The sequence below is a fragment of the Triturus cristatus genome, chromosome 5_2, assembly GCF_964204655.1.
Source record: "Triturus cristatus chromosome 5_2, aTriCri1.1, whole genome shotgun sequence".
In the NCBI taxonomy this organism is placed as follows: domain Eukaryota; kingdom Metazoa; phylum Chordata; class Amphibia; order Caudata; family Salamandridae; genus Triturus; species Triturus cristatus.
In genome coordinates this window covers 312,501,262-312,645,440 of record NC_140588.1, presented here as the reverse complement: position 1 = coordinate 312,645,440, position 144,179 = coordinate 312,501,262, and positions in this window count along the sequence as shown.

Here is a 144,179-nt window from a genome sequence, read left to right as displayed (position 1 = left end):
TGCTCCGCTCAAGCCTCACTCAGCCCGCTTCTCGCGTTTTGGGAAGGAGGACACCCCCAGGCTTCTCCGGCGCTGGATTCACATGGGGTCTTCCAATTACGGGTCTCCCCTGTCAGGCCGTTGCATCGTACCCACACGGCCCGGGGATGCACTATCGCTGATGCCTCGACAGTAATTACCCCTGCATCTCGGAGCTTTCCAGAAACTCCTCGGGCCCCCTCCAAGTGCACGTTGCCCCCCCCGCCAGGTCCTCTGGGCTCCAGCCAACCCAGGTAGTCAGGATAATTGTTTGGCTGTCATGGAGCTTCAGGCTCACCAGTCCGCCATCTTCGGCTTCCAAGCCATGTCCCCCCGCCTTCTGTCTTTTTTCTTCAATCTTCTGCGGACATCCCAGAGCAGATATACTGTTCAGGCAGGCCAGCATGCATCAAAATATGATGTTATCCGGCCTCGATATTGTGGCAACTTGTCATTTTAACTGTATATAGTGACTATAGGCAGATCTATATATTTGGTAGGAGAGGGATGTGGTTGTAGTATGAACTATGTAGGAAGAGTTAAGTAAGGCGCCAGAGATCCTGACTTGTTGCTGTTCATTAATGGCGGACTCGGCACTGCTGATATGCATGCCAATATTAGTAGGCCTATGTTAAAGGAATATGGCAAGCTTCACGTGTCATTCCCTCTATGGATCTGAGGGAAGAGTATTTTTTGATAGTGGGTGTGTGTAATAACTAGTTTTGTTTATATATTAGGTTGTATTATCAATACTTACTTTCTATGTTGTGTCCTCTTTAAGAAGCTAATGCTATGCTTAGTAACTGTGGAATGTTAAGATTGCTTCTGGTGTTGGGAATCGGTTGGAGCTGGCTGCCTTCAGGCTGGCTCCTCATCCATGTAACCAATAAATAGGTTCTTCAAGAAATCTTCTGTATCCTGGTCAAATTACTACATTTTATTGGCGACGAGCTGGTTACATGGACAACCCTGCGTGCATCAATCAAGAAAATTCCAGTCAAGATTCCTGTCTGCCTAGTGTGTTTATCCTATCTACTTAATTCTTAAAACACACATTCTCAAGAAGAAAATATCTGTCAACTCTGGAGAATTTTCTACATTCAATGCTGTCACCTCGACAAATCTTACTACAAGCTCTATACTCTGGGGAGAAGTACTAACCTACAAGTACGGTAGGGCGATTTGAGCGCTTTATTCTGACTGTTTTATACGATTTAATTTAAAGCGCTGCCTTCCGTGATTTATTTTTGTTATTATTTCTCTCTTTCAACATACTAAACGCTCACCGTGTAAAGCATTTTTTGAACACTGCTTAACGCACAACGTGTGTTCACACTCTCGTGCATCCACCATTCTATGTCACCACGAGTTCTTTGCAAAATCAGCGAGTAAGGTTCTGCTATTTGTAAACGCACATTCAACATTTCATCTTCCTGCATCGACATCACGTCAGCGCACAACAACATCCTGCGCATGTGCGAGTATTTCTTCACTTCATTGTTGCCCAGCAACGTTCAAGGCGCGTTTCAAGCCTCCATTTCGAGGAATATTAACACGCAATGTCTTTGTGACGTACTTGTTGCCCAGCAACGTTCCGTGTGTGTCACCAGGCTCCATTTCGCTGACACGCACAGCCATTATTGAATATTACCTAACGCGGAGTGCGTTTCTACAGCTTTTTCGCTGATGCGCACAGCTGCAGACAATACCTACTAAAGCAACGTTCATCACAACTCGTCACGCTGATGCGCACAGCTTATTGTGCGCACACTTAAATTGGTCATTGTTCATTTTCACCATATATATATAAAAATTGCATTTTTATTACGTCTAAAGGGAAAGTTTATGTTTGTTAAGTCATACACTATATACACTACAAAATAGTGACAAATATTGAGTATTATATTCTGCTTTTCATCATTATTGGCATACAGTCAAACAACGTTGTGTACATTGTGCCATTTACTACACATAATAGTACAAATATTAATAATTCCTTTCAAAATGTGTACCTTACAATCCGTAAACCTTCCCCCTTCTTTTCTTGAGACACCAGGTGAGCCAACAATTAGGTGGGAAGTTTGCCACAACGCTTTTGAAACTTACCTAGGTGCAATAGGAGCTTCCAGATTCAATGCTGAAAGGAAAAAATATCTTCTTTTGCACTCTTTAGGTTTTGAGGGCAGATCAATTTTCAAACATCTACCAGACTTACCTCAAGATGATCCTGCTCTCAATGATGTCTACAAAGAAAGAGTTCTAAAAGTCAAAACTCGTTTTGAAAAACAACAAAGCCTTATGGTCATCAGTCACAAGTTTTTCAAGGTGAAGATATAGATTCTTATATTTCTGTGCTACGCAGATTAGCGGCTGATTGTAAATTCGAAAACTTTACAGAACAACTCATTAGGGACCAATTTGTATGTCATTGTAAGGACAAAAACATCAGACAAAAATTGTTAACCATGTGTGATCCGTCCTTGGATGAAACTATAAAACTAGCAAAAAGCATCGAAATATCAATGGTATCTCTAAAGGAGTTGGAGGAGAAAGTTACTGAACCTGTAAACGCCATCAATTTAAACTCCAGTAATTCATCGTCAAAAGCACTGAAATCTTCAAAAGGAAATGCATCTATCTCTGCAAAACCTTATGATAACACTGCATCAAATAGAAATGAAGTGACATCATGCATGAGGTGTGGATATTCTCTTCATCCCAAAGGTTCACGGTGCCCAGCATCAAATGTCACATGTAACTATTGCAAGAAAATTGGTCATTTTGCTAATGTTTGTTTAAAGCTTAAAAATCAAAAGAAATTTAAAAAAACGACAGTATGTATGGTCGATTCTGAGTCTTCCTCAGATTCTGAAGTTGTTTCGGTTGTTTCTGATGCTAACAATCACGAAGTTATTGAAGGTGATCCCAAAAATTGTGTAGACCCTATTGTGGATATAGGTGTGGGTGATAAATGTGTTAAACTGTTGGTTGACTCAGGCGCAAAGATAACAATGATCACCCAAAAGCTTTTTGAAGAAACGTGGGAGGGCAACCTACCTCTTCTTCCTCCTGACCATTCACCAGTATCCTATGAGGGCAGGAAAATTGATTTGTTAGGTTTCTTTGAGGAAGAAATGTCCTTCAAAGGTAGTAGGATAAAAGGTAAAATTTATGTTGCTGTCAAAGGACTCAACATGTTAGGGTGGTTCCACCAAGGACTCTTCGGTATGATACTCAAACCGGTGACAAAAGAACAAGTTTTGGTTGTTGGATGTCCGGATGAAGTACAGATCCTCAAAGATAAATTTCCGACTGTCTTTAGTCCAACTTTAGGGAAGATAAAGGGTTTTAAACATAGAATTATAATAAAAGAAGGATCTTCACCGGTCAAGCACAAACTCAGGGGAGTACCTTACAGTGTCAGAGAAGATTTAGAAAAAGAAATCCTACAGCTTTGTGGAAAAGGGGTCATTGAACCAATAGAGTCTTCTCTTTGGCTTTCGCCTTTGGTCGTGGCCAGGAAGAGGTGTGGTCAGCTCAGGGTGTGTGTGGACTTGCGATCCCTAAATAAAGAGATCTGGGTTGACTCACATCCCCTTCCAAAGATCCACGATTTGTTTGCATCTACAAAGGGTGCAAAAATTTTCTCTAAACTTGATTTGGCAAGCGCGTACCACCAGGTCGAGTTACATCCGGAATCACGTCATCTAACTGCTTTCGTTTCTCCCTTGGGAACGTTTCAATATCGACGCATGCCGTTCGGCTTAGCGTCGGCTGCGTCAGTATTTCAACGTGTCATGAACAACATTCTTAAAGGGGTTAATGGAGTGTTGGTATTTCAGGATGATGTTCTCATTTTTGCCAAAGATTCTTCCTCTCATGAACTTATATTAAACAAGGTTTTAGGCCTATTCCAAGAACATGGGATTGTTCTAAAGTTAGAGAAGTGCAAGTTTTTTTGCACAGAAGTCGAATATTTAGGTCATGTCATTAACCAGGATGGAGTCAAACCTAGACCTGGGCTTCTCGAAGCAATTTCTAATGCTTCAGTTCCCACTGATAAGACAGGAGTTAAATCACTTCTTGGGTTGTGTGAGTATTACTCGAGGTTCATTCCTCATTATGCTACCATTGTTCATCCCATCAGCAATCTTCTCAAGAAAGGGGTCAAGTGGAGAGGTTTTGAGCATAGGCCCTATTTTGCCCTGATAGGCTAAAAAGAGAAATCTCGACCGGAAGTTGCTCTTAACCTCTTTGCCCTTTAACTGGAAACTTAGATTGGCTGCCCTGGGAGAAGGGATGAAACAGTGACAGAAAGTGCTCACGTGTAACAGATGGGAAGGTCTGGTTACCTTGGTGGAGAATGAGAAAAGAAGTGATATTCTGGCGGTGTCTTAACCTGGCCAATAAACTATACATCAAAAGGCCCGCTGCAGTTCAAACAATGGTAAGAGTTGGGTGAATAACGCAATGCGTGCAGGGCTGGGGCCAATGACCTTCATATCACATAGAAAAGGCCAAACAGAGCAGGTCAAGGAAAGGTATGCACTAAGATGTTGGGGTTTGGTTATGATATCAGCTATACCTAGTGAGAGGCGAGGAAGGTGGGAAAGGTGATCTGGGCAGGCTTTGGACCCACGTCTGGGTATAGCAATCTTGGTTTGCTTATGGTAGTAGTAAATTTATTATGCATGATTAATTAAAACCTTTCCATACATTAAATACATATAAGAATAGAGGTTCCATATTCATAATACAGTAAGTAAAACAATGTTAAAAATCCGCATTTGTACTGTGAACAAAACAGTATACAATACTCATAAAAGGGTGCACTCATTATTATTACAGTCTTCAAAACACTGGAATGCTTATGCAGCAGAGAGTTCGGATGCTAGTAAATTGTCATATTAGGCTACCGACCTATCTTTGTCCCTCTGCTGTGCTTGTTACTATACTCAGTGTATTGTATTAAAGTGCCTGGACAGCAATAAGGTGCTCTTTCTAAACTTAGTGGGACAAACATTGAATGATGGCTGGTTTAAAAGTGCTTGTGCAGCCGTAAAATGCACTTAAAAGGTTTTGCAAGACAAGTCTCAGGTGATGCCCAGTTCCACGGTATTGGGTTGACTCATGACCAGTAACGAAGAATATTTGATTCTCTTTGCAACGGTGTCAAAAAAATGTGTGAGCCGGCAGTTTAGCTGCACTACAGCTGGATTGAAGTGCATCTTTACTGCCTGCCTACAGGTCCTGATGCCATGCTGCTTAAATATTGGTCTTAATAAGGTACACCTTATGTCCCTTAGATTGTGGCAAATACAGATGATGTGTCCGCATAGGCGGCAGAGCTGCTCGCCCCCTCTCCTTTACCATGGTGGTAGAAACGGAGTAATCGGAACGACACCTAGACGGAGCTTTAGAAATTTTTCCTTGGATGCTGTTTTTATTCCCGTTTTAAAATAGGGTTAGGGTTTAAGGGCTTCATAGTTGTTGAGCACTACCCAGCCATGTGATCATTTAGCGAATGTTTCTTTGTCCTCTAGGGCAGATATCAGTCGAGTTGCCTTTGTCACTATTTTTTCAGATGCAAGGTGCTTCATTGGCGTTCTCCATAGATCTGTCAGTCCCAGGAGCTTGATGGAGTCTAGAAAATATTTCTCTGGCAGGTGATTTTCCGAGGCGAAACAGCTCAATGCAGAGGTGGGAGTTTAGGGATCCTTCCTCAGCTCCTCGGATTGTATGCCAACATTTTATATAAGCACCCCTTTTTTCCACCGATTGTTTTTGAAGCCCATATTCCAACCGTATTTGGGCCGGCGAAACATATCTGGGGAGATAAAAAAATTGCTCTGTAAGAATTAGCTGTTCTTATATCCAGGACTACAACATCTTTCCCTTTCAGAGGTTCACTCCCATAGGTTATTGTTGGCTGTGGATTGGCTCACAGAACCTTTAGCAGGGGGTCAAATGTTAAATCCGGCAGCTTCTTCTTCAGATGCTTTAATCTAAGTAAGTCATGACTCCCTTTCTCAGCAAGGACTCCAACTGCGGTTTTAAAGAGCTTTTATGATCTAAGAGTATTTCAAGGTATTTATAATTTGTTGTCTGATCTAAGCGCTGCTCATCCAAGAACCAGTTGATGTTTTTCTTTCTGTGGTAATTTACTGCCATAATTTTATTTATTTTTTAAATTAATTTTTAAGGTGTGAGAAGATATGAGTCGTGTCCAGGAGATGTTGGAGTCCTATGGGGATCCGATTTAACAGCACCAAGTCGTCCGTATAAAGCAGGTTTCACAACGTAATTTTTCCTAGCTCCGGGGCATAGGAGGTGCATCTGTTGAGTTACCCTGGGAGATCCGTTAGGAAAAGGTTAAAAAGCAGCGGGGCTGGGACGCACCCTTGTTTTAACCCCTTTCAGGTGGGGATTTGTTTTGATAGGTTTGTCTCAGCACCTAGTTTTATCCTAATCCAGGTATCAGTGTGCAGCTGCCTAAATTGATTTAAAAGAGGTTTGGGTATACCATCCTTACAGTTTTTGCCAGAGCTTGGTGAGACCTACATGGTCAAAAGCTGCTGTATAGTCTATTAGGCAAAGAAATATGGGATATTTTCCCTCCTTTGCTGCGTCCACTAGCACGGTTAATGCCATGATATTGGTTGTGGTGCCTAGCCCTTGGCTAAACCCTGTTTGGGTTGGTGGAATTATGCGATTTTCCAAAGCCCAGGAAGTTAATTCATGCAGGATTGTCCCCGCATAATATTTAGCCTCAGTGTCGATAAGGGCGATCAGTCAGTAGTTGTTCGGAACACTCCTTTCGCCCTGTTTCTGGATTGGGCTGATAATTGATCCTTTCCAGGACTCTGGGATTATGGCCGTGCAGATTACGTACCTAAAAACTGGTACTAGTGCCTTACTCCAAAATTCTGCGTCGTGTTTATACAACATTGGGTGTATGCCATTGGGGCAGGTCTGCCCCTGGCTATTTGTTTCATTATCTGCTATGCTGATGGACCACTTTGCTCCTCTGTTGTATTTAATGGGCAGTATATGCCTGATGGTGGTTCTGTCCCCTGTTGTTGATGTATTATCTGGGGTAATCGCTTTGCTCTTTTTTTGCAAGGTTGTGAGTTGTGACTTTCCTGTTGGGACCACCAGCACTTCCATTCCCCGGATGTTAAGAGGCGGCATCTACGTTTTGCTCTTTTTCGTTGAAGTGGTTGAAAAGATAATCAACCCAGACTGCCTCGGTTATGTTGGAGCTTATACCTGAATGTTTAGGCCACTGTAGTGTGTTCACTGTTCAATTTCACCCAAAGTTCGTCATACTTGGTTCTTTATTTCCCTATTTCCTTTGCTTTAATATTACCTTTGATTCTCGGAGGGTCCATTGCAAGCTCAAGTCTTGTGGTGATTTGCGAAGTCACCTTAAGGTTTGGCTTATGGTATACTTAAGTTTTTTTGAGACTGGGCTATTCGCCGTCCTTGTTGGGGCGACTGCCGTTTTCCTCAACTTTATCCCTGTCCTGATTGCAAGTTTTTCTCCGAGGATCATAATAAAATATTTCCAAGTTTTCAATGGCTAGACTAGTATGTCCTTCCCTTGGTTATATAGGGCCATATGCATCTACACATTTTCCCATAGACACAGAATGGGCAAAACCCTTTGATGCATCTGACCCATAGTTCTTTGGTGGTTGCTGATATTGCTTCTATATTACTGGGATTGTATCCTATTTGTTTGAGGTTTGTGATTTCTTCAGAGCTGATGGTTTTACACACCTCTAATGAGAAGGTTGAGCTTGCTTTGAGTTTGACTTCTTGGGACAGGTGGTCGCTGTGTTCGTTGTTGCCTATTCTAAAGGAGGCGATTTTTTTGAACAAGGTTAAGGTTGTAAAGGTGAAGTCTAAATGAGAGGATATTTTGAATGAACGGTATGTGGCGACTGGTGGGTTGTCCCCCTCGAAGCGACCATTTAGTGCTCTCAGATTTAGGTGCTCTTGTTCCTGGAGCAGGTACCTCGAGCATCTTGTTGTTTTGTTAATTTTTGAAGGGCCCTGTGCTGGTATTCCCCAGGCGACAGTTAGATCTTGCATTGAGTCCTCATCTTGACCATTCCCTAAGAGTTGCATATTAAAGTTACTTGCCAAGATAATATGGTCTGTGTCCTCTTCTTCTGTTACTCTATTTAGTTCTGCGACCAACTCCTTAGCTGCCTTGAATTTTTGTATAGGTTGCACATAGACATTAATTATTATTACATTCTGATGGATCTGATTGAACTTGAGGGTTGCTATTGCAGCCTGAATGCAACTTGGAGGTGCAATATAGACCGTTACGGGAAAGATTTCTCCTATTACAGTTATTGAGGCTAGAAGCATTAGTCCCCCCCCAGCCGTGGCCGAACACAGATCTCTTTATAGCTGGAATAAAGTGGGAGGTATATCCTTGGAGCTCGAAGGGTTTTTCCTCCCAGGTCTCCTGAAGCAGGATCATGTGAAAAGCTTTTAGGTAATTAAGAACCTCTTGGTCATCGGTTTTGGTGGTTAGGCCGTTGATGTTCCAAATGCACATATTAAATATATGTTGCTCTTGTGGAGATGCCGGTGAACTGGACATTCCTTGTCAATTTGATTGCGCTGTTGTTATTGTTCGCTGTATGTGAAGCCAATTCTTGGTTATTGACGAGTGAGTTGAGTCAGATTGTCCACGGCCTGTGTTCATTGCAATGGCCTTTGTGTCCGTTATGCGGGTGCCTGGAGTACTACTCCTTGCTCCTTTTAGTACTGAAGTGGACATTTTGTTTTGGCCGTTAGTATCTGTAATCAAAAAAGGTGTTGGGTAGAGTGATTTTGGCTCTGCCTTCAATTTTATCCCCCAATTTTGGAATCTATTTTTTTCCTGCAAGTTTTATTTGCCATCTCAAAAGTATTCCATCTTGTTTTGGTCGTGTCTGGGCATAACGGATTGTTATTAGGTAGAACTTCTATGGAAAGCAGGTTGATGGAGCTAGTATTAGCTAGGCTCGGGATGGAGTGTAGGAGCCTTAGTACATTCCCTCTATTTAAAATGTCCGCTCTGCCTCAGGATTTGAACTCTGAGAAGAATATGATGGTGTCTGTATCCTCTGCCTCTGATGGTTCCAGATCCTGGGTCGGGGTTCCCTCAATAGTAGTTGCCATGTAGGTCTGAGACCTAGGTTGAACATTGTTGATATTGTTTATCCCACAATTGGCACTATTATGGGAGGTTGACAATAAATCATTTGGTGTCCAAATCTTATCTTGCGTATTGGTTCTTGGCTCATTGACATTCGTCAATGGTTGCAATGGCTCTTAGTGACTGCCCTGCGTGTCATTTCCCAACTTCAGCCATAAATTTTGGACCCCCTCGGTTGGTTTGCTGGAAACTTGCGATGGTATGGTTAGCTCTGTTCTTGCTCGAGTGGTCTCCTGATCTATATCGTGAGTTGAAGAACTTTGAGTTAAGGCTCTAGTTGATTCGTGAGTTGGATCCTGGGTGTTATTGTCTCTTGTTTTAAGATGTGGTCCCCCGACGATTCCTTTGTATTATTGGATCTTGTGGTAGGGTGCTCAGTTCTACCTTGGTATGCTTATGTTCCAGTTCAGGGAGGACCAGGCCAGGCAGTTCAGGCTGGCCATTGGTGCACAGTCAAAACTGATTTGAAAACAGCTGGGTCCAAATTGAGATGACATGGTATGCTAAATAATGATTAACTGAGATGCAGCCCTAAGTAATTACCAGTGGCTATTGCATCACATCGAACGCAGAAACACAAACACATCCAGGAAGAATGCAATACAGCAATTTGCATGTTTTGCCCTTGCTGCGCCAGGACAGGCAAAAAGGAGTCAGCCATAGAAACCAGATAGAACTACATAAAGATGAACGCTTTTGAAACAGGAACCATTAATTCTAGGGATAAGGGGGGCCACTTGCTGGTCAGCTTTGCATCTACCCTGGCATTAGCACCATGCAATGCTAGACAAACACCTCAAATTAGTAAGTCCCAGACTTCTCTTTGATGATGTACAGTTGCCTGGAAACAGGCAAGTAAAGTAAACCTCAGTTGAACAACCATTTCGGAAGCACAGAGGAAAATGTTAGTCGTCTCTGTGGCCTTTTTCCTGGTATTTACCCTCGTATAGGTGCTTCTACCCTCGGGGTTGTTCAGTAAGTGTGTTTTGAGTATACATTTCCCCAGGTGGATCTTTAGATAGTGAACTTATCATGCTTGAAAAATGTAAACAAACACTTCAATTGAGCGAGATTTGACAAAGCCAGCGAGTTCACAAGTGTTGGTAATGTGCTCCAAGGTGCATTTTTTAATGTATGTCAAGAACTGCATTAAAACAGAATATACGTTTTGCACTATATAATTAACAGGTTTGTTGAGCAAGACTGTGTCTTTTTAAATGTTAAATCCACTCTAAATACAGCACATTTCTAAAATGCATTTCAACCAATAATGAAAGCTACATTAAAGACTAAAGTTAATTGACATACATATTAGGTACATGTTTTGTAATGATAATGCATGTAAGCAGCTCCCATGTGACACTGTCATCCTTATTGTAAGCGCCCTACACCTGTGCCTACCCCTACGTCATTTCCTGGTCGCCCTCATGCTCTCCTACAGTACCAAAGACTGAAAAGGCCACGACCGGCGAGTGGGACAAATTGATTTAGCAAAACACCCTGCCACGGATCCTATACACTTTGATCGCTTGTGTTCTGAGCGGGAAGTGAGACTGAGAGCGAATCAATAAAGCAAAAACTTCCTGTGACAAGTTCGGAGAAAAAGGTATTGCGGGAGATTAATATTTTTGGCGGCTCCTCTCTGCAGAGATTAATGGATTGGCCATATTTTGTATTTGATGAGTTTGCAAAGCTGCTCGGAGTAGAACTCTCTGGGCAATGCATCACTTGCTCGTGACATTTTTGGTTATGTCATTCCAGGGAGAGAAGGCAACACGCATTTGTTTCTCTGCCATGGCATCTTGATTGCACTGCATCATAGTGCGCCAGAGAGTGCATGAAGGATGGGGCATCTCTTCTATCTTGCGCACTCATTCCCACCCTTTTTCCTTCGTTCTGCTTGCTTTCTCCTTCCTTCGCTCTTTCTCTTTTCGTATCGTATGCTCCTTTGATTCTTATTTTACAAAAGTTATGAGGTTATGTAAGTGGGTAATTGGCACATGAAACTGTTGGCTGTGCACCACCATGACAAAACAGCCACCAGTATCTATCAAAATTCACCTTAAAAAAATTCCAAACTGTTTGAAAGTTTTGCACTCTTTCCCTGTGATGTCTACTCGGAATGCAGTACCTCTCTCCATTTTGCTTGGCTTTGCAAGCCATTTCCTGCTGGCTTCCTCTCTTTTCTAGCCATATTTTAGGGAACAGTTTTACTCTGATGTAGTGGTCCGGTCATTTTTACATTTCTATTATGACTTAATTGTATAGCTCAGTCATCAGGTCTGTTGCCCTTTCTTTAAATTTTACTCTGTACTAAAATGTCATGCAGCACAAAATGTTTCGAAGAATATGTCAATCTTAACAAGTTTACAAAACAAAACAAACTCTGATCTTCGAGTAAGCAAAAAGAGTAGGCAAACTTCAGTTCAGTTACAAAAAGGCCTCGATTTTCCTAAGCCTTTGCATGGCCTTTGCATTCAGCAGCACACATAAAAGAGGAAAACGCCTCCAAGGATTGTTTTTGTGCAGGAAGGTGTCCTTTTAAAAACAACACAAAGTAGGCACCCACAACAAATGGAATCTTTTCCACTGGGGCTGAGGGCCATGAGGTAATCGCTTGGCATCGGCTTCACAAAATATGGACTTCCAATACCAGAAGTCCTATGACAAAACTTCTGGCAACAGAGGATAACAAGCAGTGGGTGCTAAGCCCCAGTTATTTGGTTCCCATGCTGCCAGACATGAGTGAATGCGGGAAAGAACATCTCTGCAGCTGGATGTCCTGCTGATCTGCAGATCTTCGATCACAAGGGAATGGGTGTCTGAATTTTACCTCGACTGATGTCTGAAGTTACTATCTTCACATAGGGGGAAGTTAACCAACTTTACTTAACTTGTAGCGTGTTATTTTAATTTCCCACACCCGTAGCAAAACTATGCAGTTAAACCCATTTTTTGAGCAAAAGGTATACAATTGAGGTACTACCAAGCACCAATTTTAGTACCAATACACAGTATTTCTGCAAATATTTGCACAGGACTCCAAGTCATCTGGCAAGTGATAACATAATCTCCTCCGCAGCCACACATGTGCAGCAGTGCATTGAAATTAACATGCACATTGGCTTTGCCTCTCTCCTTATTGGCACTGAAAACCCGCAGTCATATGCTGATGTTACCAATAGTTCTAAGTTGCTCAACACATTGGTTTAAAAAAACTATCTAATAAAAATGGGGGGTGGGGCTGGTGTGTGAGCTGCAGCTGGGGAATTAAAAATCATTAAAGCACGTCACGTTTTTTAGGAGGAAGGAGAATTCCAATTTGGAAGATGGAAGAGCTCCTAAAGCGAAGAGATGGTCAAATAATTTTAAATCAATCCGCGCTGCGCAAAGCCAAAAACTTCATATCACATCTAATCTGAGGCGGCCATAAAAAGAGAGTGCAGTGCTGCCATAAAATTAAATCACTATGCGCGGAGTGGAGTGATCCGAAAGTATTGCTCGAGTTGTGTAGGCCATGAATTTGTCTGCCGCCTGGAAGTTTTGTTGAATAACTGAACTCGACCTGTTTTTAGCACGCTGACATTGAAATTCTCTTTGTGTTCTCAGCTGTGCACTGTGCAAGAGACAGGGATTTTTTTTGCAGTCCTCTAACTCGCAAGCCACGGCCTATGTCCTGTCATTATTTTATATTGACTTCTGATGTAGTGCAACAGAAGCTAACATCAATAATACTTAAATATTCCTCGGGCACAGGCAGATCCTATCGCTTGTTGACAAGTAGAAAATGGCGGGAGAAGTGTGAGGTGAACAGGAGAAGGATAACCTGTCCTTGGTATTGATGTATTATCAGTTCTCAAACAGCCTATTGGATGTTACCGGCACAGACTAAGAAGTTAGAGTCTCGCATTTCCTGCAAAAAAAAAAAAATACATTATTAGACACTGTAACATAAAAATGTCTCCTGTGCCTACTGCCAAACTGTGCACTTGTCAAATCTGTTACGTTATGCAATCAGCATTTGTCTATGCATTTCAGCCATTTCTAAGGTCTTGTAATGCTTTTGGCAGTATGGGGAGCATTTCGATGCTGATTGGAGTCATAGTCACTAGATTGATGTTATTGTGCATGATAAGTAACAACTGGTCTGTTCATCGTTGTGATAAGGGGTATTTTGCGTTGTTCTATAAGGCTGACTAAATTCTGGCTGTGCCTTTATATATGATATTTGAGGTGCTGTGTTTTAGTAAGTGTATAATGGGAATTTGTCCTTCATTGCACAGTTGCCCACTGCCATGTCAGTTGTGTTGGCGTATGTTGTCAAGATACATCCCTATGCTATTTCTACCAATATGTATTTGGCACGGTGTTGTGTGACAGATGCTGGATTGATAGCAATTTAAGCTGGCTGTGTGAGGTATTGCAGAAAAAGAAGGGTGGAATGTTTTGTGTCAGTGCTTTGCCATCTGTGTAGCAATGCTGTTGTGTGGTGTACATGTGCAAGCTGTCTAATGTGTCTTGATGTTATTGCTGGCATTGGTGTGTGGCCGATGAGAAGATTGTTTTGCTGTAGAGCCATGATTTCCAGCCATGTCGGTTGTATGGTGTACATCACAGTGGTGGGAGGTCTGGCTAACAGGTTTTTGTTTGGTCTGCAGGGCGGTGCTTTGTGAGGAGTGGTATGCGCTACCGAGGCTGCATGGCTTTGCGAGGATGTGGTGTGATCTGCCAAGCACATTATGTTGTCTCTGTCAGAGATGGATGTGTGATGAGTGGTATTTACTGTTATGCCAGCATCTCTTTGCCAAGTAGATTGTTTTGTTGCAGTGTGATGCACAATTCACATAAAAGCAATACATTCCAAGTGAATTCATTCACAATACAGTAATGCATGTCAGCGTACCCACAGAAACTTTACGGTTGATGACACTCTGTATTTGTCGAGCATCCTCATTGAGGAAATTCCACCTGGAAAAGTTGAGGTAAGTATTAAAATGAAATTGCCCTTTGCAGTTTTTATTTTGTTTTTGAAATCTGTTCATCAAGAAATTTACCAAAGAGGGCTAGCAATACAATGCTATAAACAATCTGACACATCAATTTACCACACATTGATGTTTGCACACAGCACACACGGTTCAGCTGGCATATGTGAGGATATATAGGCCCTTTCAATTTCTCAACCATCCCATCCTATCCTGGTCTGCTCATTCTATCCAGTCCCTAATGCTGGCTAAAAAGCCCTATATGTTCTTCCTGATCTTGGAGGTCATCCCCCGTTTCGAAAGTCCTTCCACTGGCCCCAGATTTTCTCAAATTTCTGAGGGTAGCCCCTTGCATTGTAGACTGTATGCTCCACCAGCATGCACCAGTCCATATGCGTTGTCCATTGGTCCAAATAAATAAACAAATGGGGGAGATTCACGCAAACCAGCAACAAATGCTCCCTCAGGATGTGCCTGTCTGCCACCACAAGAACACAGTATACACATTTCAAACACAGAAAGAATTGTGAGGGGAAAAACGTATTTTTAACAAATGTAATGTCCAGGCACAAATTAGTCAACACGTGTTTCACAGTAAAAATCATCTCCTCTGTGCCTATTAAACAGTTCCAGTGGTCCAGCAAGTCACCTAAAAAGAAAATGAAAAAATATATATATCACTAATCAAACATTTACAAAATCCAATAAATGTATGGCTAGTCCTAAAAAGTAAAAGAGCCCAAAGCAGTTCTCAATTCCTCAACAATATATAAAAGTCACTCCAAAGCAGCCATCTAAAACTAAAACTATGCAAAAAAAGACTAAGCACATAGTTGAAAAGGAAAAATGTCTCTCCTATTTAAACAAATAAATGGCATTCAGATGCATAACAAATAAATTCACATATCTCAAAACTGTGACTTTTAAGAATGTTCTTTCCATTAATTACATTTACTTCCATTAGGTATCACAGTTAAAGATTTCCATTTTACAACAGTCTTTAAGCAAATTTAATTTATATATATAAAAAAATCACAGTTTAAGTCACAGTTAAATACAAGGTAAGCAAAAATACATCAGTATATACCTATACCACCAATATACTTCATGCAAAGACATATGTGTAGTTACAAACATGCCATTGTTAAAAACCATATCACATCAAATATAAAACTCTGCAGTCCATCAACTATCCCTCAAACACACCACAATGCATGATAAAATAATAACCTTAATTCATATTTTCTTTTAAGAATGTTCTTTCCATTAATGGCATTTACTTCCATCAGGTATCACAGTAAGACATTATCATTTTACAACATTCTTTAACTAAATTTCATTCATATCTTTCAAATATCACAGTATAAGTCTCAGTCAAATATACAGTAAGAAAAACACATCTTTATACACCTATTACACCAGTATACTTCCACTAAAGACGTATGTGTAGTTACACACATGCCATGGATAAAAACATATTGCATCAAACATAACATTCTGCATTCCATCAAATATCACTCAAACACACCACAATGTATGATACAATAATTACCTCAATTCCTATTTTCAAAGAAGGTTTTCCTAGTAGCAGTGATGAAGTCAAGTTTCAAATTAAAGGCAGTGCTAAGATAAAAACAAAACATAAAAGAAATAGTAAGCATAACAAATCAATGTGATGACTGAAAGGAATTTAAATAGCAACTAAATTTACACACTTTCCCCATGAGACCACCGCTTACCTAGTATAATGCGATGAGTAACCAGCATAGTGCAGTTTCACGATCGGTGTATCAACAAAAGAATACCTTACAAAATGGCCACTTTATATAGTATGACTCTGCAAAAATGGAGCCCGCCATGTGCATCTTGGTTGCTACCACTCCATGGTTGATGAAAGGGACTCTATGATCTCACACAGCATTAAATCACCCAATAAAGGTATCTAACTAAATAAACATAAGAATGACAAAATTCAACCTAAAAAAATCTTACACATTAAAAAGTTTAATAAAGCATAATGAACAAATAGTTTGAATCTAACATCTAAATTCAAGTTGATAAATCAGATTAAGTAAAACTAAAATAAAATAAAAACAAAGCAATGGTCAATCATGAACCTATATCTTCATGTATCACATAAGACTATCTTAACTTAACCTTAAGAGAGGTGTGGCTCACTGGTTAGAGGCGGCAGACCCGCATGCAGAGAATCGGCCAGGGACCAGGGTTCAATTCCCGACGCGGCAGGGTCGTGGACCAGGGTCAAAACGGACTCAATAATTCTCGCCTCGGTACCTACTCTAACCAGGAACACACTCGGCAACTCTGGGCATTAAGCTTGCCTCATCTCTACAACGGCCCCCCACAGACGCCGGGGATGCCTGGTTTCACCTTGGAGATACCCAGATAGGGACTATCTCACAGGGAAAGCCAGGACGGGTTCCCCAGCGGTCTTCAGCGCCGGGACACTTCCGTTGAAGGTAGCTGCGCGCTTTACAAGCTTCCATAACATAACATAACATTAACTATTGACCTACCCTTTTTGCTAATGTTCAAACATAATACTAAAAGGCAAACATAAGAGTTGCAAAGACCTTAAACAATTAAAAACACAATAAAGCATAAGGAACAAGTCGTTTGAATCTAACATCTAAGTTCCAATTGATGAATTATGTCAAAGTAAAACTCAAATAAAAGCAAAGCAGCAGGTCAGTCATGAACCTACATCTTCATTAATTGCATAAAATGTAATATTACTCTACCATTTGTGCTGCTGCCCAAACATAATCCTGTAAAGTGTTTTACAAGGGTTCCAAAAATGTATGTAACTAAATCCGTACAATCAAAACAGCTAATCTAATCACAACCCACCAGAGATATATAGGTAAATGATATGTCATACACAATATAACTGTACAGATCTAAAGAAATAATAATCAGAGAGTCACAACTTCAGATAGTCTTACACCTTATACAAGCCCAACTGTAATAAACAACATTCATAATTGCTGTGAGCTACCTAGGCCACATATGTAACAACCTTACATTTTATGTGCCTATCATGCATGGTAAATCATACTTTAAATACATGTAACTCTTCATCCATTGTAATCCATTTCAGTGCCATCTGTAACTGATGACTTCAATAAGGCTCTACTATACGGAGATTCAAGATGATATCTCCCTCCCTTCGATGAGGTCACACTTGTGCGGTCCCTATGAATTTTATATCTGATAAGTTCTCGTGGGTATGTACTGTGATAGGATACTTAGTATCAATATTCCATATAGCCCTTAACCCTTTCACTGCTATGTCTTTTCTCCCCCTGTGTGAAGCCTTTTTTTGGCTATTTGGGGTAGTTCGCGCTTAGGTCCCTATACATTTTTGTCAACATAAGATATCCATGCCAAATTTGCATCCTTTTCTTCCAACATCATGAGGATTTTAAAGGTACCCAGGCTTTGTGGATTCCCCTGGAGAGGACCCAGAAATTAGCCAAAGCACAGCAACATATATTTATTTTTTTAGAAAAATGGGGAAAAGGTGCTACAGAAGTCAGTTTTTTTCCCTGCAAGTGGTACCAACAAAGGGTTTGTAGTGCTGAAATCACCAACTTGCCGGCTTTCAGGGACAGACAGAATTTTGTCTGTCCCTGAAAGCCAACATTTCCTGCACAGTATTGGCATTTACTGGGACATCGACTATTTTTGCTACTTGTACCAACGTTTTCACCTGTAACTTCTTCTAAGTATGACAGATTTTTAAAATCAATATACTGTTAAATTTGCTTGACCCTTCTGGGTGTGGCGCTACATAGGACTTGTAGGTTCACCAAGAACCCGAGGCAACCAGAGCCAATAACTTAGCTGCATCTTGCAATGGTTTTTCATTGTGTACTGGGTATATAGCAATTCATTTCGTAAAATGTAAAGAGTGAAAAATAGGTATCAGGGACACCTATTTATTTCCGAAATTAGAACAAAATATAGAGTTTTGAAGCAGTAGTTATTTGCACATCTTCAAAATTGTGGGTACCATATTAGCATGTGAACTAGAGCACGTTTTTTAAAGTGACTTCTTTTTCACACATTGACTTACATTTGGAAGGCAGGAATGCATAGAAAGTCAATAGGACATAACAGTTGTTCTACAATTCTCTGTTCCCTTAAGTCTCTCAATAAAAATGGTACCTCACTTGTGTGGGTAGGCCTTATGTCTGCAACAAGAAACCGCCCAAAACACAAATTGGACATATCACATTTTTCTAGTGAAAACGGACCCTTCATTTTTCCCAATGCACTTAGCTGTGGACTTTGGACCCTAGCTCAGCCGGCACCTGGGGAAACCTAACAAACCTGTATATTTTTGAAAACTAGACATCCAAGGGAGTCCAGGGTGGGGTGCCTGTGTGGCTTTCACCAGGTTCTGTAACCTAGAATCCCTTGCAAACCTCAAACTTTGTAAAATAAAAACATTTTCCTCATATTTCTGTGATGGGAATTTCTGGAATCTGTGTGCACCCACAAACATCCATCCACCTCGCATTTCCCAAAGTTTCCTGATAAAAATGGTACCTCACTTGTGTGGGTTGACTAGTGCCCACAACATCTTAGAATGGTACTAACTTTCACCAATGCTTACACTCGACAGATAATGAATAAAGTTACCAGCGAACTGGTGAAGGAAGGAAGCAGAGTGGGAATCTCAAAGAAATAAGGAAAGAAAGAAGTGAAGAAAGAAAGAGAAAGTGAAAAGAAAAGAAGAAAGTGAGAAGGAAGAAAAAGAGAAAAGAAAAGAAAAGAAAAAAAATTGAGAAAAACCTTGAACCCTCAGGGTTCCATGCCTTCACCATTACCTATCCTCCCAATCTTTCCAAAAATGCAGCCAAGAAGTTCAAGCACAGGCTAATGAAAACTAACCCTGAGACTCTTATTTCAGATCCGTACTTCTGCATCAACAAAGGCATACTATCGAGTGACCTCATCTTCCACATCAAAAAACGTGCACAGTGGAGAAATATCTTCTACTCCATGCTTTGAATCTCCAATGTAAAAAAAACACCCTCATGCCCTCAAATTGTCGGTAACCGCTTCGGACTTCTGCACGGCGAATGCTAACATATTCATATACAACAATGTTAATATCCTTATAAAAGCCTCTAATGTCAATATCGCTATCATAGACAAGATCTTTCCTATTCTCAAGAAAGTAGTGAACAGCAAGAAAAAAACTCCCCGCCACTACTCATCCTGATTACCCAGAAGACACTCCAACTCTTTTACAAAATTCCATAACAAAATCAATTGAACCAAAATCTCTCCACACCCTCAGTGACCCCTACCCCTCCTTTACAATGGTTTCAACCACACCAGGGTCCCCTGGCCCAGTATGGACTGGGATACACTTAGCTACCGGCCATCCCAATGCAGACACACCCCTGATATCCTTGATGACCAACGGAGAATCCACCAACCCGGATTCCACCTCCGACATCCCACTCGCCCCACCTACAGTTGAGCTGTCATGCAAAGCTCCCCATGACTCGCCATCTACTCTGATATTTGATCGGCACCCAACCCCCTCGTTACTTTCTCCGCTCATCCAAACTCACCACTCATCGACCATACCCCGCTCACATGCATCAGCCCCTATCATGCTATCACCTCTCAAGGCCATCCCCCACACTCATTCGGACCCACCAACAAACCTCCATCATCAACTAACCCCATTGGATCCTAATAACGATATCCCATGCAACCAGATAACGAGATCCCCATGCAACCAGACTTTACTTGCGGACCTCTCCTATAATAGAACACACGCCTATACACATAACTAATTATCCTAACTCTGATTGGAGTGCACGATTCAACGAGTTAGCCATCAGGCCAAACCATCTCAAGGACAAAATGCATAATCTATCAACCATCACCAAAGAACTCCTAAACTCACACGAAGCCACTAGTGCCACCGTGAACCAAATTAGTTCCCAAACCAGCAGATACATCACCAAGAGTCCACACCCTGAGTACACTAGACAGAGTAAGATACCTTCCCCCAATGACCCATCTCATCCTAGGAGGGCAATTGCTGGACTATCTGACAATGACTTATATGACCTCCTCATATCCTGTGCCAGTCCTGACAACAGTAAGTCTCTGTGTAGCACTATCCAAACCATTCAAATCAACCCCTACAGAGAACCCACTCACAACTAATCCATTAATAGTGAAAACCTCCCAAATATCAACATAGTACAGAGTGCTCTCACCCATTCGACTAGCAAGATGAAGTGTGCACTCATCAATTGCAGATCTGCTAGCAAACATGCTCCCGACATTTACGATCTCATCATCTTGTATGATCTGGACATTATCGTCCTTACCGAAACATGGCTAAATAGTTCCTCCTCTCCCATCCTAGACCTACTGGTCCCTCCTAGTCATGATATAATCCGCCTAGACAAAACAGTGAAACCTGCTGGCAGGTTAGCCTGCATTTATCGAAAGACAATCTCAGTCAATCAAGCAGACTCCATCTCTTTATCCACCTGTGAATATCTCTGTATCAACATCTCAGATGACAAGTGCCTCACCAGTAAACTTCACATAATATACCGGGTGATAATCTGACATTCATCGATGAGTGAATGGAAATCATTACATCCAACGACAACTCACACGTGCCGAAGATTTTTCAGGGAGACTTCAGTCTCCATTGGAACAACACAGGCGATCATGATGCAAGCTGTCTTGAATCCTTTTTGTCAGATCAGGATCTGTCCCAATTCTGGGACAGTCCAACCCACAACAAGGGAAAGATATTAGACCTCATCATAGCGAAAATGAACATTGTATCATTAGAATCCAGTAGCCCATGTGACTGGACTGACCATTACAGCATCTTCTCCATCAATATTGAGGTAATGCCAAAAAGATGCTAACCTGCAAAAACAAAAGAATGGAAAAAGAATATCCAAAATATTAACACCATCGCCCTGGTAAACCGATGCAACTCCGCCCTGATCCCCACGACAGGCTTGGTTGACGTCCATCACCTCACAGACTTTTACAATTCCACTATGCTTGAAATTTGTGACTGTACAGCGCCCCTCCAAGAAAAAAAAAATCCTCAAAAATCTCCAAACCATGGTTCAATGAGAACCTGAACTTTGATTGGCGCAAGCGCAAGCTAAGATCAGCTAAGCGACTATGGAAATCAGCACTCTCCATCGATCACCTATATTACCTTAGAGCACTGAGGAATACATACAACAGAAACGTCCTAAAGGCTAAGGCAGACTTCTTCAAAACCCAGCTGAACCAAGCCATTAACTGTCCCAAAAACTATTCGAAATCGTCAAACAACCATTGCTCAACACTCCTAACGCTATGGAACTAAGTGATTCGCCTACCCCTAATTGCGATGAGCTTGCCAATTTCTTCCTAGAAAAGAGAAAAACCATTGAATACGACATTCAATCTAAGAATGCCCTTCCACAAACCATTGCTCATGAGTCTACATTTTACTCACAGATCAAGGACCATTTTAGTATTCCGATGGAAATTCCCCTCTTGGCACACCTTTTTGCCCATCCCTGAATACGAAATCTATAACACTCTTCTAGCGATTAACCGCTCCAATCACTTTTCTGATCCCCTACCTCCTTTTCTATTTAAAATTATAAAAACCTCTATACTACCCTTATGGTCAAAGATTGTAAACGCCTCTCTAGGGCAAGGCTCCATACCTCACTGTCTTAAAGTAGGGCAGGTCACACCTATACTAAAGAAAGCCAATCAATCAATCAATCTCATAATTTGTAAAGAGGGTTTCAAGGTGCTGGCGGGGGATGGGGGGTGATGCTGCTATTGGTCGAAGAGCCAGGTCTTGAGTTGTCTCCTGAAGGTCAGCAGGTCTTCGGTTTGTCGCAGGTGGAGGGGGAGGGTGTTCCAGGTCCTGGCGGCGCGATGGGAGAAGGATCTGCCTCAGGAAGTAGTTCTCCGGATACGTGGGACCGTGTCCAGGGCGTGGTCAGTGGAGCAGAGTTTCCTGTTGGGTACGTAGAAGGAGAGTCGACTGGTGAGATAGGCTGGGCCGTTTTTGTGGAGTGCCTTGTGTGCGTGGATCAGGAGCTTGAAGGAGATTCTTTTGTCGACGGGGAGCCAGTGTAGGTTCCTCAAGTGGGGGTGATGTGGTCACGGCGTGGGACGTCGAGGATCAGGCGTGCAGAGGCGTTCTGGATTCTCTGTAGTCTGTTGATGAGTTTGGACGAGGCTCCGGCGTAGAGGGCGTTTCCGTAGTCGAGTCTGCTGCTGACAAGGGCCTAGGTGACTGTTTTCCTCATGTTTGTCGGGATCCATCTGTAGATCTTGCGGAGCATGTGGAGGGTGTTGAAACAGGTGGAGGAGACTGCGTTGACTTGTTTGGTCATGGAGAGTTTCGAGTTGAAGATGACTCCCAGGTTGCGTGCGTGGTCGGTGGGTTCTGGGGGGGACCCCAGTGACGTGGGCCACCAGGAGTCATCCCATGCGGAGGAGTTGGACACGAGGATGAGGATTTCCATCTTGTCTGTGTTCAGTTTGAGGCGGCTGTCCTCCATCCAGTCTGCGACGCCCTTCATTCCCTTGTGGAGGTTGGATTTGGTTGTGAGGGGGTCCTTGGTGAGGGAGAGGATCAGTTGAGTGTCATCGGCGTAGGAGATTATGTTGAGGTTGTGCTGTCGGGTGATGCGTGCTAGTGGTGCCATGTAGACGTTGAACAGCGTCGGGCTGAGGAAGGATCCTTGAGGGACGCCGCAGATGATCTTGGAGGCTCTCTGAGTTCTGCCGGAGAGGAAGGAGGTGGTCCAGTCCAGGGCCTTGTCTCGGATCCCTGCGTCGTGGAGGCACGTGCGTAGTGTGTGGTGGCAGATGGTGTCGAAGGCAGTGGAGAGGTCCAGGAGGATGAGGGACGCCGTCTCGCCGTTATCTAGCAGGATCCTGATGTCGTCTGTGGCGGCGATGAGGGCGGTCTCGGTGCTGTGGTTGCTGCGGAATTCCGACTGGGATGGGTCCAGGATGTTGTTGTCTTCGAGGTGACGGGTGAGCTGGGTGTTAACTATCTTCTCGATGACCTTTGCTGGGAATGGAAGCAGGGAGATGGGTCGGAAGTTCTTGAGGTCGCTCGGATCCGCCTTGGGTTTCTTCAGTAGGGCGTTGATCTCTGCATGCTTCCAGTTCTCAGGGAAGGTGGCGGTCTCGAAGGAAAGGTTGATGATTTTGTGCAGGTGGGGTGCGATGGAATTGCTAGCTTTGTTGAAGATGTGTTGCGGGATAGGGTCGGATGGGGATCCGGAGTGGATTGTTCCCATGGTCTTAATTGTGTCCTCGATGCTCACATTGGCCCAGGTTGTCAGGGTGTCGTGGGCGGTAGGGTGCGGTGGGTTCGGTTCGGCGCGGTCGACAGTGGTCGTCCGGGGTCTGAAGCTGTTATGGATGTTGTTGATTTTCCAGTGAAAGAAGGTCGCGAGGGAGTCGCACAGGGTTTGCGATGGTGGGATGTCGTTGGCGTTGGAGCTGGGGTTGGAGAGTTCCTTCACGATGGTGAAGAGCTCCTTGCTGTTGTGTGCGTTGTTGTCAAGGCGGTCTGTGAAGGAGGTTCTTTTGATGGTCCTGATGAGGTGGTGGTGGTTGCGGATGGCGACTTTGTGGGCGGTGTGGCTGTCTGGCGTCTTGATGCTGTGCCATATGTTTTCCAGTTTCCGGCAGGTGCGTTTTGAGTCGAGGAGTTCCGGGGTGAACCAGCTGACTCTTCTGCTGGTGTCTCTGCTGGTGGGATTTTTCAGTGGGCGACAGTGTTGTCGCAGTTTTGAGGGTGAGTGCACCCTCATCGGGGTTGGTGGGGTTCGTCGGAGGGTTGAGTGCGAGGCTTGTCTGTAGTTGTTCTTGTGTGACTTTGCCCCAGCAGCGGCGGGGGGTCTGTAGTGTGCAGTGGTGTGTGAGGGGGTTTCGGAAGGAGAAGTGGATGCAGTGGTGGTCTGTCCAGGTGAGTTTGGAGGCGTGGCTGAAGGTGACGTGGGGGCTTGAGGAGAAGATGGCATCTAGCGTGTGGCCGGCGATGTGGTTCGGCGTCGTGACGAGTTGTTTCAGTCCGAGGTTGTTGAGGTTGTCGATCAGGGTGGAGGAGTTGCTGTCATTGTTGTTCTCCAGATGATAGTTCAGGTCTCCGAGGAGGTTGTAGTCGGTGGAGGTCAGTGCGTGCGTGCTGATGAGGTTGGCGATGGAGTCACAAAATTGTGGCAGGGGTCCTGGTGGTCTGTAGAAGAGGGTGCCTCTCAGGGTGGTCTTGGGGTCCGTGTGGATCTGGGAGTGCATGTGTTCGGCGGTGCTGAGGGTGTCGTTGGTGTTTGTTGAGACCCTGATGGTGTTTTTGTGGACGATGGCGATTCCTCCTCCGGCCCTGTTGGTGCGGTCTCTGCGGGTGATCTTGTACACGTCTGGGATGGCTATGGCGATGTCTGGAGAGGAGGTTTCGTTCATCTAGGTCTCGGTCAGGAAGGCGATGTCCGGTGATGTGGTGTCGAGTAGGTCCCAGAGTTCGACGGCGTGTTTGTGTGCGGAGCGGGTGTTGATCAGGATGCATCTAAGCTGGTTGGGTTCCGTCGTGGTAGGCGTCTTGGTGCTTTTAAGGCAGGAGAAGCTGCAGCTCCGGCAGGTGAAGGGGCCGTGGGAGCGCCTCGTGGCGGCCTTGCAGCAGGTGTGGGTCCTTCCTGGGTTGAGGGCGACAAGGGTGTTGGCGTCGTAGCAGAGGTGGCGGTCCTCGTGGCTGCTGCAGGGGCCAGATGTTCTTGCGCTGGGCGCGGTCTAGGCACGGATGGGCGCAGACAGGCTTGCCTTAGGCGAGCCTTCGGTGCGCCCGCGGTGTGGCCGTGCAACGGCCACCATATATGGGGAGGAGGGGAGGGAGGAGCAGCTGGGAGGCGGAAGGTGTGTTTAGCAGGGGCAGCGAATAGGCACGGAGGGGGCGGGGCAGGGAAGTGGAGTGGGGCGAACTCTGGAAGGGGACAGAATCAGGGGGGCGACAACAGTGAAAACGGGGCACAGAATAAAAAGGGGGCAGCAGCAGAGTCAAGACGGGGCACACTGTAAAAGGGGGCAACAGCAGAGTCAAAACGGGCACACAATAAACGGGGGCAACAGCAGAGTAAAATGGGGCACACAATAAACGGGGGCAACAGCAGAGTCAAAACGGGGCACACAATAAAAGGGGGCAACAGCAGAGTGAAATGGGGCACACAGTAAAGGGGGCACAGAACAGAGCGGTGAGCAGGGGGCAGGGGGGCACAGAGGAGGATAGGCAGAGAAGGCGGAGTAGAGCAGATACAAACCAAGGCCACCATTGGCCACCAGGAATGAGGCGCAGGTGGAAGCCTGCGGGTGGTGGAGGGCCTCGACTTCGGCGACGATCGGGACACTACAGCGGGGGTGCAGGCGGAGCTGCAGTGGGGGGGAGCGACCTACCCTCTGTTCAGATCTCAACAACTACAGTCCTATATCCAACATCCCCACTTTGGCAAAACTGCTGGAAAAATGTGTATAAATTAATTTATGCAAACACATCGACAATTACAACCTCCTAGACAAACACCAATCTGGCTTCCGTCCAGGTCACAGCTCTGAATCTGCACTCACCCACATAATGAATGACATACTAAAAATGTTAGACCATAACGAATCATGTCTTTTCTTCTTGATTTATCCTCCGCTTTTGACCCTCCATGGTCACCCTAGGGGTGCCACAAGGCGCAGCAATATCACCCATTCTTTTTACTCTACGCATGGAACCCCTGGCAAATGTGTTGAACTCTGCGAACATTCTATATCACCTGTATGCAGACGACACACAACGGTATATGAAAATCTCCTCTCCAGATGACTTCATCTCCCTCAACAATATTCTACATAATACTCAAAGTTGGCTCACTGGCAACCACCTCATGCTTAACAGTAAAAACATGGAATTCCTTCTCATCTCCCCTCCCAATCACACACCCAAGATAGATTATGGCTGAAGCATCTAACTTCCTTTGACTGAGCTCCCCACATCATTGACTCCACGAAATCCTTGGGAGTCACCCTAGACAAACACTTAAATATGCAGGCACAAATCAATAATGCCACCAAGGGAGCTAATCATCAGATGAGTATCCTAAGGAAACTTAAACCTTTCCTCCCACAGACCGACTTAAAAATGGCGGTACAAGCCCTAGTGCTACCAAGTTTGGACTATGGAAGCACCACTCTATGCAGCCTTCCTAAATACAAGCTGACCCCGCTGAGGGCATCTCTTAACGCTGCGGCCAGACTGGTCTCAGGAACAAAAAGAAATAACCACGTTTCTCGGACCTTGAAAGTTTGAACTAGCTGCCCTATGAGGCAAGAATAAAACTAAAAATTGCCTGCATGACCCATAAAGCCCTGCATAGCAACACCCCCAGTTACTTAGCATAAAAGCTAGAGCGGTCCGGAGAATGCAAACAATCGCGAAGTGCGAGTTCACTACTACTGAAACCACAATCCTTCCACAAAAAGAGAACTGGTTGCAGAGCATTCTCAGGGATCGCACCGAAGATTTGGAACTCATTACCTCCAGATGTTTGCAGAATCTCTGCCTTTACCTCCTTCAAAAAAGAAGTAAAAATGCTTCTAAGAAACAAATTCACATCCTAAGACTTTAATTTCTTGATGACTATTAGCCAGCTATGCTATCCATATACCACTGTCGACCTCTTTTGTATTGAAAGTCGAATTTCGAATGTATGTATATTACCCCAATCATCTAGGGGCCGATTCCGATCCTTGAAAAACCGGGTACGAACCATCGGTCGGAGCGTTTTCTCCGTCCGACTCGTACCCGGGAAAAAAACATTACAAACATGCAAGTACGATTCGCACGGAAACACCATTTCCGTACGAATCGTAAAAAACACCGACCGACGAAAAAATACATACCAATGTGATCCGGGACAGCGCTGACGTGACGTCAGGATGCAATCAGGCTGCGTTTCACGAACTAGGAAGTACGATTCGAACCGACAGCAGTCCGGACGGCAATATTTTTACGGCACCCAAAAAGTGCCGGAAAAGCGAAGTATGCCGCGATGCGAGCGAAATTGGGGGCCCGGTACGTGCCGTACCCCCCCAGCCCCCCGTATGTACGCACCGACCACCCCCTCAGGCCACGGATGGACACGCCGTACCCCCAGCCCCCCGTGTATGTACGGTGCGGACCCCCACCCCACCCCCCGTATGTACGGAGCGTACCCCCACCCGTGTATGTATGGAGCGTACCCCCACCCATGTATGTACGGTGCGGACCCCCACCCCACCCCCTGTATGTACGGTGCGTACCCCCACCTGTGTATGTACGGTGTGGACCCCCACCCCACCCCCCGTATGTAGGGAGCGTACCCCCACCTGTGTATGTACGGAGCATACCCCCACCCGTGTATGTACAGTGCAGACCCCCACCCCACCCCCTGTATGTACGGTGCGGACCCCCAGTGCTACGCACTGGGGGTCCGCACCGTACATACGGGGGTGGGGTGGGGGTCCGCACCGTACATACAGGGGGTGGGGTGGGGGTCCGCACTGTACATACGAGGGGTGGGGTGGGGGTCCGCACCGTACATACGGGGGGTGGGGTGGGGGTCCGCACCGTAAATACGAGGGGTGGGGTGGGGGTCCGCACCATACATACATGGGTGGGGGTACGCTCCGTACATACACGGGTGGGGGTACGCTCCGTACATACATGGGTGGGGGTACGCTCCGTACATACACGGGTGGGGGTACGCTCCATACATACACGGGTGGGGGTACGCTCCATACATACACAGGTGGGGGTACGCTCCGTACATACACGGGTGGGGGTACGCACCGTACATACACGGGTGGGGGTACGCACCGTACATATGGGGTCTGGGGTGGGGTGTTCGGCACGTATGCGGGCACATGTCTCGATGGTTGCTATAGGAGTTCGGTCCGCACGGTGTTTATTCCATACGGTTGTAAAATCGAAAGGACGGGACTGATCGTACTTGCGCGGTCGGACTTCAATTTTCCGATTCGTACGGTAAATCGTCCGAGGATGTGTCGGACACATTTTCCGACCCAAGGACGTGTGGGGAAATTTTCCCGATGCGATTCGTATGGACTTTTTCCCATGCGAATCGTACTTGGCAGTTTGTACGCTACTTGTACGATTCGTACGGTAAAAAATCCGGATACGATTCGTACGGGGCACATTTTTCCAGGATCGGAATCGGCCCCCTAATGTTCAAAAACACTGTGTTGTAAAGCGCTCTGATATCCTTGTGGGTCATGTTCGCTCAATGTAAAAATTTCTAAATAAATAAATAAAGACAGGAAACGGCCCACAACGCAACGTGGACACATCACATTTTCCACTGAATACCAACGCTTTTTAAAAAATGTGTGTCACTGTTGATTGTGATCCTAGCTCAGCCGGCACCTAGGGAAACCTAGAAAACCTATGCATGTTTGAAAACTCAACACCCAGGGGAATCCAGGATGGTGTGACTTGTGTGATCTCACCAGGTTCTGTTACCCAGAATCCCTTGTAAACCTCAAACTTTGGTGAAAAAACACATCTGTGTGGATCCACAAACTCCATGCATCCTGCATTCCCCATTGTCTCTCGATAAAAATGATACCTCACTTGTGTGGGTAGGCCTAGTGCCCGCAGCAGGAAACGGCCCAAAACGGAACATGGACACATCACATTTTTCCAGTGAAAACTGACCCGTTTTTTGCAATGTGCCTAGCTGTGGATTTTGAACCATAGCTCAGCCGACACCCAGGGAGACCTGGCAAACCTATATATTTTTGAAAACTAGACACCAAAGGGAATCGAAGATGGGGTGACTTGTGTGACTCTCACCAGGTTCTGTTACCCAGAATCCCTTACACACCTCAAACTTTGTCAAAAAATACATATTTACCTTGGATTTCTGTGATGAAAACTTCTGGAATCTGTATGGATCCACAAACCTCCACCCACCCAGCATTCCTTAAGTCTCCCAATAAAAATGGCACCTCACTCGTGTGCGTAGGCCTAGTGCCCATGATAGGAAATGGCCAAAAACGCAAAATGGACACATCACATTTTTCCACTGAATAATGGCCCTTTATTTGCAATTTGCCTAACTGTGGATAGTGAACCCTAGCTCAGTTGGCAACTACGGAAATCTAGAAAACCATTGCATTATTTGAAAACTAGACACCTAAGGGAATCCAGGATGGGGTGACTTGTGTAGCTCTCACCAGGTTCTGTTACAAGGAATCCCTTGCAAACCTCAAACTTTGCAAGAAGAAAAAACACATTTTCCTCACATTTCTGTGATGGAAAGTTCTGGAATCTGCGTGGATCCACAAAATTCCAACCACCCAGCATTCCCCAAGTCTCCCGATAAAAATGATACCTCACTTGTGTGGTTAGACCTAGTGCCCTTGAAATGGCACACAACGCATCGTGGACAAATCACATTTTTCCAGTGAAAACTGACAATTTTTTTGCAATGTGCCTAGCTGTGGAGTTTGAACCCTAGCTCAGCCGACATCTAGGGAAATCTAGAAAACCTATAGATTTTTTAAACTAGACACCCAGGAGAATCCAGGATGGGGTGACTTGTGTGGTTCTCACCAGGTTCTGTTACCCAGAATCCCTTGGAAACCTCAAACTTTGTCAAAAAACACATTTTCCTCACATTTCTGCGATGAAAGTTCTAGAATCGGGATGGATCCACAAACTTCTATGCACCCAGCATTCCCCAACATCTTCAGATGAAAATTGTACCTCACTTGTGTGAGCAGGCCCAGTGCCCGCAATAGGAAACAGCCCAAAACGCAACGTGGACACATCACATTTTTCCAATCAAAACTGACCCTTTTTTTGCAATGTGCCTAGCTGTGGATTTTGGGAAATACAGGATGGGGTGACTTTGGTGGCTCTCACCTGGTTCGTTTACCCAGAATCCCGTGCAAACCTCAAACATTGTCATACATAACACATTTTCCTCACATTTCTGTGATGGAAAGTTCTATAATCTGTGTGGATCCACAATCTTCCACCCATCCCGCATTCCCCAAAGTCTCCCGATAAAAAATAAATCTAATTTGTGCGAGTGGGCCACCCCGGGTGTCTAGTTTTTAGAAATGTCTGGATTTGGTAGGTTTCACTAGATGGCTGCTGAACCCGGGGCAAAAACCCAGGTGACCACCCTTGCAACACCTGGTAATTTTGTGACAGGTAATTTTGATGTCTTCACAATACGTTTTGGGCCCTTCCCTGCCGTGGGCACTTAGCCCAGCCACACAAGGGAGGTACCATTTTTATCAAGAGACTTTGGGAAATGCTGGGAGGGTGGAAGCTTGTGGATCCATGCAGATTCTAGAACTCTCCCTCATAGAAATGTGATGAAAATGTAAATTATTTCAGCTAAATTTGAGGTTTGTAGGGGATTCTGGTTAAGAAAACATTGGGGGATCCACACAAGCCATACCTCCCTGGACTCCCTCGTGTATCTAGTTTTCAGAAATGTTTGGGTTTGGCAGGTTTCCCTAGATGGCCGCCAAGCCTGGAGGCGAAAACCCAGGTGACCTCCCCCCCCCCCCCACCCCCTAGCAAAACCAGGTCATTTTTTGACAGGTAATTTTTATGTCCCCGCAATCAGTTTTGGACCCTTCCTTGCTGCGGGCACTTGGGTCACCCACACAGCGAGGTACCATTTTTATTGGGACACCTGAGGGAACGCTGAGTGGTAGGAAATGTGTCAGACCGGTGATATCACAACTTTCCTACACATAAACTTGAGAAAAATGTGATTTCTTTCTTCTGAATTGGAGGTTTACAGGGGATTCTGGGCAGGAAAATGTTGGGAGATCCATGCAAGCCGTACCTCCCTGGGATCCCCTGGGTGTCTAGTTTTCAGAAATGTCAGGGTTTGGTAGGTTTCCCTAGATGTTCACTGAGTCCGGGACAGAAAACGCAGGTGACCCCCTTGAAAAACCAGGTTGTTTTGAGATAGATAGGTGGGCACCTGTGTTTTTGGTCCAACTAATCAGCCTTGTGAGCTGGGAAAGCTCTTCCCCAGCTCCTGAGGCTGTTTTGGAGGAAAGGAAATCCCTCTGGTGCCCGTACCAGAGGGATTTCCTGTGCCCTGGCATTGGACATGCCGGAGCCATACGACGCACATGAGCACTTTTGCGGCGGACGCCTTCCACGCGTCCGACACATGGAAAGGGTTAAGTGATCCTGCCACCTTAATTTCAATTTCCTATTTGGAATTCCAATGTACAATTGCTTACAAACAAAGACAATAATATAAATACAAAAAGAAGTGTTACAATCTGAAAACTCATATATATCGTACATTTTCACGATATTATGATTCTCAGATGTTAGAGCTTTACCAGGTTTAAATTCACAGCAGATGCAGCAAACACATTTATAAAAAAAACTTTCTCTTGGACTAACCATTGTCCACCAGTAGTTCTAGGTTTAAAGCTCATAGTGTCTCTCGGACTTTACAGATCTTTTAATGTCCACCCTTGTTTGTAAACAATACACGGTTTATCATTATCATATTTGCTTAAATGCGTGTCTCTATTAAGTGAATGCCAATGTTTGTGTATAATGGAGTAGATTTCTCTATTTTGACTAGTATAATTCATGACCAACTTAATATTGTCTTCAAGGTTTTCTCTAACATTCATTTGTATCCATTTGTTCGTTCCAGGAACCTACGGGCTGTCACATCACACAATAATGCCCTTCCTAGCTACTGCTTGTGCTAAATTGCAGAGGAGTAAGTTGTATCAAGGCAGAGTCCTGTCTCACCCAATGCCCAGAACCGCTACCGGTGGGTTGAGCAGAAGGTCCTTCTCAGTAATCTGCCCAAGCCTGTGTGCCAATGGGTCGAAAAGGGCTGTATGTGTGGGCAACTCCATAGGGTGTGTAACAGAGTGCCTGACTGGCCGCAGCCTCTCAAGCAGTGATCATTGTCGGTCCCAACAATATGGTACAGCCTAGTTTACATGAAATATTCTGTGTGAAGGAATTTAAGCTGTATCATCCAAACCCTGACCTGATCGCAAACTCCAGATGATGTTGGCAGGCTTCTTCCCAAGGGAAGTCTTCCAGGACCCCCAAGTTGCATTCCCACTGTTACTGTTACTTGTCTAGGGGGGACTGGCTGGCAGTCGCTTGTGTCCCATAGATATGTGATGTAGCGTGCTTGTATAGGGGCCTGCAGGTATCCTAGACTCCAGGGGGGTCACTATCTCATCTCCTGTTGTCTATCTCTATGTCTTGCTAGAGCATGTTTTAGTTGAGCGTATCTATACCTCTAGGATTTTTCTAACTGATACTGTCTCCAAATATTGCCCAGTTTTGAGATGGCCAGTAGATGCTATTGTCTTCTCCCCTCTAGGTGTTTTAGTTCCATTAGTAATTCCAAGTCCCACTGGGGCTTCTCAAGTGTAATCCTCCTCTCCCAACCCAACGTTTCTGCCGCTTTTTTGACATATCCCACCCACATTGTCCATCGGGGTTGCCCACTGGTTAGGTGAACCTTACCATACAGTGTAGATGGATACACCCCAGCACCCATGTCTATTTGCTCACAGCGCTGGCTCCTAGTGGTCAGTGAAAGCCCAGTCGTTCACCACCAACAGCTATGCTGCCCAATAATATAGATTCAAGTTGGGGACAGCTATTTTGGTACTCCTCCAAACCCTCCCTAAGTTCCATCGCTGGAAGTTGGTTGAGTCTAGTGTTACATAGGCCCCCAAGTACTGGAACCCATTCCTCATCCATCTGATGGGGCAGCCCCAGTCCTCTGGGGGATTCCACTAGATGAGCGGGAATGCCACTGACTTACGCCAGTTGATAAATATTCCAGAGAATCTTCCAAAGATGCTCATAATTTCCAATATTCTAGCCCTAGATGGCAGTGAGTTCATCAGGTAAAGTAAGATGTCATTGGCGTAGAGAGAGATCCCGACCTCCTAGGCGGGTGTCCATTGTATTCTGTAAACCTGGGTGTCAACTCACACCCAGTCGGCCAGTGACTTCAGTGCCAAAACGGACAGTAGGGGAGTAATCGGGCATCACTGGTGCATCCCTCTGCCCAACTCAAATTCTCTCAGCAGTGCTCCATTTACTCTCACTCTCGCCATTAGCCTCTCACAGAGGAGCTTAACCCATGCGAAAAAGTCTCAATGCCAAATCCCATTCTCTGTAATTTTGGCCACAGGAAATCCACTCCACCAAGTCAAATGCATTCTCAAGGTCTATCTCAAGAGAAGTGCCGGACTTCCCTTGCACCAGGTAGCCAAACAGACTTCTAAGATTGTGCTGTGTCAATCTGATGTGCATAAAGCCGGATTGATCTGCCTCTACCAATCTGTTAATACCCTGCAGAAGCCAGTCAGCAAGTATGCTCACCAGGATATTGACTTCAGTGTTTAATAAAGTGATAGGTCTATAGGAGGTGCATTACTTCCGTGGCTTGTCTTCCTTATGGATAAGCACAATAGTTCTGTCTTGAGATCCTTAGTTGGACTCTCCACTACCCTTACTTTGTGGAACATTTTCAATAATGGCTTCCCAATCTTGTTCCAGTATTTCTAGGGAGCAAAAGAGGCAATAAAATCAACCAAACAGCATATGGTGGAACATCAGTTTTAAAAAGAATAAAGGGGCATATTATCAAGCACCGCGTTAAAATGATCGCCGCTTTTAACTACCGCTAAAGCGGCGATAATTTTAACGCCGTTTCATGATAATATGTCCCAAATATAGGTACATATGCGTGTGGAAACTCTTCCCTGCAGCCTCAGTCACCATCGGGCCTGTAACAGTACAAAGCACAGGGGGCAAGCAACTAATGCTGTATGAACAACAAAAAAGTAAAACACAAGCCACTGACAGAAAGTTAGGCTGTGCAGCTACTACCTGCCCATCCCAGATGTGCTGATGCTGACATCAGTGGTCTGTACTACTCACCACACCAGACGCAAACACAGTATTATAAACACACATACACATACCATGCCCTGTAGCGGCCCCAGAGGGCAACTGAAGATCACAGGTGTCCTAGCTGGACTGAGAGACTGGCAGAGATCTGCTTACCTCCAAAGTCTGGCCTCAGGTGGATGCCACATCCCTTGAACAGCCCGTTCACTGTCTCCTTCCTGTAGGGCATTTTGCTGGGCTCATTGACACTGCAGGGGGTGAGAGGAAGGGGCAAGGGTCAATAATGAAACGCAAACCTGGAACACCATAAACAACAACAACAAATCTCCACCCCTGCTCCCCTAGACCACAGACACAAGGCAACCCAAGAGACCCGCTCACATCTGCGCTCAGCAGTCCAGGGCCACCATGATAAGAAATCACAAGATTCTAAAACACTCTTGCTCCCGAGCTGTCTACATTCCTGGCTTGGGGGTGCCGAATGGTTCCCACGAGCGGCAAGGGAAGATTCAAGGGAAGCAAGCCTGGGTGTGCTTGTGCACGGCCACTGCTTGCCAGGCAAACAATTTGATTTCCCATGCAAACAAAGCAGGTGACGTGCAGACACTTCCAAACAGGAAGGCGAGTTCAGGCATGGATTTTGACACCTCTAGACCGGTATGCAGTTATAATATCAAGTTTTAAATTTCGATATACCAAAATATCGATGTTTAAATCTCGATATGACAGAATATCGACCTGCAAGAATATCGTCAACAAGAATATCGCCATGCAGGTAAGAAATATAATTTTACTGAATATCGAAGTTAGTAATATCGTTAGTAAAAATATCGTTGTTTATAATTTCGATTTTTTTTTAGTTTTCTGTATGTTAGTATATGTATAAGTATAGCTTATTTTTTAATGTATGTTTGAATATTTTTGAAATAATTTATTTTAAGTTAATTAATTTCTGCGTATTTTAGTTCCGTAGCGGGTTGTGGATTTATAGGGGAATAGGGTGGGAAGTAATTTAATTATAATATATTTATTAATAATTTTTTACAAGTTATAAAAAAAAAAAATACATTAAAAATTGTGTTTTAGTTCTGTAGTGGGTTGTGGGGTTATAGGGGAATAGGGTGGGAAGTATTTTAATAGAAATGTATTAATTAATCATTTTTATTATTTACTATTTTTGTATTTAATAATGTATATTGTAAATTGTGTTAATTTGTTATTAATTAATTATTATTTGGTTCTTAATAATGAATAATTAAGTGGTAAATATGTCAATTGTGTAATTGTTTTAGGAGCGGGTTGTGTATTGATAGGGGAGTAGTGTGGGAAGTAATGTAATTATAATTAATTAATATTTTTATTAATTAATATTTATTTAATTAATATTTTATATTGTTAATTGTGTGGAAACATGTTAATAATTAGTTATTAATTAGATATTAATTAATAATATTTAATTGGTACATATGTTAATTGTGTGTTTTTTTTAGGAGCCGGTTGTGGGTTGAGGGGTGGAAAGTAATTTAAATATAATTAATTAATCAATATGTGTATTAATTAATTATGTAATTAATATTTCATATAGTTAATTGTATTTTTTATTAATTAGTTATTAATTGGATATTAATTATTAATACTTAATTGGTAAACATGTTAATTGTGTAATATTTTAGGAGTGGGTTGTGGCTTGATAGGGGAGTAGGGTGGGAAGTAATTTAATTTTAATAACATTTTGAATATTTTTTTATATAATATTTATTTAAAGTTATTTTATAGTGTTAATTGTGTGAACTAATTTTTTTGGATGGTTTTTAAATTGCTTGTTATTTGTCATTGTTTAATTAATTTATTGTTAATTAATTATGTTAATTGTGTAATATTCAACAATATTGGTAGTGTCGTTTATAGGGGAATATGATGGGAGGTAAATAATTTTTGAAAATTAATTATTTGTTCATTTATATTAATTATTTTGCAGAAGTGGGAATAATAAATGATTCCCCTCTGCTATCCAACACTTTCCCTACTGTTGCACTCACTGGAGTGGTAATAGTAGTTTTTACCCACCCGCTATCCAACACTTTCCCTACTGTTGCACTCACTGGAGTGGGAATAGTAATTTTTACCCCCGCTATCCAACATTTACCCTACTGTTGCACTCGCTGGAGTGGGAATAGTAAATGTTAACCCCCCCCACGCTATCCAACACTTTCCCTACTGGTGCACTCGCTGGAGTGGGAATATTAATTTTTACCCACCTGCTATCCAACACTTTCCCTACTGTTACATTCCTTGGGAATATTAATATTTACCTCCTCGCTATCCAACACTTTCCCTACTGTTGCACTCACTGGAGTGGGAATAGTAATTTTTATCCACCCTCTATCCAACACTTTCCCTACTGTTGCACTCACTGGAGTGGGAATAGTAATTTTTACCCACCCGCTATCCAACACTTTTCCTACTGGTGCACTCAATGGAGTGGGAATAGTCATTTCTACCCACCTGCTATCCAACACTTTCCCTATTGTTGCAATTACTGGAGTGGGAATAGTAATTTTTACCCCTCTTCTATCCAATACTTTCCCTACTGTTACACTCCGTGGAGTGGGAATAGTAAATTATTCCTCTCCGCTATCCAACACTCTCCCTACTGTTGGAATTACTGGAGTGGGAATAGTAAATGATTCCCCTTCAGTATCCAACAATTTCCCTACTGTTGCACTCTCTGGAGTGGGAAAAGTAATTTTATCCCCTACGCTATCCAACATTTTCTTTACTGTTATAGTTAATGTAGTGGTAAATATTTTTTTTACAAATAATTATTAATTTAAATATGTTTTATTAATTATATGCAAATTTTATTTTTATATTTATATGACAGGTTTATGTATACATATATGTGTTTATCATTTGTATTAAATTTCTAACATTTTATAATTAAATAAAATCATTATTTATTCATAATATTAAGTTAATATATATAATGTATTTAAATATGGTTGTTACATTTATTTATCATTTTTAACATGTTTAAATAATTCTAACTTTGTTTTTATTAATTATATTTAGAATTTAATTAGTTTTATATTATTTTTAAGACATTTAAAAAAACAATATTTTCTACAACGATATTTCAAACAGCGATATTTTTGGTTCGATATTTTTGTACTTACCTTTGTAAAGATAAGATGTCGATATTCTGCCCATCGATATTCTAGACTCGATAATCTTGTAGGTGGATATTCGGTCTGTCAATATTCTGTCAGTGATCTCTCTAGACCATCTGGTAACGGGTGAGCTGGGGGCTGTTTACTATGTGCTGCTGCTGCAAAGGGTCTGAAGCACCCCTCCCCTGCACACAGCAGCACAGTCAGATCCCTCAACATGTTAGGGGAGCATTTTAAGTTAGGGGTTGGAGGTAAACTTCACTAAGCAGCTGTAGGCAGAGTTCTTGCCAAACTCCGTGCTCCAAGCAGGTTGCCAAATGGGCAAAACTCTTTGAACACCGTTGGTGGAGCGGAGTTTGACGCCCACCCCTACTCCTGCTTCATCAAATTGTTTGATCACAGTCATATTGTGTCCTCCCCATGCCTTTGTTACCTCAAGTGCTTATTATTTGATACAGGTGGGCAAGTCACTGAAAGCTTGAGTCAACCTCGAGACAGATGCCTGCCTCTGGATTAACTCAAGGATCTCTTCGGTCTTTAAGCAAAAAGTGAGAGCACTTTTTTTGCGGTGTCTGTTTGACACCCACACTTTAATCTCACGCACCAAGAATTAATGACAAAGCATTAACTTTTAATGAAAAATTAGAGGAGGAAAGAACGACCCATGTAGTGGTTGAAGTACACAATGTGAAACCAGAGAACCTGGGATCAATCACAGTTTCCCAACTTGACCAAATCATTGATCCTTGCCAATTATTTAATTTTGCCTTGCCTCCTTTTTCTTCATTTTCACATCTGAGAGCATCTGGAAATACATTTGTTTGGCATGTGTGCTGCAAAAAAACATTTCTTGTTTTTCATTTTGTTTAATTAAATAGACTATCATGTTGTTCTGAAGTACTGGGTATTTTAAGCCCAGCGGTGCAGGGGAACACACCCTATGACTTCGGGGTTCTTCCTGTTCCAGACCTACAGAAACACAGAGTCTTCTGGGTGAAGTCAAAGATCAGTTTATTGGCTGCAGACCAATTACAGGCGTCCTAGAAGTACAACAGCGTGTATGTTCTCAGGAGACTGGTGAAAATCACAGAAACGGGCTTCTCCTTAAATACAGAATTTCCTGCCTCAGGCATACATTCTTTAGTTTATTGCATGGCTATTATACGTATACATTACAAAACGAAAAGGCAGAGTCATGATGACCATCCCACATTCCAGTGAAGCCAGCCCGCAATTATTTGCACAGCAAAGCTCAGATCCCACATCAGATATCGATAGGCCCCAATAAACATGAGCATCTCCTGTTTTGGGAAACAAGCCATAAAGCAGGAACAGTCAGGTGTGAAAGAGATTAGCTGGAGGCTTGTGTAGGATGAAAAGACTTTATGGTGTGTCAAGCCCTGATGCTAATCACGGGTGGCCAGAGGACGTGAGACCAGTTTGACCTGGGGCAGCGGAGCTAAGCTGCCCAGGTCACAGAAAAGTCAAAGAAGGCCACATGTGCTTTAAAAGGCCCGTTTTCGCTTCATGCTATAGCCTATGTGAGGGCAACCATAAGATGGCCACCGATACAAAATGGAACCCACGTAGTGATGTGAAATAGCGTATACACAGTGCATTCATAGCTATAACGTTACACAAAGCACTCGTACATACCGCATTAACCATTCGCGGTTCACTATTACCGGGATAGACAGGGGTAGGGCCTTGCCTCCTAAGCGGTCCCAAATTCTAAAGTACGACAGACCCTCCTTTTGCCCTTACATAGGCAATAACTATACTCATTTCAATCCGAGTCTAGGTCAATATTCACGAAGTCATGGAGATGTTGCTGTAGCATCATCCTATTACTTAGCTCGTTCCTCCATACAGGTTTCCTTACACATAATGTAGCACAGAGGCCACATATCGCAGGAGCACACTGTATGCACAGACAGAACAGGAAAAGGATGGCTAAGATCATTCCAATGACCATCAGAACTTTCCAACCCCAGGCAGATATCAGTTCCCAGAACCATCCCACCAGTGACCAATCTCCTTTATCCACGTGTATGGACTCAGATATTTTATGCAGTTTGGAGATGGCTTGATAGACTGTTGGAGCGTTGTCTGGTATGAAAATGCAACAACTGGATTGGATAACCTTACATACCCCACCTCGGTCTGCAAGTATGACGTCTAGAACCATGCGGTTCTGCAAAGTCACGAGGCGATCCGCTTGGAGCTCAGCTGTCAAATTACCAAGGGCACCGGCCGTAACATTAACAGTGGATTCAACCACACGAGTCAGCTGTCTCAGGTTCCTACTATTGACCATAGGTCCCCAAAACGGCAGGAAACCCAAAAAGAAATCTCCCGCTTCCTGACCGGCAGTATCCTCCTTACTAATCACGCCTCTCACAACTCTGGTCTTGTGATAGTCGGAGGCGGCAGTAAATGTTGGCGGTAGCAGATTTGCAATATAACATGTGCCCGAAAAGTCAGGGGGCAACCATGTATATGCTCGGTCATTGCAGATAAAATATGTACCCTTGGCAGCCAAAAACGCTGGGGAAAACTGTGACGGAAAAGTGTACGTTTCAGTACAGTCACTTCTTCCCAGTTGAGCCCTAGGATTCTGACCATTACCTTGCAAACAGAACCGACCTATGTGGGGTACGACCCAGATTGGGGATGAGATTTTCCGTTGTCTTTCACCTAGACTAATACTATACCCCGTCGCGTTCCACCCTACATAAGCTCTCAACTCTTCTTTGGGAATGGATGAGTATGCATCGATATCTCTACTCATATCGGCAACTCCTTTCACTAAAGCTTTGTTATTAGTGCTAGGTCTGATGGAACGCGGTTGTCGTGGGGAGTATGCATCTAGTGCATAGAGAAACATGGTCTGGAATGCCCATGACGATCCATTGTAACTATACGGCAGCACCAGATAGGGAATACCCTTATTAATGGTATGTGGCATTAAACCGCACACCCAACAATTGGTTGTATTCATGACTAGTTGGTGCTGGTGCAGGAGTTGAATAAATGAGTTATTCACAAACTCTGATCGTCTAGCTTGTTCATGTTCAGGCAGAGGGTGAAAAGAGTGTGAGGAGATAGTAGGAGGAGGTGTAGGCTGTACAGTGGGTGCAATGGGCTCTTGAGAGGAGAAGAATGCAAATCCTACAGTAAACACTACCATGCTACACAATACAAACCGGCATAATAATACAAAACGTTTGCGTGTCATGATTTTACACATTCTTGTTTTAAAGTTCATTTCCTCAGTGAGTCTCTCCATCTTACAAAACTCCATCCTCTAATCGTGCCGCTCGCGGCGGGTGAGTATCTTCTGCTAAGGAGTACGCCTGTCAGTCCAGGGAACGCCCTAGACCAACCAGAACCGTCGACCTAACGTCTTCGGCCTGTACCCCAAAGTCTTGGCACCGCGACCCTGCGGCTGAACCCGGATGGTGGTTCGAAAAACAAAAATCAAGAAAGTCCTTCGGATGGGAGAGCTCTGGTTATCAAAAAATAGAAAGGTAAAGGAAAAGAATATTTGTTTGTCCATGGACCTTGGCCTCAGATTATAACGAAAACGGCCAGGTACTGTCTGATCTTGAAACAAGAGTTCAGGCTCTGTAGTGTCCAATCGAATTGACGGAGGCACAGCCTCTTGCAAAATATCGTCACTCTGTTGTGCTGAAGTGGTGCCTTTTATGCGTGCATCACTGAACGGCACAAAACGAGGTACAGTGTCGGCTTCAGAGTCCGCGATACCCTCCTGGACCCACTGGTCATACGGCAGAGGCAAAGGGATCCTCTTCACGTGGGCGCCGTGGATCCAGTTTTTCTTCCCCTTCACTCGAACAGCTGATCTTGTCGACAGCAGCACGAGGTGAGGGCCAATCCAGCGGGGCTCCTCATTGGTTTTCCGCTGAAAGTTTTTCACCAAGACCCACGTGCCAGGGTCGATAGGGTGTCCTGGAGCCTCAGAAGCCGGAGGGAGAGTATCATGCACCTGTTGGTGTAAAACACGCAGTTTAGCTGTCAATTCGTGCAAGTAATCAAGTAACACTGGATGCTCGATCTCACTGAATTTCGTCGGTCTTGGCACACCCCAAACATTGGCCGGGCGGCCAAAAACGACCTCGTAGGGACTAAGTCCCACTTGTGAGTGCACGGTCATTCTGGTGGATAGGAGTGCTAGAGGCAGAGCGTCAGGCCATTTAAGACCTGAGCTCGCTTGGATTTTGGCCAGCTTGAGTTTGAGAGCGCCATTGTAGCGCTCTACTAATCCTGCTGATTGGGGGTGGTTTGCAGCGTGAAACTTCTGCCTTATACCTAGTCCCTCACACACATTCTTCATCACTTTACCTACAAACTCACTCCCATTATCACTCCACACCATTCTTGGCATTCCAAACCTAGGGAAAAATTCCTTCACAAGGGCTTTGGCTGTGGACCGAGCAGTGTTATCTTTTAGAGGATAGGCCTCTATCCATTTTGAGAAAGCGCAAACAACCACCAATACATATTTCAGGTTGTTGCATCTTTCCATGTGGATAAAATCCAACTGCAAAACTTCAAATGGATATGATGGAGGTGCAAAATGACCAGCTGGAGTTGGGGTCCCCCTACCAGGGTTGTACTTCAAGCATACCATACAATTCTTGACCACATTCTCTGCACACTTAGGAATTCCAGCATTCTGCCATACTGGAGCCAACAACTTACGTATTCCTTTCGTACTGATGTGTGCCATTCCATGTGCCATAGTAACCACTGGAAGCACATATGCATCAGGTAACAACCATCGCCTATGTTCTGACAAATCAATCCAACAACCATTCTCATCCAACTTACCCATACTTTCTCTCCACTTGCTCAACTCTTTCTCTGTAGCTTCAGCTTGAAGGGACTTTACACTCTCTTTTGTGTTTTCACACATTCCAACATCACCAACCCATCTGGCAGGGCCTGCAACATACATTCGAGTCTTCACATCTTTTGCTGTTTCTTTCGCAACTTCATCAGCAAACGCATTACCACGACCAACATCATCAGTGATTTTCTTGTGCGCACTGCATTTCATAATCGCAACTTGCAACGGTAGGGTCAGCGACTCAAGGAGATCATTCACCAGCTTGCCATTCTGAATGTTAGCTCCAAGCGAAGTCAGGAACCCACGTTCCTTCCACAATCGCCCAAAACTATGAGCCACGCCAAAGGCGTACTGGCTATCTGTATATATATTCACTCTCATTCCTTCAGACAACACGCAATCAATTCTGCTGCTTGAGCCGAATTTTGTGGCACACGCGCAGTTTCCACAACCGTGTGCAAAGTCGTGATAGCATATGCAGCAGTCGTATCACCATTTGGAAGCTTGAAACACGAACCATCCATCCATAAGGTACCATCACACTCAGTCAGGGGAGTATCTTTGAGATCTACTCTCCCTTTTGTCTCTTCTTCTGTTCTGAACAGACAATCATGTTGCTCAATCTCATCTAGGTCTGCTGGAATTGGTAATAGTGTAGCTGGATTCAACGTGTTGCATCTCTTTATGTGTATATGGTTTGCTAACAGTGTCAGCTCATAACCAGATAATCGTGCACTAGTTAAGTGTTGCGTCTTAGTCCTATTTAGCAATGTGTCCACAGCATGTGGAACCATAACAATCAATGTACTATCCATTACTAGTCCAGCAGACTGTCGCATAGACATGGCAGCAGCGGCTGTGGCTCTCAGACAATTTGGCAATGCCCTCGCTACAGGGTCCAAGGTTGATGAAAAGTATGCGCATGGACGCGGTCTGTCACCAAAAGGCTGTGTTAACACTGATAATGCGCAACCATCTTTCTCATGAACATACAATGTAAAAGGCTTGCTGTAGTCAGGGGTACCCAACACAGGAGCTGAACACAATGCATTACGCAATTCCCAAAAACTTTTCTGACACTCTTCAGACCATGGGATAGGATTTGGTGTGTCTTTGCATGTTAATGCTAACAAAGGTTTTGCCAACAAGGAAAAATTTGGTATCCAATGCCTACAGTATGAAGTAATGCCCAAGAAAGCATGCACTTCTCTCTGTGTTCTTGGCACACTCAACTGTGCAATGGCTTGGATTCGTTCTGGGGTCAGTCTCCTTCCCTCCTTCGATAAGAGATGACCTAAGTAGGTCACTTCTTGTCGACAATATTGCAGCTTTGAGAGAGACACTTTGTGATGGAAGGCAGACAAATGACGCAACAATAACAAGGTAGCGTTTTTGCAAATCTTTTCAGTATCCGCGGCGATCAGTAAATCGTCGACGTACTGAATGAGGATAGCGCCACCAGGTAAAACCAGTGCATCAAGCTGCGCTTTTAAAGCCTGACTGTATATTGATGGACTTTCACAGTAGCCCTGGGGAGCACGTTTAAAGCGGAAGCTGCGACCTCCTAAACTGAAGCCAAAAATGTCTCTGCTCTCCTCTGCAATTGGGATACTAAAGAAAGCATTCTTCAGATCGATCACTGAGAACCAAGCAGCGGAGGCTGGAATCATGGTTAACAAGGCAGTTATATCAGGGACAACTGGAAACTGTGGCACAACAATCTTATTAACCTCTCTAAGATCAATCACAAATCTGTAAACAGGTGGCTGTGAAGGGTCCGTTCGTTTTAAGACAGGTAAAATAGGACTATTGCAAACGTTACCTCTTGTCTCTTCGATTACACCCTTTTTAATCAAATCACTGACAATTGCTAACAATGCTTTCTGACCTTCATTGGAGATCTTGTACTGGGGAATACGTGGCAATCTGACGTTGGCTTTTAAAGTGACCACATATGGCGGTATTTCCAGGAGACCCACATCATTGGGACCAGTAGCCCAAAGAGCATCCGGAAGGGATGACAATTCAGGTGGCATTGTATTTTTAGACAAATACATTGGGGAAATCACTTTCTTGCCTAATGTAAGTTGTACTCTTGAGGGAGAACAATATAGCGTGGCATGCAATCTTTTTAGAAAATCTAAGCCTAGCAAATTCTCACCACAACCTGTTGTTAGAATGAGGGGTGCTTTTAGCTCACAAGGTCCAACAGAAAGAGACATAGGACTAGAAATCGGGTTCCTAACTGGGGCGCCAGAAAAACCTACTGAGACATTCATTTCGCCAGACAAAGGCGCGCCAGGGAGTTTTGAATGCATGATTGAACTCTTTGCAGCACCAGTATCCAGCAGAAAGGGCTCCGTTACATTTGCTGTAGTTACTTTAACATAGGGTCCACTATGATCCACTGGCACTGAAACAACTCCCTCTCTCTGTCTACGGCTGTCCTAGTAATCATCATCTTCTACATTGTCATCTTCTGCATAATAATCACTATTGTAGTACTGAGCCGTATTACCAGACGCGTTGGCTTGCTGATCAAAGCTATTTATGGTATTTTGAGGCGGAAGAGGACGCGCGTTCTGGGGAGCATTTCCACGCCCTCTGCCTCTAGGAGCTTGCTGACCACCTCTACCTCTTGCGCCATACGCATTACTGTTACGCTGCATTAATTTAGGGCAGCTATATTTAAAATGACCTTCCTCTTTGCAATATGAACATTGGTTGGGACCTACAGGGATTCGTGGTTGATAATACCTGTTCATTGGCTGATTACCCTGAAACTGTTGGGGCTGCTGATAGATACCTTGTGTTTGCCTATAGTTATTCTGTCCTCCACGTGGCGGATAGGCCTGCTGCAAAAGGACCTTTGTCTTTAGTTCTTTCGTTTTCTTATCTGTTCTATCCTTCTCATCTTTGTCTCTATTCTCATAATACTGTGCAGTAGCCAGTATTTGCGCTGAAGAGGAAACAGCCCAAGAACTTTCTGAATCTTTAAGTTTCTTACACAACTCGGGGAGTAGATTCTGCACAAATTTATCAACGAATAACCGTTGGCCACCTTCAGTGCTCATGTCTTGACCACTGTGGTCGATAAACGTTTCTTCAAACCTGGTAAAGAAATCAGACACTGTCTCATCTTTCTTCTGCTTACATGCGGATAGTTTATCCCAATTTACGCGCATCGCAGGCATTATAGTTTTCATGTAGGTAATAATTCGACCAGGAAGCTCTGCTACCAAAGGCTCAGGTTTCGCACCACCAACTTGTCTAGCGTCTGCAGCAACAATATTAGCCCATGTATCACCCAATTCTGCAGCGTGATCTACATTACGGAGGGATCCCCATAAAGGCTGTGGAACAACATTCCCGAATAACATATCTATGTCAGCCAAATTCATGACACACGATTCTGCAGTTTGTGATAGCTCCTTATAATATCCTGCAGGGTTCTTACGGGGATCAGGCAATGTCTGCTTGAGCGCCAACACCTCAGATCGCTTCCATGGGACATGTACCTAAACACGTTGAAAATGTGCTAAGACAGGTGGATTAGCATTTGGATCAGCAGGTCTCCAAACTGGGGGGACCTCACGCATCGGATATTGGCGCGCTTTTACCTCCTTCCCCACAGGGAAATCCTGGTCAAACAATGATTGCTGACAATCGCCATTTCTGAGGGACAGTAAAGTCGCAACTGCTTTATCTACATTGGGGCCCACAATTACACCTGTTCCGAAATCAAATCGCACTCGACACAATTCCTGTGGGTTTGGGTTTGTACCCTTATCCTCCAATTCCTCACAGAGGAATTCACACATTTTATCAAAGACATACCTCTGTTTTGGGGCATCCCATTGGTGGAAAACGTTAACAACCTGTTCCACATCATAGAGTGAAGGGAAACCAATCCACCTACGCGCCAGATGATCTAACACCTCTTTCTCTTCGGGACCAGGTAGCTGACTACGCAATTGCTTACGCTGTAAACCAGGAGTCGCACTAGATGACCCAAAGAGAGGCGACATTAGACTAGTAACTACATTAGCTAGTCGTTGTCGTGCTGAAGGAGAAGTTGAGGCGAAAACAGGGGGATAGACAGAGGGAAGAAAAATAGATTCAGATACAGGTACCTGGGTAGTGTAAGAAGGAGCGCCAGGGGAAGCCACTGGCGTGCTAGGCAAAGTCGCTGAAAGCGCGGGGGTAACAGGTAGCAAAACTGGCGGCCCTTGAGAGGGCTGCACTGCAGGAATAGAAGCCAGCTGAAGAGGAGCTGGCGGCTGCGGGAAGACGTGCGGCATATTTACTAGAGGCCGTACATTTACAAGCTGTCGAGGTGCTGTGGCATTTTGCGCATATGGGGGTGGCGAACTTAACAAATGGGACATTAGGGAATCTTTCTCTTTCTCTTTTGTCTCATCTTGCACAAGGGGTGACAAAACAGGGTAACATTTATCGATCCCTAATTTGCGCTGTCTGCGCAACTGTTCATTCCTTTGTTCTTCCTCATTATCTTTAAATTGCACTGCTGCTTGCATCACTGACATACCTCTCTCTCTCTTATCTCTTTTCGCTAGTTTAATTTCCTTCTGTTTGGCTTCCTTTCGCCATAGGCGGAAAGAATCAAACATCGCCGGCCGGGCTTTCTTTTTAAACAATTTTACTTCAAAATTATCTAAGATATCTGTATCGAAACTACCATTTTGGGGCCATTTTAAAACACCGTCCTTTCTGGTGTATCGGATCCATACTTCATTATATGCAATAGGGCCCACGCCATGTTTTACATAAAGCTCATAAGTTGGAGTTCCAATTGGAGGAACCGGACATGAATCCTCTAACTGGAAATCCCTTCCACAACCCAAACAAAACAATCTACAAAATACACTAGAACCAGGCATCTTCGCTCACTAGTCTAGTTTCAAAACGTCAAAGGATTATCGAATACGATAGCCTCGTGAATACACGAGTCCTCTGGCTTTGGGACTTGCAAGCACCAAATCAAAATGATCCCGAAGGATACCAAATTCAAACTGGGAGACGCTCCACTTATACTTAACTGAATATTGATGATCGATGGCGTCACCAGAGGACTCTCTCGATTGTTTCGCTCTACGAAAATCGTCAAGGGTCCAAAACAGGGCGATTAATCAGGGCAGCAGTCCTTCGTAGCCGTCGGGACGCGGAGAACCTCGCAGAAAAGACCTTCGGACCACGTCGACATGCAGGGGTCGATGAAGTGACGGCCTTCCTCCAGAATTTCCACACGAAGCTCCTCACGAACCTCTGGCTTGGACCGGTACCGCTGAAATCGCCCCACATTGGGCGCCAACTGAAGTACTGGGTATTTTAAGCCCAGCGGTGCAGGGGAACACACCCTATGACTTCGGGGTTCTTCCTGTTCCAGACCTACAGAAACACAGAGTCTTCTGGGTGAAGTCAAAGATCAGTTTATTGGCTGCAGACCAATTACAGGCGTCCTAGAAGTACAACAGCGTGTATGTTCTCAGGAGACTGCTGAAAATCACAGAAACTGGCTTCTCCTTAAATACAGAATTTCCTGCCTCAGGCATACATTCTTTAGTTTATGGCATGGCTATTATACGTATACATTACAAAACGAAAAGGCAGAGTCATGATGACCATCCCACATTCCAGTGAAGCCAGCCCGCAATTATTTGCACAGCAAAGCTCAGATCCCACATCAGATATCGATAGGCCCCAATAAACATGAGCATCTCCTGTTTTGGGAAACAATCCATAAAGCAGGAACAGTCAGGTGTGAAAGAGATTAGCTGGAGGCTTGTGTAGGATGAAAAGACTTTATGGTGTGTCAAGCCCTGATGCTAATCACGGGTGGCCAGAGGACGTGAGACCAGTTTGACCTGGGGCAGCGGAGCCAAGCTGCCCAGGTCACAGAAAAGTCAAAGAAGGCCACATGTGCTTTAAAAGGCCCGTTTTCGCTTCATGCTATAGCCTATGTGAGGGCAACCATAAGATGGCCACCGATACAAAATGGAACCCACGTAGTGATGTGAAATAGCGTATACACAGTGCATTCATAGCTATAACGTTACACAAAGCACTCGTACATACCGCATTAACCATTCGCGGTTCACTATTACCGGGATAGACAGGGGTAGGGCCTTGCCTCCTACGCGGTCCCAAATTCTAAAGTACGACAGTTCCGTTTATAATAATAACCTAACCCTAGACGGTGCACATCTTTAGAGGTGAGGCCAAGGCATACATTTGTCTAAGTTCACATTTGAAAACTACCATTTGAAATAAATACCACTTCCATATCAGTAATATCTACTGACAAACTAAGGTGAAACACTACGACTTGTTAGAGAAACATACTTTTTTGAATTTTAACCCCTTCAGTGCCCGCCCCTTTCCCCGCCCTGTGCCGGCCGTTGCATTAGCGGGCGGGGTCTATGACGAGCTGGACTCGTCATGGGCACAGCGCAACCGCGGCCCATGACGAGTCCAGCTCGTCATGGGCACTGAAGGGGTTAAAGAGACATTATCATATTTTAAATGTTTGTTTCAAGATTTTTTTAACATGAAGGTGTTCCTAAAGATAAGTGGTGCAGGATATCTTCTGTGATTCTTTGTTTAATTTGTAAATAAATGCCTGCCAGTTTACTGAACATTTTTCTAGCACTCAATCTGGCCATACAATGAGTATACCTGATTTACAGGAAGCAGGATCTAAAGGCTGAAGATAATGTTTCTTGAAGATACGTGTCTTCCCTTTCTTCCTGAATTGCTGGAGATGTCAAGTAGTGTGGTAATTGGGGATACTGTTTCAGATCTTGGATGCATTGAAGAAGGAAGCCAGTTTTTAGTTATTGTCCTTCTTAGATCTTTTGATCTCATGTCTCCGGACATACTGGGTTTTGGTGCCTACCAGAGGTGCACTACACAAAAAAGTATCCCATATAAAACATATTTAATGTGGGGAAAGCTTCAACCTCTATTTAAGCACCTTGCTGACAAATAAAAAAAGAAATTATTTTTTCCATGTTAGACCCTCACCCACTATGTTAGTGGCATGCTTCATCATTGGGTCTCATCCTGGTACCTATCAATCATATTCCATGGAGCACTTTGAATATTTTTTAGCCAGGTTCTTAGAAATATAAAAATACTTCAAACAACCTAGGTGTCCCATTATTTGCTGTTGTTTGGGTATGGTTAAAAGATATTTTATGAGGGAGTAGGGATATAATGGTCCTTTTACCCTAAACATGTTGACATGTTTCAGCCCATAAACTAGAGGCCGCTTGGATCCAGGGCTTACATCGGGACACACAAATTACATTGCCCCGGTGTTTGTTTTCAATCACTCATACCATGTTACACAATCATGTATGCCTATGGAGTTTCTACTCGCCTAAGGTACACCTCATTGGTGTCTTGATTCCTGTATTGGAATAAAAACATACATCACAGAAATGGTTGAGTGATGCCATAGTAAAATACTTTCACCCATACCATAGACTATTGCCATTTTGATTACATCATGCTTAGGGGCCGATTCCGATCCGGGTCGGAAAGCACTCCGACCGAGTCGGATCCGGAGTGTTTTCCGACCGAGCCAGACCCCTACAGTCCGACCGAGAGAGTACGATGCGCACAATTGCTGTCAGACTCGGTTCGGTCGGACTCCCATAGAAGTCAATGGGAGCCAGTCGTACGACGCGTACATGGGCTCCCATTGACTGAATGGGTACGTCTCGAACAAGTGCGCCCCCTACAGTGGGTACGCGTCGGTGCCACCCGCACCGTACATGCCTGTGTTCGGGAGACCCATAGGTCTCCCCCTGTGTCCGAGTCGTAGGGCTGCGGGTGTCAGGGGGTCCGACGCAGACCCCCAAAGTCCGACTCTGGGAGCTTTTGCGAGCCGGACACTCCGGCTCGCACAGGCTGTCCGACACATGCATCGTACTGGCTCGGTTGTAAATCGCATCCATTGCACGCCACGGTTAGCTTCCGACCGGGACGTACGGAGCGGTTCGGACCCGGAAACGACACGGTCGGTGAATTTCATGTAGCTCGCATCGTACTTGCTCGCTCATACAGCTGTAAGAGTCGGCCGGAAAACACGCGTACGGCTCGTAGTTTTTCCGGCCGAACCCGATTCGGTGCCCTTCCGACCGAGATTGGAATTGGCCCCTTAGTGTTGAAAACACACATCTTAAGTTTGCATGCACTCATGCAGTGAAAAGAATTCACTGTACACTGTCTCCAGATATGAAGTATGTTTAGCTTGCACACTTATTTGCGTTCATTTTTCTTGCATTGTGCTTCATGATTAAAAACATAGGGGCAGATTTACAAGCCCCTTGCGCCACTTTTGTGTCACATGGGAAAAGTGACGCAAAGGTGGCACAAGGGGCTTGTAAATCTGCCCCATATAGTTTTGGTCTTACATGTACTCATGCACTAGCAATTTTGCTTGTGATTTTGTAAAGAGGAAGGATTACCAAGACCCTAAGGGGTCCATTAGCGTGGCGATCGGACTTCAGTCCACCCACCACCCTAGCGGTGCTGGGACTGGCCGCTAGTGGTGCAGCGGTCCTGCACCACCAATCAGGATGCGACCGTCACCATGGCAGTCGCATCCCACATATTCAGCATTGTGGCAGGCGGTGCTGTGAGCAGCACCAGCCACAATGTAGAAAATGCATGTTGTGCATTGCAATGCACAACGTGACAGGCACTGTGAGGTGCCTGCCACCTTGTGTATACCAATGTAGGGGGGGTACCATGGGTACCCCCCAAGTGCAGCCCCCCACCCACCCGGGGGCCCACAACAGGCCCCCAAAGTGATTCCCACATGCCTTTCCTTTGGGGAGTTTTTGCCATGGAAAGGCATGCCACCGCACACATCAAAACATGGATGGCGGTGCCCGCAAGGCAATCGTGACGATTGCCTACCGGTGGAAAAGCGGCGGACGGTCTTTCTGTCCACCGCGGTACCCCCACCATGCGGGGGGTATAAAAGGCCGTCCGACGGGGTGTTTTGGTGGCAGATCGCCACAGCCGATTGGGCGGTGGCGATCCGCCCATCATGCTAATAGGCCCCTTATTGTCAGGATTCAAGAACTGTTGGCACTCAATACATAGTAAAGCCATAAGTGGACCAATAGCTCCATGCACTGCAGGTCATAACACAAGAGGACACAGCATATGAACTCTTAAATAAGAACTTACCCACCTTGAGAATCCTTTATAGCCACATGGGAGATGGGGGGGCATGCCCCTGTAGTCACACTGTAATTATCAGAAATCATGACAACACAAGGATCCAACAGAACCCTTACAAGGAAAAATACAAAAGAGGACAGGTTGCCAGATGTTGATTGGCTCCCCTTACCAGGTGAAAATTTAACAGCACACTCACACTAATAGGGTTTGGCAACTTACTGTGTTAAGCTTACTTCAAAAAGGTGTAAGAAGATGAGCCACACAAGGCATTTCCTAGATGTTTTAAAAGAGCATTTTGCAATTCCCAAGTATCGATTTTTACTGAACTGCTATTTCAGACTCTCATAATGATATGTGTGTAGGAATCGCAAAGAAGGTTGTGATTCATTAATATTACCCAATAGCGAGTTGGTAAATGTTGGATATAACTCTGTTTGTTTATATGGACTAAAAGGCCCATAGGAGCAAATAGTTATGCATTAGTTAATTTGCGATTCTCTAATTGGCAATCGCAAATTAGCGAATACAAAGCCATGGGTGCCTGGGGTCCTAAGGCCCCCCTGAAGCACCCCTAAAATTTTAATTGTGCACACGTAAAGCGCACACATGCACTAGGGGCGTGTGTGTGCAATTTAGCACTTGGAAAAATGCATTTAGGGAAGGCATCTTACATCTGCATTAGGGATTCGCAAATTGTGATTCCCTGTTTGCATTCACAATTTAAGTAATCGCAAAAAATTATGATGACCTAAGTTGGTAATCCAAAATGCTTTCATACATGAAGAAAGGCCATTTTGAATTTGCAAACCGCCGAATTTTGCGAATGCAAAATGCTTTCATACATCTGGCCCAATGTCTCAAAACTGTGGGTAAAAGGCCACAGAGCTTACGGAATATTCCAAAACGTCAGGGTCTGGCGGCGTGCATCAGTATTTCACAGCATAAGCAAATCATGTTTGAGACTTAAAGGGATTGTTATCTGTTTCTGCAGGACTTTTTTATTGAGAAATTAAAGTGCTGTAGGCAAAATAAAAATATTCACAAGTGCTTGAAGTTGTGAAGTTTCCGTACTTCCCACAACTTTGTGTTGGGTGGGGGTATGGCCAGCCAAGATAGCCAACTAGAAGTGCCCTACTATAGCTCCCGTTGTCAAAATAAGTATCCTGCCTAATCCTGCGTTTCTACAGATTCAGCACCCCTAGTTCTAGTGGCATTTTATTAACTACTGGTCTGAGCAGCAGTGCATCTCACTGGCGGGCTCATTGATGTTGAAAAGAAAGTGCACTTGCCACCATGCTGGGGCATGAGGCGTGGCAACCGATGAGACGTCCCTGTAATTGGAGGAACCATAGGCTTTGAGGTACTGTTGCTGCCTCTGTATGGAGTGATCTGGCATAGGGGTTAGCGGTGCCCCAGTGATCCCCTTCCTGGCCCTAAGAAACAGTGAACGGTGGTGAAAAGGGTTGTACCTATGCAGGCTTACCCCCAGAAACTGCTCCCTCAAAATGTTGAGAGCATGGACTGCAAAAGAGCTGTGGTAGCCTCAAGTGCTATGGGGACTGAGCTCTGAGTCCTGCCAATGAGCAGGCAAAGGCAACAGAGCACATGAGAGAGGAATTGGCATGCCAAAAGCCACTTGGCCAGCATTTGTGACCATCAGCCGCAGTCTACCGAGCCCTGCCATGCCTGTGGGGGAGAGTCTGGAAATCTTGACCTCTGGGCACATGGAAGGCTACTGGAAGGCAAGGTGAGGAGAGGTGCAGGATGGCTGGCTATGGTCCACTGAATGGGACACCGTACTATCTTGAGTCTCACACCTGGGAAATCCTGCTATCTGAGAAATACTGAGATTGTAGGGGAGGCAAGCTGAACTTGGTGCCACATGTGGTGCAAACCTGCTATATTCAGAGGCCAACACATATCTTTGGCACACAAACAGTTGAATGCAGGTGCAGGGCTGAGGTCCAGACTGGCCACTCTCCTAGTGATGCTCTGTAGGCAGATTGGGGCCTGATGCACCGCAGAACCAAGCTTTTTGCAACACTGCAGACTTGGTCCTCTGAAATTCCTTAGTCCCCGGCCACACAGGGTTTATGTTATCCATTAGCAATGTGGGGCCCGGCCCTAACTGCTGGCAAACTGTAGGCATTGCTGGAGTGGTCCCTACCATAGTTTCTAGTGGAGCAGAAGAGGGCCTTGAGGCCCACTGAGGCTAGCAGTTGCTGTACAGGACCCCTGAATCCTCTCATACTGAAGGTAACTAGCCTAATGATCTTCCCGCTGTGTATGCTGCAGGTGGTTTGGAGCTGCGGAGGCCTGCTGAGCCTAGTGGTAGACAGGGAGACTGTGCTGTGCGACAAGAGGATGGAGATTTCTGTTGACATTACTTCCCCCTCCTGCCCAGTTGGCGCTGGAGTGTGTGCATTATAACTGCAGAACCCCATTGATATCACAACTATCTTGAAGACATAGAGATGCAGGATGAGAGACAGTGGCTTATACAACAACCCACCATCCTCCTGAACGAATCCCTTGAATATTGTGAACAGTGTGCCTCAGGGACATATCACGTCTGAACGGATGACAGGTGCTGTGACGGATAGGTTCCAACCAGCAGTACCTACTTCGGAATACAAGAGGGGGGAGCGGGTGGCCTGGCCGGCCTTGCAGGCACAGTCTGGCTCCTCCACTGGTGGCTTTGAAAGTGAAAGCTGTCACTGGTACTGCGAAACCGAGCTTATGATGGAAAAGGAAAAAGGCATTAAACCTACACAATCTAGCAAAATTGATCAATACACTGTCCCAGGTCTACAACCCCAAGGTCAGATAAACTGAGAATGATCTGGCCCAGACCCGGAGGCTTAGGGCTGGCCACTGCTGAGATCCTAATGGCCATACATGGAATCTGGACTGCACTCTGGACTGCACTAGAGATTAAGATGAACACTAAACTATTGATGTAACTATCTGCCTTTAGAAGTTCGGAAAGTGCCCGAACATGTCACTGGTGCTGAAGATGACTTTACCACCCTAAAAACAAAAGTGAAGTCCCTTTGAGCCACTGTGGTGGAGCTCATGAGCAGTGCATTGCAAATGGTAGATCGCATTGAAGATGCAGAGGGGCGATCCAGAAGAAATAACATTCCCATCAAAGGGTTTCTGGAACAAGTGGAGGGCCCTTCTGCAGAGTTGTTACTAGAGGCCCAGATAGTAAATACATTCAATCCTAAATGCCTCTCCATATTTTTTACGGTTAAACAAGTACACCAAGCACTGGGGTGGAGCCTCAACCAGGTGCTCTCCCTTTTCCTTAATAGCCCACCTGTTCAACTATGGGGATCGAGATTTGATACTTTAGCATGTGCGCATCCATAGTCCCCCATGAATCAAAGACAAATCAATATTCATCCTCACTGATTACGTCCGGGAAGGGTTTAAGACCTACGTAAAAACTTTGTGCCGGTTAAAACTCTATTTCAAGAACACAACATAGTATAGTCTCATATTTCCGGCCAAGCTTAGAGTTCAACACAATGGTAAGGTCTATTTTTCTGAATTACAACAGGTGGTGCCCGACTGCTTTGACACTTTGGGTTTAGCTCAAAATCATTGGATCCCAGAATGGCACGAACCACAACGACGAGGAATACACTGTTCCAATAGAAATAAAGTGCAGCTGAAGGACCATCCCCAGAGACCCAACATGGGGGAAATGGACGCATACTTGTCTGCACCGATGGAACCTTGGAAAAAATAATGGCAAAATCAGAAACTCAAAATTCCTTTTACCAACTATGAACAGTTCGGGACACTCTTAGCGACAGCACTAATGCAGGGTGATTGGGTGTGCTTCGGTTCTCGGTAATGAACTGGTCATGACTGGCAGGTAACAAAAAATTCTCAAAATTTTACATGATGTCTGCTCCGCTTTACAAGGGGGGGGGGCTGGATAACAATGGGTATCTTGAAGCACCATTTTAACTTTAATTGATTGCACTGAGCCTGTGTGACACATTACCATCAGATGTCACAGTTTACTCCACGAGTGGGAGTGTCTGTGGGGCTACACCTCCTCTGAATCACTGAGAACCACCCCCAGGGCTGATGGTGTGTGGAGGTTTACTGGAGTTTAAGGCGGGAGAGAGAGTGGGATAAGGGACCCTGTTGGCCACGAGTTGAGTCAGAGGGCTCTGTTAATTCTGCCTATGGAAGGGACTGTGGAGGAAACTGGGGGGACTAAGGTACAGCTAGCATTGTTGCTGTTGAATGGGGGGGCTTGCACTTTTGGCTTGCACTGTTGATTGGTATGACACAAAAATGCAGTCTTATACTGGACGTTAGGAGACTCAATTGTATTACTAGAGTGCACTATGGTAGACAGAGGGACCCACTATAACTTCCTCACTTGGAATGTGAGAGGACTAAATAAACCCAAAAAAGAAACTGGATATAACCATACCTCAGGAGATACAGGGTGATGGTGGCCTTTTGTTAGGAGACGTATGTGTGGGGGAATCGCATCAAATACTTGAAAAGAAATTGGCACGGTCAGATCCTACTCAAGGTATGCATATGGGGCCTTGATATGGGTTGCCCCGGGAGTACTCTTTCTAAAATCGTATGTACAGGCAGGTGCAGATGGACGTTATTTCATACTAGCGTGAACACTGAATGTCCATGACTTATGCCTAATAAATTGACGATCGCACATTCTTTGGTCAGGTATTGGCAACGGCCCAGCCACACCTGAGTCTGAGATAATCGTGACTGGCTATTTTAATTATGTAATAGACGGAGAGCTGGATTGATCCCCCCCCTCACCAGGCCACAAAGCCCAACATGGCATTGGCCCTTGCGCAGTTGCGAGTAGATAGGGGACTGTTCGATATATGACACCCACACACCCACATACATGCACATTCTCATGTTACACCCCGGTGACACAAGCACATAGCAGTTTGGACTACTTTTTTATTCAAACCACTGCTGCACATTGTGTACTGGATACGACCAACTTGGGACGTTACATATCTGATCATTCACCCCAACTGCTAACGTAGTCTTCCCACATCTCCCAAGAAACCACTATGGAAACTTGGCGAAGAGGCTCTCACATATCCAGTTTTCCTGAACATATTAATGGAGGCCATAGATCGTTATTTTGAGACTAATTGGAAAAGCGTAGGGAGCAGGGTTCTAGAGTGCGATGTAATGAAGGTTGTTATTAGAGGAGTGTGTATGGCTGTGACAGTGGGTATACAACAAACATTGCGGGGGGACTTGACGAAGGGAGAGGAGCTACTGAGAATGTTAGAATCGACGATCTCTGGCAACCTCAGAGCCCTGGTCGAATGTGATAGGCAGCAGCACCTTGTGTACATGTTATGGGACCAACTAGATAAACACACTTGTCTAGCTAGCCGCAGGAGACTATAAATAGAAGAAGGCAGGGCGGGATGCCTATTGGCTCAGCTCATACGACCGGAGACCTAGTCTCAGGTATCATAGGGGACACATTGCAATGACCCAGCAAACATTAAACGAGACTTTGAGGATCACTTGCTATGAGTGTATTAGACACCCCATGGTTCTGATCTTCAATCCCTCCCTGATTCTTTACAGGGATTCCATATGCCATGTTTTACACCTGAGGACAGATAGTCTCTGGGGGCACCTTTGACCAAACAAGAATTGTTGGGGGCCATGAATTAACTTAAAAGAGCCAAAGCACCTGGGGGGAGATGGACTGCCAGCAGAGTTTTATAAGACCTACTCTGGAACCTTGATAGATAGACTCGGTCTATGTGAGAAAAAGGGGTCCTACTGGACACTATGAGGAAAGCTATCATCATACTCATCCCGAAACCTGGAAAAGATCCTATGGATGCGGACTCGTACCGCCCGCTGTCTCTGCTGAATGTCGAATTCTCAGTCAAGCACTACCTGACCGATTACTGCCCTACCTGCCACAATTTATACACACTGATCAATCAGGCTTCATCCCCCACTGTAACACCTTATACAACCTCTACCACCTAGCATACTTCCTCCTTGCACCCCAGTTAGCAGATTACCTCTATGCACTCTCTTTTTTAGACATAGAGCAGGCATTTGATTCAGTCTTCAGGATGCAATTATATAAAATGGGTTCAATTATTGTATGAGTGCCCAGTGGCAAGAGTGCCAACAGGCTAATATGTTTTGGCAGAGATTCTACTGCAGTGCAGGACCTGGCAAGGTTGCACATTGTCACCCTTGATATTTGCCTTGGCGATGGAGCCTCTACTGTCCCCCCTCAGGCATGTACTTCGTAATTTGGGATACGCTTTGGGCATACAGAACACATACTTTCACTTTACACAGACGATGCAATGCTTTACCTGTGTCCACCTGATATATCAGTTCCAATTTTACTGAATGTCACGCAAGAATTTGGTGAATACTCGGCCTACGACTTAAAACTAGGGCAGATAATTCATAATCTCTCTCCGTCGATAACATTTTGGAACTCACTGAAGCAGTCCTTCATGGGTAAAATAGCCCTTATAAAAATGATATTGTTGCCCAGATGTTTGTATGTTCTGCAGGTAGCCATGTATGAGGTTCTGTGCCAGATCTTTAAGGACCTAGATAGTCTTCTGGTACAACACTTATAGGGGGGAAAAGGTGCAAGATTGGCCTGGCGACCCTTAAATGGGAATGGGGAAGAGTGGCATGAAGGTCCCACGCCTATTACGTAATCGCCCACCTTCAGCATGCTATCCATTGGTTTCATGATGATAACTGGGAGAGATCTCTCTTAGTGTGCACACAAGATGGGCACCAATTGAGTGCACTGTTGATGAAAAGTGCAAATATCCCTGATTCACTGACAGATCTGATCTAGCTGTTTTGTCACCTTTGGGAACAGAGAGTGCGGCTGGTGTTGCAGCGGATACCCTACACTCCGGACCTAGATTTATGGATTTGCACCCCTTTGTTTTCGGATTGCCCAGACTATGTCAATGGATAAAAGAAAAGAGGGGGTATGTCTTATGCTCTCTGACCTCCACCCAGGTGGTCGTTTTATAACAATACAGGACATCTCTGAGTCGCTGGGGCTTGGACAAGGGCACTTTCTAAAGTATGCCAAGATAGCACCTACTGCTAGGCAGCTATGGCTGCCATTTCCAGAGGCTCCAGAGCCAACACAAACTGTAGTTACCATACTCTCCCAAGCATGAGGCTGTAAACACATAACACAGATATATTGGGCGCTCAGTGTGGATTGGCGAGTAGTGCCACTCTGATTGGAGAAGACCTAGTAACAGGCCTGTGAATAATCACTGACTTCTAAGGACTGGACCAAAATTATTAAGGCCATGCGTGGGGTCTCCATAAACACTTGGTTCAAACTGATACAATATCATTATGTAAACCTCACCTATCTGTACCCAAGGAGATTACACGCTATATGCCCTGATAAATCTCCTATGTGCAATAGGGGTGGTTGCACCAAAGCTGACTTTTTTCACGTTGTGTTGCGCTGCTCGGTTATCACAATGGACTGTGCAGAGATGTTGTAGCACACAAAGTCCATCATGGGATGGGAGATCCCCTAGAATATCAAACGTCTGGTAGGTCTCATCCCGGCGAAGGCCAAGAAGAAATTAAGCAGACTGTTTGAGGTGCTAGGCCTTATAGTGGCCAAGAGACATATTGCAATAGGCTGGTTGAGTCCTAGGCCCCCTACAATACAGGTCTGGAGATGTGGCTGGAATGGGAGGGTGTGGAAGAGGCCCACATGTGACGGGTGAGATGGTATGAAAGGGTGACAGATGATTTACTCATTTGGGGGATGATGGCACAGGCACTGGCTGCCCTACTGGAGGAAGGCACAACAGATTGAAGGTTTGCTATATTAAATTGGGAATGATGGTTCCTGGAACTGGAAAGTGTTCCCGAACAGTAAGCTTTAGTCTCACAGGTCTAGTAAAAAACCCTGCAGACTGGGGTATATCCTTCATGAAAAGCAACCACACAGGTAAACCATGCAGCTCTCATCTCTGATTTTATATTTAGTGACTGATGTCAAGATGGAAGCCCGGGGGTTAGCGGGTCAGGAGAGTTACCTTAAAAGTATTTGTTCCTCTTATGGAAAGTTTATTATGAGAATGAGAACCTGATGACTGTTGCATTACTCATATATTTGTTGACCTACCAGCATTAGACATGTGTAGGACTGGATTTGTTAATCAGCTGTACTTAGATAACATGGTCCTATGAAGAAACAAATGTGCAACATTTTTATCATGCAAAGATATATATACAGTCAGACTTGTTAAATAAAAGGGTTTACTGCAGATGAGTGAAGCATTAGATATGGCTTCTTAAGCATTAAAACCCACGAGGCACCCAATTGCAAGTTTCCCTTTATTGGTTAAATAAACATGGAAAAAAATATTTTAAAGAATTGAATTAGAGTGAAGTTTAATTTTGGAAAACATTTGGAAATCTGTTCTGTGAGAGAATTGTCCTGATAAATACGTTCTAAAGTAATTTTTCTATGCAGAACCTACTTTGAATGTTTTCACCCATAGATTTCTTTTCACTCTAATAAATTTGTAATATTCATAGAGGTATTATTTAAAAAAATCTGATAAAGAGCATATACGGAATGGAGTGGCATCGAGCAGAGTGGAGTTGTGTAGAGTGGCATAGAGTTGATTGGAATAATGTCGAGTGGTGTAGAGTGGCATAGAGAGGCGTTTCATAGTGTGGGGTGGAATGAAGTTGAGTGGAGTGGGGTTCACTGACAAAATATTGAAAACCACAAATATCGTGGTATATATTGAGTCGAAAATATCGAATTTTCCTATACTTATAAAGTAAATGACAAAAATATCAACAGCAAAAAATATCAATGTACACCAATATTGAATACAAAATATTGTTTTTAATATATATGAAAGTAGAAATACTAAACACTAAATATAACGGACTGATTCACAGACCTAATCTGAGATAAAATCCTAAACTTCCTACTTTTATCGCCGGCCCTTGTTAATATGCCCCGCGATTATTTAAATCGCGTTAAGTATGCCTTAACGCAGGAATTTAACGTCTGTTAAATTCCTGACTAAGGCATACTTAACATGAGGTGGGGATTCTGTGGCTAAGACCACAGGCCCTATCATCTAGGATATCGCTGTTTTCCACCATGGAAAACAGCGATATCCACACACTATCACTGGAATTTGTATCGCCTCAGCGATGCGTGTTGTTGATAAAGCGCTAACCGGGCGCCGGCTAAATTCCAGAGATAGCCGGCGATAAATATGCCAGCGCTAAGCATGCTTTGTGATATTTATCGCTGGCCCTTGTTAATATGCCCCCTTGTTTTGAACCTTTTTGAGGTCAACCACCTGAACTTCGTAGAGTGGAACTATCACACAGACTGTGTTAGAATTTTCCAACACTGCATCTCCCATCTTATCTGGGGATACCTTTTGGGATCGCCTGTCAGACAAGCGACCGTTCCTGTGACCATCTAGCCTTGAAAAAGTCACTGTCGTGACCAAACACGTTTCGACTGTTGGTTGTACCATCTAAGAAAATACATAAACATCTTATGAATAACACTGGACTTTGCATTGTGGAACATTTATTTGTCCTATACGGATTGTATTGCCAACATGTACATGTGACTGTTTTAAGATTGTCTACAGGAGTGCATTGGTCTCTAGCTTTTCTGTGTAACACGAGAGCCATTGCTCGAGTGGGTTTTGTATTTTGTGTAGTAGGATGCAAATGTACCAAACTGCACCCTGATAAATACATAGGAATCAAATCTTTTACTTAATTTGCACATGTCAAAAGAAGTGGGATCAGTTTCTCATCACTAACCTGTTTCTGTAAGTTTTGTACTCTGTAGCACTTATGTTGGAAGTAAAATTACAACTTAAATAATTTTTATTCAATTCAAGTGCAAAAACTTGTGCAGACTCAGGGGTACCATTCCAGAGGATAAATAGATTGTCAATAAATCTAGTCCAAAGGACAATGTTCTCTGACCATTTTCTTGCATGCTTCGTCATGAGCATCTGCTCCTCCTAGCACCCTATGGGGAGATTAGCAGAACGTGGGGTAAAGCAGGTGCTCCTTATCCACCAGTAGGCGTCCCCTCTGAACATAAAAAAGGTATTCTCCAGGCACCATTCAGTCATTTCATTTTCAAAAGCATGGCTGTGTGCTTGTGAAGTTGTATTGACCTAGAGCCAAAAATATTTGACACAGCCCTAAGCCCATCTTTATTGGAGATACTAGTATAAAGTGAAGTGACATCTAATGTCATAAGGACATATGTGTCTTCCCACATAATGTCATAAATCGTTTTAAGGAAATATCCCATTTCTTGAATATGAGACGGTAGATTACAAACATATTCTTGCAAATAGTAATCACTGAAGTGGGAAGTAGTCTCACATAAACTCTCTATGGCAGAAATGAACTGTCTGCCTGGAGGATTCTGATAATTTGTGTGAATTTTCGGTATCGAACATAAAATGGGAGTTATCGGAGCATTTACTTTTAAATAAAGATACTCTTCATGAGTAAGCAAACCTGCGCCCTCCACTTTGACAACTCAACAAAATACTTTTCTTTCATTTCAGTCAAATTTGACAGTGGACAGCTAGCATTCAACATCTCTCAATTGGTACTTTGCCTCTGTAACATATTTATCTAGGGGCCGCAAAACAATATTGCCCCCTTTGTCCAATTGTCAGACCACTATATACTTCCTACTTTTAATTTTATTGACAACTTGATGGTCCCCTGTGACCAATTGCCCTACAAATATTCCCCATTTGATGCCACTGATAGTGATTTCAAAGCATTAATTACTGATTCTGAAAACACATAGAAAGAGTCCCTTCTTAAAACTGGAATAAAAATTGATTTGGGTTTAAATGGCATCTTAACACTCCCATAAATGTCAATTCCAAGGGTGACATCAATTTCCTTGGCAGAGAACAAGAGATTTCTTCCTTCTTTGTCCCTCAGGAGGGGTAAAAATTACTATTCCCATTCCAGTCTGTGCAACAGAGGGAAAGCGTTGGTCTCAGGAGGGGTAAAATGTACTACTCCCACTCCTGTCTGTACAACAATAGGAAAGCATTGGACTCAGGAGGGGTTAAAATTACTATTCCCTCATGGGATGGGTGGGCACCAGGAGGAGACTTCACCTGACAGACCAAGTTTATGCATACTTCCCACACGTCCATGACTTGTTTTCTCATAATGACTACATGTTCGTGCCATCTAAGAGTCTCTGCTGCTGAAACATGGCCCAGGGGTCTGCCAGACCATGCTCTAGTGGTACTTGGTCTGCGGGCAGGCCCTGACTGCCCTCCCTTTTGCTGGCGTCTATCTCCCTGGAATTTATATGACAAGCAGTATAGGATACATATGCACTAAGCGGTGGCCGAAGACTTTACCCAAAATCCTGGGACAATGGCCTCTGCTGAGACCTTGTGGGAGGCCATGAAGCCGACTCTGCATGGCGGAGACATCTCGTTCTGTGCTGCGAAGTGTAAACAGCTCTGTGAGAAGCTGGCTCAGGTTGAAACCCAAATTATAGACATGGAGCAACGGGGTTGGGGGAGGGTGAGGGCTCAGCGTGTTGTCAATTACTCCTAAATGTAAACCTTTTAGGCAAATATTGTCTGTCCTGATGATGATCCCTCTATCCTTGTAAACGGGATCGAAACGTCGTCGACCTTTGTAAACAACGTGTACACTTACCAAATCTGCTTATATTAGTGCCACGTGTGTGCTTATTATCACGCTTGTTTCATTCTTTACAAATATGACAAGCTTTTTGTTTTGGTTTGCCTAAATGTTTTTGTTTCTTGTATCTCAATGTCACAAACTACCTTACCCTTACATCTGTCGGTACAGGACTGTACCCCACTTTGTATAATTTGTGCTTCGTTAATTTGGAATAAATTGGATTAATTCCCTATCCGGCTGGTTAGTTGAAATATAGATTTGATTGCATTCTATGTTTATTTATACTTTCATTATTTGTTACAAGGACCGCTGTCCACGTTAAAAAAAGTCAATTACTCCTCAGGCAACAGCTTTATGATGGTGAATTATTGGAGGAGGTTCTGATGGTGTGGCTGGATATACCAATGGGGAGATAAATCCAGCACATTGTTGCATCAGCTATGCCAGCATATGCTATGACCGGTTCATATTACCAGTAACCATTACTCAGAGGACAATGTTCTCACTGACCCATCTGTGATTGCGACCAGCTCAACAGACTAATACAATTAGCTCTATGATTCACATGAGAGACTGCCAGAAGCCCTAGTACAGTGTTTTCTAGCCGACTTACCCCCGAGAGCCGTTTCAGACATGGCTAAATTGTTATTAGATATCCCTCTCACAACGGAAGAAATTGGTGCAGCTCTGGAAGACCTACACTTGGGCAAAGCACCAGGCACCAACGACTTGCCTTGTGAGTTTTTTTAAAATATACCAATCACAATTTGGAGCCCATTATCGCAAGGTAGCTCATGTCACGATAGGGGCAGGCCAGTTTAATCCAGACTGAAGACACGCCACAGTAGTAGTTTTTCTCAAACCAGGTCTGACCCCTGAGCGCCACTCATCATACCTCCCAATCCCTCTATTAAATATAGAAGCCAAATTACTTGCCAAATCCCTTGCCAACCGCCTTTTACCCCATATAACTGATCTAGTACATCCAAATCAGGTTGGCCTCATGCTCTGCCGGGCCACTTGCCACAACATTCGCTACGCTCGTAACGCCATAGCAGCGGTGGACCTTCTGGGACGCCCAGCAGCCCTATTACTAGCTGACATAGACAAAGCCTTCAATTCGGTCAGCTGGACCTATCTCTTTGCGCTCCTGCGATGACTAAATTTAGGCCCCAGATTTTTATCCTACATACAATTACTATTTACGGATCTTACAGCCTTGTGCGGGTAGCGGTCTCGGTCTCTCCCAGGTTCCCTATTAGGCATGGCACCCAACAGGGATGTCCCCTGTCCCCTTATCTATTTGTTTTAGCCATGGAGCCATTAAGGGCATGTGTCAGAGTGGACACTCTAGGGATTTGAATGGTTGCGGGAGGTCTCGAATTGCACAGCACTTTATTCTGGTTAAGTCCTATTTGGTGGGAGGTCATGACATGCCTTTCCAAGTTGTTGGGCTGGGATCTCCCCATGTCACTGAGATCGGTCATACTACACATCATGGATGAGATTGGGGGAAATTGGTACAAATGTCACTTACTGTTTTTAGGCCCCACACTCGTAAAACAAGAGAATGCCAGACTATGGAAAGCTACTTTCTCCCCGTTTTTGGGAGTATGGAAAAGGGGCATGGACTTTTGCATAGGCATGGAGGTACCTATATTTAAAGCAGGAGGATACTCACACAAACACCCCAAAATTTGGCAGAGACCGGCAGACTGACAGGTCCATTATTTAGTGCCTCCAACCCCAATGGCAGTAGCTATAGGGAATAAGGGTCGATAGCGATGTTAGTGAGTGTACTACCACATGATTCAACAGCACTGGAGACATTGAGGTGTGGGTGGGTGAACAACTGGGGAGCATAGCAAGGACATAGCACACTATGTTGTATTGTGGAACATTATCTTATTTGTTGAAAGTATTGATGTTGACATTACAGCTGTATTTTTATATGATGTTGTATACACCAGTGACCTTCGTCGGATAGGCCATATGTGAATGTCGTCAAAAATAACATTTGTTTGGGAAAAAAATTACTATTCCCTCTCCAGTCGGTGCAATCAAATAGAAAGTGTTGGATTGCAAGTGGTAACAGTTCCCATTCCTGCTCCAGTCTGTGCAACAATAGGGAAAACTTTGGATTGTGGAGGGGTAAAATTTACTATTGCCACTCCAGTCAGTGCAACAGTAGAGAAAGGGATGGAGTCAGGAGGGGTAAAACTATTAGAGAGAGAGTAGTTCACTTCAAACAAATACAAGTTGTAAGAACTAGATATATAAATATATAAATATAACGATTATATATATATATATACCTTTTTTGTTAAACAAATTGCATATTAATTACAATGTTTATTAAATATCATAAATTAAAACAGATATTAATATTATTAAAATACCACACTATGTCCATTATTACAATGCCAGTCGGAACGACATTCGTGGCCTCGTAGCCCTACTGCGGTCTCGCCGGAAGCAGTCGCACCGACGGCTGAATTGCTGTGCATGCTGAATGCAGTCTTAATGAGAGCTAAGAGACTGTCAACAGCCTTTCTCCAACTGTTGAGCTGGAGATTGGAAAAAAGCAGAAGCCAAAGATCTGTATAGGGTGTTCCAACCGTCGTCCGGTATTCTATGCGCATTTCTGACGAGCCAACCATGGTGGTCCGACCGGCTGCCTCGAAACGAAGGGTATGGGGTGCATGCACACCCAAATCAGCTCCTCCTCGACAGTCTCTGGCCTGGATCCTTTCTCCAGGTCCCCCATTACACCGCTCAGCTCAACCCTGAAGACCCTGTGGAAGCCGGAATGCAGGTAAGTCTGTCGTTGGTATGTATCCCCATTGACTAGAATGTGCACAGATCGCCATACTCCAGCAATGGGGCATGTGCAGCGCAAAGCATATGCCCACATATGTCATGCATGTGTGTACATAAACACATGTTTCCTGTGAGTTCTTACTCACTTGCAGTGACATATCCGGGGATATGTGCACCGCCGTAGATGAGACAGCCAAAGTAGCAGCAATTGCATCGCAATGCCGCGGGGGAACTTTCCCAGCCTTGGCGCTCGTAATCGGCTTGGGACTGTGTCAGTCCGACTGGCATCATAGCGTTGGTCCATATTCTCACAATCATAACAACCAACAAATATAATGTTATTTACAATTCAAAAGCATAATACAATTAACACATAACATTATAAATACCAAAAAATAATGAATGAATAGCTATTTTTACATTTATTATCCCTTAAATAACTTACCATCCTATACCTCTAGAAACTAAACAACACACACCTAAAACAAATCTTTCAAACTATATTAATTACACATTTTACATAATTAATTATCAATTAAACAATTAATATAATTACGCAAACAATAAGTTAATTATTTTTAATTGATTTCCCACCCTTTATCCCTACAAACCCACCTCCCTGCACATAATGAATAGTTGAAAAAAAATTAATTAACTTCCCATTCTTTACCCCTATAAACGCAACTTGCGTCTATATAACATAAAAAATATCTTAATTACACAGTTTACATAATTAATTAGCCATTAATTTTGTATTAGTAATTGAAATGAATAAATAATTAATATAATGAATTTCCTTCCCACCGTTAACCTCTACAGACACCACAACCCACACCAAAACTATAAACTAAAAGGGAAATGAATTACACAATTTACATAATTAATTATCAATTGAATAATTAATAATCATGAAACAATTATTAAATAATTATAGTTAAATATTCTCAACTCTACCTCCCAACAAACCCTACAACCAGCACATAAATGTTAACTTTAAAAGATCATTACATAATTTACATTACAAATTATCAATTAAATATTTAATAATAATTGAAAATTAATTATTAAATCCAATTTAAAAACAACTTAACTATATTACAAAACATTAACAATAATTATACAAACAATTTATAACATATAAAATATATACTAAATACATAAAAATAATTTAAAAACAATGTTATTAACAACAATATTTTTGTAATTGATATTAACAACATAGATATTTTTGTAAATGATATTAACAACATAGATATTTTTACATTGATGTTACTTACCTTGCAAAATAGATATTCTTGTCAACAATATTTTTCCACAAAATATTTGTGCATCACAATATTTACAACTTGATATGCATGCTTCTCTGTATTTTTTTCTTGATTTTTTATTCGAACGCTGTAGCGTGGAGTAAAGTGGAGTTGAATGGAGTGGGGGTGAGTGGTGTCGAGTAAAGTGTCATAGTGTGCAGTGGCATAGAGTTGCATAGAGTGGAGTGGCATAGAGTTGAGTGGCTTAGGATGTGGTGGCATAGAGTAGCATAGAGTAAAGTTGCACAGAATGGAATACAGAGACATACAGTAGAACCGCATAGAGTGACTTACAGTAGAGTGGCGTAGAGTGGAGTGGCGTAGACTGCTGTAAAGTGACATTGTGTAGAGTGGAATGGCATGGAGTAGAGCAGCATGGAGTAGAGTGGAGTGGCACAGAGTAGAGTGTTGTAGAGTGGAGTGACATAGAGTGCAGTAGAGTGGCATTGTGTGGAGTGGAATGGCATAGAGCAGAGAAGAATGGAGTGGCATAGAGTAGAATGGAATGGAATACAGTAGGGTGGCATAGAGTGGAAGCACATAGAGTGGAGTGGCATTGAGTATTATTGAGTGATGTAGAGTGTAGTGGCATAGAGTAGAGTGGAGTGGTGTAGAGTAGGGTAGGGTGAAATGGCATACAGTAAAGTGGAATAGTGTGGCATAGGGTGACATAGAGTGGAGTGGCGACGAGTGGAGTGGCATAGAGTATAGTGGTTAGAGTGGCATCGAGTGTAATGGCATTGGGTAAAGTGGCATAGAGTCATACAGTTTTGGGTGTACGTAACTAAAGTGTCAATAGAGACGGAAGATAGAGTTAAAGCACCATAAATAAGAAGCCATATACTTACGTTAAAAGTAGGAAAGTACATTGTACGTCCAGGAAAATACTGAAACATTCATAGAAGAAATAAAAAATGGTGTTTTGCAAAAACTAAAAGATGAGGAAGAACACATGTACTTGGTCCCTGCTCCAGAGAGGAGCTAACAGAAGAAAGGAAGGAGAGCCCCCGGGAGGAAAGCAATCAAGTGTAAGTGACAATGAAAACAGCCAATGGAATGCTGTGTGGCTGGTTGTAAACCCACTGATTTTTAAACAATACGTCTCAATTCACAGTGCATGCACTATATAGGCAGGTGCTAAAAAGCACTTCTCAACTCTGGACGTGGAGATTACAAACATTATAAAGACCATGCTACAAGGCACAATTCTTAACATTCTAAAACATGAAGTATTATACCAGATTTTGAAGAAACTACTGGCAGTGGCCAGCACTCTCAATTCAGCATATTACAGCACCAAACGTAATCTCTCCGTTGTTAGGACAATTGTGGCAGAAGACCAGTTACAACAACTGCAAAAATGACAGACGCTCAGGGTACAGATGGAGTAGAGGGACAGAAACCACTAATTTCAGGGATCAAGGAAGATCTCCTATCTTCCTTGCAAACAGATCTCTCTGAAATCCTAATCCTCATTGACTTGACCTCAGCCGATGACACATGAACGCTAAAATATTATAGGGGTGTCTGTGGAAACGCACAGGGATATCTAAACAGGGTCTCAAATGGTGTCAGTCTTTCCCATCAAATTGAGGTCAGCAATTCAGAGCCAGTGCCTTACATTCAACAGTGAAAACCATCAAATATTGTGTACCACTGGGTTCACTCTGCCTCCACTTCTGTTTAACATTTCCACAAGGTCCATTTCCAAATTCACTTTGCAATTACAGCTATAGGGGCAAATGTACTGTGTCTAACTGCATATCTGAATGGGTATTGTAACAAATACTAGAAAAATATCACAAACTGCCTGAAACACATTAACTGTGGTGGTAAAAACTCATGTTTGCTTTATCAGGACAATAACTGAAGTCCTTGCAGTTGGAAACCTTTCTGGTGACATTTTTCCTTTCAAGTGGCCGGAGGAACTATGAACTATTTTAATCCCCATCAAAGTTAAAAAAAACCTGACAGTCTAGTTCAACTCTGATCCTTCTTTTCCTCATCATGCCACTGCATTGTTTCAAAACAGCACCTTATCTTCTTACTGCGCTCACTTTTTAAGGATTTTTTTATTAGAGATCCACCTCACTTGTTACCACATGGCGTCATCAATATAATTCTATTTGGCCCTCAGAAATTATCCACAGGCAATCATATCAGTCATGCTCTCAAGCACTGAACATATTGAGAAATACATTGATATACAACCAACTCCATTACCTTCCTACCACAGAGATATAAAGGATGTTTTCCAACAATTGGATGACATACCCTGCAAGGATTCTTATATTTTGATCACTATCAGTGTGAGAAGTCTCTACACCATAATACATCACACAATGGGACCAAAAGTCATTAGATTGTTTCACCTACTTTTTCATGTGTCTCTCATTAAAATAATCAGCCAGGGCACTTGAATGTCCACTAAGTCCCCCAAGTGATGTGGATGAAGAGAAATAATATGAAGTCAGACCTCCACTCAATTAATGTGTAATCAGAGGTAATTTGATGTGCTGTATTCGAGGACTGGAATCCTGAGTACAACATGCTATAATCTGTCTTGGTCACATACAATCCAACCTTTAAGTGCCATGTAAGTTGCATAAGCTTCCAAGTGGAGTTAGCGGCCATCATATTAGGTGCAGTTAGTATTGGTCTATTAATCGTCTCTGTTAGTCTTCAGGATGATTCTTTCCTGTTACTCTAACAGCACTGATTTGTTGAAAATATACCTATTTTGTTGATTTGTACTGTACTAGCCTCTTTTTTTTCCAGGCTTCCAGCACAAGACAAACATTTCCAGCTTCTGAGGTTGGAAGAAATGTTGAAGTCCAAGATTCATCACTATTCAGGGTCTTATTAGAGGTAGAAGTTAAAAAGACAACAACTGAGTTCTGATAAGTATCAGTGAATGGAATCGAGGCACCCATCTCTACTGTCTGGCTGACTTCAGCCTGTGATACAACACAAGATAAAGAGAGGCTTGCAGAAGAATGGTGACTATGATTGGAGAAAGTGAAAAATGATGTGCTGGTTGTGGGGTTTGTCACAGATGAGTGTCATCTAAGCTACTCAAAAGGAAATTTCAATAGTATGCACTGGTCATCTATATTTTGTGGCTCATCCTTACTTCTTAATTCTCATCTATGCTAGCTGAAACGCAATAAATGTCTTTGACATTTTATGCTGTGCAGAAATAAAACACAATGACTTAAGTACAATCATATATTCAACTGAAACAAATGTCTTTAAGTAGTTCTGAACCAAGAGCCAGATGTATGAAAAACTGGTCGCAAAATACCGGTCACAAATTGCAATCAGTATTTTTCAAACACAGTGAAATTTCGCAAACTTACCTGTGTACAAATAGGTTGGTTAACAAAATTCCAAACAGCAGAAGGTCACAATCAAACCTACCTCATTAATGTTCATAAGGTATGTTGCAGGACTCATTACAATTGGTGACCAACACAGTTACTGGACTTGTGTGGTCAGCAGACCACCATGCCTATAACCATTTTTCAAATATTTTTTTTTAAGAGCTGCCCGTTCTAGGAAACAGGGCTGTTTTAAAAAAACGTTTCAAACATTTATAGTTTTGAGAGAAGACAGCTACTCCCCAACAAATGTTTTTTTCATTTTCAAGGAGCAGTCTCATGACGATCCTTTTCCTTTGCAAATGGGCCACCACTTCCTTTGACATGTCCGTAACCTATTAAAGGCTTGAGACTGAAATTGCAGTTACAAACCATTAATACATACATAATGAGTGTAGTACATTTGTAAAAGCCATTTAGTGGTCCAAAATCCTGTTATGTAGTGAATCGAAGGCTTTGCACCACTTAATGACTTCATACATGTGGTCCCAATGTTTTATTTTGTTCTCTGTTGGAAATTACCATCTTTTGTGTGGTATACCCCAGATTTTTGCATTCACTGCCCTATATTTGCTGAAACCACTTTTGTTGGCTTTAGGACTGTGCACACTTTACTTGTACAAAGCAGTGCTGAAGTGCTTGTGCTCTCTCTTCAAACATGGTAAAATTGGTACGCAACTGATTGGTACATTTAATTTACTTAGAAGTCCTTAGTCTATGGTAGTATGTGTACCCATGTCCTTTAAATTAGAAGGCTGCTAGTGTGCTGCAGCACTCATTGTGCCCCATCCACGTAAATAGCAATGTAGAGCATGTCTCAAGCATGTCATTGCAGCCTGTGTATGCAGTTCTTCAAATGTCAATTCGAACTGGCAACATGAACCTTCTGCCAGGCCCAAACCTTACTTCTTAAACCTTAAATGCCGCCCATAAAGTACGCTGTAATAGCACATACGGCAGGGTGCATGGTATTGAAAAAGTAGGTCATGTGTATTTAAGTTTAACACATTCTGGGAGTGACAACCTCGCAAAAGCCATTTCTAACTGTAGCAAGCATCCCATGGACTAACTCAGGTTTACCTTACTACATTTGGTAAGTGATAAACTCAGTATGGGAGCAGCCAGAAAGATACTTGTCCCGCTATTTAAAATCCTTTTTAATGGTATAGTTGGATTTAAAATTTTCTTTTACAATGTTGCCATTTTCCTTTATAAACCCACTGTGACTTTCTGCTAGTGTCTAGGGTCACATGACTGCTAATGCTTCTCCTGTGGTGTAATGTGTATTTCTTCCAGGCAATGAACAAAGGACCTGGGTGTGGAGAAGAGTATTCCTCTATGGAGCAGGATGGCCTGGGGGGTTTAACCTAGCCCCTTCCTGAGCTTCAAATGGTAGCCTGAGTGCTGTACCCTTACATGCCTTCAGAAGATGCCTACCCTGTCACAGTCAAATGCAGCTTAGACCTGGATCTGATTGTCACTTGTTTCACTAGACAGATTTGAGTCAACCTAGGGAAAAGTAAAGAACTGACCAGAATCAGTTTTAGGATAAGACAAAGGGGTGACCCCCACCAACCTGCTGGCACTGAGTATAAAAGTGGCACCCTCAGAACCTGAAATCAGAACACTCATGGACCTGAGAAGATTCAGAAAAAGGACGGCCCTGCTGTCTGAAGAATTAAGATTGTGTCTACTTGCCTTGTACCCAGGACCCAAGAAGTGACTACAAGGGTCAGTTGGCTGACATCCTGTTTAAGCTACAGGGATACAACAAGCTTCCAGAGGCCTTTCCTGCTTTCCAGCTGACCAGACCCAACTGGACCTGACCTGGTCCTCTCTGCTGGACTCTGTGAGAGTGACTCCTGTCACCTTAGTGCTGTCCTCAATGTCATGGACCCTTGACTAATCAGGGTGTACTTCTCTCTGCTAACTGAGAGTTTAACTGGATCTGATGCAACATAATTCAGGGCCTCACATCGCAGCACCACTTAGTTCCTGATCGGGGGCTTCACCCAATCCTACACAGAGAGAGGCAGAGCCATACAACACAGTACCGCACAGTTCCCTATTGGCGGTTCATTAGATCTGATTTACAGCCTCAGAGAGCCATGCAGCTCCCTACTGAAAGTCTCACCAGATCAAAGACAGCACAACGCAGGACATTTCAGATCCTGCAGAGCCATGCAGCACTGTCTTCTGATTGGATTTTTGTTGTTTTGTTGTCATTGTAGTTATTACAATATTGTCTATTTTTCTAAGTTGATTTGGAATTCTTCTTGTGTTGTGTTTTCACTGTATTACTATTTGAGAGCTGCATAAATACATTAAACATTGTCTCTAGGTTAAGTCTGACTGCTTTTGTGCCACTTTTCCAGGGGGTTAAGCACAGGTTTATTTAGTGACTTTCTTGATTCGCCCTGACAAGGATTCTGATTATTATTTGACGTAGGTTCTCACCACCTTCAACAAATAGCCACATTTCTTATACTGTTCTTCTGTCATTTATTGAGGGACTGGATGTGCCTTAAAAACTGGATGAACAGCTCAAGTTCAGCATCTTACATGAGCTGACATTGTCACATATTCAGGGAAGAAGCCGAGTGGAAGCCACTGCAGGAGTTGATTTGGGCTGGGTCGTAGGCCTGGGACAGACAATAATATATACAATGTTTGTAAATTTCTATCTGCTGCCAAATGCTTGTATGTATTTTTGGTCACAGCTACAGGTAGGAATAGTTGTCTGTAAGCAAACCTCTTGCTTCCATTACAAAACTTAGATTTATAGTGGGAGTTAGGTCAGCCCATTGCTTATGACAGGATTGCTTTGTTGTCTTTCTCAACTGTCTCGTCTTGATCCAACGTCTTTCTTCCCTATTCATGTGTTTTTCCTGGCCGGCAGCATTTCTGCCTCGCAGTGTTCTGATTGCTTGACTTTTAGCGCTCCACTGCTGACATGGCTTGCATTAAGGGAACTACATTTTTCTTTGACTTTAGGAACTCCATGTGCTGCTTTCCCCTCTGTTTTTTCCAACCACCCCTTTGCTCTCAGACTAGGGTTGTGTTATTTTAAGAAACCCATTGAAAGATGTCAGCCTTAGATCGAGGTGTATCCTCAATGGTCACAGTGTATTCTCATCCATCAATATTGGTAATATATATATTTTTTTAAACGCCATTCCGGATTGTCAGCACAGATGCATGCAAATTCACAGTAACGAGGGGGCATATTATCAAGCCAAGCGATAACATTATCGTCGCGTTAGCGGCAGAAAACTGCCGCTAAAACGGCGATATTGGGCTTGATAATATGCTCTATGGAATTCCAATTGAAGCCCATGTTAGACGTCCTTCACATATAACATGGGCTTCAATGGGAATTCCACAGAGCATATTATCAAACCCATTATCACCGTTTTAGCGGCAGCTTTCTGCCGCCAACGCGGCGATAATGTTATCGCCTGTCTTGATAATATGCCCCTAAGTATTGAGAAAAAACATTTGCAAAGCAACATGGTTGCACTATTGAGACTTATTTGGTTTTCTAGTGCTTGTTTTATCGAAAAAGTAACTAGACAAGGAATTTCCGCACCATTTTACTTATACTTAGAGCTTTATATAAAAACCTTGGAATGTAAGACTATTAATTGTACAATACAGTGGGCTCAAATAAAGACACTAAGCCCAAACAGTACATCAAAATTAGGAGCTTGTATGCTGTTTTGGCATTCAGCAGTGTCATTTCCCGTTCTTAGAGGAATATTTACAACAGAATGGCAGAGCGAAGTGTTATGCCACAATTAGTAACGACGTGCTACGACATTCAGAAAATGCAGGAATCAGCCCTATTTACAATAATACGGCACTCACGCTTTTTTCCAAGCACTGGCGCTAAATTTAGCTCCCTTGTGGCAACACGGGCACCTTTGCACCATAGTGCAGGGGATGATTGTTAATGTGCAGGAAGGTGTCCCTTCGTGCACATGAACAATCACTAATGGCGATTTGTAACTTCTATGTGTGCTTCAGAATGCAGCACATATAGAATTTGCAACTCGTCATTATTTAATGATTGTTTAAGTGTAGGAAGGGACACGTTCCTACACATGCACAATCACCATTGGCGATTTACTCTTTCTACATGCTGCACACATATCTGCAGCACACATGGAAACAGCAAAGACAAGGAGAAATTAATAATTTCTCCTCCTTGCTCCAGTTTAAGACCAGGTTTTCCCTGGTCTTATTTTTGGCACTGCCCCATATTTACGCCAGCCTTGTAAATAGGGGACACGCCAAATAGCAAGGAGTGTTGCGGCGGAACGCCCACTACAACACCCATTGCCCACCCCTTTCACGCTAAGTGCTGCATGAATAGGGGCATTATTTACAAGGCTGCAGTAAGCCACATTAGGTGACTTAATGCAACCTTGTAAATAAGGTGAAGGGGTTATCGCCACCAGAACGTCAACAAAAGTGATGTTCTTGTGGCGATATCCCCTCGTAAATATGCCCCAAAGTTTGTCACTGATAGCATCCATCTCTTCAATTCAATCATTTTACAATTCCATCAGACACTGGAAGGCGATGCGGTCTCATACTAAGCGTCGAGCTTTCTAAAAAGAAATCTGATGCATGCTGATCATTTTATTAGCAGAATTCTTCAAATTACAAACTCAAATTGTTGAGCAAGGCTTGTCTTTCCGAAATTCAGTAGGGAAATTATTATCATATTTTATAGAATGGACTCCACATTAAGTTTATCTAGTTTTAATAAAAGTTCAAAATAAATTCAATAACATTTCAAGATGGAGCCAATAATTTTCGTTTTCCAATAAAGATTTCACTTGATAAAAGTGAACTGAAATCCTCTAAAGTCTATAGCATGAAACTCTCTGCACTCATCGGACAGGAACTGAAAATATATGTGCAATTGAAAGGTTTAGCTGTTTGCAGCTCATTCAAGAAAAGTGAAAATCACTGGTTCTGTATGTTTTTTGGGAAAGCTCTGGAAAGTATCTGTTCTTACTAACATCTTTTTTCAAATTTTAACAATATCCCTTTTTTAATTCAATTCCAGATACAACTTAAAGGCGCTGATTTCAATTTACAGTGTTAGTTTCTAATATCGCTTTTGGCACGTGGCTGAAAATCGTCACTTTCAGCTAAATAATTTAATCTCGGTGTGGCTAAAATTGTAAACATGTGAATGTAATGCAGTTGTACATTTCTAAAATGTAATGTAATTGTGGCAGTCCAATGTGTAAGTTCCAACCTGATATAGCAAACTTGACTGTCTCCCCACACACCCATTGTTGTTCTGTGCTCGATTGCTCCCCATGAATGTTTCCATTAAATAAACACCTTTACAAATGCACACATCCATACAGACACAGCCTATGACTGCCTCACTCTTGGGATGACTCAAAGCTTTCCTTTTTTGCAAATTACTTACCATACCAAAGCGGGGGATGTAAAGGATCTATGGTTGTTGAGTGCAGTTGCTGTCGCAAACCATTGGTACACCCCTTTCTAAATCACAAGGAGGAAGTGGACACATCTTTCATGTACCCCTTGATTTGCAATTCAGAAAGGGTAGCAAAAGGCTTTCTATGCATCAGAAAGACTTTTTGTACATTGTAAATTAACTTTTTGTGTGCCACAAAGACGGTGATTTTGCAAATCGCAGGGTTTGTGACCGCATAAAGGCTGTGCATTTGGCCCTTTGTTGAATGAAAACAGATAGGCTCCGACATCCACATGCCTGTAAGATCCACCTTGTTTCTGGCCGATTCTGGAATGGGTCCTTAACGTGCACAGATCTTCACCTGCCAGTCCTTTCTGAGACTGTGCTCCTGTCACCTGGATGAACAAGACTCAGAGCCCGGTTACAAGTTTGGAGTCTTAATGCCATATCTCTGCGGCGGCAAAAAAATCCACGCTTTTCAGAGTAGTCTGAGTTGTCAGTCATGGTGGATGAAATCATAAGAGTAGAGCCACAATTGTTTGGAGCCCAAGTCCAACATGCTCAGTAAGAAGAAGAAATGCGATCCAGAATATTCAACAGAGAGTCAATGCTGTAGTACAACCCTGCACACACAGGAGGAAATTAGGAAGAGGTGGAACAAACTGAGAAGAAGGTGCTTTCCCTAGGCCTCCAAGCAACACCTGGAGGCCCAGTGGGCTCGTGATGGTCCTTCCCGCACCATGTTACAACAGTTTCTCTGGGAGGAGAAGGTCTTGGCCATCCTACATTCTGATGGCTTGACTGGAATATCTGGGGGAGGTGAGTCTGGTATGTTATACCTCACTAACTGTCACGATACCTCAATGGCATGTTTGCTCTCAACTCAGCTTTTGCCATTGTGTTGTGTATCTAGTCTCCTAACATGCAATCCTCAAAGTATGGTTTGTCTGTGTTAATGTGTATCATTGCATATAAGATCACATGTATCAATCTCCATTGCATGCCACATGTTGGAATAGTGTCTGTAAGTGCATTACCATATAAATACCATTCCAGGACCCATGATATGAGTCAAAATGTAAATGTATGGTTCATCCCAACAGCATTTTGGCAACAGCTATGTTACACTAACCATTTTGCAAGTGTTGGGAAGTAGAGATTGCAATGACTACAGCTACCATGAGGCCCTGTTTCTGTGACTCAAAACAAGATGTAATTGTGATTGTGCCCTTTCTCATTTGTCTGACATATTACAACTGATGTTTATGTCTCATGGAGTTAACTATTTTACAAGTGTTGGTAAGTAGAGATTGAAATGAAAACAACTGTATTGTATTGTATTGTATTGATTTTTGTTTAGCGCGATTGCTGCCCAATGGGCGTCCAAGCGCTGAGCATGAAGACAAAACTGGGTAATGCGAAGAGGGTTTAGAGCTCGGTGGACCTGGCAAACAGGAAGGTCTTCAACTGTTTGCGGAAGGAGAGTAGGTTCGGGTTAGTCCGGAGTTGTAAAGGAAGTGAGTTCCACAACTTCGAGGTGTTTAGGGAGAACATCCTTCCTCCGGTCCTAGCTCTCCTTACTTTGGGCACCATGGCCAGGAAGGCCTCCGTAGATCGAAGGTTTCTTTTTGGAAGGTAATGGGTGACTAAATTGTCATTAATTGCTGGTCCTGTCTTCCAAAAAGCCCGGTGGGCAATGCATAATGCCTTGAATGCCACTCTCTGCCTCACTGGCAGCCAGTGCAGGCTATTTAATGCGGGTCTCGCTGACTGAGTTCGTGAAATCTGTAGCAGGGTCCGGGCAGCACAGTTCTGTACCACCTGTAGCTTTCGTAAGGTCATCTCGGGGGCTCCCACGTATAAGGCGTTGTTCGAATCTAGCCGGGACTGAATCAGGCCCTGTACTGCCACTTGTTTGGCTTCCATTGGCAGAAGAGGTAGAACTTTCCTCAATGTTCTAAGTAGGCCAAAACAAGTGGCAGATAGCTTAGTGGCCTAAGTGGAGAAAGAGAGACTTTTGTCGAGCCATACTCCTAGGCTTTTTACACTTTCCTTGGGGGTAGGAGGGGTGCCCAGACACGGAGGCCATAGGGGGATGAAGGATACTGGTGAAGCTGGGCCCAGGAGCATGAGCTCGGTTTTATCTCCATTAAGTTTAAGGGAGGAGCATGTCATCCACTCCTTGACATCCACTAGACATTTCATCAGGCCTTCCGAAGTTTGTCTGGTACCCTCTTGAGCCAGCGATACCACTAGCTGGATATCGTCAGCATATGATATGATTTTGATACCGTATGGTTCGACGACCCCAGCCAGTGGTTTCATATATATGTTGAACAGCGCAGGGCTTAAAGAAGAGCCCTGCGGCACCCCACAGCTTAGTGATTTTCTGGCTGATACTGTTTCCCCATCAAAGATCTGAAAAGTCCTGTTGGTAAGGAAGGAGTCAAACCACCTTAAAGCATCGCCCGTTACTCCGATATTGCGTAGACGGTTCAGCAAGGTGGCATAGCTGACCGTATGAAAGGCTGCACTTAGGTCAAGGAGGATCACTGCCACTGATCCTCCCCGATCTAGTATCCTTCGTGTTTCTTCGGTAACCGCTAGCAAGGCGGTTTCAGTACCATGCTTGGGTCTGAATCCTGTCTGGGTTGGGTCCAAAAGCAGGTTCTTTTCAAGAAATTGGACTAGTTGGATGTTTATATACTTCTCCAGGACCTTACTTACCCAGGGGAGTAATGAAATAGGGCGGTAACTGAAGTGGTCTTCTGGGTTGAGATTAGGTTTTTTTAACAGTGCCCGTACCATGGCTCTCTTCCATCCAATGGGTACTGTACAGGAGGAGATGGAGGAATTAAGTAGATCCAGAATCACGGGCAGGGTGGCTTGGCTTGCCTGGAGCAATATCTCCGGTGGAGCTGGGTCACGGGGAGAGCCAGATTTGACTTGGCGTGCCAATTGATGAAGGGTGTCAAGATCTAATGGGGGGAAGAGTTCCAGATTTGGCTGGCCTGGGAGGGTGGGGTGTCTCGAAAATGTTTGATTGGGTGCTCCTGGATTAGTGGCTGCTATCGGGAAGGAGGAGTAGATCTGGGTGAGTTTGTTGTGAAAAAAGTCCGCTAGTTTATTACATTGTTCTTGTATTTTAATCAAGGGAGGAGCCGTGTTCACTTTGGTGCATTTTTTTACTAAGTGAAAAATTTCCTTGGGTTTAGATTTTGCTTCCATAATTTTGTCTGCAAAGTAGGTGGCCTGGGCCGCCCTAACCCCGTCTCTATAGGCCTTAATTGCCTCTTTGTATTGAGACTTCTTTTCAGGTAGGAAGTCTAGTCGCCACGCTCTCTCTCGTTTCCTGCCACTACCATGAGAACCTGTTTCTGTAACTTAAAACAAGATGAAATTGTCATTGTGCCTAGTCTCACTTGCCTGACATGTTAGAACTGACGTGCAATTCAAATGGCCTGAGCTATTTACATACAATGCTCAACTCAGAGATATTTCTTCCCACTTAGCTCTATGTTATCCTGGTTTCCTCAACTGAAACTATTGATGGCATGAGTGACACCATACAAACTGTGCAGGTGAAATATTTATAAGGCATGAAGATAACATAGCTAATTGGAAGTGGCAGGTGACCCATTGACTTTGCACTGCCCACATGATGAGTAATGCTAAATATACAACCAAGTTGTGTGATTTCCTGTTGTGTACACAACTAGGCCTTGGAATGGTCAAATCCATGTTACCTCTCTACTTTGTCTACTTAAATGTATGGGAGATATCATGTGTATTCCGTAATCCATCTAAGGACATCTAATGAGCTGCTTAATTCAAGTACATGTATTTAATGTCTCCAAATGTCTTGTTACAAATTTAATACTAATGAAAAATATCACTATAATAATTGATACCTATTTTCCTTTTCCTAGGTTTCTACTTACAAAAACATTTGGATGTAGATACCACACTTCCACCAATAACACTGTTCTCTATTTCACAACAGGTTTATCTGACAGAACACCCTGGCAAGCTTGGCCACTGAAGAGACTTCCACTCCATCCCAGGATCAAGCCCTCAGTGATGACAACACTCCTGGAGATCTGGACATGGATGACATTGCTGGTCCATCTGGTCAGCCTGGGCAGACGGCAAAAGTGGGTCTCAATGTGCCCACACCAACACCTCCCACTCAAGCTGCAACATTTCAGCCTACCCCAGTCCCCCAACCTGTGTACCTAGCACAGTTACATCCATCATGTGTCCCCCAAGCCAGTGTTCCGAGGTGACAAACTCCTAGAGAGGATCCAGGACCCAGTGAGAGACGGCACGCTGGGCCAAAGGCACAGGCTTGTGGGAGTAGGGATGTCGAATAGATGCAGTGGGCCAGCTTAGTGAGGCCAGTGGGGCCACTTACACCCAGGCCACCGTTGATCAAGTCTTAAGAGCCGTCAGGTCTCTCAAGGTGTGATAGACCAGGTACTAACCAAAATCCAGGAGCTAAAGCAGCTGCAGAAGGACATACACCATGAGATGCAGGACCATAACACTTACATGGGCTGTCACCATGTGGGTGCTGCAGGACATCTAAACTCACCTTTGCAGGGCTGTTCCAGCACCATCTACCTCTTCCTGTGGTCCAACAACATCAGGCCTATCTACATCTGTAGAAGCCACAGGAAGGGAGACCCTGCCAGAGAAGACACTCCTGTAGACCCCCCTGTCCTCACAGCTGTGGATCCCCACGCACTGCCAAGCAGGGACGCCCATGCAAAGTTCCAGGAGGTGCAGATGGCAAGAAACTTCACATCCAATTTCCTCCAGTGTGTGTAACACATTCACTCTGTGAACTATTGAACACATTGACCTTACTGATGAGAGTAGTATTTTGGACATTGGGCTTCAAACAATTTGCCATCTAAAACTATGGTTTCATTCACCATGAATGACTTTTTTCACTTTTCCATTTCTCTGTTTGTTTTGCACAATGTTTATTTTCTCCTTGTTCAATTCAATGAATCCACATAGTCCGAAACTCTTTGCCTGATATAGTATAGCTCACATTTAGCAATGTATATATGTACCCCCATCTGAACTTTACAAATCCATAAAGATCAACTTGCGTAAGCATGGATATGCTGCGTGTAGACAGTGTTTAGCTCAAGATCACAACTATGTTTCACCAACACATACCTACAAGTATATTCTCTTACACCATCTTTATTCCAGTGTACCAAGAATAGGCTACCATTATGTCAGAAACAGAGCAAATCATATATGACTCAAACATTCTGTGCCAGTGATCACATTTTCAGTTGCAGACCATAACAACATGGAAGGAGGGGATATATCAGAGAGTGTCCTATTGAATAGACTGAATAGAATTGGTCAATGTCATCAGATAGAGCCAGATCGCCTAGCTCACGAAAGGAATGCCACATCAATAACACTAATAGAGAAACACTTGGCAGTACTGCATTTTTTGATCAGAGAATCTTTCCAATCCACTGTAGCAGTATCTGGTGGAATGTCACAACCACATTTCAGTGGTGTGCCACAAGCACTTTGGCCTACAATGAAATGACACATCAACAGCTACATACACTTTACACACAATAATGGTTTAGCAATGTGAAGGGAGAACGGCATGATTTGGCCCCACAACAACATTTTGTTGGAGAACATGATGGCACACATATTGCATTAGAGCCACCATATGCCAAGGAACAATTCCAATGGATTCCTCATAACGTCCATCCTATCACTGTGCAAGCGGTCCTGCTTCAGGATTTGTACACCCAAAGTCTGTGACAGTCATTCCCAGGAACAACGCAAAATGTCACAACTCAGAAATGTCCAAGTGAAGATGCCCTAGTGAAGGTACTTAAAACAGAGCAAAAGAAAGAGATTAGCTATCAAACTATACGCATAAGACAATTCACATAGTCAATTCTAGAGAACACAGTCCATGACAAAAGTGAAAGTTAAACAAAGCAACACAAAGAAAATTATCAGGTGTCAAACCTTTCCTCAACAAACACCTTCCAACTGAATTTTCCAGAGCTTGAGCATCCTAATATTTCACCTTAACATACTCCCCACATCATCACAACAAGAGTTGCTGTAACAGTCAAAATAATGACATTTCATAAAAAAATTACACTCAGGAGAAGTTGTTGATGAGATCTTGATGCAAGTCAGCTCCTTCTTCTTCAGCACTATCATCATCATTTCGCGTTTCAGGATCCTCACCTGGTGGCACTTCATGGTCTCCATCCTCTACAATATAAGATATGTTCTGTCCCAGGGTGATGTTGTGGAGCATGCAGCAGGCCGTGGTGATTTGACACACCTTCCTGGTTCAGTAGAAGAGGGCTTCCCCAGTCTTGCCCAGACATCTGAATCTGGCCTTCAGGAGCCAAACGCCCACTCCACTGGCTGCCGTGCACTTCCATAGGCCTCAATGAGCCAAACCTCCTCTGGCATTGCTGCATTCATCAGCGGAGCCAACAACTATGGCCGATTGGGATACGTTGAGTCTCCTAGATCGAGACAGACATAAGTGCAACAGTAAGTTACATACTTTCTTACCCACAGAAAGATAGGTCAGATCATACTTACCAACAAGCCAGGCCCTCTACGGCAGTAGTTGTGGCATCAGCTGGGGTATGGTGCTGTTACGCAGTATGAAGGAATCACGGACTGATCCTGGGAAACAGGCACAGATGTTGGAGATATACAAATCCAGTAAGCAGACAACTTGCACATTGATAGAATGGAAGTACTTTTGTTACAGTAAACTTGTTCCCTGGCTTGTGATGGTACTAAGGCAATATGGGTGCCATCAACGGCTCCTTCCACATGTGGGAGGCGATGAAATCCATATAAGTAAACCTTCCCAGTGGCTAAATCCTCATGTCTGGAGAACTAGATGTAGCTGTCAATGTGTCTCATCACTACTGAAAGTAAGACTTGTAGTACACCACTGAACATTGGTTGTGACATACCACCAGATATAACCACAGTTTACTGAAAGGAACCTGTGGCCAGAAAAATGCAATTCTGCCATAATTTTTACAATTGGTGGGATACGTCAGGGATTATTGTTTTGATGTAGACGATCAGGCTCCAAATGGTGACATAAATCCGGTCTGGTCTTCCTTTTCAAACAAAACTTCTTGATGTTATCCCTTTCTTCCATAATCTGAAGGTCTGGAATGGGTGGTACACTGGTAGCTGTCATCTACTCCCTCTTCCAGGGTACCTCTGTGTGAGTGCTAACAATACTGAGCATTGGTCACAGTGTCCAGCGTAACATATATAAAGAGTAAGCCAAAAGTCATGTGACAAAACAACTGGTTCTGAAAGTATTTCACATTATTCCCATAATAATTGTCAAATGTCCAACATTCACCTATAATCCCCATTGTGTTCACTTGTGTCTGTAACATCAATGTGCACACTATACATCCAAAAATGTAATATGAGTACCTTAATATTGTAATTTGTGAAATTTTCTGTCAAAATACCATCACTGGCTTATGCACAGTAATGCACTACACAGATGTTTTTGTAAAGGAAATTTTATTTCAATGGAGTAGTACATATGTAAACATGCAACACCTGATTTGGAGTGGAGGTGATGCACTTAATAGTCACCAATACTGTAATTCCAACGGCTAAAATGGCGGATGCTTGATGTCTCATACTGGACATTCAGAAACTGCCGGCAGCAGCGATAGATGAACGTGCGTTGGGCGTTTTAATCCACCACGGACACAGCCATTGGCTAACGTTGGTGATTGTGGGCCAATGGCTGTGTCCATGTATGCTAATGACTGTGTATGTGGCATACATGTAGCTCCTGACCCTGTTGGTATCAACACCTTCTCCACCAGAGCTGCTGTTTGCCATCAGTGGGAGTAATCATGCCAAGCAAAGCAGGTGAGTGGGCCCATCCCTTCTCTCCAGAGGAACTGGATAAGCTGGCAGATGAGGTCCTTTCCCTGTATGGCCAGCAAAATGGCTCAGCAAAGAAACAGGTAACTATCAGACATGTATATTAATCTGTGTAACTCCGTCTTTGCCATGTCTACAGGCTACAATGTGCCCCTGAGTACCAGAGTCACATCTATTTAGTGTTGTAACATTTGTTGGTCCCTACTTAGGACAATCATGTTAGGGATTGTTGAGCACTATACATTGTGACTTTTACATCACCATTGTGATGTGTAATGTTTGTAAATCCCTAGATTCTAGTTGGGGTGTGTTAACCATCTATGGATTCATATATTTCATGGTACCTGTGATATTGTTACAACTCTGATAATGCCAAATGTGAATACGTTTGTATCTCCTTAGCAGCATGAGGAGTGTATGTACCCTGTCAAGAGCAGATGAGGATGATGTGAACTATGCGTATAGTCCCACATATCACTCAGCCTAGATTTTTTCTCTCTAAACAGTTGTCTTGGAGCTAGCAATACCTCACAGGCCCCTTCATAGTGCCACACATCTTTGAGGTAACTTCTTGGATGGTGTTGGACTTGGCCCTTTTTGCCTAAAGTTCCTTAAACTTTTTGCCTTCCTCCTAGAACTTTTTCTGACATTGCGTTGCCGACTTAGATGCTTTGGGCACTTTGCCACTGCTGATCAGTGTCAAAGTGCAAGTGCTCCCTGTATAAAGTGTTATTATAATTGGTTGTCTATAATTGGTATGGTTGCCTTACTAGTAAAGTCCCTATTAAAGTGCACTATGTGTGCCAGGGCTGGTAATGCAAATGCTACTAGTGGGCCTGTAGCGCTAATTGTGCCAACCACACACGTAGCCCTAAAGAGAGATCTCAGCCCTGCCACTGCAGTGCCTGCGCGCAGTTTGTTAACTGCCTTGTTGTCCTGACAAGTGCACCCACTTGCCAGGCCTTACCCTTCCCTTTTTATGCACATCAGACACCCCTATAGGCGGCCCAAGGCACCCCCCTGGGCAGGGTGCAGTGTATCTAAAAGGTAGACATGTAGTGAGGTGTGTTCCATGTACTGACAGTGAAATACTGCCAAATTCGTCTTTCACTGTTGTAAGGCCCTCTTGCCCATATGACAGAATGGGGAATGCTGGTTCCCATGTTTTCAGCATATCTTCCCATAGGCATAAGATGGAGAGATTCAGTTTAGTGTGCCTGAACTCAGAATTTAATAACAGATCTGTTTGTGAAGATGGGTTTTAAATGGTGTGTTTAGAAACCACACTATTAGAAGTGGCTGGTTTCTTGTCCTAACCATCCTGTGTGCCCCTGCCTGGTTGTGTATTGATTGCCTGGGTTTGGATGTGACAGGGCCTGGGAAAGTATGCTCACACCAGGGAGGAGTAGGTGAGACAGTAAAGGCTGGCCTGCGTTTGGTGTAGTGGGAGGAGTAGCCCCTTTGATGCGAAGAGGCCTGTGCTGCTGCCACAAAATAATGGCTCCACCTCCTGCGGAGTGTCTGGGGCCCAGACCCTCACTATCAAAGAAAGAAGGTGTGCAGGAAGACACCCAGGTCTGGTTTGGACCAGGCTCAGAGCCCCCTGAACACAAAGACTTCAAAGGCATTTAGGGGTATAAATGTAAGAGCTGAAACCCCTGAACTCAAGACTGAAATCCCCAATGAAAAAGGATTGAAACTGCTTCTTGATCAAGAGTAACGTCTGACAAAGGAGAACAGCTGAAGAGACTGAAGAGAAGGACTGCCCTTGCTGTGTGTTCTGGGGCTGGGCTGCAGTTTGCTGATTTGACTAAGTAGAGGACAAGAGACTTTGCTGTGTGCTGTTTCCCCCTGCTTGAGAGGACTTTGTTGTGTGCTGTGTCCTGAAGTAACTTGTCTCCAAGGGCCCAAGGAGATCTGGTCCCCTGTTGTGGAAACTCAGGAACATCAAAGTTTCCAACCGTGTCTCAGCGATGCTTGGTGCATGTGCTTTTGAACGCATGAGACTGCTGTGTGGTCTGTGGTGCTGTTTACGAGGTGACCCCTGACCGCATTGCCCCCGTAGCGTGAGCCATCGTCCATGCTGCTGCATTGGTGTTTGTGGCTCGTGCCGTCCTCATAACTGAGGCTGTGAGTGAGGATCGCCGCCGTTGGCATGAGCCACAACATGCTAAAGGATTTCTTGAAGCTAAGGAAGCTGCAAGATGAAAGGGATCGTGATCATTGTTCGCCAAGAGGAATCTGCCCAAGATCATCAACGAAGGAGAAGGCAGCGCCGTAACCCATCTGGCTACAGCGTCGCCTAGCAACGGAGCTGCAACGTTGTCGGGGCCGCCCAGCAGAACGTCCGACGAGCAGAGAGAGATGGAGCGAGGCAGCGCACCCCCCAGGTAAGGCTTGGACTATGGTCGGGAGCAGCAAGCGTGTGTGGCCTGGGGAGGCATGCAGGAGGAGTGCAGGTGTGCTCCGATCTCTCTCCTGCTGCACTGCGTTAAACGCACTGAGTCCCCGAGCGGCACGTACCTGCCCAGCAGTACCTGGATCGCCTCTTTAAGCTTACAACCGTTGTCTCTGCTGTTGAGGCCTAGTGGTGCACGAGTTGACCGCGTAGATTGGCTTATAGCATTATTCCTTGCATTACGAACTGCCTGATTCTTGCATTACGAACCGCATTATTCTTGCATTACGAACTGCCTGATTCTTGCATTACGAACCGCATTATACCTTGCATTACGAACTGCCTGATTCTTGCATTATGAACCGCATTATTCTTGCACTACGAACTGCCTGATTCTTGCATTACGAACTGCATTAGTACTTGCATTAAGGACTGTCTTATTACTACATTACAAACTGCATAGCATAGCATTAGGACTGCATTAGATCGTCGTGAATTGCTCATTAGGACTGCATTAGATCGTCGTGAATTGCACAGGAACCTACAAGTGATTGTTGGCCTAATAACCGGCAAAGTGAAATATTACGAATACGTATATGTTGGATTTCTATTGTTTGGTCTCATCGTATTCCTTTTGATAAATACCACTATTTTTTATAAAACCAGCGTAGTGTCCATTTGTGGTGTTATCACTGTGTTACTGGGAGTGTGGTTGCAAATACTTTACACATTGCCTTGGAGATAAGCCTGGCTGCTGGTGCCAAGCTACCGGGGGGTGAGCTGGGGTTATCTGAGAGTGTGTCCCTCCTTTCCCTGACTAGAAGCAAGGGTCCCTATTTGGACTAAGGTACCTACCTCAGCCAACTAGAGACCCCCAGTTCCAACAGATGGGCAGAAGCCGGTCTTTGTAATTGGGATACATAGGAAATGTGCTGCAGGCTGTATGCTCAGCCTGCAGGTAGCAAGGCCTGACCCTTGCTACCTGCTGTACGACTGTACCCAGTCAGAACCATGTGCCAGGCTGGAGCGGAGTCTCAGTGGAAAATCAACTGATGCATAGACTTGCATTCATGTTGACCTGTAAATCCTTGGATGATCACAAATTTAGTTGTCAGAAACTTTACTACCCCATATTGGTTTGACATGTACTGCATGTGGATTGGTGAGTGATATAACCCCTTGACCTGATACTTTCGTCCATTGGCATACATTTCCAAGGTGTCTGATTCATAATGACTTGCACCTGACCACCACAGGTCTGTTTTTAAAGTTCCATTAGTCATGTCAGCACTGCAGAGGCCTATTTTACATGTGGCAAATTCACACTGTAGATAGTTGGAAACTTCATAAAAGCTGTGGAATAGCTTAATCATCAGCTTTTTCGTAATCAACCACTACAATAGGACATATAATGGGATGTTGATGTAATTCCTGTAGCAGTACCACAAAAGGTGTGTCCTGTGATGCTAGTACATACCATACATACTCCATCAGCCATATTATTCTATCCCATCTATGAGTACAGGTGTCCACAGATCCCCAGCGATCAAGCTCTGACTTCCACACTTACTGGTTAGATAGTGACCTAAGTCATAGGATGACGCTTATACTATGGTAGCAGGCCCCATGGGCCATATGCATCTAGTCACTGGGCCTGGCTATAAAGGTGTCTGTATCCTTATGTTAAATTAATTTATCCAGCAATAGTTTACAATGTTTTCTCCTGTGTCATATTAGCTCACATCACAGTACATGTAAGATGGCCCTGGCCAACATGATGTTAGTATGCTGGCTTGGTCAGTTTAGGACATGACCAAGGAAGAGGATAGTCAGCAGATTGATACAAATATGTGTATTGAGGTATTTGTAGTGCTCAGCATGTGAATTATGCATGTTGTGTACTTACTATTGATTTCAGCTTGTGGTAGATGTAGTCAAAGTTTTGTTCTTCTTTTGTGTCCATACAGGACAATGCCCAACGAAAGCATGAGATAGGGAAGGCCATCTCCAAGAAGGTGTGGACCCTGTGCGTCTACAGGAAGGGCAGTGTCCATTGCTGGAGGACATGAGATGCTGGACCTACAATATCGCAGAGGTCCAGCTGGGGAAGTCCTCCCAGCACAGGTGGGGTGCTTGCAACATCCTGACTCCCCTATGGCCCGCATACTTGCGGTGGCCAATCCAGAGCTTGATGGGCAGTTGATGGCCCAATAGCACGGACAATGGGGTAAATCATGACCAGAGTTGTAAATATTACACTACCATCATTTTTGGTTACATGCAGCTATTTCCCCATCTACACTGACGGTGACCCAAGTCCAATGCACAAAAAGAGTTCTCAAATGTGTAGGTCTGGTGGTAGGTGCATGATAATGTGCTTTGCCTATTGTCCTTGTCAACCTGGAACACAGCAGTAACCAGTGAACTACCTGTGTTGAATAGTTACATGGCTGACTAAAGATATGATCCACATCATGTTGTTTGATGTTCTGGGTTAAAGTTGCCCCACACCGGACACTTGTCTTCTTTGTGTAATAAGTGATGCTTAAGAGTTAATTGTGTTAGTTAGACAGTTAATGTGTTACCACAGATAGGACTCTGTACACATTGGCGAGTGTGTGACACATACCCTGATCCATTACTCAGTGTCCCAATGCATGTCCAAATGATGAAGCTATGAAGAATGTGAGAGTAGACTTACAGGAATGTGTCAATATTTGGATTCCCATAGAATCACTGTGGCAATAATCAGTAATGTGACCTTTACATATCAATGTTTAAAGGTTAATTCACTGTCTGGTGACATGCATCAGAGAGTAACATGCAGATTTGCAAGGATCATATGCAAGTATGTTCACTCAGTATTTCAAGGCAATTGGTGTCTTCAATACAAGTAGGTGCTGTGATGTGCCCTCACACTGGTGCCAAAGTTAAACCACCTCTTTATGTCACAGATATTCACTGAGACACAAGAGCCTTCAATGGTCTATTGTCTTATGGTAATGCTATGTAAGAATGGGTTTTGTCAGCCAGGATGTTCTTAGGGCTATGTGAATTCCTATGCTGTAGGCACTGGTTGACAATTCACACAAATTTGTGCCCATGAATGTCTCCGCTCAACTTTTCTGTGCTACATGTGTAACATAGAATAGCTACTTCAGTTCTACTTTCATTAGAAAATTCCTATCTTGGACAATGAGTAAATTTTAAATTGAATGTCCCAACAGTGTAAAATTATCATTTTCGTGCAGCATGATTTCTGCTACTCCACATATTACAGCAGCATAGCTGTCTAACTTGACAAGCAATACATTTGGATGTGTCATTAGACATGTGTACATTTGCTGACATCAGGGCCTTGTGTGGGGACTTGTGAGAAATATGTTTTCTACCCAAAATATTTTTGGAGATCAGTCAACGTTTGTATCCTAGAAGGGCCAAAGTATGCAAGGTGGTCAACAATCCCAATAGATAAATTAGGATGGAGTGGAGTCAACCTCACTCATGGTATTGTAGCTGTGTAGGGTTCTGACATCACTGTGAGCTACTATTTACAGGGTATGTACCATGCATGCTGTGTTCAGGCTAATTTCGAAGCCAATAATGTCGACCTTGGAGCTAGTGTCATATGTGCACCTTTGAAATGTTTTGTGTTACCAGATCATGATCAGGTGAATTGATGCAGATGCAGTAAACCAATGGTTGATGTCATTTCAGATTCATCCAGGGCAAACAAAGAAGAGGCTAACATCGTTGGAGAAGCAGCTGGCCACAGTGGTTCTGATCAAGAAACAATTGACACTGAGGGACCCAGTGAGGGAAAGAGGGCGGGGAGTGCCATGGAGGATGGCAGCTCTACATCCTCTTCTTCTGAGTCATCCTCCAGTGGACACTCCCAAGGGTGGCGGACCCTGCAGGAAATCTACCAACATCATCTTTGTCCGTCACCTCAAACTCCATCTCCACCCTCTCTGTTGCTCCCCATCCAGTTGTGCGGTCCCAGTCCCCTAAGAGGGGAACCGTCTCCTTCTCTCCAGGCGCCTCAGCCAGTGCCCCTGTTCCCCTGCTGCACTGAGTAAGGAGGCTATTGACGTCCTTAGGAACATTTCTGTGGGTCAGACTGCACTCTTAAGTGACATCCAAGGGCAAGGCAGCAATCTACGGCAGATGGTGGCCTACCTGGAAACCATTCTCAGTGCCATGTCTGGCCTACAGAGATCTTTTCAGGCTCTAGCCTCCTAACTCACAGAGCCTCCGGTCCACCTCAACCTTGTGTTCACCCCTCTTGCCCTTACCCATCCAAATATCCTAGTGCTGAACCTGTCCAAAGCACATGCACACATTCCCACACACCCACCCATACAGACCCAAGCACAAGATCCACACACAAGTAAACAGCACAGAAAAATAAATTTCATGCATCCAAATGTAAAGACACCAGACCCACTACTGACAACACCACAGCCACATACTCACACCACTCCCCCAACACATCTACACACAACACAGGAGACACCACACACGCATGTTCACACTCCCACCATCACATCACCACCCGGCACAGACACCTTCACACTCACATCCAGCCCAACAACCACCATCACATCCATACAAACACCACAGACATCCACACCCACAGTCACCACCACATCAGCAGTCACAACACATACCCTGCACTTCCACTGCACCAACATCCTCAGAGACACCACCCACACTCTACTCACCTACGAAACTCAGACAGAAATAATCATGCACCCAACATACAGCAGAGAAGCAAGACACACCCGTACTTGCTGCACATATACCTTTAATGTGTGCAAGTTAGTTATTTGTTTATCCACACATGGAGGGTGGTAAATTGTCATACCATTTTAGAATTGTTAATGGACATGTGTCCATTTTTGTGTGTGCACATTACAAATACTTTATATAAATGAGAGACAAGTGTTGTTACTGCAGTTTTTACTTTCATAACTAACACTTACACATTAACCATCTATGCATGGCATTTAATTATGCTATTCGTTGTCCCTGATATATTTCAAGCCACAGGTCCTGTGCAAATAGAGATTTTGTGGTATGTGCAAAGTGAACTCTGGCCCAGGGCCCCAGCCTTTCAGTGGTCCACCTGGTAAAGGCAAACCTATCATGCAGAGAGGCTTTACATTGACCTTTGAATGCATCTAACACTGGTTAGTTGGAATCCTATTTACCTAACATTACCTTTTATTGTGGGTAATGTGTGAGAGTCCATTACAGAGGTTTAGCAGAGAATGGAATGGAAGGTACATTTATATAGCGCAGCTATCACTCCAGGGAGCATCTTGGCGCTAGATGTCAACATAGATGGAACATGTTGGCTACTGCTGTTGTTCGAAGGATCCTGTGCATTTTATACTAAGGCTTTGTATGCAGTGTCTGTAAGGGAGAAGATCCAAGTCTTCAGGGCTTTCCTGAAGGGTTTTTCAATTGAAATTTGCCGAAGCTGCGGTGGCAATTTATTCCATGCCCTGGAGCCGATTACAGCGAGGGATTTCCCGCCCTTGCCGGAGAGCCTAAATTTAGGGATCACTAGGAGATTTTGATTAGAGGACCTTAGGCTGCGGGCAGGATGATAGCGCCTGAAGCTGTTCGACAAGTACCTGGGTCCTCGCGAGTGAAAGGCTCTGAAAGTGATGACCAGGATTTTGAAGAGGATACGCTTATGTATTGGTAACCAGTGGAGAATAGTAAGGGCTGCCGAGGCTGAAGACTTTCTAGGCCAGCCCAGGACTAGACGGGTGGTTGCGTGCTGGACCATCTGTAGTCGGTGGAGTACAGATTTATTTGCTCCTGCATAAAGGCTGTTACAGTAGTCCAGCCTGGATGTTATGAGTGCAACCGCTACCGATTTCCTTGCTGGAAGGGGAAGGAGGTCAAAGAACTTTCTGAGGGGGAGGAGCCTAGCACGGGACCAAGATGGCTGCGTGAGCACAGAGCTCCCGAGACCCTCGTGCCCTCCGGCAACTATCCTGAAACGCATCCTGTGTCAAATATCCGGCAAATTGGAGATGAACCATTGCTGAGGCTAATGTCGTAATCCGGACTGAAATCGTTCACCGGGGACCGAAGTTGTGACAAGTGGAAGTTGGCGGCCTACCCCCGGGAGACGCACGGGTCTTGCGTTGGCCTGGGCCCGGACTATAATTGAACAACAGCGGCCGTGTGGGGCGCAGACGATCGGATGGGTGTTGTCTTCACTTTCACTTTCGTTTTCTCGGCAACTGCGTGCCTTGGCCCGAGCGTACCTTGGGCAGTGGTCGCCTGTAGCTCGACCTGCCCATGCCTTGACCTGAATCGGGCGTTTAGGCTACAGTGGACCTCGTATTAATTGGCTGGCTGAGTGATTTATCTTTGCGCTGACTGTTCCGGAGTCAAGGATGTCGGCCAAATCAGAAGCCGAAAAACAGAAGCCCAAGAATACCAGGCGAGGGGGCTACGTTCAAACGAACAATATGGATCGCTATGCCCAGCAAAAGGGATCGCCAAGTGGACCGGGAAGGCCGCAGGAAGTACCGAGAGATGGTTCGCTCCCCGACCCGGAGTTGACACTGCAAGACATCATGGGCGCCATTGAGGGGATGAAGTCCTCCATTGGGCAACAGTTCGAGGCCCTGGCACACAAAGTGGATACTATCTCAGTGGATGTTAACTTGCTTCGCGCTGACCTGGGGAAAACCAATGAGAGAGTTAAATCGTTGGACCTAAAGACCTCTAGCCTTGCGGGGGACGTCTCTGACCTGCAAATAGAGGTCCGCACGCTGAGGACTGCCAATGACCTCTTTGCCCACAAGATGGAGGATTTCGAAGGCCGGGCATGCCGCAATAACGTGCGCATTGTTGGTGTTCCGGAAAAATCGGAGGAGCAATCTGCGGATTTGTTTGTTGAGGACCTGGTGGTTAATCACCTGGCGTCCAAGGGCCTCAGCAAGTTCTTTGCGGTCGAGCGGGCCCACAGAGTCCCAGGAGGGAGGCCCATGGTGGGGGCCCCCCTGAGACCGATTGTTGCCAGGATCTTTAATTTCAGAGACCGCGACGCCATTCTACAAGCATCACAAGTGTCCGGACCAGTCACCTTCCAGAACACTGCAGTGAGTTTTTATCCTGACTTCACCCAGGCGGTGCAGAAGCAACGGCAGAGTTTCATGGGGGTTAAGAGGAGGCTACGTGAGATGGGTCTGAAGTACGCCATGCTCTTCCCAGACAAGTTGCGCGTCGAGTACGAAGAGCGCACCTTTTTCTTTGAATTGCCGGACATGGCCGGGGAATGGCTCGACACATTGCCTCAGCGGCGGACTAGTGGGGATCATGCTGGCGGTGCAGCAGGTGGTCAGGACGAACAAGAGTGAGGACTCCGGTGATCGAATATTCTGACTATGCCCGGGACAGTGGTTCGCTGATTTTCGTTCTCTCCGATGGCTATTTTTCGGGGGGCAGCGGGGGGTACAATGGGAACTCTTTCCTCCTACGGGGTTTCTTCTTGTAGATTAGTTTTTGCTAGGGCGACAGGCACACTGCAAGTTGGGGGGGCTCTTCAGGCTTATGCAGGGGTGCAGGGAGGGGGGTGGTATGGGTCTGTTGGGGTGGATGTTGTTGTTTTTTTCTTTGCAAGGTATCGCAACGCAAGTCTTTTTCGCTCAAGTGCAGCTCTCTGGGGGGGTGGGGATCTCTTACCATTTCGTGATGGGGTAGGGGTTTGAATATACTTAGTTGGAATGTCAACGGGTTGGGGGATCGTATTAAGCATGGGATTGTTTTGCAGTTTCTGAAGCGGTGCTCTCCTGACGTAGGCTTGCTGCAGGAGACGCACCTGATAGGAAATATGTGTCATGCACTCAGTAGAAAGGGTTATAAATTTGTTGCGCACTCAGGGTTTTCCTCGGGATCACGGGGGGCTGGAATACTTGTTAGGACCTCGCTGCCGTTTGAGATTGATTCCACTGCTGTTGATGAGCTGGGGCGCTTTGTGGCTGTTGCTGGGAGGTGGGAGGGCAGAACACTGGTTTTGGTTTCTGTTTATGTCCCTCCTGGCCTGCAGACCGCCACGTTTGCCAACTTGGGGAGGGCTATGCTGGATCTCCCTGAGGGCGTGCTGTTGGTGGGTGGTGACTTTAATGCAGTTGGTTCCGGACAACTAGACAGACATCCGCCGAGAGACCCCGGGGGGGGCGCAGAGATGGCTCCCAGACCTCCTTGATACACTAGGCCTGGTTGACTGCTGGAGGCTGCTGCATCCCACTCAGCGGCAGTACACTTTTCACTCTGGGGCACACGGTAGCCTCTCCAGAATAGATTTATGTTCTCACTTTGGCTGCCCAGGCTTCATTGGTGTCCGAGGCTAGGCATATGGCTAGGGGCATCTCTGATCACTCGCCGGTGTGATTTGTATGGACTTTGGCCGGGGGGCGTCGGGTAGGGTGGCTCCTATTAACCCCTGGTATTTCCGCGACCCTAGGACTCGTAGCGCGTTGCTGAAAGCGGTCGATCTCTACTTCCTGGAAAATCTTGGTTCGGTTAAATCTGCGGTGTCTTTGTGGGAAGCATTTAAAATGGTGCTGAGAGGGGAGGCTCTCGCCTTGATTGCAGATGTCAAACGTCGTAGAGACGCTGAGGTGGGGCAGATTGAGTCTGCGATAGCGGTATTAGAGGCAGCTCTGGAAGATGAGGTTACGGCAGATACACTGCACAAGCTGAGATTAAAACAGTCTGAATATAAGGCACTGGTGACGAATGCGACCAAGGTTCTTAGCAGGGAGCAACAAGGGCGATTGTATGACGTAGGGGACAAGGCTGGGAAATTAATCGCGTGGCTCGACAAAAAAGAACGAGTGAATAGAGTTGTGCCTGAAATAGTGACAGTTGGTGGTGACATTGTCACCGATCCCGACGGGATAGCCCAGTGTTTCGCAGACCACTTCAGTACGGTCTACGCTTCCGTGTCGGACAGGCCGGAGGAAGACTCACAGGAACTGTTGCGTGATATAGCCCTGCCTTGTCTCTCGGACATAGACAGGGAAGACCTTGATGGTGACATCACAGCGGAAGAGGTAGCAGTTGCTATTCGCTCGCTACGCCCGGGCAAGGCCTCGGGCCCGAATGGCTTACCGATCGAGCTGTATAAACTCAGGCCGGATAAGATTGCCCCGCACTTGCGAGATATGTTTGTAGAGGCGCGGGAGAACGGGTGTTTCCCATTCGATCAACGTCTGGCGACAATAGTGGTAATACACAAAGATGGCAAGCCCAGGGATAGATGTGGCTCGTATAGGCCGATTTCACTACTCAATGCTGAGCCAAAAATCCTTGCCAAATTGTTGGCTAACCGTTTGATAAGGGTCATTGGGGACTTGATCCACCGGATCAATCCGGTTTTATCCCACACCGCAACACCGCGTTGAACCTCAGGCGACTCTATGGGGTGCTCGCGAGGGTTGGGACGCTGCGGGAGTCGGCCATCTTGGCATCACTTGATGCCACGATGGCTTTCGACACTGTGGAGTGGCCATACCTGTGGGCAGCTTTGACAAAATTTGGTTTTGGGCTGGGTTTTATAGGCTGGATTAGGCTACTCTATGAGGAACCTTTGGCTAAAGTCGCGGTAAACGGTAGGGCGTCATATCCGTTTGAGCTTGGGAGAGGCACCCGGCAGGGTTGTCCTCTGTCGCCACTATTGTTTGCCCTCGCCCTTGAACCACTGGCGGCATGGATTAGATGGCAGCCAGATATAAAGGGGATCAGATGGTCGCCAGACCACGAGGACCGCATTTCTTTGTATGCGGACGACATTTTGTTATATCTGACCTCATCTAGGAAGTCCCTCATCGTGGTCTGTGACGTCTTGAATTCTTTCGGTAGAAACTTGTGTCTCGCCATTAACTGGGGAAAGTCGCATCTCTATGTTCTAAGTGGAGACACCCCTATTGTCCCGCGGAATTGCTCCATCCAGATTGCCCAGCAGGGTTTTCTGTACTTAGGGATATATATCTCCACCGATCCATCTGTCCGCTATGAGAAGAACCTACTTCCTCCGTTGTCATGCTTGCGACGGGACGTTGCGGGTTGGCGGCGGCTGCCGCTCTCCCTTCTGGGCCGCGCCGCATTGTTTAAAATGATGTCTCTTCCCCGATTTCTCTATGCCTTACAAAATACCCTAGAATTAGTTCCGGCCAGTTATTTTCGTGAGGTGGAGAGTCTCCAGCGCTCGCTGTTGTGGGATGGTCGACCGCTTATAGCTAATGCAAAGTTGACCCTTCCATGGTATGACGGGGGGATTGCACTCCCTGACATCAGAAGATATTACTGGGCTACCCTGTTGGGAGCTATTAACCACGGCGTTTATGGTCCGGCGTTGAACCCTGGCTTTGCTATGGATCGATGGTTGTTGCGAGGGGGTAATTATCTTAGGGCGCTGTGTTCCAAATCGCTGGATGGGTCCCTCACAGGGCCAACTAAGACGGCGGTTCATGTGTGTAAGGCGGTTACAAATTTGTTGGGTTGGAAGGACAGGCTTACCCGGGCTACTCCGCTTTTCGAATCCGATAAATTGGGGAAATTGTGGCATACGAAAGGGTTCGAGAAGTGGGACCTAATTGGGATTTCTAGAGTTGGGGATCTGCTGGCTAAGGGTGTGGTGAAATCGTTTGAGACGCTGCAGACGGAGTACGAATTAGGGGGTACTGAGTACTTTCGATATGCCCAGGTGCGTCATGCTCTGCTATCTGTTTTTGCCGAGGGGGAGGTCGTGCCTGAGTCCTGCCGGACCTCCGGGATGTCGGCTGAATAGCTGTGATCCATGTTGGTATAAATAAAGGTTTTAAAAAAAAAAAAAAAAAGAACTTTCTGAGGGTTCTAATGATATGAAAACAAGTGCCTGCCACGGCCACTGCCTGTTGCTTAAATGATAAAGCTTCATCGAACTTGATGCCTAGGTTACGGGCAGAGGAGATGGTGTTTGGGGGGGCTTCAGCGTCTTCAGGCCACCATTGTTTGGGAGAAAACAAATTTTGTGGGCCGAAAGGCAAGATTTCTGTTTTCCCCGAGTTGCATTTAAGATGGTTGCACTTCATCCACTCAAAAGTGGCAGTGAGGCAGTTTTTAAGATTCTCTTCAGCTCCTGGCAGCTCTCTGTCCAACACCAGAATGAGCTGCGTGTCGTCAGCGTATGAGATTGTGCTGATCTGATAGGAGGAAATCAGCTCGATTAGGGGGACCATATATAGGTTGAAAAGTACAGGGCTGAGGCTAGAGCCCTGTGGGACCCCTGCGCTGATGTATTTTTCCTCGGAACTGAATTCCCCTAGCACTGTAACTTGACGTCTGTGGCCAAGAAAGTTCTTGAACCAAGTCAACGCCACCTCTCTTATTCCTGAGTTGAAAAGACGATCATTCAGGATGGAATCCGAGACCATGTCGAAGGCTGCCGACAGATCAAGCAAGATCAGGACAGCCTTCTTCCCTTGGTCCAGAGCTGTTCGCAGGGTCTCTGCTGTGAATAAACGGGCAGATTCAGTTGAATGATTAGCCCTAAAGCCAGATTGGTTGGTATGCAAAATGTTGTTTTTTTCCATAAATTCTGTAAGTTGTTTATTGACAAATGCTTCCGTCAATTTAAACAACAACGGGAGCAGCGAGATGGGACGAAGGTTAGAGAGGATGGTCGGATCAGGCCGGGGCTTCTTTTGGAGGGGCTTGACAGCTGCTAACTTCCATTCACTAGGAATTTCAGCCGAGGAAAGTGAAGAATTAATAATGGTGTTGATGATAGGGTTTACCTCATTAACCAAAGCTTGTAGGAACGAGGGGGGGCAGGGATCAAAAGGGGATCCGGATTTACTTAGGAGAATAGCCTGATGAGACTCTTCTAGGGAGATGGGGGCAAATACATTTAGGCAGGGCATGTTGATATTTTCCTGGATAGAGTCACTCATACCAGTTTCTACGGCGGTCAATATGGGTTTTGGGAAATCTTTGACCAGATCTTGGATTTTCTTTTCAAAAAAGTTGGCAATGGAATTACATAGAAGGTGTGTTTCTGTTTCTGTTTCATGACACCCCCAATTGATTTCACAACATGATCTAGCATGTGAGCAATATGAGTGTGTAACAGAGATTAATAGCTGTGATATTATTGAGAAGGTGCTAATGTGTTACACAACATCATGCACAACTCACTATCCCTTATTATTGGTGGTCAACTTTGGTAGAGTGTGTCTGTGCAGAGTCAGTGACCTGGCCAAAAAGGGCATCATTGAGCTGTAATTATATCATACATTCTAAAGTATTCATAACAGGTACCCACAAAATTTGTTTGGCCCAGGGGACCATAAACCCTTTGACATGTCCATGGCGGGCATCTATTTGCTGATGAGTCGGTGGAAACTGGTAACAGTGTGGTTCACCGTTGGTTGTGTCCACGACGGTGTCAGTTTTTGACGTTATCAAGCAGGAACAGCACAGGCAGGACATGTAGGATCGGCTCCATGGTGGTACGGTACATGTGGAGGTGAGTACAGGTGAGTTTCAGGCTTACATCAGTCCATTTCCACCAGGTATGGTATGGCAGTATGACCACGACAGTCTCGTTGTCGGGAAAGGCATCTTTTGATTAGGCCGGCAGTAACACTGGTGGTCAGCACTCTGACAGACGCTTTGACCTATCCCGCCACCTTGGCCAAGATTTCCTGGTGGCAACAGTAGTGTGGCGGCAGTCTTTTAGCTATGAAACCGCATGTATTGTAATAGGGTGGGCAGACCACCAACTGGGCAGTTGTCAAGCCTGGTGGTGGACTTGCTGTTATTTTACAGAATCATCTAACTATCACCTCCAGGAAAATCCCCAATTTAGGACTTATAGAGGCACTCTATTTTTCCATCTCAGATGCCTCCACTGCCATATTTTCAGGTGCCCTGGTATACTGCCCCCCTTACACCCCCCAGCCTGCAATTGCCTCATTACTGGCAGTCATCGCAGATCTCTCCCTTAAACACCCTCACTTCACTATACTAGGTGATTTTATTCATCATATTGATGTACATGATTGTACACGTGCCAAAAATCTTTTAGACCTCATGCAAGGTTTGAATCTAACCCAGTGGGTCAATAGTCCTACACACTCTGCAGGACATACCCTTGATTTAATTTTCTCCAATGGGCTTGACCTTAATGTTCTCCCCCCTATGCCCCTCACGTGGTCTGACCACTACTTGATTCCGTTTGAAGTATCTACTCCCAGACCGCCTAAGATGAAATCTACCATCAGAGAACAGTGCAGAAAGTGGCATAAAGTCACTTCCTCTCGATGCTGATCTTAATGTAGTAGTATCTACTTTTAATAAAGATCTCTCTGCTGCCATTGAGCAAATTGCCCCTATGCAGAACCTTTCCTCTTTACGATCTAAACCCTCAGCCCCATGGTTCTCAACGATACTACGGGAAAATAGAAGTAAATGCAAAAAACTGGAGCGTATATGGCGCCGATCATACGATCCGGTGGCCAAAGCCCTTTATAGATCAGCTCTCAAAGAGTTTCATAAACTCAAACGCATTGTCATGAAACAGTACTTTACGGATAAAATTATAAGAGCAGAAAATTCCACCAAGGCCCTCTTTAACATTGTTAAGGAGTTCGCAAACCCCTCTGCTTTGGCATGCCCTGTCACCCCCAGCCAATTGGTTAGCGATGGCCTGTCTGACTTCTTTTATGAGAAAATCATGAACATCACGGCAACTATTCAACAGATTCCCATAGCAGTTACTTCAGTCCATGACACCACTTGTTCTAAAGTATTTATCTCATTTAAACCTCTGTCTGAAGATTACGCCTTGTCCTTGTTTCTAAAATGTAAATCCGTATCCCCGCTCGATCCAGCCCCGGCTCAGATTCTGAATGAAATAGCTCCACTACTGATTAAACCTCTGTTACAAATCTGGAACTCCTCCCTGCAATCGGGCCTCTTTCCCTCTTTGTGGAAACATGCGCTGCTGTTACCAATCTTGAAAAAAACAAGTGCTGACCCATTATGTTTTAGTAACTACAGGCCCATCTCACTTCTCCCTAAGCCAGCAAAAGTGTTAGAGAAGGTGGTACAAGAGCAATTGTCGGAATACCTAGAAACTAACCACCTGCTTCATGACACCCAGTCAGGATTCAGGCCGAACTTTAGCACTAAATCAGCCCTGCTGGAAGCGACTGAGTCAATTCGCGAACGTGTGGATAGGGGAGAGGAGGCCATGCTGGTCCTCCTCGACCTATCCGCAGCATTTGACACCATCTCCCATGACATTTTGCTAAATGCCTTCAGGAGGTGGGTATTGGAGGGATCCCGCTGGCCTGGGTGAAATCATTTCTGACGGGCAGATTCCAACAGGTCGCCCTTGGCCCTTTTGTTTCCACGGAGAAACCATTAATATGGGGGGTTCCGCAGGGATCTGCCCTGAGCCCCCTCCTATTCAATGTGTACATGATGCCGTTGGCGAAGGTGGTCGAATCTTGGGGCGTCAGAGTGATCTTTTACGCTGATGATACTCAGCTTGTATTTTCATTTAAGGATCACTCTGGAAGCTCTTTGGCTAATTTTCGCCACTGCCTGGTAAACATCGCCTCCTGGATGTCCATCAACAACTTAAAATTGAATGCTGATAAAACGGAGGTCCTATTTTTTAACCAGAAATCTTCCATCCCTCCCAACATCTGGTGGCCATCTGAACTTAATCCTCCCCCGGCGCCAGTTCAAGCTGCCCGTAATTTAGGCTTCCAATTTGACACAGCTCTTTCCTGCAAAACCCAAATTAATAAAGTCTCATCATCCTGCTTTGGAAAACTCCGAATGATTAAAAAAATCATTCCTTTTTTGCCTCTTGAGTCCCGCAGAACAGTAGTCCATGCCTTAATAACGTCCCACCTGGACTACGCAAACAGTCTGTACGTTGGGGCCCCAGCGTACCTCGTCAATTGTCTGCAAACAGTGCAGAATTCAGCTGCCAGGCTGATCTGTAACATTCCTTATCGCCACTCGATTTCACCTTATCTGGCCAAACTGCACTGGTTACCAGTGAGATATCGCATTCAGTTTAAGGCTCTAGTCCTCGCCTTCAGAGCTCTTAATGGCCGAGGCCCAGTATACCTAATGCATAGACTCAGGCTGACTCATGCGACGCGGGATCTGAGATTCAACCATCTTCGCCTTATGTTCTGCCCACGATTCCGTCTGGCACGTACGGGTGGCAGGGCTTTTGCCGTGGCCACCTCCAGATTGTGGAATCTTCTACCGGTGGAACTCAGATTTTTGACATCAGAGCCTCTGTTTCGAAGGAAACTGAAGACCTGGCTCTTCTCTCGCACCTAGCCTCATAGTTCTCCCTCCCGGACCTTTTTATTCTCTTGTTGTCAGCGCCGGGACACCCCCGTCGGAGGTAGCTGAGCGCTTTACAAATGTCTAAATAATAATAATAATAATAATAATAATCCGATGCAGTTTTGAGGGCAGTACCATGACTGATAAACTCGTAGTAAGGCCATCAGTATGGATTGACTGATCGGATTTGCTTTGCTAGGACCTCAGAGTAGGACTATGTGTAAAGCTCAGTAAAAGTTCATATTAATTGTTTAGACTTTGGACTTCTCATATTTTGAAAATGATTCTGAGAAATGTGAACTCTATTAGCTGAACCTTCAGAAAGCAGTGAGGGCTATGAAAGCCTGGGTTATATTATATGCATGAACTGAGGATAATTCTGGCTGTAATTTCATAATTTCTTTCTTTGGTGCTCTTGAATTGATAATGTTGCAGTAAATCAGCCTTGAGAATGCCAGTTCACTGCAACATAGTAATTGGAGTCAAGATAGAGTCCTTAGCAACCTGAGGGCAAAATGTGCATTTTTAATCATGGTCTAAGGATAGATCTAAGTCAAACCGGAGTCAGTAATATTTAACTATTTCTGCAAGGATAGTTGCATTTTCTATTTCCACACACCAGGTAAATGATAGTTTGTTCATGGGTTCTCTCGCACTGAGGATTTTTGGCTTTCATCCGGAAGTCAAAGCCAGGCAATTGGGGAAGTTTATAATGATGATCATTTTCACTGTCCAACTGGGTGTGGAACAAGTTGTTATCTATGTGTATGTTGATCTAAATGTTGTATTGAGAAAATTATCATGTAATTGTTGAAGTACATGGGTGCAGTGAAGATCCCTGAGAAACCCCACATGAGATAGGCTTTCAAATGCAGAATAGCGTTTCTCACAATTTACAGCTTTAAGGGTGCCACTTAATTTACTGTGGGAATGAAACCCCTACAATCATTCAACTGAAGACCTTTTCCTAACAAGTATTTAGCCAGAATCAATCAGCATTCAAATGCAGATAGTCTCCTCTCGTCCTTGGACTGAAGACTGTGTTTAGATCTAAGCAGCCTAACAGATTAGAGAGAGAAATAAAGACAGCCCATACACATTAGCATTGTCATGAAACACATTGTTTATCACTCGCTCCCACTTTTTAAAACAACACTGAACTTGCACAATAAAACAGGCTCCTTCAGCATTCAGATCACTCAAGCAATACTGACACTAAGTTCTTCTACATCCTTCTGCACTGATGGCTCTTCGTAAAACAAAAACATAAGCACATTGGCTATGGTTTAGGAGCCCATCTATTTTAGACACAGTTAAACTTTCTAAATAAATTACTGAGTCAAACAAGCGACAGCACTTCCTAGCCCACATTATAGCCCATTCCCAGAGTACGCAAAGGGTGAACATCCGGATCAGCTATGTCCTGCAGCCGCAACAGAAGGAACAACAGAACATTAATCATGAAGCACACCATATAAATCCAATGTTCAAAAGCATCACAAAAAATATCGGGTTCATTGCTTTTTTATGTCTTCTTTAATAGCAAGTCTTCATAAAAGGTAATACTGCCGCAGCCAATGCATTTAGTTCGAAACAGAACTCCTTCAGGGCATCAATATGCTCACATGTCCCCTCTTGTTCAATCCATGGTCATGATTCATTGTACAAGTGTATATAAATCATCCAATTCTAAGTCTTTTAACAAAGCTATAATTCACAATTACAGATATCATCACCAGAATTTGTGGCCGAAACTGTGTGTCCAAGATAGTAATTTTTCAATGCACTTCCCCATTATCAGGATAGGTGGAAGATCGGGAAGTACAATCTCTTGCTCTCTATGGAAAGAAGAATTGACCTTGGGAAAGAATTTTTATTCTAATTTTCAAATAAGTAAATCAACATTGGACAGAGCCTAGTTAACACAGCCTCCTTGCCATTGTGGTTGCTACTAAAAAGCAAACATTTAGAGGAAGAAGCATCTCTTCTGCTACCTCCAAAGGCTCATAAGGGAACCCTTGAAGAGACATCCAAACTATAGAGAGATGCAAAAGAGGATACAATTTACTTAGCATGGGTTTCAATGACTCAAACCCTTTGAATAAGTGAGAAACCAGAGACTCCATAGCAGATAAAGCACCCCACAGGGCCTCAAAGACAACTATAATCACATGGTAGCTACTGAAAGGTTCTTCTCAAATCGTTCTTGTAGAAATTGCAGCATACTTTGCGGAGCAGAGCCAATGGCAGTGCTAGAAGAAGTCATTTTGATGGTTAGATAGCATCCTAATAGATTCCATTTTAGAAGCCTGAATGGAAAGGGAAGCAGGCAAAAACAACCCTAGGTTCATAAGCCGTGACCTCTCAACGTCCACACCAATGGGCTAGGATTAAATGTTGCATGTGTCTCTGGGTTTTGAAAGACTTGTTAACTACAGATTGTAGCTTTTATCCAAAGTGTCTGAAAAAGGGATCATAAGAAGACAGTTCTTTTGCCATGTATCCACCTTCCATCCTCTGAGATGTAGATGTCTACCAGCTGCCACAATCCCACTGGAAGTCATAGCTGATGCTCTCAAGTTGTCAAAAATGTGAGACAAAAATGTCATCCAGACCTCCATGTGAGCCATGGACTGGAAACAATCCACTTCATCTTCGATGCCTGCAGCTAAGAAATGAAAGTCTTCAACCAAGAGAGGCATGAAAGGAATCAATCTCACATCTCATAGCTAGACTTATCCTCGCAAATGCTATTTGTAATGGGCCCTTTAGTTTATTATCAACACAATAAACAATTGCTATGTGATCCTTCATCAAAACAGTCTGCCCTGTAAAGTTCTCAAGCAGAGGATCAACTGGAATGTGTTGAGGAATCCCTAACTCATCCTTATCCAAAAGGTTAGTGCCTTCCTATAATATTATGAACTGTGGATCTATCAGTGAAAAATGCACTGAACTGCGTAAATCACTGAAACCATAGGAAATGAAGGTGTAAAGAATTGCTGGTATTGGTTCCCTCTAGCACTCCACTGTTCTTTCTCTGGAGTAAATTGAAGGAGGGACGACAAACCAAATATTGCAAGCTGCAGTTCCTCTTTGTGGGTATATTTCTCTCTTGGAGAAAAGGAAATACCAGGAAACCCTAGATCCTCATCGTAATCTAGAGAAGAATTTCAAAGATATCAAAGACGTTGAAGAAACTGACAAGAAGGAGTAATAAGACTCTTCAGGTGAAATATTATGAAAATAAGCCATATCCCTCTGTTTTTTATAAGCTCCTGAATGATATTTCACTATAGCCTGAGATGAACTCCCTGAACTTAGTGCAGAGAGAACAGACCAGTGGGGACTTCTCTTGGCCTCATATTCATACCCCTTCCTCAGAGAAGAATGAGGAGATGAGTGATGCTTCTTCTGTGACTGTTTCTCGCACCAAAGACCCGGTGGAAAGTAATGAAGGGGTCGAACACTAAAATGAATAAATAGCCCAGCTAAGTCAAAGAGAGGAACAGTCAAAACAGTGCCTGTCCCGCCAAAAGTTAGAACATTAAGAAATTATATCATCATATAGACAAAGATTCAACACGATTAAATCCTTCTTTAAGTTCTACATATCCACTCTTTTCTTCATCTATCTTTTTTCAAACAACAGGAGCTAGCCATAAGGTCAACATTCAGCAATATAACCAATGCGAGAAGCCCCCTGTCACTTGAGAGTGTGTTCAGTACCCAGGAGGAAAATACATAAATCAATAAAAATGGTAGAGGGAGGCTTTTAGTTAAGAAAAATAATCTCTAACATAAAGCGGTCCAGAAAAAAGACCAAGAATCACTGCTGTTCAAGGATGCCATCTGTTTACAAGGCAGGCCAGTGCACCATCATACATGTAATGTAATATATGTACTGTAAATGAAACTTATATAGTGCAACTATTATTCCTTAGAGTGTCCTGGTGCTCTGCAAAGTCAGGTGTGACACCAAGGGACGGGACGTGAATAGATTAGTTGTTGGAAAAGAGCCACGTTTTTAGCCTCTTCCTGAACAGAGTGGTGGATGTAAGACATGTTAGATCCAATGTGAGTTTATTCCACAGCAATGGTCTGGATTTACTAATCAGTGGAATTTTGGGTAGATAGAGGTTTGCTGAGTGAAGATTTCTGGGACGGATGTAGAGACCTATTCTTGCTTTCAGGTATCTTGGACCTACTCCATGTGGTGCTTTATGAATTAGTAGTGAGGTTTTGAAGGCAATCCTCTTCCTTACGGGAAGCCAGTGCAGATCTCTGAGAGCTGAGGACAGGTGTTCTTATGGGAAGGCTGAGAAGCATGCAGGGAGCCGCATTCTGGACTACTTGCAGCTTATTAATCAGATAGTCAGGCAGGCCCAAATATAAAGCATTCCCATTGTCAAGTCTAGATGTAATCAGAGCTTGGACCACCAGTTTTCTAGCTGACAATGACCGATAGTGCAGAAACTTCCTCAACATCCGTAACATGCCAAAGCAGGTCCCTACTACTGAGTTGACTCGTGGCAGAAAGGAAAGTTCCCCATCAAATGTAATGCCTAGATTTGTGATAGCATTTGTGTGAATAGATGGGAGAGAGGTATCATTGGGCTAGATGGTCTGCCAGGGCATTTCTGATCTTAAACCAAAAAAAAGAAACTCAGCCTTTCTTGTATTACATATCAGCTGGTGAAGGGAAAGCCATTGGAAAACTTCGGGCAAACAGTTCCTATTTTTTCCGCCGGTGAATGCCTCATTCCTGCCCCAAGAAAAAAGTAGCTGGATGTTGTCAGCATAGGACACTGCTTTGGCATCCAGTATCTCTGAAAGGCAAAGTAGGGGGGCATGATATATATTAAATAGTCTTTGAGGAAAGCGGGCAGCCAATTCCATGCCTGTTAACCAATCCCTACAGAATGGAGGTGGGTCAAAAAAGTGCGGTGGGGGATAATATTGAACGCCGCTGACAGATCCAGCATGATAAACATCACTTTGCCACCCGCATCAAGGGTGCTCTGACAAAATCGACTACCTCCACTAAGGCTGTTTCTGTGCTACAACTGAGACAATAGCTGGATTGACTATAGTGCAGCAAGTCATTGCTTTTTAGGTATTGGGACAGCTGCTGATTAACATGTTTCCTTCAGCACTTTGCAGAGAGCGGTCAGAAGCGAGATGGGTCTATAATTAACAGGTCAGTGACCATCGCCTGAGATTCTTTTTGCAATGGTGCGATTTTAGCCTGTTTCCATGACTTGGGGGCAGTAGCTGAGGCGAGTGAGGTGTTCATGACATGGTTATCAAGAGGGTTAATGGCCTCTGTGCCCATAGTCAAAAGATATGTGGGGCATGAATCAGATGGAGAGCCTGATTTGAGACTCTCAATAGCAGTCTTCCAGGAGAGTTGGGCCAAAACTATTCAGAGACGAGGTTAAGTTTGAGGATTGATTAGTTTGATGCCTGGCATCCATCCTCTCCACTCTCCATCCTGGAGGGAGAAGGCTGACTTGGGTGTTGGAGATACATAGTCAGCCAGTTGTTCACACCATTCTGTGGAAGGCAGCTGCTGGTGTAAACATGCTTCTGGGGAAATGCAGGTCTTCACTATTTTGAAGACTTCTCTAGATTTGTTGCCGGAATTTAAAACTCTAGTTTCAAAGTATAGTTATTTTTTCTATTTTAATTTCTTTCTGATTCTTTTTTAGAGATAGGTTATACCTAGTTTTGGCAATTGGGCAGTATGACTCCCTCCATTTCCTCTCAAGGTGCTTATATGCTCATTTGGCCTCTCTTAGAGAGTTTGAGTACCATGGATTGGAGGGTACAGTTCGATGTGACTGATGTGTCTGTTTCAGGGCTAACGCGCAAATGGCTGTCTATGAGATCAGCATCCCGATCCACATGGTTAATGAGAGAGGGCATTTTTCCTTTTAGGGCTCTGCAAAAGGCCTCGGGTTGGATTTTGTGAAGGGTAGACATCATGAATTTATGCGGAGAATGCACACCCGCAGTATTCCCAAAAAGGCATTTGCAATGCAACAGTTCTCGCATTTACGATAGTTTGAGCTATTGGCATTGTAAATGCCAATAGTATAAACTCTCGCAAAAGGGAGACCTATTGCATTGTAAATATTTTTTTTTTGTCGGAGCTGTGCCCCTTTCTTTAAAAAAGTGGTGTCTAACATAAGCATCTGCTTGTCAAACAAATGCTTTTTTTGTAAAAACCCCCATGCTGCGGATTCACTTTAATAGCGGCCGTACACCTTTCCTTAGTCACAGCTCTTCAAAAGAAAGGGTCGCAGCCTTCAGGCACGTGAAAGTCCGGCATGGGGGCTTTGACAACAAAAAAATATTGACACCTACACTTTACAATGCCAATAGCTTAAACCCTCAAATGTGAGACCTGTGGCATTGCAGAGAAGCATCCGCCATTGGCCTGGGCACTTGGAACATGAACATGTGCATAGCGCGCTGAACGTAAGTAAGGCACTAAGGGGCATATTATCAACACAGGCGATAAAATTATCACCGCTTTAGCGGCAGAAAACTGCAGCTAAAACGGCGATAATGGGTTTGATAATATGCTCTATGGAATTCCGATTAAAGCCCATGTTAGATGTGAAGGACATCTAACCTGAGCTTCAATTGGAATTCCATAGAGCATATTATCAAGCCCATTATCGCCGTTTTAGCAGCAGTTTTCTGCTGCTAAAGCGGCGATAATTTTATCGCCTGTCTTGATAATATGCCCCTTAGTGCCTGCAGTAGAGCAACGACACAAGCCAATTAAAAATATGGGCGAAGAGTGGGCAGAGAGTGGGCGGAGCTTCAAATCCCTAACTGAATACAGCCTGCCTTACAGAGCAGCACCTGCCCTGCCTAGGTTCCGCCTAAAAAAGGACTGCAAGGAGCCTAGAGAGTATAGGGGCATATTAACAAGGAACTGGGAAAATTAACGCTAAGGGCGCTTAGCGTTAATTTTTTTAACACCCGCTATCGCTGGATAATATCGCCTGGTTATCGCGTTATTAACAACGCTAACCGCCTAGGCGATAAAAAATGCAGTGATAGCGGCATTTTGTGAGGTTATCGCTGGTAATGCAGCGATAAAACTACAAGGATAGGGATATCCTTGTTGATAGCCCATGGTGGATTTAGCCATGTAATCCACCTCCCATTGGATTACATGGCTAAATCTGAAAATTAGCAGACGTAAAAAGCAGCGTTAACCGTGGTTAGCGCTACTTTTTTTGTCTCTAACAGGGTTAGCGTGAAGCTTGATAATAGGAGAAATGTCGCTTAGCGACATTTCTCCTATTATTTTGCTCTGGAACGCCCACTTTGCATCTCATTAGAGATGCAAAGGGAAGCGTAGTGAAAAAGGGTGCTAACATGCGATTTTGCATGTTAGCACCTTGTTGTTGATAGGGCGATATTTTTAGCCCTTGTTAATATGCCCCATAAGCTTTAAAAGAAAACAGAACGTGAGGAGGGTGGTGGTATTTTTTATATTGGAAGGGTGCTTCCCCTCCACATGAAGTAAACCTAAATTCCCCTCCAACTCATGGTAGTAATCTCTTGCCTCACCAGGAGGCAACTATCAGTTGTCCTTCCTTAATTCAAGTTTTTGGCCTGCAGATCACAGCAGATTTTTTTAAAGGTAGGCCTTGTAAATGTAGACAATGTGCCTACCTCTGCACGTTCTATAGGCCTTTATCACACAATATACTAAGGGCCTCATTTATGAAAAGTGACGCATCACTGCGTGAAAACAGTGATGCGTCACTTTTCACTGCGCCCTCCCTGCGACTCCAATGATGCGTCATATTTACAGTATGACGCATCATGTCGCAAGGAGTCACAGATACGTCAGTATTTCTGACGTGTCTGTATGCGCAAAAGTGACGCATTGCTGGAGTGTGTCACAAAAGTGACGCAACTCCAGCAATGTATCCTTTCACATGGGGTAAGCCCCATGTGAAAGGGCCTGCGTCAGTCTTACGCCTGCTGTGAGGCAGGCGCAAGATATTGACGCATTTGCACCCTAGAAGTGGCGCAGTGAAATCTCGTAGATTTCACTGCGTCACTTCTACGATGCTTACTTACGTGGGAACGCCCACCCTGCATACATTATACCTGACGCAGGTATAATGTAGCGCAGGGGTTTACAAAGTGACGCATCTAGGTAGATGCGTCACTTGGTAAATATGGCGCATCATGGTGCATGTTTTACGCCACTGGTGCGTCACAAAAAGTGACGCACCAGTGGCGCAAAAGTGACGCAGGGGCTCATAAATGAGCCCCCCAGGATGTACTTGTCCTGCCCTCCTACCCAGCTTTGCTGTAACTCCGAATAACACCACTTCATAGGATAGTCCAGAGCACTACCTGGCTTATTCTTCATGCTCATCTGGAGCGTATGAGCAGCAGTGAGGAGGTGAGTGTAATATGTGTATGATGATATTAGTGTTATGAAAGGATTACACAGTTATGTTTTCTGATTTCCTATTGTATCCATGTTGTCTGTACTACATATTGCCCTGCTAAGCAAATTGATTAAATATTTATTATTTACATGGTATTTATTTAGGCTTAAAAAGTAAAATTAATATTATGTTGCCACACGGAAAAATAATTGTGACTTTAATATTTAATTAGTATCTCATGAGTTACCACAATTGAACAGCAACACATTTACAGGCACATGCATCAAGCAAAATACCGGTCGCAAACGGGCAGATTCTCAGAATCTGACCCTTTGCTCCCGGTATTTTTGCATTTGGGATGCATCATCCCAAATGCAAAAATCGCTATTTAAGGAATCTCAAAATTGGGATTCCTTAAATAGCGATTGCATTTAAGGAATCCCTAATTGAGATTCCTTAAATGCAATGCATTACAGTTTAAAAAATAGCGATTTCGCTATTAGCGTGAGCAAATTACCATGAGGCTGGACCTCATGGTAATTTGCGAAAACTGAGAAAAATGCACTTCTTTGCATTTTTCTAAGTTACATGTTGCCCACACACATGCCCTTAGAGCATGTGTGTATGCAACATTTGTGCAGAGTGAACATACATGGGTGCAATAGGGTGTCATTTTGACACCCTTGCACCATCGAAATTGCGGGAGCAATTTGCGAGTACCTACTGGTACTCGCAAATTGCTCCCGCAATCTCTAATTCATTCCTATGGGCCTGGAGGCCCATAGGAATGAATGGGAAGACATTCCTTAATTGCGACTCGCAATTTGCTAATCGCAATTAAGGAATTTGTGGGAATCGCTATTTCTTTAGCGATTCCTACATGCATAGGGTTTTGCTATTCCTTAATTGCGATTCCTTAATAATCGCAATTAAGGAATCGCAAAACCCTATGATGATGCATGTGCCTGTTAATTTCTATTTTGCTAGCATAATTCAATCATAGGATGGCATTGTTTAAGTTTAACTTGTTATCCCACTTGCAATATTTTATTTTTCGATTCCAGTTACCTTTCACAACATTGTTTATAGGTCTATTTTTGATTATTGTATACATTTATTAAATATATACAAATACAGCTATTATAATTATTAGCATATGTAGAGCGCAAAGCTACCCATGGGCATCCCAGCGCTAGCGTCTAGAAAGAGGTTGTGGCTGTAGTTTATGAAGCTGATTGTTGGAATATCCAGGTTGAAGGGCTATTCTATCAATAACTCATTTCCCTGGCAGTCAGAATGCTGAGAGGACTGTTGATTCAGTAGGGTTTTTAAATGCCTTGAAACAATTCTTAATACATCTTCCTTTTCCAAGAAAGATGTCCTACATTGAATTCCTGGTTTAATGTTTCTTCAATCATGGCTAACTACATTAATAAATAGCGCACATAACCTTAGTAAGACAACAAATGTGTGGGCAGATTTATGTTTGACTTGCGCCTCATTTATGCCGCCGTTGCGTCACCGGTGGCGCAAAAGTGACGCAGGGGCTCATAAATGAGCCCCTAAATGCTTTAATATAAGTGACAAACGGTTACACATAACTTTGGATCCGAATATTGAGAAAATACATTTTGTGAATACTGCTTCACAGTCATCAGCTTTTATTTTGCAGGATCCTCTCATTCCTAGAGGAACTGGATTTAGAGTCCATGGGCAAAAATATTGACGGTGACACAGATAGTCACTGTCTTTCCTTCACTCTCCTCAAACATCTGACTGCATATTATTAACTTTGATCTTTTACCGCTAACATTTCAAAGCTCCTGCTTCAAAGCTATTTTGTGGCTGCAATATTCATCTCTTCATTGCCAGCCCTCCATTCCTCCGAGCTCCACAGACTTTCTGTATGCATTACATAAGCATTACATAACTATTCACTGTCGTGTCTACTCACTTACAATGACGACAGACACGGAGGGTTCTCTATTCATGTGCTTTATTGCGTTCCTTACACCAGCATGTCTTTCCCTCAACTGCCGACCTGACCTCCCCACTCCGCCTCTTCCTGTCACCCCAGTCCTCCCCTATCTCCGCCCATACTGCTCCGCCCACACAGCCACTAGACCCCTCATCTCTACATCTCCCCCTTTGTTAGCAACGAACGGGGTCACCAAGAGTTACATCTCCTCAATCAGCCGCTTGGGCTGACGGATAGTTTGTCGTGGACGGAGTGTGCGGCCTTCAGGCACTGTATCTGATTCGGCTCCGGGTGTCTGCCCCACTGGACTGTCACCCTTGCTCTGTGCCTCGGGTTGCAGAGTTTTTGAAGGTGCAGGTTGCGACTCTAGAGTCTCTTGCAGAGCCGGGCTGCACTTCTGAAAGTGAGACACATTCCGGGTTACACGCCTGGTGTCTGACTCTGCTGTCAGCATGGTGCCTTTCTGACGAGTGACCGTCAGAGGTTCCGCTCTGAACCTGCTGTCTGTCTTCTTGGATTGTTCTTGCTTGACAATCACGCAGTCCCCTTCGTGGAACGAGAGAGAGCGAGCCCGCCGTCTGCCATCTGCGTACGCTTTCATGCTTTCTTTGCGAGCTTTGTCGGTGGCTTCAACCTCCCGATGAATACGGTTGGGAGAAATGGGTCGCAGCGCTCCCTCCCAAGTGGGTATCCGGGTCCTGACCGGGCGCCCCAACATAAGTGTAGCAGGGCATTTGCCTGTGGTGGCATGCGGCGGCGTCCGGTAGGCTCGGAGTACATCATTGAGGGCTGCCTGCGGGTCTCTTTTGTCCAGAGCGGCCTGTTGGAATGTCCTTTTTAAAGTGGCCATGAACCTCTCCGCTGTGCCGTTGGCCTGCGGCCATAGTGGTGTGACCCGTCGGTGTCGCACATTCATGAGCGTCAGGAAATCACTGAATTCCCGGCCATTGAACGGAGGCCCATTGTCTGTTTTCACCTCCGCGGGTAGGCCCCAGGCTGCAAAGACTTCATCCAGGATGGTGAGCGTGGCAGCTGCGTTGGTGGATGGGACGAACCGGGCGATGGGGAACCTTGAGTACTCATCTATTATGACTAACACATACTTGCCCGATGACATGGGGCCGTAGAAGTCCATGGCCAGTTCTTGCCATACCCCTGGTGGCAGGGGCGTCATCTGGAGTGGAGCGGGTGGGTCTCCTTGCCTTACCACTTGGCACTGCAGACAGTCTTTTAGGGTGTGCTCTACCATTTTGTCTAGGAAGGGGAACCAGACACGTTCACGAAGCGCTCTTTTCGTCGTGACTACTCCTCGATGACTTTCGTGTGCCAGGTTGACGACTCCCTGTCTCAGTTGTTGGGGTATTACAATTCGAATGTCTCGCAGCAGTAGGCCATCAGGTGTGACGGATAGTTCTTCGCACACGTTCCGGAATGCTTGCCACTCCTGACGCCTTGTGGTATCACCCTTTTCGTCCTCCGACTCTTCGTGCCGCCACCTGTTCGTTCGGACCCTTCGGATCACCTGCTGCAGCATGGTGTCTTGCTGGGTGGCGTCCAGGATGGCCTCTAGGGGGACCGCCGGTGGCCGCGCTTGGTCCACCACAAAATGGACATACTCGTCTGCCATGGACGGTGTGTGTCGCTGTGAGTCTTCCGGGTGGCGCGACATATAGTCAGCCGGGTTGGCAGCCTTCCCTGGCTTGTGCACGATTGTGAATGTGTATTCTTGCAGACGGAGTCCCCACCTCTCGATGCGGGGTGGCATCTTGGACTGGGGGTTGCCATAGATGGTGACGAGGGCTTGGTGGTCTGTTACCATGGTGAAATGCTTCCCGTAGATGAACACGTGGAAATGCTCACACGCCCACACCACCGCAAGGCTCTCCTTTTCCGGTTGGGAGTAGGCTTTCTCCGTGTCGGAAAGGCTCCGGCTGGCGTGCGCCACAATGTGGCGGTGGTCCGTGTCCTTGTCATATTGAGCCAGGATGGCTCCTAGCCCGACGGGGCTTGCGTCCACTGTTATTTCTGTCTTGCGATCTGGGCTGAAATAGGCCAGGCTTTCCACCGAGCCCACCGCTCTCTTTATGTCCTGGAAAGCCTGCTCGCATTCGGGAGTCCACTCAAAGGCCTGTCCTTGCTTGGTGAGCGTGCGAAGTGGGTGACTTATTGTGGCATAGTCCTTGATATACCTTGAACAGTAACTCGCCATGCCAAGGAAGGATCGCACATCACTGACGTCAAGTGGACTCTTGGTGCTGTTCAGAGTACTCACTTTGGCAGGGTCTGGTTGCATTCCGGCTCCTGAAAAGATGTGGCCAAAGAATTTCAGTTGCGACTGATGGAACTCGCATTTCTCCTTGTTGAGCGTGAGGTTAGCCTCCAGGAGAGCATGGCAAACCCTATCTAGGGCCGTGTCGTGGACCTGGAGCGTCGCCCCGTAGACTAGAATGTCATCGCTGTAGTTCAGCGTATTTGGGATGTGATGTATCGTTTGCCGGATAGCTTCTTGGAATATTTCAGCGGCTGATGAAATGCCAAAATTCAGTCTCTTGTATCTGAACAACCCTAGGTGCGTTGCAAATGTTGTGATATAGCGGGAGCTCTCGTGTAGTTCCAGCTGATGATAGCCTTTGTTTAGGTCCAATTTAGAAAACACCCTCGCCCCATTGAGGGCGGCAATCATGTCACTTAAATGAGGTCCGGGATGACGCTCTCTCTCAATGGCGGTGTTGGGCATTCTCATGTCCACACAGAGCCGCACTTTCCCGGGTGTGCCTTTCTTTGGTACGATCACGACGGGAGATACCCACGGTGTGGCGCCCTCCGTCCGTTCGATGATGTCGGCGTCCAGCAGGTCTTGTAGCTCATCCTCCACCGCTTGCTGGAGGTGGAACGGAACTTTCCGCGGGTGTTGGGCAACCGGGCGGACCTGGTCATTTATGTGAAGGCGGATCTGGCCTCTGTTCATTTTCCCGAGTCCAGAAAACAGCTTTGGGAACTTGTGCACGGTGTCATTTTCACCAGTGACGCGGTACAGGAGTTCCACCAGTTTCAACCGTTCAGCGGTTGGCAGACTGAGGAGACAGTCAGCTTCCGGTCCCTCGATGACGTGAATCACGGCCGGAATAGATGTTGTTCGATGCCTTAGTGTCGTTGAAAACTTCCCCAAGCATGGGAGCGGCTTCCTGGACATCCAGGTGTAGACACGCACATGTGCGGGGTCGAGCCGAGGCCGAGGGTTCATTTTCTGGTATTCGGTCACTGGGATGTAGTTGAGGGATGCCCCGCTGTCCATCACGAACTTTGTGGGATGCGTGCCAACGCAAATGTCCAACCGAGGGTATTTTTGAGCTGATCGGGATCGGCAATCATGTTTGCATATTCTACAGAGTATTCGTGTTCACTCGAAGGTGATTCGGAGTCTCTTGATGGTGATCTTCTAGACCATCTTGAAGACCGTGACTCCCTGCTGGACTGGGAGGATTTGGAGGAGGACTTCCGGCGGTCACGTACCGCTCGCGCGTGGTGGCGGCGTGTCTCACCTCTTGGTGACCTCGTGGAGGCTTTTTTTTTCTCCCAGCGGTAGTCTCCGCACATGGTCTCAAAGTGATTGTTGCGACCACACTTGTGGCACTTCTGTCCCAGGGCCAGGCACGCTCCGATGTGTGGGAAGTCGTACCCGCATCGGTAACATCTTCTCAATGGCGCCTTCTTCCCATGATCCTGGCGCCTGCTTCTCTTCCCCGAATCAGGCCGTCGATGACCGGGGCGACGGTGGTGTCTCGATGGCGGCCAAGCTTGTCGTTCCCGCTCTCTCGACCACCGGCGAGGGCGGTCGGTGCGTACTTGACAGACTACCTCCTTGCGGTCCACGCGTCCTGCCTCCATTGTCTTGGCTTGCTCTTCAGTCTGATCATGGAGCCTCGTGATCTCTTCTATTTCATCCAGCGTGTGACTCTTTTTTAGTAACTTCCTGCGTAGCGTCTCCGACTGGCAGCCGTCGATCACCCGTAGGCGAATGGCGTCGTCCGTCGAGAACTCGTCGAACTCACAGTGGCGCGCCAGGCGCCGCAACCTTGTGATGTATGAGCCCATGACTTCATCCTTTTCTTGTCGCGCTCTTTGGAATACGTATCGTTCATAATCTACATTCTTCTTGTGCACAAACTTCCGATCCAGGGCTGCGCGCACATTCGCATATGTTCCCGCGTCCGCGGCGGGGAGTTCCTTTATCATCTTGCTGACATCCTTGCCCACGAGGTTTCGAAGTGCGATCAGTTGATCCTCGTCCCCTGTCACCTTCGAGCCCTTAATGTAGTCCTCAAAGTCTTCAATCCACTCTTCCCAGCGAGGGCCCATGCTGCTCCCAACCACGAGCGCTAGGGGTTCTGGGGGGCGCAGGTGCGACAGCCCCATGATGATTGGCTTCGCATCTTGGCGTGCTGGAGAATGGGCTGGGGACCCATGATTCGACATCGCGGTGTGCGTGTGATGCGCGCAGCGGCAGCGCAGAGCAGGCCCAGGGAATCCCTCGTGGAGTCTTGCGCTGTGTTTAGGTAGGTCCCCACGTTTTTTTTTTTTTTTTTTTGTATTTGCCTGTGCTTGATGAAATTTCAATGTTGCCTGACTTCAAAATGGCCGCCCGGGCCTATTTGCATGGGGCGTCTGAGAGTCCGCCTGACTTTAAGATGGCCGCCGGCTGGGGAGCGTGTGTAGACGTCCCACGTGGTGCCGGGCTCTCGAGTCATTCATTCCGGGGGCAGCGCGCTGCTTGGACGGCCCCTCTCATGGTCAGTTTCATTTATTATTATTCCTTTTCACTCACGGCTTCACAGGCGGGCGGGCGGGCGGGCGGAGTCCTCACATTCACTGCTCCGATCCGGCCTGGGAGACACGCGCGTCGGCGCTTTCACTTTTCCTCTTGCCTGTCACGGCGGCGGTCCTCTCCACCGCAGAGCGCTCGCTCCTTCAGCTGCAGGCTCTTCACACGCTGTCACGGGTGGCGGCGCTTTCGCTGGTTCCTTGCTACCAGCCCCTCGCCAGCTTACTCGGCGTGCTGGTGTTTCGGGAGAGCATCCAGCTCCATCCCACCTTCGTCGCCAGCTGTCGTGTCTACTCACTTACAATGACGACAGACACAGAGGGTTCTCTATTCATGTGCTTTATTGCGTTCCTTACACCAGCATGTCTTTCCCTCAACTGCCGACCTGACCTCCCCACTCCGCCTCTTCCTGTCACCCCAGTCCTCCCCTATCTCCGCCCATACTGCTCCGCCCACACGGCCACTAGACCCCTCATCTCTACATTCACCACAGACCGTGTCCCACCAACACGCACAGAAGAATCAGTGCTCTCCACTACTCAGAAAATCGTTCACTCAAAAGGCGATTTGATTCACTATTTTGCAACCTCTTTTTGTCTCTTTTAACATGTTATTTTCCCACATCAATTACTCTTAAAACATGTTACATGAATAAGCACGCATTTCGTTTTTTTTTTAGTCTTTAATTTACTCTGAGGGTCTTATGTATCAATCTCAGGTCGTAAAGCAGTCGCTGTTCTTCCACAGCAACTAATTTGCTCATTGAGAATATTCCTGCACTGCGACAGATGTACTAATTCAACATGGTGCACAAATGACCCTTCGGTAGGATTTGCAGATCCTATACATATTCATTCAAATGAGGCAGGTTTTTGTTTGCGATTCCGATTCAGGCAGCTTGGGATGCTGATGGAGGCCTGCGAGGAGCAGTGGACCTCCATACCTACAAGTCTCATAATATAAGGCATTAGCTTAATGTGCGTTACACCAGTAACTCATTACTCGCGTAATCGCGGGCATGTTGTGTAACAGAAAATACGCATAATGCCCGAGTTTACGCCATTATGCTACATCGCGTAACAACGGGCATATTATCAAGCCAGGCGATACAATTATTGCCGCTTTAGCGGCACAAAACTGCAGCTAAAACGGCGATAATGGGCTTGATAATATGCTCTATGGAATTCCAATTGAAGTCCATGGTAAATGTGAAGGACATCTATATTCAAGAGGATGGGAGCTGAGGACCTGACTCACAAATGTAAACTTACACTTTTGTGTAAGTTGACAATTGTTTGCTATTCACAAAGGTATTTTACGAGTGGTATCTTTATAACTGCAGAGACTCAATACATAAAGAGATAGGACAGTCCTACCTTTTTATGGGCAGAGACTCTGCAGTCATAAATACACTATTCGTAAAATACCTTTGTGAATAGAAAACACTTGTAAACTTACACAAAAGGGTTTTTTATCTTTGTGAATCAGGCCCAATGTGTTCGGCCTGAATGTGAGCGGCAGTTTTTTTAAAAAGATGGCGAAAACTAACTCGAAAATATATTTCATGTGGTTTTTTACCTAAGTATTTTTTTTTTGTGCAAAAGATTTTTTTTTAAGGGGATGTGCCACAGAGAATGGGAGGTTATTGTACATACAGTATCAACTTCATCTGCCTCTTCTGAAGACTCCTCCCTTTGTTCAGTCCTTCGTCATTTTGGATCTAGATGTTGGTGGGAGAACATCACTCTCTTTTTTGTCTGAAATCTGTTCTGCATGCCATACCTTTGGAATAGTTATTTTTGGAAAAATCAAGGAAGTGTAGTACTTTACAAAGTGTGTTATTTCAGGGTGTAACAACCATCACTACTTTGTCCTTTTGTTTCTTTGCTGCTGGATGGCAAGGAGGTTTGTGTAGCGGCCCATCTGGAACTAAGAGATCATTCTCATTTTTTGGATGGTGGAGGACTGGAGTTATATATATGTATATTTCCTCCATTTCATTGTGTTTTTGTGAATTTTGCCAGAGTTTTCAGTTTACTGTGTTGTTGTTTTACTGTTAGGGCCTTGTCTGCAGTAGACCTTTGGAAGTATATATTTTTCAGATTCTCACTGCTGCTGTGCTAGAGATTTTTGAAATCATTTTAGTGGTTTGTGGATGGCCTTGTGTTCGGCCTTGTGTCATGCCAAATGTAAGTTATTTTTTGTCTGCATGTGCCTGTTGCTGACTAGGTTCTAGGTGGCTCCAGGAGTCCAGGCACATGCAACTAAATATTTCCCTTTGTTCTCTCATCTTCCTTCTTTGCCACGTGCTTGCCCACCATTATGTGTGTGAGTTTGTGCATGAGTGAGATGGTGGACTATTGGTAATTTTTTCGGCAACTATTAAAAGTATTTTGCAGGTTGTGTTGGGCTGTTTTGTTTGGAGCATTTTTAAAGGATATTTTCTTTCCTGACATTGCTGCTTTACTGATGGTGAGTAAAGGGCAGGCCAATGGGTGGGTCCAGGCACTTTTTGGGTATATATTTGTGAAATTCTAGACCTGCAGTGCTACAAGTTATTGTTGGGGGAAGAAGGGGTTTCAACTAGAGTAGAGTAGTCATGCTTTCTTTATTCTTCAAGCCTCCTTCTTTACTGGCCATGTGGAAAGCCATCATTTTGTGGAGACGGTATGCATGTGTTGAAGGCAGCCATTTTGTCTTTGTTCTCCATGCCTCCTTTTTTGCTGAACATGTGGCAACAACCATTTTGTGGAACCTATGCGTTTCTGATTATTATTCATTTTTTTCGACTTTTGAAAGCCTTTAGCTAGGAGAATCGATTGGTATAGCCCTTTAGAAGATCATCTAATTTTGATCATTTTTAAATTTGTTTCTAATATATTTTTCCTGATTATTATTTATTTTTGCTTGTGGCTGATTACAGTAGCCTGTAGTACTTAGTTGTACATTTTAATTCAATTATTCAATGTATTCTTTCCTCCCATATGGGTCACATGGACCCTGAAGGGACAAGAGATTTTGTCAATGCATTTCTTTGAATTGCCTGCCCTCACCTTCGATAGGAGACTCATGGGCCCTAGAGTGACACAAGCTTTTTAAAATAAACTTATTTATTCGATTTATGCCTGCCTCTGATAGGGCTCTCATGGGCTCTGGAAGGACAGCATGTTAGATTTTCCTGAGTATTGACTCAGTTAGTTTACGCATGGGTACCCTATTGTTAAGCATTCATTGTATTGTATTGTATTGTAATTGCATTTATATAGCGTTTACTACCGCTGATGAGGCGTCAAAGCGCTTTTTTGGTGAGTAGCATGCTACTCCGGAACCCAAGAAGGATTAGTGTTGAATTAGTATAGTGAAATTTGAAAGTAATTTGAGTGGTGTATGAATGACTGCATTGTTCAAGTCCCCCAGCCTTTTTGTGAGTTAGCTTAAGAATGACCCAGAGTGTTCTCTGCAAAGTGCCTCCGGTTGTGTTGCTTAACCAGATAAGAAAGAAATAAAGAAGATGGCCTCAAAGAAAGGGTTTGCTGGAAAGAAATTGTCTATTGAGAAGAAGTCTTTGATACCACTGGTATCAAACCCTCATCCTTTTTCTGGCAATGGTTGCCCTCTCCTCTGGGCAGCAAGAGGCTGGGATGAGGATTACCCCTGGACCAACAACAATACCACCACCACCAAAATCAAAGATAGTGGCCCTCAGCGGTACTGTGACTGCAGTCATGGCTGAGAGCAGTGAGACGGAATCAATTTGTCCTAGCTTCTAACTGAATCTTCTTCACAGGAAACTCAACAGCAACAATAATTTGCCAAACATGAGGATAGGTTTAGAGCAGAAAGTTGAGCTTGTTGCAGAGCAAAATGTTGTAGTGACTGCTTTTCAATTATCTCCAGCAAGGAAAAGAAAGAGCTTTTCCCCATGTTCTCCAAGCCCCCTTCTGATGATCTTGAGTTAATTTGGACCCCAACCGAGGCCTGTCACGAGAGACAAGGAAAAAGGAAGGTTCCTGAAAGCCTTAGAAGTGAGGACAGTGATGACCCAGTGGTTGTTTGTGTGGAGAGTGGCACAGAGGAAACGTAGATTAGCTCTATTTAACCTCCTCTGAGTCATGCATTGCTACCAAAACTACCTGCTTCCATCCTTTCAAGACCCCAAAATCCAGCAGCAACTACCAACCCTACCTCAATCACAGCTTGCCCTCAACACATTTTTCAGGCGCTGGTTTGATAAGAAAGCTCTTCTCTTTAGTCTAGAATGTCTTTATTCTTAGGCCACATGTGGAGCACATCACAGAATGCTCACTTTGATACAAACTAGTCCGTAGTAGTAAGTCAGGTGGACATGACGGTACTGGCGGCCACCTGGGCCGTCTGAATAAATAACGTGCAATCGTGTGGGAAGAGTACCGCAGAATCATTGTTGCTAGTGGAAGAGGAGAATAAGTTGAACTGATAGATGGAGATGGTAATGAGGGAGAATAATATATTGCCATGAGTAGCAGCAGACAGAAAGGGAAACAAACAGGCACCTTCCACACTGGAAATAGAGCTTGTGATTTGTATTAGGCAATATTCAATGGAGGGAGCATCAATGGCTTATGAACAAATGTTTGCCAGAAAGACCTTGATTACGAAAAGGTTATGGGATAGGGCTAATTAGAAAATGCAGGCACATCAGTTTGAGAATAGTGAAGAACCTGGACAGACACTACTGCTTCAGATAAATGCAAATAAAAATCTGATTGCTAAAATTGAAAATATTGGTGGGGGCTTGACCACAGCACCTGGACACCTGGAGAGATCAGGATGGCTTTTTATGCTAATTCTTGTTCAGAGATGTGCAACTCATAAAATGAGCAGATTTACACCTTTCTAGAAGAATTCCCCACGCAGGCACTTATGCCTTTACAATGGGGGGCCTGTAGAGACAGAAAATGCACTATTTCAGATGGCTTTGGGAAAAGCCAAAGTCGGAATAGGGCCCTAAGTGTCAACAGCAATGAGAATTGAGAAAATAATACACAACATTTTTGATGACCAGCAATGGTCTTCCAAGATCAAGACCCACTGACCTATAAGCATGGGAAGAACGGACAGGGGCCAGAACCTAGCAGGCTTGCTATTAAGCATCTAGCTTGACCTGTGTCAAGTGTACCTTTAGAGTGCATGTTCAGTCTATCTGGGGTAATTGCCACAAGCAGAAGGGCAAGTCTCTCTCCACAAAACATGGAAAGACCTCACCTCCACACTCGCCTGCACCCCACCCCCCACTACCACAGATGTCAAGACCACGACAAGCAACCTCCACCAATGGATCGGCAACTGTACCAACACACTTGCCACCTCCAGAAGACCAAAAGACGACAGAACAAGAAATCAAACCTGTTCACAACGGCTCTCCAAGAATCCAAGCACTCCTGCCGTCGGCTGGAAAAGACATGGAGAAACAGCAAAACTCCAGAATCACACACCGCCTACAAAACCACCACAACGGCACACCACCAACTCATCAAAGCCTCAAAGAAGAATGTCCTCCAATACAGAATCCTTTCCAATGCCCACAGCACCAAGGAACTCTTCTCCATTGTACAGGAATTTGCCAAACCCAACAGCGAAACAATGGACGTCCCTCCCTCCCAAGTCCTCTGCAGAAGACTCAGCCCCTCCTTTCACCACAAGAGCAAGACGCTCTACGATAAATTAGACGACCAAGACCTCTGCAGCAACCCAGCCCCCGCCTCCAGTGATGCCACTCAACAGACTGTACTTATGTGCACTCCACTCACAACAGAAGACACCATAAAGACCACGAAGAACATCGACTCTGGAGCAACTTCAGACCCCTGCCCACCTCACATCTTCCACAGGACCACCACAGTCATCGCACCCAAGCTATGCCAAACAATCAACTTCTCCCTCCAGACCTCCACTTTCCCCGACAGCTGGAAGCATGCTGAAGTCAACCCACTCTTGAAGAAACCCTCTGCAGGGGAGACATCCGTTACATCGCGGTCTTCACACCGCGATATGTTTACAGCGTGGCCATTACAACGCAAGGCGTTAGAACGACTTGCGCTATATTGCGCTATACACTAAGGAAGGGTATGATTTACTATTCCAACACCTTCCCTACTGTTACGTAGGCTGAAGTTGGAATAGTAAATCATACTATTCTTAAGTCCAGGGCTCTCCAGCGCAAGTCGTTGTAATGACTTGCGTTGTAAATGTAACACGGTGTGAAGACTGTGATGTAACATCATACATTCCCTCAGCAGACCCAATGAACCTCAAGAAATTCTGGTCCATCTTAATGCTTCCTTTCTCAGGCAAGGTCATCCAGAAGGCAATCAACACCCAGCTGGCACACTTCATAAAAGCCAACAACATCCTGGACACCTCCCAATACAAATTTCACAACAACCACAGCACCGAGACTGCCCTCCTCGCTGCCACAGATGACATCTGCACCCTCCTCGACCAAGGCCTAAAAGCAGCCCTCATCCTCCTTGACAATTCAGCAGCCTTTAACACTGTCTCCCACCACACACTAGCCACCAGACTCCACCACGCCTGCATTCAAGGAAAGGCCCTAGACTAGATACGCTCATTTCTCACTGACAGAACACAGAGAATAAGACTCCCGCCCATCCAACAGAGAATACGTGCTGAGTACCCCAAGGATCCTCCCACAGCCCCACCATCTTCAAAGTCTACATGGCCCCCCTCGCAACCATCTCCAGAAACCATGGGCTTAACATCGTCTCCTACGTCGATGATAACCAACTCATCCTCTCCCTCACCAAGGAACCTGACATCACCAGGCACAACTTCCAAGAAGGGATTAAAGCAGTAGCAACCTGGATGAAGAATAGCTGCCTGAAACTCGACTCCGAGAAAACAGAATTCCTCATCCTCGGCTCCACCACCTCAGCATGGAATGGCACCTGGTGGCCCCCCGCTGTCGGAAACCCACCCACCCCGACAGACCATGCACGCAACCTTGGCATCATACTGCTCTCACAGCTCACAATGAATCACCAGATCAACGCCGTCTCATTTGCATGCTTTAACACTCTCTGCATACTATGTAAAACATTCATATTGATACCCGCTGATTCCAGGAAAACGGCCACTCACGACCTCATCTCTCGCAGATTGGACTATGGCTAAACCCTCTGTGCCGGAATCAACAAGAAACTCCTCCACAAACTCCAGACCATCCAGAACGCCGCAACCAGACTAATCTTCGATATTCCAAGGCACAATCATATCACTCAACACCTCCGCAACCTCCACTAGCTCCCCGTCGCAAGAAGGATAACTTTTAAGCTGCTCACGCTAGCATACAAGGCTCTCCACATTATGAGACCTCCATACCTCAACAACCACCTCTCTTTCCACGCACCTAAGAGAAACCTACGATCAGCCAAGCCTCTCCCTAGCCACCGTCCCACGCTTCTACAGGAACAGAGCAGATGGAAGGTCCTTCTCCCACCTTGCAACCAAGACATGGAACGAGCTCCACCTCCACCCCTGGCGAAGCCCGACACTGGACCAATTCAAGAAAGACTTCAAGACCTGGCTCTTCAAATGACCCCAATGGAGCTGCACCCCCCAGCGCCTTGAGATCCTAACGGATGAGTATTGCGCTTTACAAAACACTGATTGATTGATTGATTGATTGAAAGACTGATAATTATTAAAACCAATTAACATTTCATATCCAAAGATTATAAGGCTCTAGAATAAACAACTGTGGATGAGTGAAATTTCTCAAAAACCACAAGTGTAACCTGCCTGAGTGTGCAGAGGAACTCACCTTAAAAAGAAACAATATCACAACTGAAATATGTGTGAAATACCTTGGGGGTTTATGAGGTGCTATTTTAATGGACAGAAATATTGCGGGGGGGAAATCGTGATACAAAAATAATGTGATGCAAAATTATTCTTGTCAAGACTATTGCTTTTTCTAGTTAGTAATATAGCACTTGATTAGGAGTCTGCCCACCACCCTATCGGATAATGGACTGCCCGACATGCTGTCAGCAGTCCTGTCAACCTTATTATGATGTGAACGCCTCCAAGGTGGTCTCAATGCCTATCTCCTGTATTGCGGTGGTTACCGAGTGCTGCAGCACAGGCCACAGTACAAGAAATAGACAGGGAACATATCCCTGCACTACGTGGCCGACACCATGCGGTATCTGTCACATGGTGAAGGGATATGTAGGGGGCACCATAGATGCCTCCCTAAACCCAAAGTGCAGGGGGTAGGGGGGCCTGCTATGGGCGCCCAATCTCCCTTTTCACCAGCCGTTCAATGGTCGGTCAACCGCTGTGAAACGGCTGGCAGGAAGAGATATCACAATCAATTAAGTGACTGGTATTAGTTATGTAAATTATGTATTACCAATTTATTTTGGTTATGTTTTAGGTGCTGTTTGCTAGGTTTTTAGTGGTATAGAGTGGGGAGGTAATTTTGCAATAATTAATTAACAATTAATGATTAATTTAGAATTATTTAGTTGAATATCAGTTATGTAAATTCTGTAATACTTATATATTTTAGGTGGGGGTTACTAGGTTGGTAGAGGTTTAGGTTGGGAAGTTAATTAGGTAATAGTTAATCATTAATCAGTAAGTTATTATCTAATTGATTATTAATTATGCCAATTGTGTAATGCTTTTGTATTTTAGTTATATTTTACAAGCAGGTTGCTGGGTTTGAAGGGGGATAGGGGGGGAAGTTAATTAAGTAAAAAATAATTAACAATTTACCGGTAGTTAATTATTCAACTGATTATCAATTATACTTATTTTTTTAGTTTTATTTTAGGTGTGGGTTATAATGCTTATAGGAATATAGAGCTGAAAGTTAAGAAATAATTAAAAAAATATTTTAATAGTAATATTTTTATAACACTAAACCATTATTAAATGGATTTTTTTTAAGTTTAAGTAATTTTGATTGAAATAGTAACTAGTATTCAAATTGGTTAATTGTTTTTTTTATAAATAGGTATATATATATATATATATATATATTCTTATATATAGATATATATTTATATTTAATGTTCACTAATTAAATGATGTGTATATTAATAGTTTAATATTGTATTCAACATTAATAGGGTTATTCAAATAAGTAATGTCTTTGAAGTAAAGTTCTTTCCCTTCTGTTGCTTAGATTGGAGTGGGAATAGTGAATGTAATCCCTCTGAAGTCTAACACTGTGCCTACTGTTGCACAGTCTGGAGTGGAAATAGTAAATCTTACCCCCACCCGAGGTACAAAGCTTTTCCTACTGTTACTCGGAGTGGAGTGGGAATAGTAGATTTATTCCCTCCAAAGTCCAACACTTTCCCTGCTATTGCATAGACTGGAGTGGAAATAGTAAATATAACTTGTCCTAAGTCCAACACTTTACCTACAGTTACGCAGTTCAGAGTGGGAATAATAAATGCAACCCCTCCAAAGTTTAGCGCATTCCCTACTGTTTCTTAGACTGGAGTGGGAAAAATAAATGTACCCTTCTGGAGTCCAAAATGTTCCCTACTGTTGCATTGCCTGGAGTAGGAATAGTGAATTTAACCCATCCGTTGTCTAACGCTTTCTCTACTGTTGTGTTGTTTGGAGTGGGAATAGTTAATCTATTCTCTCAATAAACCAACACTTTGCCTACTGTTGTGCTATTTGGAGAGGGAATAGTAAATGTAACCCCTCTGAAGTCTTACACTTTACCTACTGTTGCATAAACTGAAGTGGGAAGAGTATGCCTAATATTCTCAGGCTCCAACTTTTCGTATTACTGGTTACATATATTTGTTATCGTTATTTCTTTATTTTTTAATTTCATATTATTTTACTAAATTTAAAAAATATGGAAACATGTAAAATATTTTTAGTGATAGTGCTTTTTTGGTTTAAAGTTTTTCTATGTTTTATTTCTTTGGTAATTTAGTTAATATTTTGTAATTGAACTGTGAAAATGTTTTAAGTTTTATTTAAACATATATTTATATATATAGCTTCACTTTCCTTAGGGCAGGATCATGCGCACACCGGTACATTAAAGACATAGTCAGGCTCAGAGTGGAAAAGAGTTTTTAATCCAGTTTGATCTTCACTGGCAAACAAACCCTAAGCATTTCGGCATATCACACACACCTTGCTCTTGGGTCAATTTCTCCTGTTTCCTGCAATATTGCATTCATGTGACACACAGAGAGAGAACAACATGAACATAGGGTTGGAGTCACCCAAAACCAATGCAATCTTAGCTGCCATTTTGTAGTGTTGATGTTTACATACACGTAATTGAAAAGATTGATATCATACATAAATACAACCCCTGTCAGAGCAATGGCAATGAAAAGTAGAAGGAATGTTTATCTTATGAGGAATTCAAAAATTTAATCAAATTAACGGCATACAGAGATTTGTATTATAACTCAGTATGTAAATTCGCCTTATAGCAGTCTAAATCTCTGCATGTTACCACATTGTATAATGAAAAACAAAACAATACAAACTCGATTCATTGAGCCAAAGTGGGGTGATTTGACATTGCATGGCATTGTGCTGTGTATCAAATGAATGGTTGTTAAACATCATTATAACGTTGTAAATAAGTGTTAATAAATGCATCATTCTATCAATCTGCTAATACCTCAATCATGCCCAAATTGGCTAACATCATATCATTTATATACTATGCACCGACTACCATCATTGATCAAACCAGAGTTGGTAGCCTGTCCTGTTCTGCATCCTGCTTAGTGTCATGCACATGGCCTAACAAAATATAATGAATAATAATATAAATTCTCACAACCTAACATCCAATCGACAGCAGATTAGTCTCTACTCAATATCAACTGCACATATTGTGATAAAATTACTGCATACCAGTTGAACTTACATAGGCCAAAAACACAACCGATGTTGCTGTGCAAAGTTACACAATGAAGCCCAAGCCTTCTGAATCTGCAGTATTAGTTCCACAATATGAGGCCCACATAACCAGTTCTAAATGAAAATTCATGAAATATTCTCAGTCACATTGTCATGTCCATGTGACAGAAGGAAATACTTCCATCATGGATTCAGACCATCTTTGATAACCAAATACAAAAAAGTAGGTAATCAATTAGATAAAGAAAATAGAAGTAAAAATATACATGAACAGGCATGTACATGATAGAAAAGAGATATCTTAGCTCTTTTTTTCACCTCGTATCTCTAGACTCTATGTACACAAAGAAGGAATTATACTGCCCTGAAGTAATGCGCAGACAGGAAAGGATCAGATGATCTTGCCACACCAAAATGAGGGCCCTAACTCTGTGTGAACATAGAACATAAATAAAAAAGTACAATTCAAAAGTGGACTTCAAATCATCTGAGATAATGTACATACAGCGAATAACTAAATTTGGCACCTAATGTGACAGAAAGCTCCCAAAATTATAAAATGCAGACACCAAACACAACTATAGTGAGGCACTGATCGCCAGTGTTAGTCTCCTAAATGTATAGCCATTTCCTCTTCATTGTTCAATCCATTTTGATTCTTTGTATTAAGCTCAAAGATATAACTGGATTACAGTTGTTTTAAAGTTTGTGTGCAGTTGCCCCCTCTGCCACTAGCACGTACCTGATCAAGGGCATAGGATGCTAAAAGGTCATTTCTACCAGTATGTAAGCTGGAAAAGTGCCATGTTACTGGGTATTGTCTGTCTGAGTTCTTAATCGCCCACATATGCTTCAGCACATGCTTCTTGACCGGATGAATGGTATTGCCTACATATAACTTCTTGCCATGGCATACTAAGTCATACACACAAAAATCCGATTCACATTTGAGAAATCCATTGATTTCCTTTTCTGTTCTTGACAAGGGGGAGAAATACTTGTTAACATTGTAGCTTGATCTACACACTTTATATTTGGCACATTTATAGAAACCATTCATAATACCACCATACTTCATAACAGTAGAGACTACCTCATTTGTACTAACCCTGTCTCTCAGGGAAACACCTTTCCTGAATGTAACATAAGTCAGATAGAGTATCTGCAGTTGATAACACATCCCAGTATCTGTTTAGGATGTTCCAATCTTCAACAGATTTATGGTTAAATATAATGATAAATCTCACCTGGTTAGTAGTTTGTGTGTTATGTAGAGGTTTAATGGCTAGCGTGATGTCTCTGTTAGTGTTTTGGGCCTTAATAATTTCAGTTTTGAGTTTAGCATCCTTATAACCTCTCTCATTAAATCTGTGACCATGGGCTTGCATTCTGTGTGAAATGCTGCATCAGAGATACAAGACCTCCAAGCCTGCAGAAATTCCCCATTAGGAATGCTGTTAACTAAGTTAGGAGGGTGACTGCTGTTGACATGTAGAAGGGTGCAACATGCAGTACTCTTTCTGTACAACTTGCAGATCAATTTCTTGCCCACTACCTCCACTTTGGTGTCTAAAAAATCAACACTAACATTTCTGATAACACCCTCAAGTCACAAGTTCAGCTCATTTTTATTAAGTTTGGCAATAAAATGGCTTGCATGTTCCTTGTCACCCATCCAAACCAGGAACAGGTTGTCAATATAGCGAGACCTGAGGATAAGATGAGGGTTGTAGTCCTCTATTTTTCCATGAAGAGATTGGCCTAACAGGGAGCAAAGCAGGTGCACATCGCCATGCCCTGGATTTGTCTGTACAGCTTATAGTAAAACCAGAAAAATCTGTTTTCAAGACAATACTGAATCATGGTGAGTGACATCTCTATATGAAAAAGCAAGGATAGGGACCTTATCTGCAAGCTTAAATACCATCAGTATTTCTGATACTTGTGTATAGACTGCTAACATCAAGAGTGATTAACAAGTAGTCCTCCTCCCAAGGAATATCATAAATCCTTTGGAGGAAACCCTTGCTGTCCTGAATGTAAAAAAGGCAGAGAAGGTATTTTCCAATACAGACCCCTCGATGGCACAATGGGTCTACCCGGTGGATTAATGGGGTCTTTGTGAATTTTGGGCAAGAGGTAAAGGCTAGGTATTTTGGGGATTTAAAAAAAAATAAAAAAACGGTTCTTCTCTCATTCTATTAAGCCTTTATCTCTCCCATGCACTGTTTGCAGTTTGGAGTAGAACTTTACCTGCTATTGCATAAAAATGGAGCAGAAATAGTATATCTAATAATCACTAGACTCCAACACTTTTCCTATTATTGGTTACATATATTTCTTTTTTGCTTTTCTACTTTAAAAAAAATATATATATGATCATTTAAGTAATTGTGATTTTTGGTCTTAAAATACTTTATATTTTATTTATTTGGTAATTTATTTAGTATTTTGAAATTGAATTGTTAAAATGTTTTGAATTTTAAAATAAAATATATAAACATAAACAGTTAAATATACAGACATATATAGACATATATATTTATGATTTTAAAATCCCATGTTTTCCTTCCGTTTACTCCACCAGTGTAACCAAAAAACACAGAAAGGCAGCACTCCACAGAAAGAGAGCACTCCAGGTTGCAGCTCCCAAAGGTATTTTTATTGTTCTTATTTCTTTATAATTTTTCTCAACTTCATAAAGTGCAAGTATCAGAAAAAAATATGACCCATGCGTTTCGGCCAAGGGCCTTCGTCCGGGTCATAGAGTGTAAAGTGCAGAGTGTATTTAAAAGGGGCTCGACCCCTCCCTTTACCATGAAAGATTGTTTATTATTTAAAGGAACATTCGCCGTTTTTTTGAGAACCACGTCATAAAATTTTACATTCAATGGGTGATGTTCCCAGTACAAAAAGGAGGTTTGTGGAAGCTTGTTTGGAACCTTCTTGAAGGCAAAGTATGCTGTAAAACTGACTTATGGGATAAACCTATGGTGAAGTACCAATTGTTCTGACCAAGTACATATTGTCACATGTCAGCATATCTGTCAATGCACAAACTGTATAACGTCCCAATGCCTCTACTTTCTATAATATCAACATTTTGTTAGTGAGGTACCCATAGTTCTAACAAAGTGAATGTTGTCACATATTAGCATATCTAACTATACACAAACTTTATAAAGTGCAAGTGCCTTCTCTCACTGATATATCATGATTATCTGTCTACCATTGGCAATAAAGTGCAAATGCAAGAAATATGATAGTACAATCAATAAGAACATACCCTTGTTTGTAAGTGCAAGGTATTTCGTTCAGCACTGACATGAAATTTCACTTTAAATAAATCTCTATGAAGTGCTAGTGACTCCTCTCACTCATACATCATAGTTTCTCTATATGACATTGAGAGTAAAGTGCAAGTGAAATAAATATACTGATATAATCAATAAGAACCGAAAGTACAAGGTATCTGTCCTATCTCTGATGAGTGATTTCAGTATATGTCATTTTGATATTTGCGATATGATTCTTTTCCACATTATTGTAAAGTACAGATCTAATAAGGTGAATATTGACATATCATTCCTACATACAACTGTCATTTATCTACATCAAAAGGACATAATCCACTATTCCTCACCAATTTAAAGTGCTGGTGCCAAGTTCAATTTCTGAGAAACACGATTAAGACCAGCCCGTGGATTGCACAAAATATCAATAAATACCCAGTACCCTTGTTCAATTACATGTCTGTGATTCACAAGGAGTGTATGATTTAAAAGTCTTTCTTTCTGACATCATGGGACCATACAAGTGAGAGCTTGATATCCAATATGTCAGTGTTACAAAGAAATGGTGAATTCAACTTTAAAAGATTGTATCCTATTAATATAGAATTTCATATATCGATTATAGAAATGTATGTAGATCAGTATTAAGTCCCCATGGGATTTCCGCTCTTATCATAATAATCCATTTGGACTCGGCCTTTCGTAATACAAGCTCACGAGCTTCACCTCTCAAGTTCCAACCAACATGTTCAATACCATAAAAGGACCCTCCTGATCTTTCCAAATATGTTTTGATGTGGCAGAAGAGAAATCATTGTAAGTAATAGCTCTGAGGTGCTGTAGAATTCGCAACTTGAGTTTGTTTACAGTGCTTCCAATGTATTGTTTTCCACAGTGACACTCTAGAGCATATACTACATGTGTTGTTTTGCATGTTCTCCTGTCAGAGTTCCTATTTCTTGGTGGTTTTGTCCATATTTAGAAGCATTACATTTAGGATATTTGAAAAAACCATTTGCTCTCAACCACTGCATTTTACTATCTCCTTTATGTGGTTTTTGGTAATAACTTTGTGTAAGTAAGTCCCCCAATGATGATGCCTTCCTATAAGTGATACTTAGATGGTCTGAGGTATAGATCTTTACATCTTCATCTTTGGAGAGTAGTTTCCAATGACCTTGTAGAGCATCTCTAATCGCTCTAGTTGAGAAATTGAACTGTGTGATAAATCACATTTTTCCTTAGTATTTATCTTGTGCTTTTCTTCTCGACTTTTAGAATGTATTAGAGATTCCCTTTTCTTTTTTACGGCTCTTGATTTAAGATTTTCTAGGACCACTGTTGGATAACCTCTTCTTAAGGATTTCACATATATTTGATCTGCCTGTGATAAAAATTGATTGTCTTCCGAACAGTTTCTCTGGGCCCGTAGAAATTCCCCATATGGGACTCTCCATTTGAGTGATTTTTGATGGGCACTGTTAGCTGAAAGGATACTATTGCATGCTGTTGATTTGCAAAAAAGGGTGGTACATATTCTTTCATCCTTTATATAGATATGTATATCCAAATATTCTATCTCCTGTTGACTAGAAGTATAAGTGAATTTAAATTGGAATGCGTCATCATTATGAGACTTTAGAAAGGAATTCAATTCTTCCGTAGCACCTTCCCAGATAAAAAAAAAATCATCTATATAACTCACCCAAAATACCACTTTGTCAGTTAACATCTTGTCGTTTTCAGACCAAATATGTTCCGCTTCCCAGAATCCCATCATAAGCTTGGAATAAGTGGTGCAAAAGATGTACCCATTGTGGGCTCCTTGCTTTGTCTGTAAAATTTCTTATAAAAAATGAAGACATTGTTCATGAGACAAAAGTGCATCATCTCTAAAATCATTTGGGTCTGACCAAGTACGCTCAAAGATTGTGATCTCAAATAAAATTTGCTGGCCCTTATGCCATCATCTTGTCTGATCAATGTACAAAGGGAGACCATGTCAATGGTCACCATTATGTAGTCCTTTTTTCAAGGAATCCCTCCAATTGTAAAACTGACTTATGGGATAAACATATGGTGAAGTACCAATTGTTCTTATCATGTACATATTGCCACATGTCAGCATTACTGTCTATGCACAAACTGTATAATGTGCAAATGCCTCTACTCTCTAAAATATCACAATTCCATATAAATATATATGCTTTTCATATTAGTAAATTTCAGACCTAACAAAATAAATCCAAAATATTTTAAAATATACATGCTTCATAATTATGTTAAAGTATATATAAATTGCTAATTTGCCACCCATCATACCCTGGCAAGAAAAAAACAACATAGTTGAAGGAATAATGTATATATCAGAGTTAGGCCATTTATATGTTGTGTGCACTGTTTTCCACATTTCAGCTATGCATGGCAGTCAGCTGGCACCAGGGTCGGGCCTTCGGCCAAGCCCTGCATCCAATATTAACATGGGTGCCCATTATTAATCTGTGTGCAGTGGAGGGTTGGCCACAGGGCCCTGCCTCTGCCCAGGCTTTGTACTCAATGCCCAGTGGGCGGCTAACCCTCCACTGCACATTGCCAAAGACTATGTGCAGCGGGGGAATTGGCAGCAGGGCATGGCATATGGCCAGATCCTGTTAACAAGTCCCCTGCAGGCAGCCAACCACCAGCTGTGCATGGCTAAGGGCCATTTGCAGTGAGGGTTGATCACAGGGCTGGCATATAGGAAGGCCATGTGGCCAACTGTGCCACTGTTGGCTAACCCACCTCTGCTGCTCATGGCCTTTGGCCGTACACAGCAGAGTGTTTCCCACAGAACCTGGCCTCAGAAAGTAAAAATAAAGTTGAAAATAGTGGAACAGATTTGTGCAAAAAAGGAAATAAATAGACAGGATGTGTCAGTAATGTAACAGGCAGACAGGAGGAGGTTACAAGATAGAGGAGCCAAAACCAAAACGCTCACTCAAGTCCATTGCATCACTGAAGAGTTTTGTGTTCTTGTACTCTTTTTTAGTGTTGAATGCAAGCTTTTGTCTATTTTGCAAATGATGCAAAAGAATCAGCAGTACACATACATTTGCAGAATCTTGCAAATATTTTGCGTTATTTCTGGTAAAGAAAATGCTCAGATTTTGCACACCCCTACAAAGTATGTATTTTTATTGCAGATAAAGGGGTGCTGTGATAAATAATAAAAAAATAAAATGAGTGGAAGGGCACATAGGGGAGCATTCAGAAATTTTCTGGATCATCGCATGGTCCCCCCCAATACCCTGGTCCACATTCCCATTTTACTGTGAAAATGCCATACCATACCTTTTGAGGAGTTGGCATGACATCAATAATTAGCATCCAACAATCATGAATGTAAAGTATGGATACATTTTATTGCAATTTGTAAAGATGGTGCCCTTTTCACACCCACGCCTTACCCAACAAGTCACACTGTGTTACAAATACATATGCCACCCATACTGCCACTTTTGAAACTTGAAACCCTTCAATACATCAGGCACTTAGGGGGTCACTTAGAGTTTGCCGAACAGGATCCTTCATCACAAACAACTCAGAGCACCTCATCTGTCAGACTCCTGGGCTGACCACTCTGTTTAGATGAACTACCATGTTCCCTCTGACAGTGCTCCTGCCGGCTCTGTCGGCAGACATTTTACACCAGTAATCCGAAGGACTTGGGGTCATCGATGTAAGTACCTCAGACCATCTGTCCGATTTACAGCAATTTGTTTTCCCTGTTCATGACCGCCAGTAAAAGATTGAGGTCTTGAACAAAAAAAAGAACTAATGATCCCTACATCTTTCTGTAGACCTCTGAACGTCATTCTTTTTTTCCAAAGTACTCTCATTTGTTTTAGTCATAAAAGATTATAAAGGAACTGTGAGAAAAGAGGAAACATTACATTATTGTGTTGTTAGATTGGAAATCAATAAAGGCCACTGGCTGCAATGCAACTGGGGGTCAACTGTTATAAATGGCTCTCACAAGCAAGTACTATTTTCATTCAATACACAATGAGTGCAACAGTAATGTATTGAGCAATACACTCTAAGATCTTGCAATGCAATTCAGCACAAATTGTGGAACATAGCATGGTCTGACTACACACTGAAGCAAAATACAATTCTATATCACCAAGCACAACAGGAGAGTTGCCCTCAAAGTTCAAAGCAGGTCATTTAGAGGTGCTTGGCAAAGAAAATCTTGCCGATATTAGTTTATGTGCTATCTGCCACTGTGATGTATCACTCTTTAATTAGAACAGAGAATAATTTGAGAATAATCCCTTGATATGTGATAGATTTGGTGGCTCCTAAAAAATCATCTCCAATACCAAGTCTCATTTTGGAACCTGATCTGCAGAACTGGTCTCTCTTGTCCCTGGGAAGTGACTGAGATGATGACAGTGGTAGGGGAGAGTAGAGAATGGGCGGGCCTGTAGTGGAGGGTTGAAGTAGGGAATGGCGATCCTGGCACTCTTGGAACATCCAACAGCAGGCCAAGCTCTATGATGGACACTATGCATTGAATGGAAGAGTGCCAGGAGAGCAACAACATACCAGTATCCCTGTTTTACTGTGTTGTTTCTCTCTTCCAAAGCAACCACATGTGCATCTTGCTGTGCAACTTATAAAGGATCACCTAGGATGTAATGCTCTCTCCTAGTTGTACCTGGTGGTATCTGCTTATCCCTGCACACTCAAATAAATGAAGTGTGCCTATCCTTCTTGTAGGTATGATTATCAGTCATTTCCAGCTATTACCATTTTATGGCCATCCTCCATTCCCATCTCCTTGCTTATTAGATATCATTGATGAGGGCCCAAACAATGTCTAGGTCTGCTCTAGGGTTGGAGTAACTCACTTTAATGCATTTGGCCATTAGGAGGCCGATAGCTACCAATCATCGAATTGTCTTCTCAACACCCAAAGTTGCACCCTAAAAATGCCAACCTTGGGTCTAGTTCCAGCTCAACACCAGTTATGGCCTCTAATTCCTGGACTATTTTACACCAGAACTCATGTATTCCAGACCAATACCAAGCCACATGCAGAAATCCAGCGTCTTCCTCTCCACATCTCTGGCACTTTGAGGACTCCCGCAAACCATGGCGATGAAATCTCTCTGGTGTGTAGTAAACCTGATTGAGATATTTAAAATATATCAGTCTATGTCACTGTAAGTGAGTGGGGAGTGCGGGCCGGATATACAGACGCGGAGGCCGGATGTAGTGAGCAATTTTGTAGTGGCTTTATTGACAACAGTCCATCAGTCTTAACATTTAGCACATATAAGGGCTTCTTGGCTCTTTCTGTATTCGTTCTTCATCTGTTGGGCCTCCCATGGTTGTCTTGGTGGTTTGTCTTCTCCCGGATTATGGCTGGATATGGCGGTGGGCTTGCGGAGGCTCGTACAAGAGGAAAGAAACAAGAAGGAGCCGCCCACCTTTGTCTCTTATGGCATTCAGTAGCTATTGCTGACCGTCACCACACCCGGCAGGTGATATGAGGTGGAACACGAGGAACAGGGAGGGAACGTGTAACAGGTAAAAGGGGAGAATAGCTGTGATTGCGAAGTAGACGGAATCTTGGAGGCAAGGTGAGAGGAAGTAAGGATGGGCTGGTTTCAGGTGACTATAAGGGGGTGTGCAGGATGGCATAAAACAATGTGGTGCTTGTGTCTCTTAGTGCTGTACGCCCCAACGCTCCCTAACCCACCCCGGCTATGAGTTCCCCTCCCACCTCCCCGGTTCCCACTACCCGTACGTTTCTTCTGGGGGACTCACCGGCTCTGCTGCAACTCTCCAGAGTTGCAGCCGCTCTCCAGCATCCTCCGGTGGGCTCCACCAGTCCTCGCTCTACTCTTCGTGTTCTCCTGGGTCATCCGCTTCCTCTGCTGGGCTCGCGCTTTTCTCTGTCTCCTCTCCTGGGTCGTCTGCTTCCTCTGCTGGTCTCGTGCTCTTCTCCGTCTCCTCTCCTGGGTTGTCCTGCTTGACTTCCTTGCACTCTGCAGACGCACCGCCGTCTGTCCGTTCTTGGGTTCCATTTACCGGCCTCGGGTCTTTAGTTCCGGGGTCGTTTCCGTCCCCTTTCGATGACTCCGGCCTCGAGATTGGCTCCTGTAGGGACACATGAGAAGGGGGCGGGGTTATCCTCAGTGGCATCAGATGGTAGTTCTGGAGAAGTCGCGGGGATTTTGACATGTTTGGCCCGGGGCGTTCAAGATGTCGAGGTACTGTGCTGTTAAAGTCCTTGCGCCCCTCACATCCCCTTCCCCTAGCTGTCCTTCTTGTAGGGGTTGTCTCCATAGGGTATCATGACAGAAAGTCCACGTTGGTTTGTTCTGTCCCCTTCTTGTGTTTTGTGGTGAATCTATAGGGTTGTAGGGACAAAAACCACCTCAGCACCCTTTCATTATGGCCCTTGTTGCGTGCTAACCATTCTAGTGGGGCATGGTTGGTATAGAGGGGGAACTCTCTACCCTCTAAGTAATAGCGCAGTGACTCAATGGCCCACTTTATAGCGAGGGCCTCTTTCTTGAACACTGCGTAGTTCTTTTCACGTGGGTACAGTTTTCTACTGATGTATAGTATTGGCTTCTCTTCCCCCTCAAAGGTGCGTTGTGAAAGGATGCCCTGGTCTGATGCATCAGTTTGCAAGATAACGGGAAGGGTGTAATCAGGACTGGTAAGTACGGTGTCTGTTGTCAATGCGGCTTTCAGGGTCTTGAAAGCTCTGATCATTTTCGGGTGGGTTGTTTTAACAGGGCTTCGGTTTTTACATTTTTCTGTAATAGATCCGGGAGGAGAGCTGCGGTCTGGGATAAATTTGGTACGAACCTTCTGTAGTACCCTAATAGGCCTAAAAAGGCCCGGAGATTGTTTTTTGACTGGGGGAATGGCACCTGGGCGATGGCGGCTATTTTGCTACTTTGGGGTCGAATGACACCCTCACCTAGAAGGAAATCCAAATATCTGACCATTTGGGTGGCTAAGTGACTTTTGGCTTACTTTGGTGTTCGGATCGTGACGGAGATCTGCGCATACCGCTGCAGCCCACAAATATCACATTGCAAACGCATTGGACTTAGCCTTAATTGGTGTTTAAACAAAAATAATATTATTGCTGATGTGAATATTGACTCTGGACCTTCCAAGATTTTACTGGATGGGAGAACCTTTTTTACACATACCCTACTAGGATTTTCAAGAACAGTAAAATTCTACTCACCATCAATTACTAGCACCCTGAAGAAGTCCTGTATGAGGACAAAACGCGTCGGCTGGTTTTTGTTGGTTGTTTGACAAGAACCGAAGTCTGTTTTTTCAACGCTTTATGAAAATGGAATAAAAGAAAAAACTTTGAAGAATCTGCATTTTTGGAGACAAAAAAGTTTTTGAATGTGAACTTTAATTTCCTTCAGTGGTGCACCTGTGATTTGTTGTTTGACTTTTGGCTGGGTTTATCTTAAGGTTATGACAGCCCAAGGCTTGAATCACATTATAGAGGTGAGTGAGATGCTGCTTTCAGGACTCGCTATATATAATGATATCTTCGAGATAAGCCCCTGCGTACTTCTCATGGGGTTGTAACACCAGACTCATAGATCGTTGGAAAGTCGCTGGGTCCCCATGCAGCACAAAGGGCAACACGGTGAACTGATACAGGCTGTCCGGGGTAGAAAAGGCCGTTTTCTCCCTGTCTTGTTCTCGTAATGGGATTTGCCAGTACCCTTTACAGAGGTCAAGGGTACTAATGTACTTGGAGTTCCTTATGCGCTCAAACATTTCGTCGACCCTCGGGAGAGGATAGGCGTCGAAGTCAGAGATTTTATTGACTTCGCGGAAATCTATACAAAACCGGACTGTGCCATTGGGTTTCGGCACTAGAACTATAGGGGAGTTCCAGTCGCTCTTGGATGGTTCGATTATCCCCATGTCTAACATGTGCTTCACTTCTTCCCTTATTTGGCCCTACGGGCCCCAGGTATACGGTAGGGATGGAGACGTACTTCCTTACCAGGTTGGGTCTTGATGGTATGTTCCGTCACAGTTGTCCTCCCTGGGGTCAGAGAGAAGATCCCCTGTAGGGGATGGAGTTTGTCTAGGAGTAACTCTTTGAGATCTATGGGCAGTTCCTGATCAATACATTGTTCCATTAAGAGGTTTTTTTCTGTCCCTTGTCCTAGCAAGCCCGGGAGAGGGCCTATCCATTTTTTTAATAGGTTCACGCGGTATATTTGTGAGATCGCTTGGGTCGGATCTATTTCTACTCTATAAGTCACTGGGGTCACTTTCTCCAGTATAATGTAGGGACCCTGCCATTGGCCCAACATTTTGTTGTCTGAAGATGGCATCATAAGAAGTACTGGATCGCCTACTGCGAACGTTCTCTCTTTTGTTCCCTTGTCACATTGTTTTTTCTGGGCTGTCTGAGCTTCCTCCAAGTTCTGTCGGACTATAGCATGGACGTGCCCCAAGTGTGTTTTGAGTTTGTCTATATATTCCAGGAGGGGTTTGCTTTGGTTAGGTTCTGCCTCCCAGGTCTCTTTAGCCATATCCAAAAACGTACGGGGTTGATGACCGTACAAGAGCTCAAACGGTAAATACCCCGTGCTCTTCTGTACCTTATACCGAATGGCGAACAGAGCCAGGGGCAACATATCTTCCCAACTTCTGGTTTCTAGGGATAGTCGTTTTTTTAGGGTCATCGTCAATGTGGCGTTATAACGCTCAACCAATCTATCTGTTTACGGATGGTAGGCTGCTGTGCGAATTTGTTTGATGCCTAATTGGCTACACACCTGTTTCATTACTTTTGAAATAAAGGGAGTCCCTTGATCTGTGAGGATCTCTTTGGGAAAGCCTACACGGGAGAATACCGTTATCATGGCTTTAGCTATGTTTGCGGTGTCAGGGCAACTTAGAGGTATTGCCTCCGGAAAATGGGTGGCGTAGTCCACCAGGACGAGTACATAGTGACAGCCGCTTCTGGAGGGTAACAGGGGTCATATTATATCCAAACCTATTCTTTGAAAGGGTTTATCAATAATGGGAAGAGGTTGTGGAGGGACACGGGAGGGCTTATGTCTACTGTTCTTCTGACATATCGAACAACTCCGACAATAGGTACGGATCTGTTGATGGATGCCTGGCTAGTAGAATTTCTCAAGAATAGCTAGTTCGGTTTTTTCATCACTAAAGTGTCCCCCCAATAGATGACTGTGGGCAAGGTATTGCACTTTCTCACAAAAGCGGCCAGGAAAAAGGAGCTGGGCGGATTGGGTAAGACTACCTTTTCTATACAACAGGCTGTTCTTCTTAAAAAAAATAGGGACCTACTTGAAGGGGGTCCTCGTTCTCTAGGGTTTAATTCCAGGCCTCCTGTAGAACGGGGTATTCTCTCTGTGTAGCATGAAACTCCCTATCGGTCTCCCAGGGCTGTTCCTCTATTCTGACAGGGTATGCCGCATGGGGTTTCTCTTTTCTCTTCTTCTCTGTGTAATGCTTTTCCTGGGTTTAGACGGAGGCCATTCAGGATCCTCTTCTTGGGCAAAAGGAGCTTCCCCCCACAAGTCTGTGGAGCCTGGAGTGGTCCCCTTGATTAGATCGGTCAACCGTGAATAGTCATTCCCCAGGATGATTTGTTCAGGGAGTCGGGGAATGAGACCAACTTTCAGGGAAGACCCCGGATCGGTTGGGTGTTGTATGCGAACATGAGTTGTGGGGTATTGCTTTGTGTCCCCATGCACACACTGTATAGTCAGGGTCCCATCCACCGTTCCTGCTACTTGATCGAGATCTTGGGGTCTTAAAACGCTTTGGAGGCATCCCGTGTCTGCTAGAGCGGTGAAGGGTTGTCCGTTCACCAACACCTTACACCGATACGGAGGCAGTGGTCTCTCATGTTGGGAACAGTAATAATGGCGGGCTATTCCAACTTCCATGGGTTCCTCCTTTTGAGGACAAAAACGTGCTATATGTCCTAGACCCCACAGGTGTAACATTGAGGACCGGGTGAAGGTGCTCTAAAGAGCGGTGTTCCGGGCACTATGGCAATTGAATCTGTTTTTTTTGGAATGGGGTCTCGGAGTGGGCGATGTGATCCGCTGGTTCCGCCTCTCCAGGGTATCTCCTCACGTCCCTTCTGAATTTCATGTGCATGACTGAAGGCACTGGCGATTTCAACCGCGGTTTCCAGGGTAAGATGGGCATGTTGGCGTACCCATCTCTTAATGGGCAGGTGTAGGGAGGACAGATATTGTTCCAAGTAGATTTTAGACATAATTTCCTCTTTGGCTGACGTGGAGATCTTTAACCATCTGTCGGTTAAGTTTTTCATGCGGAAATATAGTGCTCTTGGCGTCTCCTGGGGTCCCTCTTTTAACTGACACAACCGTATGCGATAGGTCTTATCATCTACCCCTAGTCGTTCAAGGACACACTGTTTTATGTCTGCATAAGGAGTGAGACCGTGTAGGTTGGCTGCTTGGTATGCGGCCTGGAGATCCCCTGAGAGTAGGGGTTCTAGGTACTGTCACCATTTATCAGCGGGCCAGGCGGCTGCCAGGGCCATCCTTTCAAAATTGCTGAACAAGTAATCCGGATCTTCTCCGCTGATGTATTTCGGTAATACCAGGGACAGAAGTGTTGTGGTCCTTTTCTGTTGGCTGAGTGTCTCGGTGAGTTTTCCTAGGGCCGTTTCCTGGGCTTGGCGCTGTCCAGCCAATGTTTGCTGCATCCTATCGTGGTCTTCTTCCACAACTGTAAGGAACCGCTCCATGGCCTTTCCTAGGCTCTCTTGGCTGTCGGCCATTTTTTTAATCGCAGCTTCCATGTCTCCGGCTGATCCCACTTCTGACACCACCTGTAAGCGTGTGGGGAGTGCGGGCCGCATATACAGAATCAGAGGCCGGATGTAGTGAGCAATTTTGTAGTGGCTTTATTGACAACAGTCCATCAGTCTTAACATTTAGGACATATAAGGGCTTCTCGGCTCTTTCTGTATTCGTTCTTCATCTGTTGGTCCTCCCGTGGTTGTCTTGGTGGTTTGTCTTCTCCCAGATTATGGCTGGGATATGGTGGTGGGCTTGAGGAGGCTCGTACAAGAGGAAAGAAACAAGAAGGAGCCATCAACCTTTGTCTCTTCTGGCATTCAGTAGCTATTGCTGACCGTCACCACACCCGGTAGGTGATATGAGGTGGAACACGAGGAACAGGGAGGGAACGTGTAACAGGTAAAAGGGGAGAATAGCTGTGATTGCGAAGTAGATGGAATCTTAGAGGCAAGGTGAGAGGAAGTAAGGGCGGGCTGGTTTCAGGTGCCTATAAGGGGGTGTGCGGGATGGCATAAAACAATGTGGTGCTCGTGTCTCTTAGTGCTGTACACCCCAACGCTCCCTAACCCACCCCTGCTATGAGTTCCTCTCCCGCTTCCCCGGTTCCCACTACCTGTACTTTTCTTCTGGGGGACTCACCGGCTCTGCCGCAACTCTCCAGAGTTGCGGCCCCTCTCCAGCATCCTCCGGTGGTCTCCACCAGTCCTCTCTCCACTCTTCGTCTTCTTACTGGTCATCCGCTTCCTCTGCTGCGCTCGCGCTTTTCTCTGTCTCCTCTCCTGGGTCGTCTGCTTCCTCTGCTGGGCTCGCGCTCTTCTCATCTCCTCTCCCGGGTTGTCCTGCTAGACTTCCTTGCTCTCTGCAGACGCACCGCCGTCTGTCCATTCTCGGGTTCCATTTACCGGCCTTGGGTTTTTAGTTCCGGGGTTGTTTCCGTCCCCTTCCGCTGACTTCGGCCTTGAGATTGGCTCCTGTAGGGACACATGAGAAGGGGGCGGGGTTATCCTCGGTGGCGTAGGATGGTAGTTCTGGAGAAGTCACGGGGATTTCAACATGTCCTTACGCCCCTCACAGTCACCCATTCATAGAGACACTTTTGGTTCTGGAGCAGCAGTATTGTCACTGCTTATCGCTAATTGATCTGCCCAGGTTTCGTTGCCAATCTGCTCTAGCCTTTGACAATTTATGTCTGTGTGCTTCTCGTTGAGAAAGTGTAAAATTTGGTTATAAGATTCACAGGTGTCTTTGCTTGTAGGACAGCCATCAATGCCGGCATGACCTGTGGTTCTAACACATCCTCTCCTAATAATTCCTGCAACACGTGACTAGTCCTTTAATAATGATATCAGGTTAGTCTCTCTGTGGCTGGTAGTCTCTCCTTCATAGTCTCCCAGCTACATACTTTACCATCTGTGAAAAAGTCTCCCACAGCGATTATACCGAGTTTTTGCATTGCACGCCTCACTCCCCTTTTCTGTGCCATCGGGAACTATGAACACCACTGTAGAGGGATATGTGGTGAATACAAAAGAGCTCCTGCCTGCCTAGTTAACAATAGCCGCCAGGACTGTGCCATGACATCCAGGGAGTCAAGGATCCTGTGGCTTCTTGACGGATTACGAAATAGGATCTGAGTTAGAATATAGGGGTCGGCTGCATCTTTTTCAAGAAATAGATGAGGCAGGGACTGCGGGCCATATATCCAATAGTGTGCAAATGTACTCCAGGTGGCTCTAAATTACATATCAAAGTCTGGAGCATTTAGGCCACCCATGCCATATGGCAAACTGAGGGTTTACCAATGGACTCCATGTTGCTCCCTAGCACAGGCATGTTTTATAATGAGA